Here is a 144,179-nt window from a genome sequence, read left to right on the forward strand (position 1 = left end):
GCTGGAACAGGTCTCTCTGAAAACTTTTTCCGAAATTTGCATCTTGTCGCCACACAAGATTTTCATTGCTGTATGTATGTATTGTATAGATAAGTACGTTCACGTAATGAATAAGTCATTGCAACGGTAAAAGAAATAAAATACAGTTCCAAATTTTGGATGTTCTGTATATATGACATGGTGCAAAAACCCAAGAACGTAACATTACAAAAAGTAATTTACTTTCAGATAACTGAAAGACTGTGCCATGGATCATTATAAAGTTGTTGGAAAAATTGGGGAAGGTGCTCATGGATTGGTTCTGAGAGGACAGCATCTTGACACTGGCCAGGAAGTTGCACTGAAGAAAGTTCTCTTAAAGAGGCTGGAAGATGGAATCCCAAATACTGTTATCAGAGAAATCAAAGCACTACAAGAAGTTGATTGTGAATATGTAAGAACTTTGTGTTTTAAATAAATACGAGTATTATTAGATTGCTCAAAGGTTATCCGCAGTGCAGGAAAGTCAATCTTCTTAGTAAGAAGTTAGACTTTTTAACGTATTTGTACAGTCAACTCTGGTTATAGTGAACCTCTGTGGACCAGCATATTTTGTTCACTATATCCGAGGTTCACTAAAACCGAAGTGTATGTTTTTATACTACTGACGTTCCTACATATACAATATTAATGCCCGTTTGGGTTCAGCCCACGTTCAATATCAGTACTAATGTTCGCTTTATCTTCCAACTTAAACACCTTACACTTCGACATCCTGATGTTCACAGTTCGAAACTTGAATCTAACCTAGCCATGTAGGTAGTAGGCACTAACCGATTTCGCACCTCTTCCCACGATCTAGAAGTATGCTACTGTGTACTCGGCCTTGGAATTTCCCCAGGTTCACTTTTACAAAGATGCGGGAGGAAGGGTTGAGGACCATTATACTCTAATCTTCTTGTATTTACCCATCGGTATTTTACAAAAGAAAACACTTTTTCTTCCTATTCTTTTAATAACCTCTTTTAAAGGAGTCAGAACTACAATCCTTCCTTTATACCTCACTGCATGCTCTATTCTCTTTAACATGTTTCAAGCTGTCCAGGAAGCTGAACAAATCCTTTCTCTTTCAATGCGCTTAGGAGTAAAAGGTTTGAGATTTTGTTCTGAACATATTCTTGGAAGTTTATAGGAGAAAGTGTTTCTTGAATTACCATTTTGGCCATTTTTAAATTACATTTTCTTGGGGAAGTTCTAGCTTTAGGTTCACTATAACCGAAGTGAGAGTTCACTATAAACGGAAATATTAATGTACTTTTTAATGCATGCAGGTCGGGACCAACGATTTAGGTTCACTATAGTCGAATGTTCACTGTAACTGAGTTCACTATATCCAGAGCTGACTGTATGTAGATATTTCTTTTAAACATATTGTCTTCACGACTTGCATATTTTCCATGTGCTTTTGTTTTTTGGTTATGTTACAGTACATAGAGAAAGAGATACTCAGCATAGAAAGTTACTCTTAAAAGTTAACATCAGTAAGTTATAGCAATTAGTCACAAATCCAGCAGGTCCAATTCAGTCTATAGCAAGGAAGTGGAGATGTATAACAACAGAAATTGTCGCATTGTTTTCACATGCATCGGCAAACTTCTGCCTAGGCAAACAAGGAGCTCCCAAAGGCCCCAACCGTGGTTGGAGCCCTGGTCAGGGAAAATGGTTGGGGCTCTGGCCAGGGAAAATAATATAAAATACTAATGAATTTAAATACTATTATAGTCACAATCATGCCATGGTATGAAAGAAAAATTTCACAACCTCGAGCGGGAATCGAACCTGCGACTTCCTGTTCTCCGGTCAGGCGCTCTACCACTGAGCTATCGAGTTCGTCTCACGCCAAAGGCTTGGAATTATCCTTTCATACTGGCGACTCTGTTATAGAGTATTGTCCATAGCATCTGATCTAGTCAGCACTGCTTATGGGTTGAAAGAAACTTTACAAATGTAATCTTCATCTTACGGTGTTTGGTGACGTATACACGTCCGTTGATGTGACATATTAATGAATTTAAATACTATTATAGTCACAATCATGCCATGGTATAAACAGTGCTGACTAGATCAGACGCTATGGACAGTACTCTATAACAGAGTCGCCAGTATGAAAGGATAATTCCAAGCCTTTGGCGTGAGACGAACTCGATAGCTTAGTGGTAGAGCGCCTGACCGGAGAACAGGAAGTCGCAGGTTCGATTCCCGCTCGAGGTTGTGAAATTTTTCTTTCATACCATGGCATGATTGTGACTATAATAGTATTTAAATTCATTAATATGTCACATCAACGGACGTGTATACGTCACCAAACATCGTAAGATGAAGATTACAATATAAAATACAGTAGAGCCCCATTTATCTGTCACCCTATGAACCAATTGGCTGATTATCCAACTGTCTTTCTTTTGGTCTTCTTTTTTTCTGCTGCTGCAAAAAAACATGTAGTTCTAGGCTACAGTATCTTATATTTGTACATATTTATTCTAGAGTGTGTTATTACAAGTCGCTGCTGCCAATAGAAGCAGGGTGTGGGTGTTTTCCCAACTTGCAAAATAGTAACTACCTGCTTTCAAAGAAATTTAAAGCAAACTTGTGGACCATTCAGTCCTTGTCCTATTGTTCCAGTGGCTGTACTGTGTAACGTCTATGCAAAATGTGTTCCACAAATGTCAGAAGAAAATGTGTTTGATAAATATCGAAAAAAAAGTGCAAATAATTGAGCGGTTTGGGGAAAGGGAAAACCGTAACTTGTCTCGCATCAGAATACGAAATTGACATCACAATTGTGCGCAATTTAATAAAAAGGACAAAGCGAATAAAATATGAAAAAACAGAACACAAGACCTGTACTATTTCTATCTTTCCACAGATAGCCATCACAGAGAATTTCCTTGGCCCTTAAAAATCCATCGTTGACAACCAGACTTAAATTAGTGAACTTCTGATTCATATCTAGCATGGTAAACAACACCGCAGAGAAAATTTATGAAAATATTTTATAGTACGGATTATCTGATTTTTTCCATTAACCGTTCAGGCCACCCTTCTTCATTACCACAGATAGCGGAGGTTCTCCTGTAATAATAGTAATAGTAGTATTTGTTGGTACTCTAAAACTTCTGTATATATAACTTATTTGCTCCTAGATTTTTGAGCTGGTGTCTGGACCTGTAGGAAATAGTGCTGCCCCGGATTATGTAAATTTAGATTAAGGAAGAATGAAAATTCGACATAACCTCTGGCTGGAAGTGACAAACTACCACGGCGGGAGTATAACATGAAAGTTTATGAGAAATTTCTGCGCAGAAACATGCTATAAAATCTTTTTCATAATATGTAGAGTGCAGAAAGTGTAGCTGCCACGAAATTCTTTAAATATTTGCAGTAACATCAGTAGTTTCTTTTGATACTGAAAAGTAACAACTTGTAAAGCCCTTGAAGAAGGGCTGTTGGTTCTTTCTATTCTCAGATTAAAATACACAAACTTGTGGACCTGAATTCATCATCAGAATATGGTGATAATGTGATAATTTACTATTGGTATGTGGTCCACAAGAATTCGAAAGAGTGTGACAGTGACCTATGTGGTAAAATGTATGTTGATCACAGATTTTATAAGTAACAATTAATTTGTCATTATGTCATGTTTGTATTTTTAGGTTGTACAGTTACTTGATGTATTTCCACAAGGATTGGGTTTTGTATTCGTGTTTGAATTCATGCCATCTGGACTGTGGGAAATGTTAAGAGATGCTGAAAATCCTCTTACGATTCCGCAGATAAAAACATACATGATAATGTTGCTGAAAGGAGTTGCATATCTTCATGAACACTCAATTATGCACAGGGTAAGTCTATAGTTAGAAGCTGGCATTTTCCGTTGAGCTTGAAGCGCAGAAAGTGGGATTTTCAAACGAGAAGTTGTTTTTACATTTAAAATACACAGCTTCAATAGTACATACAATAAATACCATGATTTTTCAAAATATATTTTAGAAAAACATTGATATTTTTTTGTTTATAAACATCTGCATTTATATATGGCACATAGGAACAGAGGGTGAAGTCAGCAGGCTAATAGTGCTTATGATACGACTCTTGCACATCAGAACAAAAACGTGAATAGGAGAGAAGGGAAGCACGTCAGAACAAGGGGGCATCTTGAAACAATATTCATATTATCTTGCATTGGAACCGTGACTATGTGATTTCCATCTACCTATTCTAACTTCTTTTCTTATTTTCAATGGTTGACATATGTTTGTCTTTCATTTCATGTATGAAGTGCTTTATTAACAAAATACGCTCTTCCTTCCACCCTCCTCCCCCCGGCCAAGTTTAAATTTCGTGATAAACAGTTGTAAGTTTCATTACCGAAGTAAACTAAATACTTAAGTAATCAAAGTAAAGTCTTGAATAAAAAGGTAAACAAATTACCGTATTAAAGGAGAAGGAAAAATATCTCAACTAAGGATGCTACCATCAATAACTTCAATAGATAAAGTTAAAAGAACTGTTTTTGTAGGGTGATAACAGACTAAAATAGTGCTTCCAGCTCTGCTTAGAGCATCATGTCATACTTTCACACCCACTAACTGATAACGAGGGGCGTCACAGACAGATAGGCCATTTTACACTTTAAGATTGACCTGAAATAGTATGATTACAACAATGTTATATTACACTATTTAGCTTAAACTGTACTTCACAGGAGCTGATCTGCACTCTACCACAGACTCAAGTCAAATGACTTAATCTTCATTCCAGTATGATCGGCAGAAGCACTTGGTTTCTGCGCACTTATAAATGTTTGTTGCCAGGCTACACTTAACTCATTAGAAGATAATAATGTTTTGTCTTACATAAGAAAGTCCAAAGAATAATAATAGGTGTGCATAAAGTGACAGCATGTAAAAAGGTTTTCCAGAATTTAGGAATATTGGCCTAACCGTGCATCCATTCTTATTCTGATGATGTATTTTATTAAAAACCAAGATGTATTTAGTACTAACCTGAGCATTCCTAATTTTAATACAAGAGACAAATCAGATCTCCATCTACGCTCTGTTAGTCTCAACTATCATAAAAAAAATGAGTGCGTAATATTTATGTGTTACTGGCTAATTATCTTAAAGTTTTGAAGGGCCAACAAAAAGTATAGAACAAACCTAACAAAATTTTTCCATCCTTAAACCTTCTACTCAACTGATGAATGCCTGTAAATTGAATTAATTCTTCTTGCTATGTATTAGATACTTTTCATTCTCGATTCACACACTTTTAACACTTTAATGATAATTAAAACTGATTGAATTAACAGTTTTCATACTTCACTGTGTTAACTAAGGAAACTTAATATGGTACTTTACCCTAGTGACTAGTTTCGGCGTGATTTGTCGCCATTTTCACACTTATAGACAAAGTGCCCAGTCTTAGTGTAATGCAGTTCTGTTTCATTGCTAAATGCACGTGACTCTTCCTTCTTTTTCAGCAATAACTACAGCAAAATACAAGTGCCAAAGGGTCTGGACATAAAGCATTTGCGATCGCTTAGTGCCTATTCAAACTGTTAGGATCAAGTTATGCACATAGTTTTTTTTAATAACATTTTGACAGTTGGCTCCTTTATCTTTGCAAGGTCTCAATTGTTGCCGTAACTTTTCACTTAACCCCTGTAGTAGATAGTTTATATATATTAGAGAATTTCGTTTAAGAAAATATTTCTTTATTGTATATAGTTTCATATCTAAAGCAAGGAGATGCACTATCACCTTTACTTTTTAACTTTGCTCTAGAGTATGCCATTAGGAAAGTCCAGGATAACAGAGAGGATTTGGAATTGAACGGGTTACATCAGCTTCTTGTCTATGTGGATGACATAAATATATTAGGAGAAAATCCACAACGAATAGGGAAAACACGAGAATTTTACTTGAAGGAAGTAAAGAAATAGGTTTGGAAGTAAATCCCGAAAAGACAAAGTATATGATTATGTCTCGTGAAGAAAATATTGTAGGAAATGGAAATATAAAAATTGGAAATTTATCTTTTGAAGAGGTGGAAAAATTCAAATACCTGGGAGCAACAGTAACAAATATAAATGATACTCGGGAGGAAATTAAACACAGAATAAATATGGGAAATGCCTGTTATTATTCGGTTGAGAAGCTTTTATCATCCAGTCTGCTGTCTAAAAATCTGAAAGTTAGAATTTATAAAACAGTTATATTACCGGTTGTTCTTTATGGTTGTGAAACTTAGACTCTCACTTTAAGTTAAGGGTATTTGAGAATAAGGTGCTTAGGAAAATATTTGGGGCTAAGGGGGATGAAGTTACAGGAGAGTGGAGAAAGTTACACAACACAGAACTGCATGCATTGTATTCTTCACCTGACATAATTAGGAATATTAAATCCAGACGTTTGAGATGGGCAGGGCATGTAGCACATATGGGCGAATCCAGAAATGCATATAGAGTGTTAATTTGGAGGCCGGAGGGAAAAAGACCTTTGGGGAGTTCGAAACATAGATGGGAAGATAATATTAAAATGGATTTGAGGGAGGTGGGATATGGTGATAGAAACTTGATTAATCTTGCTCAGGATAGGGACCCAATGGTGGACTTATGTGAGGGCGGCACTGAAGCTCTGGGTTCCTTAAAAGCCAGTAAGTAAGTATATAGTTTCATATTGTATAGCATCATTTTTGGCCATTGGCCTCCACTGTTAACTCATGAAAAGGGGTCTGTAATAAAACACTCAAACATTTCGATTATTTAACACTATCGAATTTTTCAGTAATCTGGAAACAAATTTGACTCACAAACCAGAATAAAAATACGAAAATTGAATTAATTATTCTGTTAAGTAAGCCTAATTTAGTCTGTCTTCCTGTATTAAGAGATATGAGTACACGCCGATCACGGACTATCCATTGTGTTCCTGTATATTTTATTTACACCAGCCAAAAACATGTAGGTCTATTCATAATACAGAGATTTCCAATGCAGACTGGTCTCAGGTAGTAATGTTCTGTTGGCTTAGATAGTAGTGCAGAGCGTCTGTCCCAAGGAAGCTAAGCGATAAAGGATGGAGTGGGATCTGCATAGGGAAGCTGTCCTTACGCCAGCGTACGACTGCTCACCATCTGACAACAGATGTTGTTAGGTAGAGGTTGGAGTAGAACCAGTCTGCATAGGAATTCTATATGTACCTATTAATATTTACTAACTTACAGTTTTCACAACAGGATTTGAAACCAGCAAATCTGTTAATAAGTAAAGAAGGTGTGCTGAAGATTGCAGATTTAGGACTTGGACGAATGTTTTGGGAAGAGCACAATAGGCCTTATTCTCATCAAGTTGCCACCAGATGGTATCGTGCTCCAGAATTGTTATATGGAGCTCGATATTATACAGAAGCTGTTGATCTGTGGGCTGTCGGTTGCATATTAGGTGAACTGCTAACGAATTCGCCTTTATTCCCAGTAAGTATTATTATAGATTTACTTAGTATGCTTCAACTTAATTTTGAAATGGGATTTACAACATTTTGTCATAAAGCTTTAAAGTGTTCAGATTTATGGTAAATTCAGTGTTGAATTCAGACTTCCTTGTGACAGGAAAAATAGTCTACAGGGGAGGTAGAGGAATTGATCATAACACCATAACTTAAGAAATAAAATCAGTTTATTGCAATTCATGAAGCTAGATTCGAACTTTGGTTTTTTGTGCGAGAAGCACTTTCTTTACTGCTGAGCTGTAAATGTTGCTTCATGAGGAAAGCAGTTTTGCATTATCCAAGATTATAACTGAATTTCGATTTTTAATACACCATTTTTTATAAATTTATTATTTCTTTCAGCATACGATTTTATTTGCGTTAATTTCTATATTTTCTTTGCTTGTTTGCGTATTTCGTTTTTATGTGTATGGAAAAGTATTAGTTAATCACTCTTTCATAACTGTCTTACAGAAACAGCATTTTGACATTAGGTTGTGCCTTATGTCATTTGTCATCTTGCAACTAAAAAATTTTATTGTATATAAAAATTAAGTGTTAGAAATACTATGAATGAACAAATGAATGAAATTGCATCACAGTCTCAAGGGAAAAAATGGAACTCCCTGCATCATAATCCACAGTTAATTCCCGATTTACCACGAAAATCGTCTGCAGCTGCATTTAGATTGGCAAAAGGCCATGACTGTTTGGCCAAACACCTGCATAGAATTGGAATATATCAGTCCCCTAACTGCCCATTGTGCAACTCAAACCAAGAAATGGATTCGCAACACCTCAAAATCTGTGCTTCAGTGGCTGACCATGATAACATCTTTGAAAAATATTGGAGTGCAAGAGGTCAAATGACTTTATTGTCAAATGCCTGACATTAGAAAACAACAACGACTTCGTTTGTGATGCCCAACATTAATTTGCTTCAGGCTTTCACCCAAAAGGGCCTTATAAATATTAACTCTCCAAGAGATCAGTCTTCGAAATTATGTTTATATCACTGCCTGTGTCTGTTACAAAAAAATGATCATTGTACAGGTATTTTTCCATAAGAGTGCATGTAATACTGCAGTGGAATTATAAGAGTTGGCTATTGAGATGTACCCGTTAAGAGAACTTTCACTGTAGTGTTATTATTTTGGAAGTTGGATAGATAACATATTTCTGTCATCATAGTTCTTACAAAGAACTGGATTTCAAATAGAAAAAATTACAAATTTTTGTCATGAAAATAGTCCTGAAGTGATTACTGAAACACTTCAGTAAAGTAATTCTTCTATTTTTGTCATACATTTGTATCATATTGCACAGGAAGTATTGCTGTAATAGTTAGCAGTAGTAACTATCCCATATGGCCTGCATTGCAGTCATTCAGATAATGTCTCCATCCTTCTGGAACTTACCTTCCTCATCCAACACATCCACATTGTCATTTTCTTATAGTGGTGGTTGTGTCTCATTTAGATGCTATGAAGGAGCATAGAGGTAGAGCTCCATGCTTTCATGACTTCCACACTAGAGTAAGTTAGCATGGTGCCTATTTTACCCCAGAAAAGATCTGATACTCAATTTGACAGGAAACTGAGTGGATTCCCAGACCATTCTGGAATTAGTAGTAGTAATCTAATGCCCAAATGCTTGGTTATATTCCATTTGCTTTCTTATTTCCAATGAAGTCCAATCAGCATTCTTATATGTAATGTCTCGAGAGCTAAACAACTTGAAAGGTGATTGTAGAATTAATCTTGCAGTGTAGGCTTTCACGGCCGGAGTCTATAGATCTAGATTCATTTTCCGGATTGAGAGGCCGTGGTCTATTGGTTGGTTTTATACCAGACGTTTCGTCTGCAACTGCGGCAGACATCTTCAGTGGAGTGGTATCCGAGGTCGCAAGACTCTTCTCGGCGTACCTGAGGCAACTGATCCTGTGGCTGGTTGTGCGGGCGTATTTATAGTGCGGCTCGCGGGCCGAGGCCTGTTGTCGCTGCGGTCCGCGCCGCTTTGTTCGCTGCTCCCGTTCTGGGTTCCGTCCTTTTGTTGTAGTTGCTTCTTATCTGTTCTGTTTAGGACCGGGTATCAACACTTGTTTAGCTTTACGCCTTCTTCCTTGAGATTAAAGTTGTTGTTATGTTTATATATTTCGATCGCTTCTCTATGTAGACGGGGGAAGAAGTGCGTCGTCGTGCTCAAAATGTCCGTGTCCTTGAATCTTATGTTGTGATCGCCCTCTTGATAGGCATGTGCTGCCACTGCCGATTTGTCGATCTGTCGTAGGCGGCAATTCCTATTATGTTCTGTCAGTCTCGTCCTGACGCTACAAGGTCTACATCGGTACTACACAGCGGAGCGTCAGGACGAGACTTACAGAACATAATAGGAATTGCCGCCTACGACAGATCGACAAATCGGCATTGGCAGCACATGCCTATCAAGAGGGCGATCACAACATAGATTCAAGGACACGGACATTTTGAGCACGACGACGCACTTCTTCCCCCGTCTACATAGAGAAGCGATCGAAATATATAGACATAACAACAACTTTAATCGCAAGGAAGAAGGCGTAAAGCTAAACAAGTGTTGGTACCCGGTCCTAAACAGAACAGATAAGAAGCCACTACAACAAAAGGACGGAACCCAGAACGGAAGCAGCGAATAAAGCGGCGCGGACCGCAGCGATAACAGGCCTCGGCCCGCGAGCCGCACTATAAATACGCCCGCACAACCAGCCACAGGATCAGTTGCCTCAGGTATGCCGAGAAGAGTCTTGCGACCTCGGATACCACTCCACTGAAGATGTCTGCCGCAGTTGCAGACGAAACGTCTGGTATAAAACCAACCAATAGACCACGGCCTCTCAGCCCGGAAAATGAATCTAGATCGATTGTAGAATTGTCTTCACAACACAGGATACAATTTGGAGAGTTGAAGATTCTAATTTTATAAAGGTATGCAGTCAAATAGTCGTGACCTGTTAACAATCTAAATGTTGCTACAGCATCAAGTCTTGGGAGTTCGGGAATTAAGTATTTATTTTGCAATATAGCTGCCCATGATTTTTCATTACTTTGAATTTTGAAATGCTCCAATTGTTTTTTCTGAAACTTTCTTTTAATTATTTCTGCAGAATGATAGGGTAAGTTTGATTTGATTTCTGTAAAATTTTGGTGCTCCTCTTTGCCAAAAAATCAGCAATATCATTAGTGTGGGTCCTGCAATGGGAAGGTATTCATTAAAGATGGATCATTTTATTTTGTTTAAACAATAATCTGCTAATCTTTTTTATTTGTAACACTTTACTGGAGGTTGGAGAATTATTAGTTGCTATTGCTTGTATAGCCAGAATTGAATCACTTAAAATACTTGCGCACTGAAATGAATTTATTCTGTAGAGAAGATGTGTTAGTGTCATCTCTATTCTGAAATTTGGGCGACAAGAAAAGTCCAACCACCAGTTGGAATTGAATCCAGGATCTTTCAGTCTGTAGCCAATACAAGGTATTTACAAGAAAACTCTCATCTCCCCCATAATGATTAGTTTTTTTGCCATATTAATCTGAATCTTCAATCTGTAATTTCAGGGTGAAACAGATATTGAGCAATTAGCTATTGTTCTAAAGACATTGGGAACACCAACTACAGAGACATGGCCTGGGTTAACAGAGTTACCAGATTATAATAAAATAACATTCCCAGAAACTCGAGGAGTAGGTTGGGACCAGATATTTCCTGATTGTTCTCCAGAAGCTATAGATCTGACAAAGAAGTTCCTATTGTATAATTCTGATAAAAGGATCAAAGCTAAGCAGGTATGGTATATTATAATTGAATACAGTATCCAACTTAGTGTGCCATTATGCTTAGATCTATATGTGGGAAATATTTACTGTTAGTTGTCTCATTCCACTTTGAATTTGATAATCAGTATTTGAAACATGAGTTTTGAATTTGAACATTCAGGCAGTGAGAAATAATATAATAAGTATTCCTTCTCAGCTTGTATGTGCTTAACCCAGATATGTTTGGTGTCCTATATAGAGTATAAGACACTTGTACATTGTTTTTCTAATTTCTGCAGACATGTTTCAAAAAGGGGGGTACTTGTATTTATATTAGAGATGATCTTTTATTTAGTAAAATTGTGCTTGATTGCCATATTGAAATCTGTGGAATTCAAATTGGTGATCAGATATGAAATTTTATTCTATTGTGCTATTATAGGGTGCCAGTAGATTTACAAATGAAGAGTCCACTGCAAGAATGATGGATGTTATTTGGAATACATTTTGCAGGAGAAGCATTTGAAAGTTTGAAATGCTTAGCGCTCAAAGCTTAACTGTGATTTTCCGATCATTACTGGACAATGACTATCAGTGTTAATGCCATATAACTCTGTATGTACATTCTATATGTCTTAAGCTATGGTCTTGGTTCATTTTCGACAAGAAAGTGACATGCATCATTCTTGCAGTTGACTCTTCAAATATTTATAGCCATCTTACATTTATTAACGAAAAGACTTCGCAAATCACATATGGAATTTGTGATCTGTGATGACATAAACGTAAGATTACCTCTCAGAAAGTTTCCATAAAAGTAAATTAAACTCAGTTCTTGATACTTATAACTTTAATCATGTGAAAAGTTTATCAGCCAGAAAACAAACTGGAAATAGTACAGCCATTGATAAGATCTGCGGAATACAAGAAATGAAATGAAAGAGATGACAGTAGCTTCAGTAGCAAAGAATACTTAGGCTAATGTATGAATCCTCTTAATTCCTCAGTATGCCAAAGTTGTTGGTTATGTAGCATTTTGTTGTATTAAATTTGGAATAGGTACTGGTAGTATATTCAGTCCCAAATGTAAATACAGTTGGTGTACCAGTAGTATATTCAGTCCCAAACGTAAATACAATTGTTGTTGCTGTTCATTTTGAGAAACAAAAGTGTGTTTTTTTGAGGTTACGAGTGAGGTTATGAGAAGAAGTATAAAGAAATAAAAAATTGGCAAAATGAGAACAATTTGCATTATCATGTCTCATTAATTTTACGGATCTCTATCCATGTTCTTTCGTTCTTCTTCTTCTTCTTCTTCTTCTTCTTCTTCTTCTTCTATTGGCCAACAGTGGAGGCTAAGTCTATACATTGTCTATCAACCTAGAGTGCATTGATTTTTCTGATTTTTTTTTGTAATTTTTTTTTATCAGACCATAACACTCTATTAGATGGTTGTTACCCATTTTGCTGTTGAGTTCTGGATAGAGTGTAGAATGTATTACATATATTGCAGTATTATTGAGTGATATTTTTTTTTTTCCTTCTAGGCATTAGTACATCCTTACTTTTTCACACCACCTCTACCATGTCAATTATCAAATATGCCTAAACCAACTGATGGTCATAGGCAGCAGTTCAAGTCCAAGGAATATGATACAGAGAAGCCTGTGCAAGAACTTTTCAGCGATTTAAGGAAGATGTTATCATCATGAATTTTTACAGTATGAACGTTTTTACGTAATTTATTATTATTATTATTATTATTATTATTATTATTATTACACTAGTCGACAAATTGAAACTTTTTTCTTGTATCTGGTCTGTAAATGGGTGAATTTACTTAATTTTGGGGTGCTGAATTCAGTGGAAAAATCAGTTTCTGTCTATCACGTCATATTTCCTAGATACACAGCACTAGATACACAGTGGACATATAATTTATTTCCAAGAAATAGTCTGCCCAGGCATCCTAGATTGCCAAAAACACAGAATAACACACATATAAGAATAGTAACGATTACAGTAAAATAGATGAGTCAAATTGAAATGTGAACTAGGAGCTTAAATTTAAGAAATAATAAATTTGTACATATATTTGTAACAATCACACACTAACGAATAGAAAAAGGGGGAGGGAGATTATGATACTGGTAAATATGGGCCATTTTAAATTCAAGCATAATATAACACAACACTTAGAATTCCACTAAAGTTTTCTTAGCAGCATAAAAAACTCTTATAAACCAACAAAATTACATTTCAGCACACGCTAGACTATAATTTGCGACGGTTTATCTGGTGCCACGAGTTGGTCGCGCCGATTTCCGGTGCCACGAGTTGGTTGCGCCGTTTGCAATGGTTGCTCTCTCCTTCCTCTACCGCGTCGCCAACAGAGTCGAGATCGGTTTGCCCAGTGAGACGCCGATGCAAGATGCTGTCCCCCGGTAGAGATGATCTCTTCTCAGGGACCCCTGTGGTTTTGTGGGTGTAGGATTATACTGTGATTTTGTCAATCACACGAAAAAAAACCAAGGAGTAAAGTTCCACTAAATAGGTTTATTCAGATCACGTCCCTACTTGAGTATGAGCGACGGAATACTGGCTGTTGTCTTCTCTGTGATCTCGGCAACATAATTATCTTGTCTAACACCTGTTTAAATCACTGCTACTACTTTCCGAGTAAGTCACAAACTTAAGAACACGAAGTCTCCACTTTATCACCTCGATCGGCTCAATGGCCTGGAACTATATCAGAGACGCGATCGGCTCAAATGCTGAGAACTTTATGATGTACGCGATCGGCTCAAATGCCGAGAACTTTATGATATACGCAATCGGCTCAGTGGCCGGAAACTGTATGAGTGAGCACGCGATCGGCTCAAGTGCCGAGAACTTTGTGAGTGAGAACGCGTCTCGGTACACCACCCTTTAAATACTAGCTGTGGTGACGCGCTCTCAGGACGCTACTTTTGTTTGCTAGCTTCAGACAACGCGCGTTCCTTGACAAGGAAAACCCACGCTTTCTGGAGCCCATGCTGCGCTAAAGTTCAATAGCCTCGTGCGCGTCTTCTGGTCTTAATGCGATAGCCGCCTGCCAGACTGTGAGAACAAAGTGCCTATTATATGCTTCGGCGCTCCCAGTCGCTTAGGTTAAACACCTCACAGAAATGGAGAAATATCTAAGATGAAGCTATGCTATGTCTTATATAAAAGAAAAATATCTTCCTATCACTGGACCACCTGACTACAGCTTCAGGGCTGACGTCGCTAGCTGAGTCGCCTCTACCAGACATAGCCAGTACACTTTTCACATAACTAAATATTTCTACCATATAGTGACTCTTCTGAAAACTTCTTCCACCATATAATACATCCAAATACAGAGTTTAACTATCATAATTCTGATTTATTATACAGTATCCCAGAAAAAATGACAACATTAACAATGTAAAATATTTTTAAAACCCCATATAAAATCTAAAATATCTTACGTGATACAACAATTTCGAAGGCCATTTCGAATTCTACAACCAAAAATTGATATCAATTGATTTATCACATACCAGATTCAAAATGGCTGTTATTATTATCATTAAATATTTAATATTTATAACATTGCTTTATACAGAGAAATCCATTTATAATATGAGTGCTGCTATAGTGGATATTGATTGGCACTTACATTACCACCTTCTGCAGAAGTTTAGTCACCATTGTGGCAAACATTGTGTGAGTGCATAGTAGTGTACAGTATTAGGGAGAATTTTTCTAGTGAAAACTTGTTTGGAAAATAAAAACTTGCTAGAAACATGTTAAGAAGTGCATTCGTAAGTTTCGTTGCAAATATCCGGAATCTCTTGCTCTCAAATTATAAATGGATCTCTGAATTTTCTGACTCAGAAGTAGTCACACTTTTATAAATGTTCACTATCATCTGCATTGATGATTTAGACATGTTAGCTTGCTTGAATTTTATAAATCACTTCACTGAAAACTTATGAATAATACAATCAAACTACCTTGGTTATAGAGTTATTTGAGAGATTAAATTGGTCTGCACATTCAAATCAAAAGCAGTTCCTGTAAGGGAAAAAGAATGGAATTTAATCCTTCAGGGAAGGAATAGTACAAGAGATTGGGAACTCATAGGCCTAAATGTGAAAAAGAATTTATCTTCTACATTCATGATTCAGATAAATTTTTTGTAGTATCATAAGTTGCACTCTTGCTACATCCTGTTGAAAGGAGCCAAAATTTTGCTCTTTCAGTCTGAAAAAAATTGGGTAATATAGTTATCAGCATTTATCTGCTGAAAAAAAATTGATCCTATAATTCGTTTGCTACTATTGGCACACCAAATACCGATTTCCTTGTTGTGAAGGGACATTTGATGAAGGATTTCTAGTTTTTCTATACTGCAATATGGATTGTTTTCAGAATTTACATTTGTGGTGGGATGAATCTTAAATGTTTCTCGAATCCGAAGCCTAAAAAGTTCTGAAATCCCTTAAATCTCGAATCTTTTAAGTTTCGAAAGATTCCTTTAGATGACATAGTGAAAATAGTGTGGCATTCAGGGCCACTACAAGATGATGTTGGTAATCCAGATGTCATCAAAATTGTAATGATCGCCATTCAGTATTTCATTTTAGTTCATTATATAAAATTATGAAGCTTGCATAACATATTCGTAAATAGTAATATATATTGTTATCGATGATATGATCTTCATTTAATGAAACAATAAAATCTATTTCATGAACAATTACGTGATAATAATAGAGTTAAAACTAATCTTTCCGAAGCTTTAACAGTTTTTATGTTAGGATTCGAAAGATTCGAATGACGAAAGAAACGCGAAGATTCTAGTTTTCGAATCTCGAATCTTATTCAAAATACGTGGGATTTGAGGATTTCATGCAGGTGAAACCGGGCCTCAGTGATCACCCAGTATTTTAAAAAATCCATTAAAAACAATCCCTCTGAGACAGATTCTTCAAGCTGAAAACCATATGCAAACTTCAAAAGTTATTTTTGTGTCCCTTCTGTATGTGTAACATAATACATGATACACAATAAAATTAAGCTTGTTAGAGTAACTTGAAAATCACTCCTTAGAAAATTAATACTTCTTGATAATGTACCATATAAGTCTCCTCTCCCTTGACAAAAAATACTTAACGTCTTCAAGATTCTCCCATAATAATTATGTGACCTGCTGGCACTTGTTAATTTTAAATTTGATCCTTTCTCTGCTACCCTTAAGAAACAAAGACTGCTTAAAATATACTGTTATAAATGTGGGAGAAAACAGTAGTGGCTTACATAATACTTTTTGATAATGCACAAATATACTCTCCTCCTGGTAAAAATACTTAATGTGTTCAAGATGCTACCATAAGAATTATGCAGTTAACAGACAGTTGTTCACTTTAAATTTGGTCCTTTGTCTACAAGAAGTTGAAGACTGCTATCCTGAAGAAAGAAAAACTGCTTAAATTATATTATTCTGAATATGGGGGAAACAGTGGTAGATAATTTAGAAGAGGTGAGACTTGAAATTTAATTGTCAATTATGAATAAAGAAATTCACGATGTTTCGAAGTTTTTTCTGTACCTTCGTCATCAGGTGAACAAGAAGTGGAAGACATGAAAGGATAGATCAAGTGAGTTGAACTGTTTGTAACAACCCCAACAACCCTTTCTCACTTCTTGTTCACCTGAATACGAAGGTGTAGCTAACATTCAAGGTGTCGTTAATTCCTACATTAATAATCAAGAATAAAAAAGTCCAAGTCTCTCTCACGTTTCTACTAAGATATAACTGAATTGGAAACATATTGTGCAACAGACTACTCCATGAAAATAAATTGTAATCTAAGGATCTTATAATTTTTACATAGAGTATTTGAAACTTACAAAGTGTTGACTTATAGCATGTTACTTTTGCACCTCACATAAGCTGTGATCAAAAAGCTTAAGACAATGGAGATGTCCTTCCTGTGCCTACTAAAAATTATATTTGAACTGGAAAGCGCTAGTGCAACAGATCTATGTCATACAATGAAACCTCGATCCATAATTCTTTAGGAGAATGGAGAACAAAAATTATAAATATGATATGATATATTTATTTCTGCAGCTCTTATTTAGTAATGAGTCGTCAACACATCTCTGTATTCGTACTCCCATCATGTTCTAATTACAGTAACACAAACTTTATTGGCGTTTGCAGCATCTTATTTTACCTTTACTAGGCCTATTACTATAATAATATCCTCAATTTACTATCTAACCTCTCATCTTGAAAACTTTCCCTTCTATCCGGTGATCACCTCACCACTTCTACATAGAATTTTCTCGTTCGTTAACATGTTTTAAAAACATAATGGACATGCCTCAAAATGTTTTATACTTGTTTACACGTAAGTTATGCTATATGCATCTTTGCTCAATTTCGAAATATGTGTATATATGTATTGTGATGCATTATCGAATGGTATCAGTCATTCACAACATCTATCGGAGTTGCAGACTTGGGATAAAGTTTATTGAATGCGTAAGTACGGTACAAAATGAACAATTGAATGATTATTTATTACACTGAATGCACCTTTATAAATACGATGTACACTATTCCTACTGAAAAAGTCAGTGATTGACTTATTTCATACACATTTTGTGCCTGAGTTCTAAATATAATCTTTCAAGGCTAAGTACATTTTCACAATCACTGTCACTTATGTTGTGTCCATTAAAGAATGCTTTCACTTTCATCAGTGCTTTATGCATCTCAATGAAGTAACACATCAATATGGGGCTTGCATAGGAGGGATGAAAGACGGATAGTGTGGAGCATTTATCCTTGTAGAAAAGCAGTTTTTGAGTGTCTGTCTAGAGATATAACTTGGTTCGATTGTACTTCAAGTTTTCTATTTAACCTAGTCATTTTTCCTTTTTTTTTTTTTTTACAGCAGTTATGAATTCCAACAATAGATATGTCATATGTTGAAACATTTTGTAGTAGATTTTTTTTCAATCTCTTCCTTGCTGTGCAGTATCTCATTAGGTATGATCATTCATATCTACTCCTCCCATCATAATTGTAGTCCACAACCATGTGAGTTTTTTTTTGTTACTTCTTGGCTTCGATCCCTGGTTTGGACAAAATTTTCTCCATGAGTTGTACTTATAAAACAAAATATGTTTTTTTGTCTTTCCACTTCATTATTATCAATTTATCTTTGAACATTGCAACATTCTCTTCTTTTTTCAATTTAGCTGCTTCCTATTTTGACGCAGCGTTCCCATGGCATCAGCCCCTTTGACATACAGTTTATTGAACAAATCAGGACTGGAGAACCAGTTCTCCATTGCAACTCGGTATCCCTGATTGAGAAGTGGAGCCGTCAGCTGTATCACCACTTTCGATCTGTAAGATACATCTTTCAGTGAATCTTTAAAAACTGTGTCTCGGTCACAATTCGAGGACTTTATGCCAAATCTAGTCCTTTTAGATGGAATGTATATTTCCAAAATAGCCATGCCTTCTGCAACATCAGAGATTCAGCCACTGATACTTCACACTCCGGTGTGTAAACTTTTATAAATCTGTCATTGAGGTGATCCAATACTGGCTTTATTTTGTACAACCTTCTGGAATCTCATGTTGCTGGATCATAATTTTGATCATAACCAAAATGAAGAAAGTTTAGTAACATGTGAAATCTCACTTCAGTAATGAGTTTTGAATATATAGGTGATTCCAGTATTTCTCTCTTTGGAAATTAGGACTTGTTTTCAGGCTTTTGATCAACTCCTTGTAGCAAAAGAAATGCCAGCAATTTCATTCTCTCTTCCTTGTTTGTGTTTTTCCATTGGTGAACTCTTGATCTGGTACTTCCTAGAGTGGAAGGTGGTTTCGAACTTTTCCCAGTGTATAGAGAGACAGAACTATGAGATGCGGAGATGCCAAGTTGCTTACTCATAACAGCGCAAAGTGCAACACCAAAAGCTGTGTTAAATTGCGAAACTAAAGTACTTTTTGCACTTGCGTGTATCTTTATATTAAAACTGAGAATCCATAAATATGTTCATTTCATAATGCAATCAAGAAAAAAAAAATTAAATTAACAATAGACACAGAATCAAAAGAGAAAAACATTGAATACTAAACACAAAATTAAAAACTATAATATATTAATAAGTAGACAATTACCTGAACATCAATCAGAAATATCTCTGAGATTGTTTTTCGTATCATCGTCTGCATCATTGTCTTTACTATCTTCAAGATTGATGATGAAGGGCTCCATTATATCATTCCTATGAATCTCTCGTGCATAATCTTCCTCTTGCAATTTTTCCGCGTGCTGTACACAGTTTTCCCATGCCTCAGTTGATATGGTTTCAACAGCCTCATGTGTCAATGTCTCGATGTTGGCAATTTTAAAAGTATTGTTTTTCTCGGCAACATACGATTTCATTTGTTCCCAAATTAATTCAATAGGATTGTAATAGCAGTGGTAGGGGGGGGGGGAGGCGAACCACTTGATGGTCATGTTCTTTGGCAATGCTGTCTATTTCATATGATACTGTCTTCGACTTGAATAGTTTTACCAACATGAGAAGTTCTTCTATTTTCTGGGAAGATGTGTGAGGAATATTGTGCCTCGAAAGCCAAGACATTATATCTGCTTTGCGGGTATTGGTGGATGAGCTCACTCTAGTTGAAGTGAATGAATACTGGCATTGTCCATTACTATTGTAGAGTTGAGTGGAATCTTAGGCAATAATTTCTCCACAAACCATTTCTTAAAAAGTGAATAGTCCATATCTTTATGGTAATCTGAATTTGATGTCTTGGATTTTGAGCAGAATATAAATTTGCACTGCGGGATGAAGCCAGTAGCAGATGAACCAACATGCAACACAATGAGGCGATCTTCCTTACCAATTGGTACCCGTAATCCTCCAGAACCATCACTCATTTGCCAACAGGCACTCCTGCTATGATTCTGATTTATCCAGGTCTCGTCTAAGTAGAATATCAAAGACTTATCTTATGAATTGTTCTTAAGAAGGCCATTCTAGCTGTAACATTGCCAACCCTTTCCAAAAGAAACTTCCTCCTGTCATTGCATTTTTTAAAAAAGTCCATTTGTTTCAAAATCCGCAGTGTCGAATCCCTACTGCCATTAAAACCCCTGCTTCTCTCATTTTTCGGACCAATTTTAATGCAGTAGGATATTCACCATTCTTGTCCATGTCAAATATTGTTGTACGCAGTACATGTTTATTGAAGTTATCCAGGTCTGTGACTGGTTTTTTTCCTCTTAGGATTTTTCCCTGGCAATCTGAACACTACATTATTTTTATTTCCGTAGCTTATTATTTTTTGCACTGTTCGTAAACCGATACAACATGCTACTGCTGTCTTCTTTTGAGGTGGCAACGTCGCTTTCCTTACATTGACCACATCTCGCCATCTGCTGCTCGATGCTTACGAAGTACAAATACACTTTAAACACTATTTCTCTCACCTGCCGATGTAATACTTGCCGTTTTTCTCTTCCTTGGTCCATGTTTCTATAGTACACACACAAATAATAATCTAAATTCGTTTATCGCAATATTTTCAATAGAACTCTTAAAACATCCACTCGTGAACCACACACTCAATTGTCTGTTACTGAAATGATTCTGTTGGCTCAGCGGAAAACACGTCATACCACAAAGCGTGCAAATGCTATCACGCAACCGTCTTCACGCCACCTTCTCGGCTGCATCCCACTCTAGTAAGATCTTGAAGCTTTCCATTAGTCCATTCTTCTCTACAGAGCCGATAGCATTTTGCATCGAACCATGGTTTTGGTGTTCTTGGAGTTTTCTCGATTTGTGCTGCTCTGATGTAATTTAGGATGGAGTTCAGAGCTAAGTCCGTTTGATGATCTCTTATAAGGGTCGTTGCTTCATCTAAGGATTGTTTATCCTTTTTTAAGATTTTTTTGTTTAGATGTCTTGAGATGGGTTGGAAGAGGGTATTTTCTTGTTTCTCTAAGCTGTCTGAGAGTATGAACCTTGTGGCTACTGGCAGGTGTTTCTTCAAAGGAGCACCAGGTGATGATCACATAATTTGTTGGTTATATGATATTAAGTCCATTTCTTTGTAAAACACGAGGTCAATTGTACTTGATCTATTTGGTGCCATATAGGTTTTCTCCTCCTTTTTATTCAAGAGTTTGTTACCCTTCTTTTTGTAATAGTTCCAGTATCAGCATAGTCTTGTGGCAAGGTTTGTCGAGTTTACAGTAAAGATCACCACTGAGGATCACTTTTATGCTCCTAAAACCCTCCTACAAGATAGGTGAGGTTCTCTTCTTGTGTCTTGAGGTCAATTTTCCTCTTTTTCACGGCCCTCCAGTACCATCTTCACTGCTGTTGCTCAGGAGTGCACTGTATGTTGACCTTCAGGGTTCGAGTCTCGTCTGCAGCATTCACGCCAGCCATTGTGTATTTTCCTGGGTGATGCTCATCTTCCAGAATATGTCCAATTCGACTTCGTTGCCACAATTGAAGTGGCAGATAGCATCCATGACCCCAAGTTTCAGGGTTGTACAACCTACGAGTACATACATTTCTTTGGGGCAAAGTCTCCAAATCAAATCATTGAAAGACTCGTTTGCATTCTAAGTCTTATGCATACACCTGCTTATACTGGGGTCTATAAACCTTTCGTAAATAGATTTAACCCACTTCTTGGCACAAGCAGCTGCACATGGAGTATGAAAAAAATTAAATTTCGTCCATCAGTAGTTGGAAAATCTAAACGTGTTATATATGTTTAAAAACTAGAAGAATCAGGCTATAATATGAGACAAAAAAAAAAAAAAAAAAGAAACAAAATTTTCTTTTTTTGAAGAAAAATTGTCATTCTAGGAGTCAATGCATACCTTAACACTTGCATGCTTTTTTGCAATTGTATCACTTACGTCACCTTTCTTCAAAGTGTGCTTCATTCTGTCTGCTATCCTAGTCATCTTCTGCATTTTCTTGTTTGCTGCATTCACTACATTCCTTGTGAAGCTATGATCATTTCCTACTTTCTGCTTGCTTCTCGTTTCTTTCTTTATCCTTGGCCTGCTTACTAAAACTCCTGACTCGACATTTTTCATTCCTCATCTTCCCTCACACTCTGCTTCCAACTGTTGCTTGCATATATAACCTTGTCTGTGTGTCACTTTCTAGCACTGTTGCTGTTAAATTAAAAACAAACCAACATTGGCATTAAAACACATTGTTTTACTTCTTACTCCAATGAATTTCCAAGAATTTCTTCGCAATGTCTTGTCCTTCACTTTTCATTCTTTTCCTAAACATATATTGTCTGTTGTAGGCTGGTAATGATGCTTTAACATGTCTCCATGTGCTTTTGATTGTGTTCGTATGTGCATCTGTTTCTGTATTAATGAATTCAATACTCTGGTTTACAGGTAGGTGCTGGTATGAATATCCTTTCCAATAGTCTGAAATTACTCTAGTTTTAGGATGAATACAGTTTTCTCACTTCTGTTATTTATTGCTACTAACAGCATCTCCCACTTTCCCTTTCCACTCCTCCAAAAACCCATTGCCCTTTCACGAAATGACCTCTTTTATATTTCCTACGACCAAATTTGCTTTTATCTATTTCAACTATATTACCATCTCCAACTTTTTCGCTGTGTACTTCAGTATATTCAACTACAACCTCATTAATAAATTGCCTCCATACCCAGTCTGTAATGCTGTGATCTCTAAAGAAGTATTCCTTTTCTCCTTCACAAGTTTAGTCATGAATTGAATGCTGAGAAGCACAGAGTGGACACATTGACTTCTTGTTACAGTCTTGTGCTCTGTGATTAAACTTGCTGCATATAATCCAATGAGTTTTTTTTTTTTTTTCTCATTTATGAATTAACTTCGAGAACAGGTTGTTTGCATTCCTTCTGTCTCTAAAAATGAACCTGATCGATATCAATTCCTTGGATATCTAATTCAGAATCCTTTTGTAGGATAACTTCACATGAAATGTTAACACTTATTTCCTCTGGTACATCACAGTTTATAAATGATCATCCTTGGATTTCGCAGTTTTGTGGCAGTGGCTTTTAGTTAATTTTTACATTTTTTATTTATCTTCTGACAAATAATTTCAATTTCATTCCTGGTCTGTGACTCAGTGAGGAGTTGCTTGTTTTTGAGTGACTTCAAGGAGCTCACTTCTAGTTTTATTTCCACTGATTTACACTTTTTTTATTTACTAGTACAGTGAAACTTCCCAATAGCGGACACCGCAGGGGAAAAATTAAATGTCCGTTATTGAGAAGTGTCCGCTATTTAGAAAATCGTTAGTATGTATACAGTACATTAAAATTTCTCATACGTATTCAACACTATATTTTACAGTACAGTAGACAGTGAGATTGTTTACAGTATTCGTCCAGAGAGAAATTGTACCAGTAAATGTTTTGTAAATGAAATAAACATCAGTCACTGTACCACTTCACCTTACACAAAGAAATCTAGAATTGCATTCTCAGTGTATGATTTTAAAATAACATCCTTGTTTTTCAAAATTTCACTAACCTGAGTTTTTCCCACATTAAACTTTGTGGCCAGCTCACAGACACTTAATTTCTCCTTCTCACTATGCTTTACAATATCCACTTTCTTTCTTAGTGACAAACGTTTACGTTTTTGTGACATTTTTAATGTGATTGTACTTCCGAACACTCAATTTGACAAACTAAGAAAGTACGGACTGCTCACGTACAGTATCACAACTAACAACTGTGCAGCTTACCTTCAATAAAGTACAAGAACATTCAAATGCACGATAATGATTGTTGCAAAGAATTCTTTTAGAATTCCATTTAATTTACAACCGTTTTTTTTTTTTTTCTTTTTTTCTTTCACACTGTCCGTTATTTGGAAGTTTTAATCGTTTTTGGGAGATACATTTCAGTGTCCGCGTCCGTTATTGAGAATGTCCACTATTTGGAAAAATTTTATCATAAGGGCCAATGCTATTTTGCAGAGGAATTTTAAAATGTCCACTATTGACAGGAGTCTGCTATTTGGAAGTGTCTGTTAAGGGAAGTTTCACTGTACTATTATTTTCGTAATTATGTTCAGCAGTATGGCTGCTTTTTGTTTTCACAGTTGCTTTATATGTTTCAAGAACTTTTTTTCTTACTTCCTTGTTTCCTACAAATTCTGTGAATGTCTTCTTCTTTGGTAGGCCTAATTTTATTGCTTGTTTATGAGGTTGAGATGCTTGTCCAAGTTTTTTCACTGCAGCATCTTTTTCTTTCAGATCAGCTATAAGTAGGGACCTGAATTTTTAGCATCTATTTTTTCTGAAATTAGCATCCATTTTTTTTTTCTAAATTAACATTACTTTTTTTCCAAAGGAAACTTTGTGCTTTCTACCTTTCATTTCTCAAAAGATAACATTGTGAACAGCTCAGCATTTTCCTCCAAATTGCATCGTCTGTCTGAAACAACAGCACCATACTGTAATAAAACATGTTCACTGTCAACATTGTTTGTTGGTGTCCACAATACTTGCAAACAACATTCTGAAAATGCTTTATTCTCCAATGCAGCAATTGCAGAATTTACAGAAAACTGTCTTAGTGTCTGAAGCATAAAGTCCATGAATGGAATACAGCTGGATTCTTTCATGAGCAGTTATAGTTGTTCACCCATTTTGCGAAGGAGCACGTCTTTCACAAGTTCAACCAACTCTGTCAATAAAACTAGAATAATTATCCAACTCTGCTGCGATATCGAAAGCAAATGACCGAGTAAACCGACGCGATGCATTTTAGCCAACCCCATATGGAATAAAAAACTTGATAATCGATATTACGTATATCAATCATCTGATCATCATTATCAATATATGAAATTTATTAAATCGAGTTGACAGTAAATCGATAAAGAGATAATCGACATGTTTTGAGTAGGGTAAAAATGGGACAAATGGACAGCCTAAGCAAGTTTTTCAAATAACACAACATTTCACATTTCAACCTTCTTTTCAACTTGCTAATATCTTTCAAACTTTATTTGAAATAATGCTGACACTAACACTTCTTAAAAAAAATTATTCTATTCAGGAAAAATTAAACAAATGTATGATCAACATATGTCTGTTTGACCCTATAGTGCGGGGTAAATGGAAATTTCCTTGGGGCAAATGGACATTTCATTGTCTTATCGCTGTCATCACTGTAGCAACTGTGACAAACGAAGTACAGATCATTTCCATTTTCCACACATATAATATGAAACCAGGAGGAATAATTGAGACTTTTCACCCAGTTTTCACCTTGTTTATATAGCTTTACACACTTTGCACATATCATCACTGTCTTTAGCACGTGCATCGGGTTTCGTTTTCTTTGTGTTCCTAGCTGCTGCCTTGGCTTTTTTGTCCTTGAGTTCGATGATGAATGAGGGATTTGGCAAAATTTGAAATTCTCCCATTTTACGTTTTCTTAGTCCAGTTCCTGAAGTTGATGGTATTGGGCTAAGTTCCTCAAGACATCTTCTGTTTGGAATTTCTTCTCTCAGCTGTGTCACAGTACTCTCCCTTAACTCTCCCACTTTATTAGTTTGTGATGATGAAGAACGGCCTACTGTTTGCACCTCTGGATCCTCTGCATGTGGAAGTGAGAAAGTTGTGACTTTGTGGATAGTTGCAGGAACAAATACAAGGTCAAGCAAGCGATTCGGGTTGAATGGATGAATTCCATTTACAGAATTTCCGACTGTGGCTATCCAATTCCATGCTTCAGCAAAAATAGATCCAAATGCCACTTTGTTGATCCCTTTTCCGGGATTTCTTCTTACGTAGCTCCTGCAGTCATCATTATAGAATGTCTTATGAGGAGCAAAGAGAGCAGCATCAAGCGGTTGCAGTCTGTGAGTACTGGAGGCAAACACAACATATGCACATTGTTGTCTACAGCCTTCTCTAGGGTTGGAGGATCTGAGCAGTGAGAGCCATGTCCATATCCATAGAATTACAAGTCCAAGAGGCTTCACATTAATGAAATGATCCAAGAACTGGGAATACTGTTCCCATTTCATATATCCGCTCTCTGAAAGGACAATTTTTTGTTCCAGATTGTGTTCCTAATTCGAAGTTATCATTATACTTCTGTCCTTTCATGACCACGAAAGGAGGAACATATTGTCCTGTCGCAGAAACACATGCCATCACACTGACTGTTTCTTCCTTTTCACAGTTAGTTTGGCTAACCACATCTCTTTTGCCACACATGGATATAACCTTGTAAATCAGCTGTAGGCCCATTTCGTCGCAGTTGTAAATGTGTGAAGGTTTGTTCCATAGGCTCAGTTCATCCATAGTTTTGACCGATTGCTGTAAAATACAGTGATTTTTCTTTGGTCATTCCTTTTGCTCGAGAGTGAGACAGACCTTCAGCAATATGTAAACTGAGATCTTTTCCTGCAGCTTGAACGTTGTTAAAACTGTGTTTTATTCCATTCGAAAATGCATATCTGTAAGTCAGGCTATGTAGTTCCTTGTACGTTAACCCATACCCGATGGTGTTAAGCTTGAGAAGGTGTTCTACAAACTGCAGTTCAGTATCTTTTGTAAATGTTGTTTCCTGTCCGAATTTTGGAATGCTTTCATTGCTTATAACCCTCCTCATTAGTGTATTTTGCGGAACTGAAAATGTTTTAGCCACTGTGGATAGAGGCATTCCATTGACTTTAAATACCCTCATCGCTATCTGCATATTTTCTACACCCCAAGAGCATCTGTCATTCTTATATGATCTCGTACCATTTGTTTTTAACAAATAAGCAATAATGTTTAAAATTATATTTTATTAATTAGACATCAACGCTTGTTGATGGTAATGTCACAATGTACCAAAAAATAATAAAAATTTTCAATAATTTAAAATACTCGTATTGTAATCATGTTCACAAAAGATATTATACTAAATCATAGTGAAAAAAGGGTCTTAAGATTGCCACCAATTCATTCTTACAGAATAAATTGATTTTTCTGCACTGTCTTGCCATCATCCCCCATTGCATAATTTCCACTTTCAGCATCTACATTAACAACTTTCTACTGAAAAGTACAGACTGGGTGCACATACAGAAATGTCAGATTCGCACGGTAGAATCTCAGTGAGTCCATATTCCTCCATTTCTCCCCATGATGTTCCTACAATAGCTGAGATTTTCTCACAGTCAGTTTTTTACTTCAAAGTCAATTCCTGGTCATATTACATTGTCCAACTCTCAGAACACTTACAGGTATACTGGGGACAGAGTATCTAGAGGCAGAATTTTTCGTTACACTATTAACTGATCATGCTGCTAATATGAGTTTTCCAAGTGAACGTCCTCCATTTCATTGCTGCTGCTGGAATCTTCACTTCCGTCATCACTCACACCTCCCAGATTTATGATGATTGGATCTACAATGTTGTCGAAATGCACCTCTCTTTCCATGTACTCGTCTTCAATTCGCTTTACTTGATTGCAAATCAGAACCCAGTCACTTGCAGTCATTGCTCCTTCGCACAGCTATTGTACACCAGAAAGAGTAAATGCCTTGTTTCTCGATGCAACCCACCCTTCTACAATGAGCCAAATTGTTTCTATCGAATTTAATTCTGGTGAATATGTTGGAAGTCCTACATTAATAAAAATTTTGTCTACCGAATATGTAACTGTTCTAGGCTTGGCAATTTTAAGTAGTTCATACAGCGTAGGTTTTAACATTTTTGCATTGTATGGAATTCCTTCTTTGTTGAGCCAGTTCTTTATTTCTTTTTTCGACGTGTTGGATGTTGGAGATTTATTCAATATTACATTATGATAGGGAGCATTAACGAAAATGACTACAGAATTTGGTGGTAAATTTGGAGTTAATTTTTCTTGAACCCATTTCTCATAATTCTGTTGGTTTATTTCGTGGTGATAATCCCCCGATGCCTGATGAGATTTCCACATGAGTAGGCCATTAGGTACGAAACCAATTTCTCCACCAGCACGTATTATAATCAGTCTTTAACCTTTTGACACAGGTGAAAAAAGATCATTCTTACTATCATCACACCATGATTTCTGATACACGTGAGATGACAAAATGTAAGACTTATCTAGGTAAACTATATTGCGTCCTTCTGATCTGTATATCTTTGAGTCTTAAATAATGTATTCTCTTTGCCCTTATATTGGACTTTTCTATCAGCACACATCCATTTGACTTAGTTTTCTTCCATTGAAACCACAGTCTCGTGCAGTAGCGGCTGGTGCTCAAAATAATGAGTGTGCTACAACCTCTATATAGGCCTAGGCCTACTATATACACATATGTATTTATCTTAATTTGAGACTCACCTAATGACGAAATATGAAGTCCATACGACGATCTTTCCTACTACAAAACTTGTCGATTACCCTGGTGTTAAACCCCTCCATCTTGGACGCCATACTCTTTTCTTTCGACAGCATTGCAAGAGCAGTGAGACGATCCTGGGACATAGTGTTCCTTAAAAACATTTTTATACGTTTCAAGCAAGAAAAACATCTTTCTGGCTCAGCAGTGGTCATTGGTGTTGTAACCAAAATATTTAATAACTTCGTTAATTCACAGAATGGATCCTGTAAATTGTTGGAGACTATGTATCGCAACAATTGAACAGCTCCATCTATATTTCGGAAGTCTGGTCTTCCGTAGAGAACTCCAAGTTGTGTCTTTAACACTCTTTTGTTAAGTACAGTATAGCTGTTGACAGCAACTTCAAATTCGCGTTCGGAAAAGTTACGCGAAAAACTGTCAAAAAATTTGCTGTTTAACAATTTTGCTGCGTCTAGGTGGCTTAAAGACTGGAAACGGTGAGTAGCTTCCTGAATTATATAGTCACATACTTCCTTGGCTTCAATTTGCTGGGGTTCCATTTTCCGTCGTTTGCTGGTTGATTCAGGAGGAACCTCAAATAAACAGTCTGTTGTATCTCTGATGTTACCAATGCATTGAATGAACACTGACACTGCATTTTTCACTCTCACTGCATTGGTCGATCTCAACTGCAATTGATTATATAGAATGTCAACATGTGGCATTATTTTGTGAAAAAATTCCAGCCACGAAAGAAAATTCTTATCTTCCAGATAACGTCGAAGACCGTTAGCTTCCAAACTAGTCCTATCATGGGCACAATCTTCCAGTTTCTCGAAATACTTCAATAATTCTTCCCGGTTTTCGTACACAACACTGACAGTTCTTAATCTAAAGTTCCACCTGGTTCCAGAACCACTAGGAATGCTGTTACATGATACAGATTCCAATGCAGCCAAATGTTGTGGCACTCTTGAAAAAAATTAAGGAAAAGCAGACAAATTAAGAAAAAATAGCCTCGCTGATTTAGTTTGTGAGGCTGCTTGCTCCATCACTAAATTTAATTGGTGAGCGTAGCAGTGAATAAACGCGGCAAATGGATACTGAGTTTTTATTTTAGCTTGCACTCCACCAGTTGCTCCACTCATCACTTATGCTCCATCATAAGTCTGCGCAATAACTTTCTCAGGCTTATCTTTGAACAACCCATGTAGTACACTCAAAATGCATTCAGAAATTGCATCTGCATTTTGTCTCTCCGGTTTCAAAAACCCCCAAAATCTTTCACACGGAACACCATTATTCACATATCGAAACACCAATACTAACTGTGATTGGTGAGAAACATCGGTGGTTTCATCTGCCATAACAGCAACAAAGTCTGCTGATTAATTTCTTCCACTATCACTTCATGACAAACTTCCAACATGCAATCTAATAGTTCATTCTGGATTGTTTTGGAAGTCCCTTTGAAAACATGGTTGGAGTCCATATGTTCCTTCACAGCACTGTCTATACTTGACATGAAGTCAATTAATCCTAAGAATATTCCTGGATTTTCAGAAGATTCGGATTCACCATGCCCTCTCAATGCAAGTTCGAAAGCACCGCAAAATTTAATGCAGTCGATTATTCGAGAGAGCACATACCTATTTCTTTCAACTTGCTGATTGTGTTTCCATTTGGCGTCCTGATAGGCACGACTTCGCTGTGTTGCAATGTTTACATTGCCTAGGGCACTTAAATCTAATAGATTATTTAAATGTTTAACATTTCCTTTGTGTTTATTAATTAGAGCATTAAGATGCCCTAGATCAGTCACTCCCGTTGTGCTCCAGCAGTCACTGTTTCCAAAGAGGAGGCATGGAAAACAGAAGAGTGCATTTCTTTCTCCACAGCCACATATCCACGCGTTATCATACACTTTGGGGTTAAACAGTCTGATGTACGATAAGTTTTTCCCTCCTTTTGCAGCCTGTAATATATTTAAATTTGGAGTTTGCCTCCCGATCTCTTTCACTTTTATCTTCTCTTCCAAAGTCCTCCTAGGGAAAGGATAGGTGATTAAACTACTAACTGAATTCATACTACCACACACAGAAAACACGTTGTTGTCGGCAATAACCAGGAACTGCAACTTGATGCAACGGAAGTTGGCTTGATGTTCTCGCAAGTGTGTTGAATGCCTTGGTAGATGGCAGCAGCAGTCGAACACTTGAATTTTCAAATACATTGTAAATAGTTCCGAACTCTTCCACAAACAAGCATTCTTTCGTTACGCTTTACTTTTGCAATCTCCAAGCTGTATTGCGCTGAAACTAACTACAGCATTATTCCGCGTTAAAATAGCCAATCGGAGCAGTTATTTCAGCTTCGCACATGCGCATAAATGTCTACATTTTCATGTGAAGTTGTGAGTAGCACAATGAATCCCCTGAGGCATCAAAGAGCGAAGAGCAAAGACTAAACACTCTATAACGCGTCATGACTATAACCACGGGAAATTGTCAAATACCAGATCAAATACTATGGTATTACAAATACATTATTCGAGCAAAAATGATTATTGTACTGTAGCACATAAGGACGGGCCGCCCCTGGTTTCGTGATAAACTTCCCTTTGTTTCCCTGTTTTTCACTCAAATTATAATTCACTCACTGAATAAGCCTTCTGCTTCTGCGACATCACTCCAAGTTTATTAAACTCACAAGTACACGTCTACACATCAGACTAAAAGAATGTACACTGTAAGTAACTTTAACAGATTTTCAAAATTTCTGAAAAGTGAAAGTCATATCTCAGGCAAATTGTATTGAGAACATGTTGAGGCAGAGTTTTTTTCCCATTAGTTCTATTCAATCCTTGGAATGTAGTTTTACAGCCCCCAAACCAACGAGTTAAAGTTTCATAGAGTGACTTTGCAGCCGCCATGTTTGAAGACATTTGAAAATTTGTCCGCCATGTTTTTTTTATAGTCATGGGAATGAAAGGGGCATGGCAGATGTACTAATATGTACGTCACATATTTAGGAAAGAAATTATTAAAGGAAAATAAACAAGTCAGGCAAAGTTTATTTTTAATAATTATGTATTATAAATCATTAACATTTGAAGGATACATGGGAAAAATGATAAATGTAGGCCTAAAAATTTTGTTATCTGATGTCATGTGATGATTCAGGAGATTACTACAAAATTTAACATTCATATAAGAACTGATAAGAGAATTATCACCACAGATACAGTAATCCTATCCTTTATTTTAACATGAACATTAATTTTTTTTAAATAATTTATTGATCGATCAGCGCATTTAGCACTATACAGATCATTTCTAAAAAATATAAATACAATATATGACACTGAATTGAGGGCAGCCTAGATTGGGCTCCTCAATGAACAAAAATAATTGTTAATAAATAATTATTTATGTAGGTTGGTGTGATGATAAATTTTGATTATAATATGAGGTCCATTGGAAGTCGGCTCTTGATTCTGGTGGGAAATGTGGACTTCCTTCCGAGAGAGTAGTGGATGGCGCCTGGAACATTTTCTAGGTTGTTATAGAACTTCTTAGCTTGTGAATAATAAACTGTTTGATTGTGTCAATACCAGTTTCTATATGTAGTTGGCTGTTATGGACAAACCAAGGAGAATTGAGTGAAATTCGTAGGACTTTATAATGAACATTAATAAATTTCACAATAATTTACCGAAGTAGACCATTATATCAGTCTTAACAAGAATATGACATCCATCATTTTCCCTCTGTACCCCTCATTTCTTTCAGAGTCGATTTTTTTCTTCTCCACATGTTTTATTATATTTTTTTTTTTTTACTGTATTCCATATATATCTTATATTAGCATTGAAACTTTAAGATGTGGAACAGGTTAAGAGTTACCGTATACAATTTCTCGGTGAGATGAGGTGAGACCGAGGATTCACCATAATTACCTGAAAATTGCCTTATGGTTGGGGAAACCTTGGGAAAAACCCAACCAGGTAATCAGTACAAACGGGAATCTAACTCAAGCCCAAGCAGTCCGGATCAGCAGGCAAGCGAGTCTGCCGAATGAGCTACACTGATGGCTCTACAAAAGTATACAATGCACAGCAAGCATTTTCAACATTTCAGCTATACAAAAATATACAGTACATAGCAAACATATTAATGCAATTTACAGATCTAAATAATTCAATTAAATAAAAAATACACAGTACAATGCAAGTAGATTAATTCAATTTAAAATATAAACAATTCAATTAAATAAAAAATACAGGTACAGTACCTTGCAAGCAGATTAATTCACTTTGAAAGGATAAACAAGTCAATTACCAAGTATATGGACTATACAATTATTCAGTATATTCCCTGACCTTTAAATAGAATAAGTTTTGTGTACATTTTCCTGATAACTTTACCTCTCTGCTCAAAAGATTTCGACTTACATAAATGATTTTACTCTGCAGGTAAAATAGTGCTTGAGGAGAAGTTTTACAAGTATGGCTTAATGGGTCTCTTCTCCAAATTCAGTTAGTGTAAACAAGTGGTCATTATTTACAAATAGGCTACCTGACAAAATTTGCAATACTTGGGTTTGAAATCTTAACAAAACATTTTTGTGACATTTCAGGATCAAGTCCTCATTATTTCAGCAACATTAAAAATTTTAATACTATCAGTATCAGGATTGATTAAGCTGTCTTTGACATCCTTCACTCCTATCAAACCAGTCTTTTTTTATGTCTTTAGGAGCATAAAGAAGTTCGAAACATTCAGTGCAACCACTTTTGTTAGCTACCTGTCTGATTATGCTCCCAGCTATGTACTGTTATTGCAAGTTATCTTGAACCTTACATCCCCTAAGTCTGTCTTTCGAACTGCTCGGTACAGCATGTACTCATCAACGTAATTGCACGGCAAGGCTGCCCCTCCCTCGAGTAACGTGACTCTTTTCAGAAAACGTTGGTTCTTTCACTTTACGGCTCTCTACTGTAAAAGAACTGGGTTCAATACAGACATCATCTCACGGCACTCAGGTTTTGAGAGGAGGACATAGTTTCGTAGCAGGTTTTAATTAACCTGTAATGAGTAAGTATTTAAATATAATCGTGTGTACACTCCTCCTCTCTCATCTGGGCTGGTGACTGGCAATGGTAGAGTTACTACAGCTATTTCTATACATTATATAGGCCTACATGACTCGCACCTACAGCTAATATGTACATATTCTTATAACAATATTTTACAGGCTTATTATTTGAATTTACATTAATTTACAATTATACACAATCCATATCCCTATCATTGCTGCCATCATCGCTTGGTCCAAAATTAATTATTGTTTCGTCAATGGCATCATCCATTCGGAATTATCTTCTTAATTGTAGGTACTACTTTCTGAACAAGATAGAATTCTTCGATTGAATCCCAAATGGCATGTTGATAGAAGTCGTCTACTTCAACTTTACATAAGTGCTAATTCTGGAATGAAATAATATGTTTTGTAGAACTATAACAAAATAATAACTTACAACAGTAGGTAATTCATTATGTCACTCACAGTACACACACTATTGTACATAACTATTATAGCAATAATGTCTGAACATTATATACCTATTCTTTCCCGGAGTACAGTAGTGTGAGGTCCATTCGGTTGTAATTCAATATTATTCTTAATTCTCTTCACGGAACTAATACTTTTGCCAGAGTATTTACCCACTCTCTCATATTCTTTATCAAGAGGTTCCAACAAACATTTGTTTAATTTTTCCTTCTCGCAATACTTAATTATATTTGCGATAATTTCTCTTTCTCTGCTGTGCATAACAGCATTACTTTTTTTCCGTGGTGGTGTGATTTCACCATAATTATTGCCCTATGGTTGCTGCTCCATGTTAACACTACTGGTACGCAGTGAAGGAAATAGTTCTATGTTTCTTGATAAGAGATTATGATGCGGAGCATGCGCAAACAACTCAGTTGGCTCCACCAACGCGCTTCCTTCCCTCTGCCCCTCTGTCCCCGCTCAAGGAGTTCAAGATAACTTGCAATAACAATACTCAATAGTACTTTCAGAATACATGCTCAGTGACAAATATTCTGGTACATAATCGTGATCAAAATCTATTGGGCTCACATTACTCACAGGAGGGATTTGTGGGAGCAAGTCTACCTCAAATTTAAGACAGTTTCCATTCTGAGATCCTTCTACCTGAGCAAATATGCATTTTCTGTAAGCTAATCTAAACTGAATAGCATTGGGATTATTTCTATTTCCGCATCTGCTGCGAATGCTAGAAAAAAACAACTCCAAGTGGTCCTGACTTGTTCGAGGAGTTAAAATATAATTTAACCCCACGTTCTCCTTCCATACATATATTTCAGCAAGTTGTTTTATAGACATCAAATTTAACATTATACCATACAGAGCCATTTTTCTGTTGGACAGATAAACCGGAGTTCCATTAGTCAGTGTGACAGATTTAAAATAACTTACATCTTCATCAATTCTTTTATATATTATTTCCTTTGAAAATTGGTACTTTAGTGCCTTTCCCCTTGGGGTGACATGAGTTTAGTAAATCAAAAGCATCATTCAACATTTTTATGAACTTCACTTTTGTCTCATACCCATGGAATTCTTTTAGGCCCAATTCCTTACAAAATACCATGGCATTTGCAACAGAATTACTAAGAGTCTGAGCTGCCAAAGCCACTTTCATCTTTTGAGTGTGATACTCTATGTGCTGCCTCCTAAGCTTGTTTCCAGCATGCAAACCCTCGCTTTCTTACAGATGTACTAACTTACAGAAGAATTCCCATTTAATATTACTACCATTCTCATCTAATAGGGTTCCCTTTTCTGCAAGTAGGTTACATGCCAATTTGAGACACTGAATGACACAATCTTCTATTTAAACCAGTCACTCAGTTTTCTAACTTTACCATTTCTTTTTGTTTCGCACATTGCGCTGCTTCATCAGTTTCAACTGCTTCTTCAATTCCACGTTCTGTTTAAGTACCCGATCATGCATTTCCTTTGGCTTCTTAGGACTTCGCAGATAATAATTGTGATCATCACAAGCAGCTGAAAGAATAAATAATAAAGAATATGGTATAAATTTAACGAATAAAATTTATACACATCCTATAGACCTATTACCATAACAGTCAACTCCTTATATTACAGATATTTAATTTAATCTAGTTACTTTTAAATCTGAAGGTCAGTAGGCTAATCTCAGATCAATTATGCAAACAATTAATACTTCACAAACTTACACAATTAGACCTACTAAATTTTTAAATTACAAAGATGGTGTTATTTTATACCAAAGCAGTGCAACTATGAACTTATATTATTGAATTCATAAAATGCAATAAAAAGAAATTTGACCGAATTGCGTATTTTATTGTTATATTATGGATTTACCATGTGCTGTAGATGTATTTTCAGAAGTAAGAGAACCTTCTTCTGAAACACGTTTTCTGGGCACTTGTCGTGAGACTCCGTTTTTCTTTGTAGTTGTGGTGGAAAAGAAAATATAGTTGGGACTGCCCGCGATAAAAGTCGTCTCTGATCATTGGTGTTATACATATACTTCTTCTCAAAATGGGATGAGCAGAGGTAACTTCTAGTAGTTGGAACCCACTTGTCTCGCTTCATGTTTAACACCCATATTTTTGTCAACTCCTTGTCTCGTAAAGGAAACCTGTTAATTATTAAAAGCAACAAAATTACTCTCATGTTTCTTTAAGTTAAATTTAACCTTCAAGGCACCAAGCTATTTAATACAAAGTGGATTTTTAACTATTACTTGTAGTATGAAATACTCTTTGTTTTATCACTTCTGTTCATGCAGAAAACTGCCGAACACACAGCAGGCATACTTAATTCAGGCTCGCTTCCATACAGTGGCAGCGGCATTTCCTCGTAAGGTTAAAGCCCAGTTTAGATATGTGTGTATTAAACGAAAATTAGGGGCTAGAAAATAGTTCGTTTATGGGTGTCCTGTTACTGTCATATTCATTGAAGTCTTCCTGAAATTCAAGTGGTATCATTTCAAGGAGTTCTACCGCTTCTTTTGATGGACTCGGCGGTTTGGGTCCACCACCAGTCCTGGAAGTGACTTGCCTATGTGCAGATATCGACTTTCTTGCATGCAGTTTCATACAACGCCATTGCTGTTTCACCTCCTGGAGACTTCTCTCCCTTTCATTCAATTCACAAAATCTGAAAAGCAATAGAATAAAATCTGTATTTGCCATTTTCTCCGTAATTTTTTCTGATGTAACATTAAAACTGATTTGAGGTTATGTTGGGCACTCCTACTCTTCGAGCATTAAAGTAAGTAGAGAGGGCGTTGAATACTGCTCTACCGGATGAATGTGGCACCAAAATAAAACTCTGTCCGATCAGCTGATCTCGGGCAAAACATTAAGCGGTGTACTATACGTATATGCAATGTATTACAAAGTTTACGAATATGACAGCTTATCCTAAAATGAATTAAGATAAAAAAAATTTGGTAGATCCGAATTTAACAAGTGTCTTGTTTTAATGACTTATTTTATAGTACAGTATGAAATAACTTAAAGATAAGTCTGCCATAAGTGTGTCATGAAAATAGTACCGGTATGGAATACTTTTACTGTCAACATTTTTGTAAGGAAATTAAAGTTAGAAGTTACTGAAAAATGTATTACGACTGAAACAAAGAAGTTGACACAAGAAAGGACACTATTGTTTAAAAAAAATTATTTATGGCAATTTATTTGTCACTTGACAGTACGTACTTTAGACTTCAACAAACAAAATTTGATGACACAAGCTCAAGGGAAAAAATGGAACTCTCTGCATCATAATCCAAAGTTAATTCCCGTTTACCACGAAAATCGTCTGTAGCTGCATTTAGATTGGCAACAGGCCATTTGGCCAAACACCTGCATAGAATTGGAATATATCATTCCCCTAACTGCCCATTGTGCAAGTCAAACCAAGAAATGGATTCGGAACACCCCAAAATCTGTGCTTCAGTGGCTGGCCATGATAATATCTTTGAAAAATATTGGAGTGCAAGAAGTCAAATGATTTTATTTTCAATACCTGACATTAGAAAAAACAACAACAACTTTGCACATTTTTTGTCTTCATTAGGGTGAAGTGAAAACAGGTCATTTAACTTTTATTGATTTGAAAACGGTAATAGTGTAGGAAAGTTGTCTTATAGAAACATTAAATATAATACTGTAACTTTGATTTTGTGATTAACATCTTGAGGGCTCTATTAAACCTAACATTTTAGAATTTTTTCGTAAGTGCAGTAAGCTTATTTACTACTAAAACTAGAATGTAGGCCTGTGTCTTTATATAATACTTTAATTCACAGATTACATAACAATTATGTAATCCCATAAAAAGGGAAAGGTCACAAATTAGTAACAAACTGGCAGCTACTTATACAAATAGTAAGGGGAAAGGAACATGATTTTTCGCTCTTTCGCATAAAATGAATGTTTGAAAAAATGTAAAGAAAAATGTTAATCCATTATGTTTCAGTTTTAAAATTTCCTTGGTAATTTTACGCAGGTAACAAGAAACATGGATGTTTTGTAAATTATAATTAAATCCTCGCAATAGCCCTTATAACTAAATATAAAAGTATAATAATAAAATGAAAACCTACAAATGAAGTCATGACACAGAAATTATTTAAATAAAAACGTAGGGAAAATAATATTTCTACGTTATTTCACATAAATTGAATATTTAAACGGGAATAAAAACAATACAAATAACAGTATCGGCCTAATACTTTTTTTTTATTTTTATACACTGTATTCTGATTTTGTTTCAAATCTGGGTAAAACTGCTTTTGAATCAGTTTATGTGGTTGCTTATAAATCATCTATGTTTTACCCACAGTGGAACTGGAAGCTTCAGTCACAAGCTTCATGCACCTCTCAACTGGCCGAGTGTGATAAGGAAATAAAGGAAACTCCAATGCCGAAATTTCTGGATCTCTCATCAATACTTCCACACCATTTTCTTGACATAGTTTTCAAAATTATTGATGCTGTAATTCAATTTTCGGCTAAACTAGCACTAGGTAGTTCCTTCCCTTTGTACTCCCTTTAAACACATTGCATCTGTGACAGGTTAGATTTGGTTAGTTTAGGCGTTTGTTATGCCTTGCATTCGATCACACTCAGGCAAGTTTCACATTTAATAAGTTTCCGCACTCTTTGGATCACAAATCCAGCAATGTATGCCACAACATCGTACACATATGATTATAGTACTTCAAATTGTGGATAAGAGCAATAATCGTGATCAAATATTGGTATCACTTCTGTATCTGTAATTCTGTCTTGAGAAGGATTCAGAATAGCATTTCACACTAAGTCTGAATTTGGTTGTGAACTGCTGGAGAAATTCAATATGTTCACACTAGCCAAATCAATGCAATTGCTAACATGAATTCCAGTATTATGTAACATAGTAAGTGCATCTCTCACTAAATTTGCTTTCTCCTCTCCTGAAAAACTATCCATTAAAAAGTATCGAACTGGAACTTTCCAACAATCATTAACAGCATTCACTAACAGCACAAGTGCTCCCTCGCCTCTGGTAATGAATTGTCATCAACCTCAGTTCCCATATCAACATAGCCACATGTTTCCTTACCATCCCATTCAATCTTACTCCTAATGGCCATTTCATCCATGAGAAGGCTGCACACAACTGATTTACCTGATGTTTCTGCTTCTTCAGCTTTTAGTTTAAGCGCTATTAATGCTTCCTGTGTAAAGCCGGATGAACCATCAATATGCTGGTATCATCTTCTTAGGGTACGAGGATGTGGAAGACATGTATTAAATGTTTTCCTGACATACTCCTATCATCATCATCATCATCATCATCATCATCATCATCAATGGCACGACAGCCCTTCATGGGCCCTGGCCTTCTTCAGAAGTTTTCGCCATTCCTCCCTATCCAATGCCAAACTTCTCCAATTTCTAACACCCAAAGTCTTGATGCCATCCATCCACGATCTAAATCGTAAATCCTTTAGTCATTTACTATGTCGTCTTGAATAAGTCTGTCCGGCAATTACTTCTTCAGATTCCGTAACAAGATGTTTTTTACGGTGTGGGGCCGTCAACCCCATGCCCAACCCCCAACCTGGAGGACCAGGTTCTTCATTTATAACCCCAGGGACTGGGTGGCCAGCTATACCCCCAGGCACTGGGTTCCCATTTAGTCGCCTTTTACGACATGCAAGAGATACAGTGGGATAATTCTTTAATCCCGGACATACTCCTATGCTTTAGCTGAATAGAAATGCAGTGTAAAGGCAAAACTTTGCAGTTGCTGAGAATATGTCTCTTTTTTTTTTTTTTTCCTTTTACCATTCTTTTAAATAGCTCCTGTGCAGGACCAGAAAATGCAGCCTAAGGAGAAAAATAAAATAATAGTTAAATTCTTGCTTCCTTATTCAACAACATAGCTATAACAGATAAATACAGCATTGGGAAAACAGGAGGATCCATGATGGATGGATAGCTATACTATATCTGATCCTCTAAACTTAACATCCATGGAAACATTCTATTTAATAGACAACCATGAAATCTCTCAGATCCTGCTGTTTTGCCTAGTTATTTACATCGTTTATGAAAAGTCAATTTTATTTTTTTTAATTTTGCTTAATAATATTATAACATTGGCATCTATAAAAGCATCAATGTTCCCATTTTAAGGGCAATTAACATATGAAAGTGCACATGCAAATATGTTGGTAATTTCTTATATTAGATCCCTCATGGGTTGGGTTAGGTTAGATTCTATTGTAATAAATTAATTGCTTTACTGTGAATTATTTGTTTTTCCATTATGCTTTTCTCCATTCTTCACACTCTATATATACCCTCTTTCGAACAAAATTGTTATAACAATGTCACCTGACCTAACCAGCAAGTGACATGTTCCTTTAAAGACCAGTTTATAGTAGGGACGTGACATAAAAATACTAAAACAAGATTTTTAAAATACATTGTATTTTAACTACTTCTGTAACCAACCTTTAGCACTGTTGCAGCATTTTCATTTATCATCAGTTCCTTTTGTATGTGGGCAATTAAAGAGTTTAAGGAATTAATTTTCTTCTTACATCTCACATTTTTCTTCATTAAGTTCCTAATTCTTTTTCTTTGATCCTTGATCGTATTCCGAGCCATGAATAGGCACTTTTTAGCCTTTTTAGGAGACTTCATGTCACACTCTTCAAAGTCGCCCATGAAATGTTTTCTCTTAAACCTTTTCTTTGCAGTTCTAACCGAGGTTGGCTGTTTTGGTAGGTCTACAGTTGTCGATTCTTCAGAGCTGAAGGATTGTGAAGAATTAATCCTTTCCTTTGAGTTCCCAACTGAGGTTGGCTGTTGTAATCAAAGCAAGCATTCATGGCATTGTAAAATATTAACTCAATATTTCCGTGGCTTATTAATTTCATGCTTACCTATTACCATGTATTCTCTGCCATGCTTTATTTTTGTTGTTGTTGGTATTTGTGTCCGTCTGTTTACACTCCAATACTTCTACTTCTTGCTTAACTAAATCTTTTAGCAATGCCTGAAAATGTATGAAAGAATACATTATTATATGAAGAAGATTTTAAATTTAATAATATACACAATGATGTATTATTCCAATTTTGAGATCTTGTTTTCTTAATTTTTTCCATTTCTTTCTGTGCTTTGAGGTTAAACCCACTGCGATCTACGTAAACAGTAAATACTGATGTAATATTGATTGTCACATTTCAGGAATCGAACGAGATTTAGTCAGAGGCGACGAGAAGGAGCTACAATGTAATAAAATGATGAAGTTATGACATATACTGTACTACATAACACTGATACAATAAAATGCCAGTTATACTGTATTTATTGGTAAGAAAAGTATGCGTGGCTTATGCAAGTCTTGTTCTATGTACAACTACACCATTGTTTAACACATAAATAAGCAACTTTTATTAGTAAGACTAATTCTGCTAAGCAGGTAAAGCTACCTTAATTTGTATTTTGATGGTCTCATGTTTTCCAAGTGTCCGATAATTGTGGGTGAAACTGTGAATTGATATGGGCATTGAATATTTTTCGAAATGCAAATGGAGAAACAGCATCATCTTTACAGTTTTCTTTGTACTGCAGATATATAATTCTCATGTTGAGATGTAAGGAAAGATACCTCCGATTTGGGTATTTATTCCTTGAGTAGTCCGTAGTGTGCAGTGTAGGTGGGAAATGAGTTGGTAAACTGCTTCACTTTGGCTACTGTGTCTTTTGAAGTTGGATGATAACCTACACAATCCTCACTTATCCTTTGGTGCAGTATCAGCTGTTACATTGTCAGAGAAATATTTGTCTTTCAAAATTTCGTTTCTTTCTTGTATTAGCCTATTTCTAATTCTTCTCTCTTTCAAGGTCTGTTTTTGTTTTTCAGTATTTCCATATCAGTTTTCAACTCCTTTGCATAATATTCTTTTCTGTCATAATTTCTTGTACAGTGTCGCATTTCAGTTTTCATTTTGGTTTTGTCTTGGATTTTGTGTTGTTACGTTCTTCTGATGGACCAGGTCCTGATTCGAGAATAATGATCTTTCTAAACTGTGATTTCTTCTACTTCAGGTAGATGAGAAATCGCCTCTGAAGACAATCTTATTTTCTGGGAAGTGTTCTTCTTGGCTCGTAAAATGTCGCATATTTTATTTGGGCAATTCCATGTGACTCTTTGAAGAGCTGTTCTTTTGTGAATAACATACTATACAACATTAACTTATAGTTACAGAAGACTCATTTATTTATTTTTACCTACCTTATGAGTAGGTCATCAGGTGAAAACTGTTACAGTGTAGTAATTATTTTTTCAGAATTTTAAATTAATTATTGAAGTGTTGTGACTCTCATTACATAGAAATGGACACTCCATATGCAACACTTGAAGTTTTTTCATAAATCTGCAATCCTAATGTCTATATGAAGCTGATATTTTGTTGTAATCAAGTGAAGACATTAATTAACAAACACACATGAAGATCAAACATAATTATCTATAAGAAATTATATAATTTATCACATATTCACTGTGACTCACATTACAGATAAATGTGACTCACGTTACAAATTTGTCCAATTTATTAAAAACTGTAATGTCCTCGAAAATTTACAACTGTAGGCCCTCCTATCTTCCTTATCAGCTGCTCTTCAGTGTAGTATATCTCATCTGGACGAGTAGGCCACTTCCAGTTACTTCCAGCTGGCTCCATGGTACTGATAAGGTACTCATCATTTGCAGTTCCCTGTACCTCACCTGGATAGTGCTTACCCTCATATTCTACAAAATACCACTCACCAATTTTCACGTCAGCCTTCTTCCCTCTCTTTTCTGACAAAAATGAGGTGGAAAATGAAGTAGCATTTGCTGTGATGCAGTGTACCTTTGATATACCAGCAATGGTTATAGCATTTTTTATTACATCTTTTAGATGAAGACTTGCATTTCTGCTTTGAATGCCTGCAGATGATACAGACACAACTTTCACAGGACCATCCATGTAAGCCTTAGCAAAGTCAGAGGCACAACCGACAAAACACTTTTGTTGTTTAACAGCTCTCCAAACTTTTCTCTTTACAGCGCCACCAATACCATCAACTGGACCTTTTCCATATGACGTTGCAAAGAAATTCCAATACGCAATTTATGTTTTCTGCACAATTCGGGAAGAATTGCTGCTATGTAGCGATTCAGGCACAGTTTCTTTTGAGTGAGACAGATTGTCACTACATAACACAAAAGAATGCATTTGTTCAGAATGCCACATTACAGAAGTAAATAAACTTACTTGTGCCTGTAGCCAGTGGGCGCTCTGAACTTCATCTTGAGAGACACAAGTATAATTTTCTGCAAAGTCAATCTGAATTAATGCCTTTGATTTAAAAGTTTCCTTCTCTGCCTCTGCCTTCATTTGTTTGTAACTTTCTGCTTGTTTCATCTTTATGTAAGAGTGTTCAAGAAATTGAGGAAGAATGATGCACACAAATTCAACAAGCTCAGTAGTTGTACCTTCCTCCACAACTTTGTGGATGTGATCTTCACTGTTGTTTTTCCATGTATACCACGTCACTTCCTTTTCTTCTATATCTCCAATAAATTTCGTGAAGCCTTTGCCATCACTGCAGGTTGAACATTTGTTTAGCCAGCAGTCTTCAGAATTATTGTATTCACATATAATTTTCTTCACTATGTCATTCGTATGCAATGGAATATTTCTGATGACATTCCTAAGACCTTCCATTGCAAGACGAAAGTTCTCGTGGTACTTGCATAGGCAAACATTATGTGGTAGTTTGCTGCTAAGTAAAACATTCTTTGGCCGAAGCTCTGCAAATTTACTATGCCCTGTTGCCATGTGTGGAAACTGTTCTTTGAACATCTGATGTAATTCTGAGATGGTATACATCAAATGGCGCACTTGCAGAGTTGATTTTTCATTATTTGAGCCAGTAACTTTTATTGAATCTCTTCTTCCTGGGGCCATTTTGCTGATGTCATCCTGACAATAAAAGTTTCTTACCTCTGTGGCAGTTTCTTCAGTTATTGCATTTCCATGCATAACACGACAAGGCAACTCATCTTTTGAAGAACTTGCATTGCAATGGTCATGAAATAGTTTTCTCACAACAACTTTGCGGAGGCGCGGGGTTGATGGTAGTGATTGTCTTACTCGAGACATTGCTTTGCCTAAAGCTTGTGCACTTCTATAAACAGGCTCAGTATCAACAGACTGAACTGTATCTGCTGTTTTGACTGTTTTTTTCATAGCCCTACACTTAGCCACTCTTTTTTAAGTTTTTTCAGCCAGTTTTATTCGATGTTTCTTTACTTCCTCCTTATGTTTTAATTTGTATTCTTCATATTTTCCTTCTTTTCTTAGCTTCTCCCTTCTTCTCCTTTGACATTCTGCAGCTGACATAACCATGGTGCGTATGTTATTGCTGTCCTAAATGTGAGGTTAGGAGTATTAGTTTACATATTACTTAGGCCCTAATGTCATTAGTCTTAATTATGCGATGGTCAATGTGAGTGTGGGGCTACATGGGCGCCAGTCACGATGGTTGCTCTCTCCTTCCTCTGCCGCGTCACCGACAAAGTCCAGATCAGGTAACTCAGCTGGGACGCCAATTCACGCTGCTGTCCCACGGTGGAGATGATCTCTTTTCAGGGATGCTGTGGTTTCGTGGGTGAAGGATTTTTATTGAGATTTTTGTCGATCACACAAACACACTGAGAAAACTATGAAGTAAAGTTCCACTAATTTGGTTTATTATGATCACGTCCCTACTTGAGTATGAACAACGGAATACTGGCTGGTATCTTCTCCATAATATCGGCAACGTTTTTCTTTTATCGAACGCCTGTTTAAATTACCAATACTTTTTTCCCGAGTAAGTCACAAACTCGAAAACAGACCATTCGAGTCGTCGCCACTTTACCACCACGATCGGCTCAATGGCCGGGAATTGTATTGGGGGAGGGGGGCCGTCTTGGTTCGCCACACATTTAAATACCTGCCGTGATGACGCGCTCTCACGACGCTACTTTTCTGTTGGCTAGCTTAAAACATCGCGCGCGTTCCTCGACAATAAAGACTCCACGCTCTAGAACATACAATGCGCTAGGGTGCAACAACCTTGTGCGCGTCTTCGGGTTGAGTGCGCACACACTTAGGCTTAAGGTAATCGCCGCCTGCAAGTCTATGAGGACAAAGCACCTATTATGCGCCTCGCCGCCCACAACTGCTTGGGTTCGAACACCTTAGGAAGCGAAGAAATATCTGAGATGAAGCTATACCATATTTGATATTAAAGAAATATCTCTTCCTATTACTAGACCATCCGACTACCGCTTCAATTATTAATTTCAAATGTTAAAATATTGCTGTTTCATGAGTCTAAAATGTGAAATCCTTTAGCAGAAAGTATTTGCTAAAGTTCAGAGTGTGATTTAGTTTATCACACATAATATTATAAGTTCAACGCCATGTTGGCCAGTACATGTGACTCACGTTACAACTTTTATTTTCAGATCTCATCTTGTTGAAGCGAAGGAATATGCATATTTTGGTCATTAATGTGTTCAGATAATCACAAAGAAACCGGAAAACAAGTTTTTACATAGTGATACTTTTGCTTTTGAGATAATATAAAACTTTTTCACGTTTTCGTGACTCACGTTACAACAAAGAAGTGTCTGTTATAAAATTAATTTTTGTACAGTTTTATACGTCAATATTTCATACTAATACACTAAACTACTTACCGAAATATCCTTTTTCCAATGACGTAAAAATACAAACAAAATTTATTTTTTCAGTTTTATGTCCAATTTTCATGGATTGAGCCATTTGCAAAATCGATATCTTTATATCCTATGTAGTATCTACTACAAAGTCAGTGTTCCACGTTACCTCCGTCAATCTCAAAACACGTTTCCCAATGATGCACCGTTGCCTGGAAAACATTCACCAACATATCCTCTGTAATCATTGCACTGGCCTGGCGTATTCGTTCTTTCAGCACTTGCAGATTAGGAACCTTGGTTCGGTACACCTGTTGCTTGATGAACCCCCAAGCGAAAAAGTCGAGAGGTGTGAGGTCTGGTGAACGCGGTGCCCACATACGAGGAGATGCTCTTCCAATCCACCTGTTGGGAAACATGTCATTGAGATACGCACGTACTGTCAGAGCAAAGTGTGGTGGTGCTCCATCTTGCTGCAACACCACTGTATCAATGATACCATCTTGCAGTAACTGTGGGTGTAAGAAAAGTTGCAACATATCAAGATAAATGTCTCCTGTGATTGTTTGCTCGGCGAACATGTATGGACCGTAAACTTTTCGTTTAGTCAAGCCAAGCCAAACATTCACTTTCGGTGAATGCCTTTCCCATTCCATGGTATCATGGGGCATCTCGTCCGTCCATATGCGACAATTGTGTCGATGAACACGTCCACAAACGTGAAACGTGGCTTCATTGGTGAATAAGATGTGACCCATTAAGTTTTCCCGGTCTGCAGCTTCACAGAGGTCATAACACATTGCTCATCGTGCTGCATAATCTTTGGCTTCCAGTTTCTGCACCACTTGGATATGATATGCTCGTTTTTTCAGAGTAAAACGAAGCACCTTCCAGACTGATGATCGTGGTATCCCCAGCTCTCGACTCAAACGGCAAGTGGACGCCTGTGGACTATGCTCAATCGCGTTCTGGATAGCCTCCATGCTTTCGACGGATATTGATGGTCGTCCTGTACGTGGCTCATCCCTGACAGATCCGGTTCACATGAACTTATTCACGAGAATCTGGATGTTACCTCGTGTTGGAGCCGGTTTCCTGAACTTTCTTTCGAAACGGTTTCGAACTTCTTCGTAAGACTTGCCTCTTAAACGAGCAGCAACAATCTCTATCCGCTCTTCAATGGTGTACATGGTGTGTATCTTTCCAATGCCTATAACAGAAATCTGATATGTAAGCAATTTCTTTAAAATGTACTGGGACTTTATAGACACACTGTATATGGGATTTCATTCGTCAGCAATCAATTTCCACATTTCCTTAAAATTGTTTACTTTCAGGCTTCCTACTTCTTTTTTATATTTTCTGTAACAATCAAGCATTAATTTCGTGGTATTGTTTGTCCACTTAATGAACTGTGATGTAAACATTTCACATGGAAATTTCAAAAATATAACAGGTTGTGCTTTCACATAGGGAACTAATTAGCATTGTATTCTAGATGTCATAAAGAGGTTGTTTGTCCTGCAGGCAATAGGAATGTCTTCAGACATATGCATTTATTGATATGCAGAATCTTATTGTATGGAATGAAGATTAGTATCAATAGCTGCCAACTGCCCATGTGTGTATAGGCTATTAAATCAAATGGTTTCATATTTGTTCCAGTGGCGGCCGGTGAAGTTTGGGCCTCGTGTTGCACTTTCTGTGATGAGGAGGGAAGGATTAGCTACCTTTAACAGTAGGGGAGACCAGGGATACTTGATCCCCTTTTTCAATAATTAGCCCTTGATTGATTAATCATTCATTTTTTAAATAATTGTCGACTTTTATTACTAAATGAAACATTTTTATAACAAATAAAATGGAATTTAGACTTCTAAAAAAAGTATATATAAATGAAGAAACAAAGGGATCAGGTGTCCCTCATACTAGGGAGAGTTGATCCCTCAACTAGGGAGACTTGTTCCCACTCTTGATTTTACATTAGAACATTTTTAAGACAAAAATTAAATACAAAGTTAGCCTACATCAAGCATCTACAAAAAGAAAGAAGACAAATCAAATTTAAAGGTTTTTAGTCCTGCAGTTCTCAATGTTCCCAGTAAAACAGATGGCTGTGGCAACTTGGTAACACAATCTTCTACATTTACAACACTTTTGTCTATTTGCTCTGGGAAGTAAAATTGATAAGAACCTTCCTTTTTCTTTAAAAAATTTACTTCTACCTCAGAATCGGGCCATATTATTTTTTCAATTTTTCCCACAAAATGTTTTATTGTCTTTTTTGTGGAGAATCTGGCAATCACAAAGTCATTCACTTTAAGCTTTCCACTAGGTTCACTGTCTTCTGGGCTGCTTGATGATTCATAGAAGTTATTGTCATCACTGCTGTCATGAAGACTTATCTTCTCAAGTTCTTCTGAAGAACTGTCAGTAACATCTAGTGCAATATTTTTTACACAGGTGGCATTTCTATATTTTTAATAGGCCTATGTTTTTTGTTCGTGCTATGATGTTCTCCTCAATTTTATTTTTCTCAGGAGTGTCCGTAAGTATGCAACTGCTACCATGTTTCCTTCCTCTGGCAGACTGTGCTATTCTTGGTGGAGCCTTGGGAAATGGTCGAATTTCTTCTGGCGTAAAGTATTCCTTTGCTTTAGGCAATTTAGTTGAAGTTGTTAGCCCAGATATTTCAGAAGATGAGGCTACTGAATTTTCCACAGGAAGAAGTGGTTCTTTAACAGGGTTTGATCTATCTGTGACATAAGATGTCAAAAGCTCATCATCAGTAAAAATATTAGAATTTAATGGCCAAATACCACTTGAGATAAAACCACTCGTTATATTCTTTGGAGTTACGGCTTGAGGAAATGCAATGCCTAAGAGCCCTGCAACTTCATAGATTGTTATGGTTTTACCAGGATTAATTAACATCCAATCGGCAGCAGCAGTATTATAATACTTTTTCAGGGGACCAAAGAGCGACCTATCTAATGGCTGCAGCTTGTGTAATGTATGGGGGGGGGGGTTATGGTTAGAAGGACTAAACCATTCTTTTTAGCATAGTTCACTGCATCAACACTAATGTGGCTGTCATGATTGTCCATAATCAGGAGCTGCTTGTCTTCTACGGAACATTTTGTATGCTTCACAAAATGTTTTAAAAAAAGAAGAAAACTTGCTGCTGTCATCCAGCCACTTGGGTGAGTACACCCACTTGTTTCAGGTGGAGCTCCATGGAGCATTCTGTCTTGCCAATTCACTCTTGGAAAGATAAGGAAAGGGGGTATGTGATTTCCACTGGCATTTACTGCAACACAAATAGTTACCAGAGATCCTCTTTCACCAGATGTCACTTTACCAACCTGTTTCACACCCTTTTCTGCAATTATCTTCCTAGGTTTATGAACAATAGTGAGGCCACTTTCATCTGCATTTCAAATGGAACTTGGAGGAAACTGTTCTCGTGCCAGTACCTCCCTCAACTTATCAAAAAAACACTCCAACAGTATGCTTGTTGAAGCTAGTACTCCTGCTTAGGCTAGTTGCTTCTGGTTTTCTCAGTGACAATACAGGATTTCTTTCCATAAATCTCTTAGCCAATCAGAACCTGCAACCTCATTTCTATCCCAATTTTTAGGATAGTTCTTTCTATTCATTTTTGCATATTGATAAGCAAGTGTTTTTGTATTATTGTTGGTCAAACCATAATAAAGACGTGAGGGCATCAATAAATATTCTGTCAGTTCTTCTTCTTCTTCTTCTTCCTTTGTAAAAACTTGTGATTTTTTGTAGTCTGGTGTATAACTTATATTTGTATTATCTTCATCTAACTTCCTGCACAATCTCTTAAGTGTCATTAATGGGACCTTAAAAGCTTTATAGGTCCCCCCAGCTTTCACAGCAGTAACAGCATTCTTCCTTACATCACTGTCTATTGGTCCTCTAGGTTTAGCACCCTCTTTTCTTTTGTATTTGTGTGGCATTTCTGAAACAACACCAAATACTTATTTTAATATATACTAGGCTTATCTAGGTATATATCATTATGCTGGGGACACTTGATCCCAGAAACATGTCTCCCAGATAGTTGTGGGATCAAGTCTCCCACTCAGACATGATTAATAAAACCTTTCATTTTGGCCAACATAGAACATATTCTAAAAATTGCAATGAATGTTATAAGAAAGCCAATAGACTAGTGATTTCAATAATTGCAATGAGAAAACTTAATAAATATACATTTAAAATTAATATGCAAATGTTGCTTACCAAATAAACTTCTCAAAATGTCTGGAAATCATAAAACATGTGCTAATCTTCAGTACATGGCACCTGTTCAAAATGGCAGAAACAAAATACAAGCCAGCAGTATAGCCAACCTGTTTTCCTAAAAAGTAACCAGAATAACATATTTTTGGAGGGAGATTCAAACAAGGGAACAAGTATCCCATGGGATCAAATCTCCCTAGTCTCCCCTACATGGTCATAAACAGTTTAATTCAATGTTACGTATGAATTATTAGAAAAAGCAAAAAAAAAAAAAAATATATATATATATATATATATATGTTTTCAATAATTGTTATTGATGTAAATCCTGTACTCATCTCATTTAAATAGAAAATCCATCCTGTTCTCTTTCATTGCAGCAAATTTGTCTATTACACGTTGGTTAAAATCTAGTATCTCCATGATGAGGTCCTTCTCAATGAAAAGCATCACCAATGCCTTCAGCCTCTCTTGACACGTACAGTTCCTCAAAAAGGTTTTAATTCTGTTCAGTGTAGAAAAACTCCTTTCTACTTTCATTGACGTCATAAGCACAGTCAACACCAACTTAAGTAGTTTTGTTGAAATGCTAAATGTTTTTCCTAAATTATTGTCTACAATGAAATCTAGCAAACTCACAGCTCCTGATGACTGAAATTCCTCTGCTGAAGAGATGGAAGACAGCTCATGTGAGAGTTTTGCCTTATCAAAGAAATTGTATATTGAACACACTTTCTTCTGGGAATTTTATTGTACACTGTTTAAACATATCTGATGAAAATAGGTTTGATGCCACAAGATGTCCTGTGAAGTTAAAGCAGTCTTTAACTTTACTTATTATAACATCACTTTCTTTGCTTCTCTTTTCCACTCTGTATTATCAGTCTTTCTCGTTTTTGATGGTGTACAAGGAGATTGTGCTGGCATTTTCAAATCAATGTCAATTTGCTCTTGAATGACTTGAATGTTCTGTTCAAAGTTGAAAATAGCCCTCTGAACAGTAATTGAATGGATTTCTCTTTTTTGGAGTTGGCCAAACAAGATTTCTACCAGTGGCATTATTTTACTGAAGAAAGACAACCAAAAATTTAATCTATAGCTGATAAGAATCTAATTATGTCCAGTAGCCTGGTGGAATGTTTGTGAGTTCTTTATTTCATCCATTTTCAAAATTTCATGCATGCACTGAATGATATCTTTCTTATAGTCAATACAGTGTTAACACTTCTAGACAGAAAGTTCCAACGCGTGTTGCTGGCTCGGGGTAACCTTTTCTTAACTACTGAATTAAGAACAGAAAAAAAATGTGCAAATACCTTGTAAATTGGCAAAAAAAATCTAACATTTCTATTTATCGAAGCAGCCTATCTCATTACAAGGTTAACTTGAGCATAACAATGCACATATTCAGCATTAGAAAATGTTCGTTTTATTATTGCTTGCACACCTTCAGAAGACCTAGACATGACAGAAGCTCTGTCATAGGTTTGTGCAATTAACTTCCAAGCATTCTCTTGCATGTCTAAATTGTGCTTTTTCAATTCTGCATAAATACAAAAGGCCAATGTTTTGGCGTCATGGTGCTGAGGTGAAACAAAGCCTAGCAATATACATATAAGGTCATTCAAAAGTAAGTTTTGAAATGGTATAATAAGTGTGTCAAATTTTTAGATTCCACAAAAGTAAAAACACCAATTTATTCGTAAAGAAATTGGATTTTATTAAAACACAAAAACATTAAATATGACCACCATGGTGTTGTTCAATAAGAAATAGTCTTTCTTCTGTGCTATGCTATAAACGGCATTAGTAAGCAAATTCCTAGGGATGTTTCCAAGAAACAGTGCGTTCTGTCATAAAACACAGAAATATTTTGCATTCAGTGCATCTCACAAATATCAAAGACAACTAAGAGCTCTACATTTCCATCTATTTTTTTTGCTCTTTATTCATCATGTGGTAGATGTAAGATCTGGTCCAATCTGGCAGCCATGGATGGTTAAAGGTTTTAGTGTTCTTGGACACTTCCTTTGGAAAATCCATTATGATCTTCTTCATCACCCTTTTCCTCCTCATATTCGTCTTCATCTAATTCATCGTGAATGGTAAAGCTCTTTCCATCAAAATATGTCAATTTTTCTGCCTCATTCCATAGCAACCTGCCTGTATTCAAACCAGGCTGCTGCAGTAGCAAAATCAAAGAAATGATGAATTACACGAATTGTTCATTTTTTGTCCTCTCTCTCATAGTGTACTTTCCCAACACTCTATCGAAGAGATCAACTCTCCATGTATGAAATGTATGAATGCTATATCTTCAGAGCGAGGAATTTGGATGTAGGCCTTATCCTTTTTCCTTTTTTGACCACCGCTTACAGCAGTGCTTTCCAAACTTTTTATATGCGACATTCTAGCAAACTTTAAAAATTTAGTGCGTCACCTTATCCCTCAAATGAAAGTATCCCACACATTAATAGGCTACTTGTACACCCTTCATAAAATGAATAAAATAAACGCACATATTTCCAGTATTGTTAACATATATGAGGCGAAAGAAACATCTACATAGAGTTCTAAGATAGCAAAACAATCACACTTATTTTCACCTTTGGTTTTAGTTTTTCAGTGGCTCACATGTGCTTGGTGAATCTTACAAATGTATTTTATGTGTGGACGAATATGGGATAAATTCACACGCATTTCTTCATCCAGCATTCTTAAACTGCCACATTTCATGGTTTGATATTGGTCATCACATAAACTCCTGCTTCGCAATAATATGTGGTTGAAAACTGCAACAAAACCACAATAGCCTGTTTAGCAAGATGTGGAAAATCTTCAAGTGAAATCCAGAATCTGTTCAAATCTCTTTGTTGTTTTAACTTCAAGTTCCTATCATTTTTAATCTCTGCCAATTCTTCTTCTTCTGCTAAGGAAAATCCATTAACTTCAGATGACAAAAATGGATTTCTTATTCAGTCATACACTTTTGTGTTCAGATCTGGGAAGTAACTTTCGAGTTTATCTGTGAGTAAAAAAATCTTCATGGCTTTATTTTTGCAGAATATCAGGAAGAATATTGCTGTGCTCAAAAAGTTCATGAAATACAAAAGAAGAAGAATATATTCAAAATCATTCATATTGCTAAAAATATCCCTCTAAAAGATCACTGAAGTTTCATCAGATTCTGAGCCTTCCATTATTTCTTCAAATACAGATTTTAGATTATCTCAGTTTCCAACAATTGCTCGGAGAAGTCAGGAATTGAAGGGCCAACATGTATCTACCATGGTTGGTATATGTCTTTCTACAGTCATATCCAATATGTAAGTTTTCTTAGCTGAGTGATGGAAGAATGATTGTATTCTGCTTGTGTTAGAAAAAAATATCTGACATTTTTGTATTTTTTGCAATTCTGTTTCAGAACAAGGTTCAGGTAGTGAGCTAAGCAGTGCACGAAAATAACTTGAGAGACCATGTTTCTTAACTTTTTTCTGCAGATCATGTAAATGGCCAGCCATTACACTAGCTCCATCATAGCACTGACCGACATATTTTGATTTGTAGTTATACTGCCCTAAAACTGAATGAACCAGCCGAAATGTTTCTGATGACAGATTTGAACTGACATTGTAAAATCCTAAGAATCCCTCTACTAATTGGGCGTCTTTTATATATAAGGAACCAATTCTCACTATGTTAAAACTGAGAAAAGGACTTCCAAAGTTTTCCCTGTAGGAATAATATTGTAATGTTTTGTGCCTTAAGGTACTTTATATTATGTTAATATGGGCCTTAATAATCTTAGACAACCATCTAACTGATTTAAAGTTGAATTTTAATAATTAATATTTTAATTTGGTGCTGGTTCCATTCAGAAAAATAGGATGTATTTTTATATCAAAAAACTAATCGGCAAGCAAATTCTGTTTAATTAGGAATTTTGTTACTACAACATTGAAAAACTAGGAAAATGAGGTGAGTATTAATATAATTAACATAGGATTGCGTACTCAGTTTTTGAAACAGTACAGTAAAATGTTATTACATTCGCTAGCAAACAAACACCATTTTAGCTTGATATTCATATCGATGAACATAAAATTGTCTAGCTTATACAGTTCTTTAAGTTAATCTTCTTCTGAATGAAATCCATTTCATTACCATACCCATCAATATCATCTTCAATGTCTGGCTGTGAAAAAAGTGTGTTTTAGAATTTCTTCATGCCACAAAGGAATCAGTTTAGCGAAAGAAATTTGTTGGAAATTCTTCCCCTTTGATTTTTTTTTGTATACTCCCATATACTCTTTGCATGAGTGGATCGTTTTCATTTGCAAGATCATGTGTTTGCTTCTTTCTAATTTTATTTCACGCACTTCCAGCCAGTTTATTTTGTTGCCACTTACATCAATCTTGCTGTTTGTTATTGATTGCTGCACAATTTGTGTCTCTTTGAATTTTCCTTTTTTTCATTTTTGAAACAACGAATTTGTTCCTTTTGTGACAATCTTTAATTACATTTACAATCGTGCAATTCATATTCAGCATTAGAATTTAGCAACATTAGAGGAAGTGGTGGTCATATGGAACCCATGTTTGTTTTTAAGCAATAAACCATACACTGTCAACTGGGTCCACATTAATATAGCGTATTTCGCATCTGTACTCTATTGACTTTTAACCTGTTATTTCATTTCTTGGTACATAAATTAGAAAAATATTTATTTTTTTATTGAAAGAATACAAACTTCTAATCTTGCTTAAGGTGAGGGTAATATGGACCCCTAGAATATTCTCTAGGAACCTACATATTAAACATTCACAAATGTTGAATAACAGAGTTAATTTGTAAACAGAAATTATAATTATGATTTTTCACCCATAGACTCAAAAATAAAATTGCAGTTACAAAACTGATTACTGATAAAGACACTTAATAGACTAATGTTCATGAATGTTCTCCCTTTTAACGACAATAATCACACACATAATTATTATCTTCCGCTCCAGCGCAATCACTATGGACCCACATCTCACACATCATACATTGGACCCACAATTCCCCTTTTGTGTCATCGGAAAATTTCCTGTTGCAGAACAAGCAAGAAGCATCTATTTTGTCGGGCTGAGGCTCACCGATGAGAAGTTCCACCAAATCATCGGAATGGTCTGATGGAAGATTTAAAGATTCATCATTCCCTGAATCATTTTGAAATTGCAGAGTCCGTTTTGTATTTCCTCCACGGCTTTGACCTCCATGACCTCGACTTCGACACTCTTGGACTGCTTCTGTCTTTTTTGTTTTAGTTCTCTTAATTGATGCCTCCAAATGTGCTTTGTACGGCGATCCCATCACAAGGGTTGCGGGACATGCTTTTCACCCCCTTGTGGATTTTTTTTTCTTTGGCGCAGGCACAGAGTGAATATCCCTGGGTGAAACAGAGTGAATCTTCCCATATTGATCTCCTGTAAGTCTAGAAGGAGAGGAGTGTGGAACTCTACTGGATGAGGTATGGTGTGAACAGCCAGGGACAGCAGCATCAGGATGTACAGGTTGAGCTGTAAGTTGTACAGCTATGCTGGATACTTGGTCTGATGGATAGGTGTCTGTTGTTCCTCTTCATGTTCGGAAGCAAGGAAGTCATTGTCGGTGACGATCGTTCGATTCAAGGGCCAGATTCCTGTCACCCTAAAGCAGTTTACAGCATTTGTGCCAGTTGTGCACTCCAGATAGGCCTTCCCGAAAAGTTCAGCAATGTCATATGGCCCAAGAGGCTTTTCTTGATGAAGCATCCATTGCCGAATGTGTTCACTGTAGTGAGTCTTGAGAGGTCCCATGAAAGCCTGGTCCAATGGCTAGAGTTTGAGAGTCATGTGCGATGGCAGGAAAATAATATTAACGTGATGTTTTCTAGCCAAATCGATGATGTCTATGTTCCTCGTATGGGAATAATGTCCATCAAGGATCACTAGAACCGGAGATGTCTCTGTTGGCACAGTTTTTGCAACAAAATGTTCGAACCAAGCAGTAAATAGGTGGTTCTGAACCCATCCTGAGGGATGAGCCCTCCCTATGCATCCAGGGGGAGTTCCTCTCATCAGAGTGTCAGTCATATTCTTTCTAGGAAAAATAAGCATCGGCGGAACATATGAGCTGCCCGCACTCATTGAACATATCACAGTGACCAGAGATCCGCGCTCTGCAGCTGTTACAGCGCACACCTGACGCTTTCCTTTCAATCCATCCACTTGTGGAATTTTACTCTGGACAATACTCAGTCCTGTCTCGTCAACATTCCACTCTGTCAGGAGGGTAGTTGAACTGTTTGTACTGTGCCTCTAACAAATCGTAAAATTTCCCTACATTCTCACGGTTGAAACCCTTCGCTCGTGCATACGATGTCCCAGTTGGTTTCCTAATGGCAAGCTTTTCACTGTGGCGACGTAAGAATTGGTCAAACCTTCCTGCACATTCACCTCTGAAAGGATTTAGGATTCTGTTTCTGACTCCCAACTGGTATGCCATTTTACGAACATCCATTCGTGTGAACCTGTAAAATTTAGCTTCCATCAGGAGTAGATAACTAACAAGTTCATTCTCTAAATTGTCTGGAAGTATTGGGGCTAAGAACCAGTATTCAAAACTTGTTAGCAATCATTGCTGCAACAGCTGTGCTCCATAATATAGCAATTCTGACCAGGACTGAGATTCCACCAGATGACACGCCATTATATGAATATTTTAATAATAGAAGGAATAGAATTAGCTTTTTCACTACTGCTCTACTACATTCTCAGGGGAATGCACGGTATCCAGAGCTAGTCGCCTCAATGTTGTTTTCGGAACCTGAAAATCCTTCGCTGCTCTTTTCAGCCCCATTTTCTTCGCCCATACAGCTATAACAGCCTCTGTCATGGCAGCTTTCTCCCATGATTTTCGTTTTTTATTCGCATTCGTCCCAATCGATGCCCGCGGCATCTGCAAAAGGATATACTAAATTAATTTTGCATAGACGCCATCTTAAAAATAAGTAGTACACGACAATTTTTGAAGATGGTAGCAATGTCATTCGACAGTCCCAAGGAAGAACATTGTAACTGACAAAATGAACTTTTGCAGTAGAATTAAAAACAACTTCGGATGGCTGTGAAAAATCAGGATTTTTCATTAGGCCTTTATTCTTTGCATTACCATTATTGAAATTGATGTCTCTCTCCATTGTAGTGATAACACATTCTCTAAAATCATTCCTTATATGCGTATTGTTACTTACAATATTAGAAAGTTAACATAAATTCCCGGTAAGAACAAAGTATGTGACATACAGTAGTATTGCTTATGAAAGAAGGAGCGCTAATATCACAGTTTACACTTAACAGAATTGTAACTACATAACTACAAACAGGAATGTACATAAATATTTACAAAAAGTATAGTAATTTGTTTTACAATGCCACTGAATTTAATATTATTCATCACTGCTGTGATAAATGCCAGGAATATGGGGTGTATTTCGTCACATTGATAGCAGATCGATGAATACTTTACTTTGGGAGATGAGTAGTAGTGCAATGTAATCATATTTTAGATTTATATCCTTCCAAGTCCTGAGTTTGACTTTGCGTTGTATGTCATTGCTACTGTATGCTCTTGTTCATCAATATGATTGTATTTTATGAATATTTTCTTGCTTAATTCAGGAACAATTTGAATTTGCTTCACTTTCATCGAAACACTTTTTCATTTTCTTCTGTCAAATTTCAGTTGTCCTTTTCGTTGGCGATTGGAAGCTTCAAGCTTTTAAAATCGATTTGTGCTATTTAAGTTACCTCATAGGGTTACCACTAGCTTTAGCCATTTTCACTAGCATTATCCGTTGTTCAGAGTTTCTTCGTTCATTTAATGGATGGATTGAATCTCCTTTATTCCATGTGTGTTCTTTTTTCCGGGAATTTATCCTGAACAGACATATTATAATACTATTGTCAAATACAATGTTATCATCAGAAGTATCTTCCTCTGGTGCCATTTCCTTTTGTTGCAGGTCAATCTGTGATATAAAATGAAATGTTAGAATTCCTTCTTCTTCTTCTTCTTCTTCTTCTTCTTCTTCTTCTTCTTCTTCTTCTTCTGCATCTTTATAGAAACACCTCCTTCGCAGACATCCTGCCTAGGACTCATGTTAAGGAATGCGCGCTGGTTCGAGTCCTCATGGGGGAAGAAATTTTCTCATGAAATTTCGGCCAGTGTATGGAAGTGAGGCCAGTAGCCGGCTGGTCTCGTTGGTCATGATCCTTCATGGGCTGTCGTGCCTCGGATTATTATAGGTCTGCAAGTTGTTGCAAAATGCAGATACAATACTTTTAAATTACATACACTGATTCAGTTATTCATTCAGAGAAGACTATGGTAACTGTGTCACTTACGATAGTTTTAACGGGACATTATTGCGAATGGAGGCAGTCGACAAATTCTTAAGTGAGATACAATACTATTCTATGTATAAAATGTATGAATGTTGGTTACAATATTTCAATATTGAGTGATTACTGCCCAAATATCCAGCCGATCTTAATCATATTTATTCCACAGATGGTCTGTTATGAAACCTTCAGGTCTACGATTAAAACTCAAATTCTTCAAAATGTCAGTTACAATGTTCTTCCTAGGGACCGTCGTAGAAAGGAAAAACCAAACTTTCAGGTCTAGTTACAAAAATTTATAGCATGTCTGTAATATGGAACCCAGGGTCCATATTACCAGCATAGTGGGGTTCCATATTGCCAACATCCCAATGTAGAAATAAACGCAATCCCACCTCTATAAACATGACTATAAAAACTTGTAACTACCATGAAGTGATTCCTTACACCGTACTTCAATAACCGTTGTCTTAAAAAGGTGACTGCAAAACATATAAGGTACAAAATATACAAAAATTTACATACCTTTCAAAGTTTTACAGGGCAACGACAACAACACATCCTACTCACTCGAGTTCAGTCACTCAACTGGAGACGCCAGTGTTTTCAACGACCAATGTGCACATATACAATAATTTCTCGTTACCGCCAGAGTGCAGCTCACAGTTCTTGAGAAACTTAGGGGTTTCCACATTACCACCACTTCCTCTACTATAATATCACTGTGACTTTGAGCAATATCAGTAAGTTGTGTCGTAGATTTTTACAGAAACAAAATCTGATTCCTTTATTTCATTTCTTATACAGTATATTCATCTACTCAGAAGTGCAGTCTATGACTTCATTTTGAATTGTTTTACATTCACCACTAGAAACATTTTTTTATTTTTTAATAATGGTCTTGAGTTTCCTGAGAGCTTCATGAAATTAATATACAGTATTAACTCTGGAATACTAATCCTATTCCTTTATTACATAAACACATGTGTTGTTAATGATTTTTAATGGCAGTGTAATATTTCAATAAATGATAGGTTTATGTTGATAATTCACTTACCCTGCAAAATGTTGTTATACTATAGAATTCCTGAATTCTGCCACATGAAGCACAAGTATATTGTTAACAATTCTATTCCTTCTATTATTAAAATATTCATATAATGGCGTGTCATCTGGTGGAATCTCAGTCCTGGTTAGAATTGCTATATTATGGAGCACAGCTGTTGCAGTAATGATTGCTAACAAGTTTTGAATCCTGGTTCTTAGCCCCATGTTTAATACAGGAAAATGCCTTTTCCAAACTCCAAATGACCTTTCTATACAGTTTCTTGTCGTGGTGTGTTCTCTGTTGTAATTTTGTTGGGCTCTGGTTTCTGGATGTCTGAAAGGTGTCAATAAGTATTTTTAATGGGTAACCACTGTCTCCGAGTAGAATTTCTTGATGTATTCTTTCAGTTGCAAATAAGGCTCTGACTCGACAATTACTAAAAATGATACTATCATGAACTGAACCAGGCCAACGAACAACAATGTCCCTTATCACTGTCACAAATTACTTGAACATTGATAGAAAAGAACCCTTTTCTATTTCTGTATATTTCACCTCTATCACTACCAGGAGATTGCACTTCACTATGCGTACAGTCGATAGCTCCTAATACACTTGGAAAATGTGCTGTTTCGTGGAAATTTCTAATCGTAGTACCTCCTTCAACTGCATCATGGAATGTAATATATCGTGGTCTCAATGATGCTATAGCAGAAGAGACTCTATGAACTATTCTGCATACTGTTGCTTTTGATACTTGGCAGTGTCTCCCATAATTAATTGAAAGGATCCTGTCACATAAAATCGCAAAGCAATCAGAAATTGTTGCATAAGAGAGAGCGGAAAGTTTCTATTTGTTAAATGATCTAACCTATGTTCATTTTCATGGAGCACTTTTTCTACTACAGTTTTTGATAATCTTTATCTTTCCAGAAACTTTTCATTTGACATACTTTCAAAATCATTCTTTCTAATAATCATTCTCTCACCTTCAGCTTTTACAGCATTAAGATAATCCAGATATAGCAGATGTGCATTCAGACGATTGGCCGCCATTTTCAACTTAAACAAATGTTAAGCAGTTTAACTGCTCATAAATGGACTGTTAAGTTTTGAAGGAAATTTAACATATGTTAGGCCTAACAAAGCTTGATAAAACACTTCAAATGTTAAATTATCTGTTAAACCACTTTAACGTATATTAAACAGTTAACATTTGTTGGTGAAACCTCGTAAAATTTATGACCGTTTATTTCCATTAGGAAACATATTAAAATTGCCTCACAATAGTTTATGTTGACTCATAACAATTTATCTTGCCTCACAACAGTTCGTGCAGATATTTCCTTGATGTTCTTTGCAGTACACACAGCTACATTCTTTGCAGTATGTTGTCATTCTTCTTTTTTTTTAGAAGGACAGATGTAACAAACCGTTCTCTTATCAGTGGTATGCGGTTCTTGCCTTTGTGAGGGTGACTGTTTCAGGAGAACATTCTGTATCATTACCTGAAGGTGTCTTTGTAAACTGGGCGTCTCCAGTCTCTTCGCCATCCACAGCATGGTGAGTTCTTCAGACAGGCGTACGAGAAAGTCTTTTCTTGCAAATTTGTTTGTTCCTTGGTGCTGATTATTGTGACTATGAATAACCGAGGAATTCACAAATCCAATATTCACCATACCATAAAACACACATATTGGCCATCGCCTCGTTTTCCAGCTACAAGAATAGGTGCTGCACATCTGGTCGAGTATGTCCACTCCATATTTGGTAGCATTATAATCCTCTATTATATCTGGTTTCTTACTAGAGTTACTGATCGTGAGCAGTTGACAGTAACACAACCATTTTCTTTGCTTTTGCTTTGTATGAAACCAGAGTTTTTTTGTGGAAGAAGCAAAACATAGAAGTACCAACTTTTCTCTTTTTTGTCGATAGTAACTCAGGAGGTATTTCCCATTTGTTGGTGCGAATATCACCAACTAGCGTGAGGTTTTTCCTCAAAAGGTCATCTGCTAGTTTCACTGTGGTAAACCAGTTGTCTACCATGATGTTTCGGTTTGATCCTCGAAGTGTCTTGGTCATTTCCTTGATATAAAATTCCTCAAGAGGCATTCCATCTGTCTTTGTGCATTTTCCTAGGTAAGGAGACATGTCGACCACATACTTGATTTTTGTATCGCAGGCTGTTACTATTTTGATCCCGTATTTGTTAGGCTTATTTGGGATAAAGGGAAGAGTTGGGTAATTACGCTCACCTAAGAATAATTACTTAACAAATTTACATATAATGGCAAAAATCTTTACTAAGGTACTAAACTAGAAGCTACGTTCATAAACTCTTCAATAACACACAAATTAAGAGAAACATTTGAAAAATAAAAGACCTATAGTAAAAAAACACAAAAAAATGCACTAAGCGCCATTACCCAAAAGGTGAGGTTATTGACGCTCACATGTGAATTGCCGAACTTAATGTTTCTTTACACAGTAATCACACTTATAATTATCAGAAGTATCTGCTCCACTACATTCTTCATGTGTCCATTGCGAACAGGAGACACAGCTCATTATTTCTTCCAAATTCCCCACAAATACAACACATCTCTTGACATAGGTTCCAAATCATCAAGTTCATCATCATCGCATATGTTCATTTCATCTTTACCATCTTCATCACTGGAGTTTCAGACAAAACTTTCCTTGGCCTTTTTTGCTTCTTGGAGCTATTTGTTTCAGATCTTTTCATGACCTTTCTTTCCCTTCGCAATTTTTTAAGGATTGCCATCTCTCAGCTTCTTCTAGTTGCTCCTTCATAGGTGAGGCTGTTAGAATTTGTGATCTCATTTTGCTAGTCTTACACTGACTGATCATTCTGGATACATTTGAGAGACTTTGAATGGGGGAAATTTCTGTAATGGAAATTGTGGTAGAAGATTTGGGTGTTGCTGGTTTTGTGGTGGTGGAATTATTTGGAGCTGAGGGCATCTGTCTATCTGGAATGGTAATTTTGGTACAGGATTTAGGTGTTTCTGATGCAGAAGGGGTAGGATTGTTTGACACTGTGGCCATGTCTATTCCAGATTGTGCATAGTAAAAATAACTAGGTTTAGTGTTCTAAGGTTACGGAATAAAAATTGCTGTGGTTCAGAGATGTACCTGGTAGCACTTTATGGCCACAGAAGACCAACTCTTGTTTATTCAGACACAGAACTGTGTCTGTAACAACATGCATGATAAGTCTGTTTAATTTGACATTTTCATTAAAATGTGCAATATAAAACCTACAACTTCCATGCAAAACATATGCAGCTGTGTTACGATTTTTTCAAAATGCTCGAGTCCTAACACACATTTTTAGATGTACAGCCGAATCTGCAAAGACTACATGTTATGTTGAAAAAATCTGAGAATTCTATCTTGTTCCAATTATGTTTATTGATGCCACCAAGGAGAAGGCATAGCAGCAGAACTATTAGTATACTGTCAGTGACACAGTTCATCTGCTCTGGAAGGAATGCGGAGTTGGTAGTAGTAGTTTCGCACTAGTAGTGGATGGAGAGAAAGTTACAAATACAATGTAGCATGCATTATAAAAACATTGATTTACCAATTCCGCGCCACTTTACTATGGAGTACACTACATATGAAAGTTATATTGCTACGTCTTAAATTTGAATATATATTTACACAGCAATTCTATTAAGCAAATGTTCACCTTCGTCTTCCAAGTACAAATGAAAAGAGAGAAATGTTTTTTTTTTGGAGAAAATAGAAAGGAGATTAAGCAGAGTGTATTCATACCAAAAGTACCGTTAGCCATTCGCTTGCTCCAAAGTTAACCTCACACCCCTCTAAACAACACCCCTAACTTCCCCAAGGTTCAGGGCAGATGAGCTGTGTCATCGACAGTACCAAGCACTGAAGTGCGTAGCATAACTTTTCCCAGTGTATTGAGTAGTACATCAAGATTAACAATTACAATTCTCCCTCATCTTATATCCCTTCTTTTAACCTTAGTAACAATATCTTCTTATTCTACATGCCCTTGATCAGGAACAGATGGTTACACAAAATAGATTTCTTTAGAAGTAGCAATTTTTCTCAAGATGTTTACAAGAAAAGTGCTGGCTTCTGTGCTCATAATTCTACATACATATGACTAGCAATTTTAATTCTCTGTCTGTAGACTCACAAGGATGAAGTCTCTTTTGTATGTTTCGCCTGTGCTGTCTTCAATAGGAAGAGGAACAGATTAGCAGGTTCGAAGTCAGAAAGCAATTCTTCATCCATTTCTGTTGCATTTTCCAAATCTGCAACTTCAGTTCATTTTCCTGGAGGTACATCCAGCTGCTTGCCATTCTTTGCAAGTGTTGAACAAATGCTTCAGTTCATGAAGTCTCTCTTGAGGACCCAGCATCATCTTCTTGTCAGGAATTTTTTTTCTATTTCATTGTTTTGGGGCTAAATGGAAACATTCCACATATGCCCAAAATTCTGCTTTCACATTCCATGCTGACCTTAGTTCTACCATTTCAAAAGTCTCGTCGAGAAGATAAGGCAAAGCATTCTTCTGAGTGATGCTTCTGTTGGTCTTTTTCCAGTTTCTAGGATCTTTTGTTAGTGGCCTTTCAGGGGCTGAAAGTAAGCAAAATCTAATGGCTGACAAAGATGTCATTCGTTTTGCACTCAGAGATAAGTTCCATAAATTTGTGACTGAATAAGTTATCATAATTGACAACTTTTTGTCCATTCACTTGTTTAACACGTGATAGAAGTATTTTCGAAAACCAGTCTGACAAACAGTGCATATCGAACCAACCACTTTCATTTTGGTTGTATGCAGCTTCTTCATTACCATCTTCATACTACCCTAGGTAGAAGTGTTTGTGTAAGATGGTAGAACTGTTCCATCTGCAGATGAACACACCATTACAACACTTGTAGTGGTCTTTGATTTGTGTATGATCTGTTCAACATGCTGGCCAGTTGCAGAAACGTTGATCAAGTCATGTTGTGATTGGAGATCAGTTGACGTCTCATTTACTTGACTGACAGACTGAGTTGCAGGAAAGTTAATGAACGGTTAGATGGCTATGGTCAACAGATTGTCGATTTAACTGAGAAATGAATATGGCAACAGTGCCAAATCAGTTTCCAAAACAACCCTCAGCTGTTTAGAGGCAGTAAATAAACTTTAAATTTGTTATTATCTGCTTTTTAGAGGTTAGGAGATCAAGATGATGTGTGATTCCAATAAAAAGAAACCAAAAGACCCACATTTTAGCTCCCTGATAGATCTGTATTATTAAATATAGTGGAGGGATATATGCATATTATTGAATATAAAGAAACCAATGCAATAATGCACTCAAGTGTAGTTGATTGCTCCCTACTCATCTTTTGAAGCTAAGACCTATTGATAAACATGGAAATCTCCTTTTCACAACCCCAAATGCTCCTTCTCTACAGTTCTGTGTTCATATGTGAGTTGTGTTGTACAGTTCCTCTGGTTCAGTCTTTGGATTAGACAGAGGTGCCTGCAGAAAATTAGAGCAAGAATAGCTGTCATCACCTAATAGGATTCCATTTCCCCAATCACAAACTGAGCACGTAACCTGCTTATGAGGAATATCATGCTATCATGTGTGGAACCTTACTAAATGGGCTACTTCATTACAAAACCTTAATGATAATTTACACACTGCTTGCACATTTATCGAAAAGAAACCTTTCTGTTCAGATAGAGTTCGGCATTATTTCCACCAGGTGATCTAATGGAGACATGGATATAGTCAATACAACCAACTAGAGCTGAGACGAGATGTTATGGCACCAACCTGCGCAAAGTTTTAAATTGCCAGCCAGCAGGGTAGAGGAGTGGGGGTTGTTTGGGTTACGGTTCTCAAACTCAGAGCGGCAGGCATCCATTTCATCTCTTTCTAAAAACATTCGTGTTACCTTAGTATCACCACTTTCCTACTCAAGAATCCGAAGGTACCTAATGAAATTATGCCCGCTATCCGCTATTCCATCTTTATTTTCTTATTCTCTGTCCGAATCAGACTGATCTGTGCTGGGATCACATGTCCCTAAGTTTATGGAAATGTTCTCCAAAATACTGTCCATCATGTGCTCACTTTCAATGTAATTGCTCTCTACTTTCTACACATAATCATACACTGATATCCATTTTTGGAAGAAGCGATTACAGAGTCGGCCTCTGCTTATTCGTAGCATAGAAATTATAGATGAGTCTTCTTAGGACTTCCTCATCAAAACTGTCTACAGCTGCAACAATCTTCTTCTTCGGCTGTGATTTTTCTGGGCTGGAGAAAGAAACTGCTATTCCTGCCTTAATATTTTCCCCCTCTTTCCTGATTCTTGCCAAGGTTCGCTTTTAAATACCAGTGGCAGCCAGTACTCTTGCACACACACTTTTCAATGGAATTGGTATTCCATTTACAACCTCTTCTGACATGAATTTCCATACATTGTATACTATTAATTCATGTCCTTGACTATGAACTACTCTTTGATTTCACACCTTAGATAATGCCATAATGAGGGCGCTCAGAAGGACAATGTTTTCAGTATTATCAATAGCGGTAGTAGCAGAACGATCTGAACACTCGGAATGCTAGTAACCAACTAACCCAACACCCCTCCAGTTGAGTGTGAGGGCGAGTCCAAGTAAACGAACTAAAATGCGTCCCTCGTGCTGGTGCCATAACTTCTCGTCCAGGCTCTACTCGTGGGAATCCAGATATGACTAAAAAAATTTGTGAATTTCAAGACATTCCTTATCCAGATATGGCTGAAAATTCTCTGTGAATTTCAAAACGTTCCCTTTCAGAATATGGAGGCTTTATATAAGTCTGTACTAATAAAGCAAGTTCATGGGTAACTTCTCTAACCACTCTGCAGATAGTAGACTTATGCACCCTACAATATCACCCAAGACTATCTGAAAGGTCCCAGTCACATAATTCCTTAATCATTAATGTAATTAGAAGCTAATTCATTGGAGACAGAGGATAATTTCTTTTGGTTTGTCTACATATATTTATTTTAATTTTTTAAATGCCAAACAACAAGATCCTTTACTTAACCTAAATCGTTTTCAAACTCCTTTTCTTCAAACATACAGGCCTAAAATATAACTCGTCTCGTCTTTGTATGTTCCATTGTCTTAACAATATTTCTTGCTCATACATTTAAAAAAATTTTTTCATCTGAAGAATCCATATCAGAATATTTTCCAAAAGATTATCAAATGGATATATAAACATAACATAGAGAACAAACTTGATCGGAAAATCATTATTTGACCAGCAAAAATTTGCTGATCAAATCTGACAACAGTTTGATCACTGATAAAATATAGATTGTTGTTTCTGTAACAAGAACGTAACTGATTGCCAGTCAAACTCCGGTTAACTATCGATCAAAATCCAATCATAAATTATTAACCGTTCTGCAACTGGCCCTAGTGCCACGTTTGATGATCACTTTGCTGTCCCCCCTGATCATCTGTGAAATTTGTTTCATTAAAGTTGAATGTGTTTCCTGAATGAACACCCAATATTTCCCTCAAATTGTTAAAAAAATGTCTCATTTTATCCCTGCTCATGGCACATCTTGCTCTCTCAACATTTTCTGAGAGTCATGCTGTAAGTTCTTTATTTTGTTTCATAAAGTTCTTTATCCACTCTCATCCAGGCTAATTTCAACAAGTTTCTCAATTCTGCCTAAACGGTTTAAATAGTCTTGAACAATGTCAGCAATATCAACATAAGCCTCTTGCCATTATCACTTCTACTTTGCTGTGGGATCCATAAATTCTGTCGTCCTCTTGATCGTAACATATTTGCGCATTCACATTCATTTCATCGAAACTAAGAATGCACAGTCTTTCATTTGTGCTTATGTTCTTGGACTCATTCGCATGCCATTCATAGAAGCTTTCTACTCCAATAATGATGTCGGTAGTCAACCTTTGTATCACAAGAAAAATTGCATTTAATTTCACGTCTCCGCACTCTAACTCGAACCATACTTGATATTTTACCTTTTCCTTCTTCTTGCTTAGGGCACCCGCACAGTACAGTGAACATATGGGTAACATTTGCAGTTTTATTCCTGAATCCCTAACCTTTTGAAAAAATTCCAAGCTGCATACATTATTTGTGGAGCCCGAGTCCAACAACACACAACATTTTAGCCCAAATATTATAGCATCTATATACGGCAATATATAAGTCCCATTATTTTCTAACTCTGGGTTAGTAATCTCGCTCTGTCTCTTTACGCTTACCGCGTTGGTGGATTCTTTTGATAGTGACATACTGCACTTAGCTACAGAAATCTCCGAACCCTTGAGACTTCTGTCTAGCAGTTTCCCGAGTGTGATGCATTCGGTTCCACTTCTATCTCGTCTCTATTTCTGCTATTTATAGGCTCCCGGCCCATATTCATTCTGACCGGACTTTGCTGATGTCCGTTCATGTCTCTATTCCTACTTTGTCCCACGTTACACTGTGTAGGGGGCCTATTGCACCCTTGTGAGGCCATTGTAGGACGTCTCGTCTTCCTCTCTCCTGCTCTTGTCTCCTCCAATCACCTCGATTTTGCGGTCCCCTGCTAAAATTAGGCTGCCAGAATCCCTGCCTGTAATTTCTGTTTCGAAGCCAGTGTGGTTGGGTTCTAAGCCTACTATTTCCGTTCTCTTGTCTTCCCGTGTACCATCGTATGTGGTTAACCCTATGCACGAGACCAACACCTCCTCTATCGTTTCTCATCCTGTTATGATTGCTCTGGTTATTCCTAATATTATTGTAAGGACCCCCAAAGGGCGGGTCACTCCTTCTCTCCCTCCGTTCTGACCATTATGGTATCGACTATATATCTTGTTGGGGCTCCTGTCACAACCCCAGCTACTCTGCTTTTGGGCTCCTGTCCTTGGGGATGAAAAGGCTGTACTTGCCCCCTTCCCCGCTTTCTGGTCTGTGGGGCTTGAACCCTTTCCTTTACTATGTTCGTAATCTGCCTGTCCACTACATTCATAGTGCGTGGCGTCAGAACCGTCCAGCACAGTCAATAGATCTATTGTTTCCCCGAAGTCTCGGGGCCCTGCTACGATCAGATTATATCTGATGTTCTCTGGATACTGCGAAATCACAGTTTGGATCAGCTCTGAATCCGGTATTGGCGGATTGAGGCTTTTCCCTTTCTTAACAAGTTGAAGAAAATAATCTATCATAGAGACGCCTCTTCCCGCGTCAAACCTGCTCTGATTAATTTCCTTCCTAATTCTTTGTTGTTGTCTTTGTCCCCAGTATCTCTCCGAAAATTTTTCTCTGAATTCCTCATATGTGACATTATCCCCTAGGGCTAGAGTCGGGCAGACTGCCTCATATTATCGCCCGTTCTCGGTTGCGTAATCACCTCAGTCTCGCCCAGTGCGCGAGTACCTAACGTAGCCAAATGACTCATTGATAGAGAACACGAGATTCTCTTGCTCCCGAGATTATCGATACTAGATCACTCCCGACAGTCTCGGAGGTCTAGGCGGGACTGTAGTACTGATAAACAAGCAATATCGCTCGGGCCGTGCTCCTATAGGAAGCATTGGCTTATACACTTCCCGGTTCTTTAAATATATATCATGTCGTAGCTCCTATAATACTTAATCAATCGCGCTGTAATTTTTTGGATTGATAGCTCAATGTCTAAGGAAAGCATAGAAAAACAAATCGAACTGAAAATCTTCTTTGGAAAGTGAAAAAAAAAATATATTAACTTCGATGGAGATTGATCTGTTCAGACTTCACCGCTGGTAAGCGGCAAACTTTTTTGTTTTTCACGTTAGATGGGGGGTCAAAGCGAGAGAAATGTTGAGAAAGGATGGAAATTACTTTTAAAAGTGATGGCAACTCAAAATTTTTACTGGTTCTCGAATAACGGCGAGTTAACCTGTTAGCGCGGGACTCATGACTCAAACGTTTGTTCCGTGAAATTTGTACGGAACCCTTCAACGCTTGAAAACTCGTTATTGTACGGATGGTATTAAATGGTATTTTAATACAGGTAGTTGAAAATGAGGCTATATAGTCCAAGATGGTTTACACTTTACAGTAATAGGCTATCTTTTATAACAACTAAATAAAAAAATAGTTTGTAACACAATGATATGAAACATGAAAATATTAAAAGCTGGTTCACAATAAACCGAGAACGGAAACGGCAATGAGAACTAGAACGGAAATATTGTTAAAATAAATGTATTTAAAGGTAAGCATTCACAATTAACTATTCTGAATGCTCACATTTAAATACTGTACATTTATTTTAACATTATTTCCGTTCTCGTTTCCGTTCCCGGTTTATTGTGAACCAGCCTATATTATAGAAAACTACACTTTCTATTGGTGTGCACGTTATAAATTATTGTTACAGAACAATCATTATTGTATTCTAGCCATGTTACAATATAAAATTATATAGGCCTATATGGTTTATAATAATTATCCTATATGTTATAGGAACGAGAATAACAAATTAAGAATTAATCAGATTTCTAATACTTGTACCGGTACCTAATGATAACTTACAAGACAGTAATAAATAATAACCATCATAATAATCCTGATAATCATAATCTTAATCATCCTAATGATTACGATAATGATGATGATGATAACAGTAATACTAATAATAATGATATGATGATAATAATAATAATAATAATAATAATAAAAATAATAATCGCTGTAGAGTAACGGTTAGCACACCTGACTGTGAAACGATCGGCTTCCGGTTCGAATCTTGGTTGGGACAAGTTAAGACTAGTTCACAATAAACCGAGAACGGAAACGACAACGATAACGGAAATATTGTTAAAATAAATACATTTAAATGTGAGCATTCACAATTAACTTTCACGTTCCCGTTTCCGGGCTCCGGCAATCTTCTTGTTAATTGTGAATGTTCACATTTAAATATATTTATTTTAACATTATTTCTCGTTGTCGTTTCCGTTCCCGGTTTATTGTGAACCAGCCTTTACCTGGCTGAGGTTTCTCGCCTCAACCCATTGAGAGCAAATGCTGGGTAACTTTCGGCGCTGGACCCTGGACTCATTTCGTTGGCATTATCATCTCATTCAGATGCTGGATAGCTATAGCAGTTGATAAAGCGTCGTAAAGTAACTAGGTAATTTAATAATAATAATAATAATAATAACCCTCTTTTATTCTCTGTTGTTATGATAAAGCAAATATAAATGACACTCAGGAAGAAACGCAGAATAAATATGGGGGGGGGAAATGCCTGTTATTATTCGTTTGAGAAGCTTTTATCATCCAGCCTGCTCTCAAAAAACTTGAAAGTTACAATTTATAAAACAGTTATATTACCGATTGTTCTGTATGGTTGTGAAATTTGGACTCTCACTTTGAGGAACAGAGGTTAAGGGTGTTCGAGAATAAGATTCTTAGGAAGATATTTGGGGCTAAGAGGGATGGAGAATGGAGGAAGTTGCACAACGTAGAACTGCACACATTGTACTCTTCACCTGACATAATTAGGAATATTAAATTCAGAGGTTTGAAATGGGCAGAACATCTAGCATGTATGGGCGAATCCAGAACTGGATATAGAGTGTTAGTTGGATGGCCGGAGAGAAAGGACGTTTGGAGAGGCAGAGACGTAGATGGGAAGCTAATATAAAAATGGATATGATGGTATGGTAGAGACTGAATTAATCTTGCTCAGGATAGAGACCGATGGCGGGCTTATGTGAGAGCGGCAATGAACCTCCGGGTTCCTTAAAACGCATTTGTATTTTAAGTAATTGTGATCAATTTGTGAAAGGATCTACTCTATTTCGTAATTCTGTCCTTCCCCTTGCAAAAGTGTTTCCATTTCACATTCAGCATTTTATCAGTTGGGAAACAAAAATATCTTTTGTCAGAGTCTTTGGTCCTTTATAATAATATAAATAAGTATTATTTTATTTCGTCCTTACGCAGCGCAATAATTACCCATGCTGTGAAGATGCCCTTGCATAACAACGAAACATCCAGATGTGAACGCGCAATATAATAATAATACAGTCGTGTGATATCCATTACTATAGCGTATACAAAACACTATCGAAAGATTAAATATGGAATGTCAACAAAATGCCGATAGCGAGAAAGTATATCATAGCTCCAACCATAACTTGTTATTGTTTTAGACTAGCTTAGGATTAGGTAACGGCTGAAAGTGCTGCATTATTTTGTTTCTCCGGAAAGGCAATAAATAGTTCATTAAAATAGTGTGACTTCTGTAAGAATGTCGACAATCATAATGTGCTGTATTATTTATTGCATACCACACTACTGTGCCTTCTTAAATTACTTTATGAACATTAATATTTCAGAAAGAGTCACGAATTGCAGTGATGAGCGGCAATTAAGCCGGCAGTCAGTGTACGCATTTCATAACGATAAGTCGGCCGTGCGATAACAGGCCGGGACCCGGTATTCCTCGTTCCCGAGAGTGCCAATCTCGAGAATACGATTCTCGGAACTGGCGTTATCGGCCAGCTAGTCTCGCCTACGAGAACGAGCGGGAGTAAGAGGCTGTTTGCCCGACTCTACCTAGGGCCACTAGCGCCCAGTTGAGTGGTCGGCTCTTTAGGCTCTTTCGTACAACAGTCATTTTTAGGTCATCAGGCACCCCTCTTACTCTGAAGTACGTTTCCAGCTCACTTATGTAATTATGTGGGTTTGAAAATTCAACCTCATCAAAAATAGGGTAACCAATCTCATTCATAATGTGAGTGGGGTACTAAGGACGGCCTAAATATGCCTTGTCGTTTACATTTATCAACTCACTACGCACATCATCCCGTGAGGTCTGACATTCCTCACCAACACTATTGTTGACATGTCTTATATTTATGTTACTATCTGATGCTGGGCTCTCACTCGTGCCCTCTTGTCTAGAAACTGCACGGTCCGAGCTGCTATGTCCGCTTAAATTTGCGGGACTACCCCCATTTAGTACTTCGTTTATTGAGTTTAGTTTACTTCTTAATTCTTCCAAACATTCGTTATCCGCCCTCTCTTTATTCTTTATGGCTCACTTGAGACTGTCCACTTCCTGATCCATCTCGCCTATTTTCTCTTCCACCGAATTCTGAATTTCCCGAACCTTCTCCACTATCATTTCCTCAACAGCTGATTTTAGATCGCTATTCTCTTCCATAGCGCTATCTCTAACTCTTACTTCTAAATCCTTCATACTTTCTGACATCCTATCCATAGCTATCTTCAATTGGTTCTCCATTCCGATCCCATTCTCGGCTAATTTCCCCTCTAGCTTCTCTATTTTGTCTTCCATCTTGTTTCCTCTTTCCGCTAATTTTGCAATATGATCTCTAATCTCTCTCGAACTTTCCCCCAATCTATTCTCCATTTGTTTTATCTGATCTCTACTTTCTCTTGAGTTGTTGTCTAATTTATTTTCCATTTGCTTTATTTGTTCTCTACTTTCCCTCAGAATCTGCTCTCTACTTTCCCTTGCGTTATTTTCTAATTTAGTTTCCATTTGTTTTATTTGATCTCTACTTTCCCTTGAATTGTTGTCTAATTTATTTTCCATGAATTGTCTCATCTGCTCCCATAACTGTTCTAGCGTCATTTCCCATTTGCTACTTTCTCTCCTCTGTTGCTTTTCCACCGTTCGCTCTCCCTCTATTTCCTGCCCTACGTTACTCTCGACCTCCTCCCTGATTTCCATAATTTCCTCGTCCTTCCTTTGCTCCATAGTTCCCTTGTTTCTATTTCCTCTTCTTTCTCGTATTTTCCTAACTACCTTACTCCTATGGCTACGTAGTATCATCTATATGCTACTCTGTCATCTATCCGACGCTTGCTTTCCCAATAATCGTCTAACTAGGCCTGTATTTGCACTCCACTTACTTCCAACAAATTACGCAATACGCTTGTTTCACTCTTTCCCCCAAAATATCACACACAATAAAAATACATATATACACCCAAAATATCACACCAGAAATTGAAACATATACGCTTTATACTTGTTCCCCCAAAATATCATATACATATATACACACATTTATACATCCTCCCTTCATACTTGCCACCGCCTCTCCGAGTTGCCTTCTCTGGTGGTCTCCGTGTTGCCTTCTCTGGTGTTGTCATGATGTCGCGATGGCCTGGTTCTATTCCCGCCTTCCAGCGTCGTTCCTCGGCTATGCAGGGCTGAACTGCTCCGTCCGGTCCTCCGCGTTGTTTGGTGCTGTGTTCGCACCCGGGGCCGGTCACTGGAACAGCTGTCTTCCTTCGAGCCCCACGTTGGAAAGTGCCATTTGTGGGTGGGTGTCGTTATTGTGGCCATACGTTGGGCGCCATTTGAGGGTGAATGGTCGGTTGTGGTCCTCAATCGAAGATGATGTACGGCTGGATGATGCCCTCGCTCGCATCAGCCTGCTGGTCCACGGCTGTCAGCACTCGTCCTTCGGGAAGCGCGAATAGGGTAGGCAAATTTATTATTGTTTTAAGTAGTGGGCGCCAGCCCACCCTATTTCGACGCTCGGTGTAGCGTGAGATCCACTCAGGGTAACCAAGGTACAGTTGTGGTGTAGGATGATGTCGGGAATAATACCAAGCCGGCTACTTATATAAAAGGCAGTGTTGATTCCAAAACTATAAGTTTATTGTCGTATTCACTTGGTAAACCTTTGAGTATGTATTTCCGACTGAACTTGTACTTCAGTCGTTGGTCGCACTTCTGTATCGACTCTATGGCAGCGCTGAATATGCTCTGTCCAATACTATAACTTCAATCCTTTGTTCAATACACTATGATCGAAGCTTCTAAACGTTGACGAGTAGTCTCGTCGATGACAAAGTTCTATCTATCGAGTCTTCGCCGGAAGAAAGACTATTAAGTTGGGCTGCCGACACCAAAAAGCTCAGTGTGTGGGCCGTCGACACGAAAAAAGATCTGCCCCGTATGTAGGGCCGTCGACACGAAAAGAAGTCGTCCTGTATGTAGGGCCGTCGACACGAAAGAGATATGCTCTCCGCACCCCATCACCCTTATTTATAAAAACCTATCCTACGCTAAAACTAACTATTCTATTGGCTAACAACTGTTCAATACACTATGATCGAAGCTCCTAAACGTTGACGAGTAGTCTCGTCGATGACAAAGTTCTATCTATCGAGTCTTCGCCAGAAGAAACACTATTAAGTTGGGCCGCCGACACCAAAAAGCTCAGTGTGTGGGCCGTCGACACGAAAAAAGATCTGCCCCATATGTAGGGCCGTCGACACGAAAGAGATATGCTCTCCGCGCCCCGTCACCCTTATTTATAAAAACCTATCCTACGCTAAAACTAACTATCCTATTGGCTAACAACTACGGCTTGGTCCAAAGTGACCTCATAAGCTGAACCAAGATCTCTTCTCATTGGGCGCGAAATACGTCATCTCTAAATTTAGACTTTGGACTTCCCACAACATCAAATTAGTTAGTAGATCTTTCGAGAATCCCCGTCCTTTTGGAAAACCCCGAGCTTTGCAATAGCTTTCCCACTGGTCTTGTCCGACTCTCGGATTTTACGCTTGAAAGAGTCTCTCAATACAAAACCCCGCACAAGGTGGCCGTAAATCTGTCCGATTCTGACAAGTAAGGCGAAACACCTGCGTGGGAAACTAATTCTAACCAAGTTGCTAGAACATCCCCGCGAATACATGTAACAAAAATATGGAGATATCACTTCGCTATTAAATCGATCTCTCCCTCTCCTAATTACTGCTTCAACTCTCATCCAGGCTAATTTCAACAAGTTTCTCAATTCTGCCTAAACGGTTTAAATAGTCTTGAACAATGTCAGCAATATCAACATAAGCCTCTTGCCATTATCACTTCTACTTTGCTGTGGGATCCATAAATTCTGTCGTCCTCTTGATCGTAACATATTTGTGCATTCACATTCATTTCATCGAAACTAAGAATGCACAGTCTTTCATTTGTGCTTATGTTCTTGGACTCATTCATCATTACATTTAGCATACCCTCATGACAGTGGAAAGAATTTGAAATCCATCTTCTCAGTGTTGACAACCCAGGTAATGGAATGCCTACACTTTTCCTGAGGTACATGTAGCATTTTTTGGAAATTAATCGAAGGGTTAGTGCTCTGCTTATATCTTCCTTTCTCCAGTGTTGCTTCTTTTTTCCTCTGATTTATGTCTTAGTAAAAACCTTTTTTTAAAATCTTGAAGACATTCTCCTTTAAGTTATTTTTAAATCTATATTCCACATCTTTTTGTCTGTTTCCTCCTCCTAGCTAGTTCATAATTCAAGAGTTTGTTCTTCTGTTTAAGTTTATTTACCTGGTTCTGTAAGCTTTTATTTTTCACTGATTAACTTTACAACTTCTTTACTTTGTTCATTTTTAGGAAATTACCTGGCTGACTAGTTTCGAAGTGTTATTTTTCATTGTCCAAAGCCTAGTGAAGGTCCCACACTACCTTTATTTTTCTTTTCAAATTGGCTCAGTTTAGTGTATGGATATATAACTTTATAACTTCTTTACTGTGTTAACATTAGAAAATTACCTGGCTGACTAGTTTTGAAGTGATATTCTTCATTGTCCAAAGTCTAGTGAAGGTTCTGCGCTATTTTCTGGTTTCCTGTTGTGGTGGGGTGTGTTCATGATTGTATCTAAAATTTTCTAATATTAACACAGTAAAGAAGTTATAAAGTTAATCAGTGATTATATAAGTGTTCAAAATGTGTATCCAACAATGAAGAACACTATTTTCTGTTTCATTGCTAACATCTATATTTCTCTTTTTTTGGGAATAAAACCTTTATTCTACCCAGAGATCGTTTCCTAATATCTCTTTTAGTTTTTCTGGCATCCCTATCATTTACATGTTCTGAAGTGTTAAAAGTTATGGGTTGATCATTATTGGTTGGATACAGCGGTTGGGGTGATGTAAATAATGATGGAATTTCCGTGGCTTTCAGCTGCTTTCTTGCTCTTCTTCCCAGAAGTTCTGCTCTCAAGTCCCTCACATAATCCTTTCCTGAAAATGGACTCTGCACACTCTTGCATGTTTCACATGAACAAAGTCTTTACATTTGCAAGTATACACCCATGCCACATACAATGTTTTGTCTTTAGGAAAAGTGTGATAAATTACATCAGTGCCTTGTGTTTTTTTTATTATAACTCTAACAAATAGCAACAGCACAATTTGGCATGTTTATAAATATATTACACACACAACACAAAAAAGACTTAACACACAGTTTTTGTCACCTAGCCTCCAACAATAAAAACACACGCAATTACTCGGAAAACGAACTAAAAATATTAAATTCTAATTACTATAATATAGAAATATTAACTCTACTATGTATTTACTATAGTTACTATTTTAATAACAAGGATATATAGAGAACTAATGAGATAGAGCCATCCATTTATCACATTTCTTTGAGTAAGCTTTGCACATTTAATACTTTCACATGCCCCAACTGTGACATAATGCACACAACGGAGAAACTATTCACATTCAGACACATTTTGCAATAGAAATCCAGATATTCATAAAATGTTGGTTGGTTCCATATTGCATAAGTGCATCCAATTGATACTTGAATGTAGTGATACCATGTCTTTTGTGCAAAGGACACCTCCATTGTCTTAAGCTCCTTGGCTGTGACACAGAAACAGTGATATTATTTTGTATTTTGTACTGTATTTGTGGAAAAATGTACCTATCAATTGTGTATTAAATTGTAATTGAATAAATGCTTTTGTTTGGAAATGGTTGTGTTTTGAAGACTACATATAACATTAAATTCATTTAAAAAATCAGCTACCAGTACCTTAAAAATCTTTTCCCTTCCAAAAAGTTTCTTCTGTTGGTTAACGCTAATAAGCAATGCCTACCTTTCGAAACAGATTTACATTATTGAATGTTCTCAACATTGGCATTGCTTGGTAGCTACATTCTTAGGTACAAATCTCATATATAGCATGATGTTTGTTAATGTAATGTATAATCCGAGTGAATCCCTATCATGTTACAGGAATTTCACTGAAAGTCTCCTTTTATAGCTCGAAAGTGGGAGCAGTGACTGGTCTAGAAGAGACATAGCCCTACAGCCTTTCCAGTAATTTTGGCGAAAATTAAGCCAAACACAAACTTACATACAAAAAATGACCGATCTCCTGTAGCATGAATTTGTCTAAATCCACTTCGGGCAGCACCTATTTCACACAACTAGGGAAAGGATGTTTACTTTGCACCTAATTTACTCCTTGAAGATATCTTCGTTATAGATTATTCATAATACTTGACCTATAAACAGAAGAAAAAGCAACAAACAAACAAAACAAAGGAAAAACAGAGCGGAGTCGTGCATAAGAAATTTGTTCATGTGTAAACCTAAGCTCTCATAGAATCAACCAAATATTCCAAAGGGGACTTGGCATATGGCAACCGGTCTTTTTTCTTTTTCTGAGACTGTACATCGTATAAGTATTTCATGGCATATGGCAACCGGTCTTTTTTCTTTTTCTAAGACTGTACATCGTATAAGTATTTCAAATGAATCATGTTTGTTAAACAGAAATATGAGTAGGTTGTGTGTCCAGTTTGGGAATTACATACTGCAGTTGAGTGTTCATTGCTGACTAATAACACAAGAAAACCTTTTCATGTTTCTTACATTAGATGCATATGAAAGTAATGAAAAAATCCTATACAACAGTATGTTGTGAATACGATCGAAATACAGTGCATTTATTTTGCTTAGACTTGCTACTACATACACAGGGTGATTCAAAAAGGATGGTGCAAAAGTAAAGCTGATTTATTCATATCTGAACGAACTGAAGACAACTCTATTAACATGAATAGACGCATTAACTTCCAAATTTTACCTGTGCACTACAAAAAACTCCATTTGAGCCTGTTGGAACTCAACAGATGTGAGACAGTACTCCAGATTGTAACAAATAGCTGTGTTGAGCCATAGTGCCCCCTCCTGTAAATTCCATTCCATTCCAACCCCGATTAGGAGACTGCCCCTTTCGTTTGGTATGTTCTCGTTTAATCTGCCAGCGAAAGCTATGGGCACACTGAGCACATGCTTGTGCTTAAAGGCATCAATTGACAAGGCTGATCTATATTATAGCCAGTGGTGTCATTCAGCCAGTCCACCCAAACCACTTGTTAAATTTGTCGCAGTTAATATAACTGCTTCTTAAATTTTGTAAGTTAAAAAAATTAACTTTTTTTAAAGAAAGGAAGAATGTTAATTCAACACAAAACTCTCTAGCTTTTTTTAATATTGCATAAACAAAATGCAAAAAATAAAAGACAATACAGTTTGAAGTGATGATAGTAATTGCTTTGCTATTTTCCATCCATGTGTGCAGACAATCAGGATAGGAATATGATAATGATCAGATAATCTAAATATCAAGAGGAAAACGAACTATTATCAGGTTCATTGACTGTATCTCAAAGCAATGTAATTTAAAAATTGTAACATGTTGCCTTGGTAAATAATTATTTTGCCAAAGATAGTTGCACATTTGCGCCAAAATACATATTTTCTACATGAAGTGAAACTCGTGGATCCTGGTAATCTAATTTTTCGATCTCTGTTGACCTTAAATGTTCGTGTTTAACAGAACAAGCGAGGATAGTTTGTAAGGCAGAAACAACACTGGCTCTCAAATTATGAATTTGAGGCTTTTCTCTTTGCAGTTGTGTTTTCCAGAACATTGAAAATAAGTAAAACAAACTCAAAAGATAACTTATAAGTGCAGCCTATTTCAATTTAGGATGCTAACAATTTGTCTTCTGAGGCAACACAGATGAAGAAGAGAGTGAGGACATTATATTATACTGGTACATTGCTCTAATCCCGAGTTTTCTGAGTGCAGTTATTGCCACACTGTCTGTTGTGAAAATCGAACCTTGGAAAATTTAATGGAGAAAGCATTTCCAACGAAGTGATAATTTAAGAATAATTCGCCACTTTTTTGGTACCTCTGTGTGTGCTTGTTTAAGGGAATACGAACTAAGAAAACCGGCCTGCAACACATCAAAGGAGAGAGATATCCTTATGTCAAACATTCCCAGCTAGCAAGAAGTGGCCAGTAATTTTGGTGTTGATTGTATATGGTTGGGATAGGTGTATAGTGCGCTTGTAAATAATTTGGCATGTTTTATGGCTTATCTCTACCAGGTTAAATAAATAAATCTAATCTAATCTAAATCTAATCTAATATGTGCTTGTTTAAGGGCATAGGAACTCAGACAAACACTGCACATCTTTTAAGAAGGTCTTGCAGCATGTAATGCATTAAAGAATATTGCATTTCAATAAAGATTTTGTTGAAAATAAGCTGTGCAAGGCTAAAGAACAAGAAATTTGTCTAATTTTTTTATTTTCAGAAGTACATCAGTGGATTAAAAAAAAAAAGCAGGACAACTACTACAAAATCAGTAGGTCTGGCAACATCAGTGCGTTAAAATATCTGTTTAAAACTTCAGTTTTATACTGTTTAGAGTTTAGACAATGACCTAGCCTATAATATAATATGTAAAGTGTAATTTGAAAATTTTTACTTTTAAACTGAGTAACGGTTAGCCCACCTGACTGTGAAATGATCAGGCCCGGGTTCAAATCCTGGTTGGGACAAGTTATCTGGTTCAGGTTTTTTTGTGGGATTTTCCTTCAACCCGCTATGAGCAAATGCTAGGTGACTTTCAGCATTGGACCCCTGACTTGTTTCACTGGCATTATCATCTTAATTTCTCTATAATATATAACACAGCAGTTGATAAAGCATTGTAAAATAGCCTAACCAATTTAAAAATAAAAGACCCTGCGGTTTCATATTCCAAAGAATTGCTCAAATTCAGAAAATATTAGTGTAGCGTTAGCTGTTAGTATTGCACCTTCATTATAAAGAACGTCTGTATTGTTTTATTTTGTTGATATTTTTTTTTTACCCATTTCTTTCGTCTTTTGAACGATGTTTATGCTCTGTCTATCATTAATCAGAGCAGATGTCAACTATTTCAAGCTGAAATATGCCTTTAATTTACATTGAGGTATTCAGCTTGCTCATAGGTGCTCGAGGGACTATACTAGCTTTTTCGAAGAATTTTGACGGCAGTTTGCTCTGCCAACATCTCTGAGGGATGGTTAAAAAAATCCTGCCAAATCCTAATTAATCACATGGTGCCACATTAATAGCAATTGTAATTTTTCACGCCCTTTTCTTTGTTTCCCTTCTTTAAAATTTAATATCTATGTTTACATATGTATAATAATTTTTTTTTTTAGGATATACTGAGTCCATAAGGGATACCCTCAATGAGGGGCAGTTTAATATTATTTTTTAGCCCCTTGTTCACAATATGGATGTAATTTTAAATTGTGCGTTGTTAATAATAATAATAATAATAATAACAATAACAATAACAACACTTGTAAGCGTTCTTTCGAGGAATTTTAAAAGTATGTTAATTTTGGGATAATTTACTCTCTAGGTAATTTTGAATCCTTGACCTGGCAATCCTGGTCTATGGCTCTGTGTCGAAAATAGACTACCAGGACCTAGAACTGACATAACCTAGTTGCAGAAGAGTGGAAAGAGAAGTGTTTATTGAATTACAATTAATAAAACGTGAATCATGGCAGAAGATGAGGAGTGGTCATATGCCCCATGGAATTTTTCGTGGATAATTAAGGACGAATTGGCAGCGATGGCATGGCCACAAACAGCAGAAAACATACGGTATTTGATGAAACAAGGCATTAGGCATTTAATAACTCTATCTCCTGAGAAGAGGCCACCAGTTCATGCTTTTCCCGATTTGAAATGGACAGTAATAGCAATAAAAGAATTTCGTGCACCATCTGTAAGCCAAATAAAAACGTTTATAGATGTCTGTCAAAGATGTAAAATTAAGAATGAGGTTAGTAAGGTATTTCTGAAATGTTAATAGTATGTGTTACAAGTTTTATTTTAAGTAAACGATAAAGAAATCACGTTGACATACTATTTTTAAAATCTCAGCAAATATTTTCGGTGAAACTAGCCCTGAGGTAGTTCCGGTAATTTCGGAAGTGAAATCGTTTAATTTGTAAGAATTTTTTTTTTGTGAAGATGCAGTTCATCGTTATGTAAGGCATAACAAAAGCCAAAACTAACCAATCGTAACCAGTCACAGATTCGTGTATGCAAGGTGTATAAGCACAACTGGTATAAGCGGAGTACGAAGGGAACTACCTCAGCGCTAGTTTAGTCATATTTTCCATAAAGCTTCGGTATTATATGCCATCATTATGACAGTTTGCTTTCTACCACTTGAAATACATAGGACTAGTTTTATGATTAGTTGATTACTGTATGTTTGATAAAATAGGTTAGCTCAGCATAATATAGCATGACGCAAGTTATTAGTTTCATTAAAGTCATGTCTTTATTGGCTACATGCAGTGCCGTGAGTCCGCAATAACAATAACCCCCTCATTGACAGTGGCAAGGTTAGGTAAGGCTTGATGTAGATAATAGGGTGACTGCTCCAATTGTCCAATTATATTTGTTCAATAGTAATTTAATGCACTAATTCTTCACAACTGACATTCCGTTTAGGTTGGCAAAATAATAAAACTCTTTTCCAAAACAATATTAAGAATGAAATAGGAAGCTATTTTTAAATATATGAATAACTGTTCGGTACAATTAGGCCTACTGTCTGAATTAGGCTATAATAAACTAAAAAAAAAAAAAAAAAAAAACTTGCCATGAAATCTTAAAATGTGATTACAAAAATAACCAAGAAAATAGACATAAGTATGTTCCATAAATGAAAATTGCTTATGTAATTCAGAAATACACTGTAAAGCAATATACAAACACATTAAATGAAGGCTTATTCATACATACAAGACCTTTATCACGAGACATAATTAACAAATAGAAGACATAGTTGACCAAAATACAAGAATAAGTACAAAATGTAAACCAAAACTGAGAAAAAGAATATGAAAAATTATCTAAATTTTCCTGTTTTGATTGGTTGTTTAAACTGATTGCGCATGTCAGTTTCTTTCTATAAGAGACATTAGTAGCACTCTTATAATCTGCTTTTTGCTCACTATGCTAATGTCCTCCTTGTCAGTTTTAAATACAAGTTTCTTTCTTGACATTTCTTCAGTGTCATTACTTTTACTTTCTCCTTAACCTTACTCAAAAGAGTAAAATGTGGTATCTCATATTGTCTTTCTTTTTTCTCTTGTATGGAGGAGGGACCCGAAGACTTGCACTGTAGCTTGGGGCTTATTGTGCTTACCACGCCTTTCTGTGAATGATTGGGTAGCCGAATGGCTGTGCTCTTATACACGTACAGCACGGCACACCGTGAACTTAACCCAGGCTATTGTATGGATGTTGATGGTGAAATGAGTCTGAGGTCCAATGCTGAAAGTTACTCAGCAATTCTGGTTCAATTGGTTGAGGGAAAATCCTGGAAAAACCTCAACCAGGACTCGAACCCGGACCTGCTTGTTTCATGGCCAGATCTGCTAACCACAGTTTTGGACTTCATACTGTCTTGCTGCCTGTCGAAATTTTACATCAAAGTGGTATACTTCGTGAAGATCTGATTCACAATATGGAAAGGACTTTCTTTTAGGCTTATTTACTTGCTTAGTTTATTCCATTTTCGAAATGCCAGTATCTTAAATGAACATAGTTGCTTTCCCACTAACTTTATTCAAGTTCATTATATTCACTCATGATGTTATTGAATATTGACTATTTATTGTCACCAGCTGCTTCACGTAGTGGTGGCCCCCACATATCTGTATATGGTGTCACCACCATATTTGTTTACATTTAGCTACATTACCTTCATTTCATCACTTCATTATATAATTCTCCTATTACAAAATGCCCTCTTCCTTGTTAGTGTACCAAATTTGACTCCACTTGGCCTTCATATCTGTTAATTTCGGCTTCTTAATTCACTCAATAAAGAAACTAGAAACTTCTGTAGATTTATTGAGTAATTCAGTTAAAGAAATACAATGTTCTTAATTCACTCAATAAAGAAACTAGAAACTTCTGTAGATTTATTGAGTAATTCAGTTAAATAAATACAATGTTGAAAGGGAACTTAACACTATCTCAAGTTCGAAAATAGAAGTTCTAAGAAAAAAATGTAAGGGTATACTTGAGAAAAATAGTGGCTATCAAACCCTCTGCAATGTGACTCAAGTTTTGGAAGGTCAAAACATAAGTCAACTTGATCGTGTGTGTGTTAGTAATATACCCCTCTTCAAATATGCAAAGTTAACATCGTGTGATGTAGAATGATCCTTTTTTCAATATAAGACATTGTTCTCGAATAATAGGCAAGAATTTTTGATCCACAATTTGGAGATGACATTTGTTGTGCACTGCAACTACAGTCAGCATTTTACATCTGATATTTAGCTGCAATTGGTGAGTTTCAATATAATTTTCACTAGTAAATTACGAATATCTGATGTTTTTGTTTTCATTTTCAGAAAATATTTTTTTCAGTTTTAGCACATATTTTTCAAATTTTTAGCACATAAAAAATAAATATTTTTAAGTTTCTTAGCACATAAAAATCTGGGTCCTACTAATCAGACTTCAGATGCATGTTTTTCCTCTACACATATCGTGTAGTGAGATGTACTGCCTGATAATAGATGTACATATCAGCCAGAACTTCAAAACAAAGGCAATTATGGATTGCTTTTTAAAATCAATGAAGAAGACACATCATTATGTGAAACTGAACCAGATTTTATGCACGTTGTCTACATTGTTGAATGAAAGGGAACAGAATGTTGACTAAATGGAAGAAATTAATTATCGAACAGAAAGTGTACTACATAATAACTGGGATGTCGCTAATCCTCAAATAATACTATCGCATACGGCGAAAAATCATGGTTTGCCAACTATTTCAATTATGGTGAATAATGAAGAAAAATAAGAAATTTTCAGTGCCGAGTTTCAGTGTTGTTCGGGTTCAACCAAACCAAAAAACATTTGTGCCTCACCATTTCGAGAGTTAGAAAATATTGTAATGAAATTTCATTGTAGGCCTAATTAAATTAATACTAATGCTTGCCATACGTATAACACGTGTTAGAACTAGTTATTTTAACCTTCCCTTCTCGTTTTATGTAAACCCCTTTCAAGGAAACCCTCTATTTAAGGGGGGTAATTCCTAAGAGATTTGTTAAATAGGGGTTCTACTGCAGTTGTCTCATCCCTTTGCTTGGTCTTACGATGTCTTTCATTCTATCCTGTCATTGATCTTGCATACGCTCCTGACACACTCGTAATTTTATAGTCAGCATCACTGCTCAGAATGTGATTCTGCTACGTTGAGCATGATCTTAATAAATCTTCATCCAAAAAATAAAGTACTAAATAGTGGAGGCAGGAAGGCTTTCATCATTCATTAAGTTTTAACTTCTAATTACCTCCTTATGTATTTCACATGCAGTTCTCTGAAATATTATGGCATATGAAACTGAAGCTCTGTCATTTGATAGCATGACAAATGTGAGTATATTTTTACAAGGAGCGTCCGCAGGAGGGGGAAAGGGAAGCGTTAGGGCCAATTGCTCCTTCACTGAAAAGTCAGACTTCAATTATATGTACGAGGGTAAATGGAAAAATCTTTGCCTCTATTTTTTTTCAGCCACAATAATAAACATATCATCATCATCATCAATGGCACGACAGCCCTTCATGGACCTTGGCCTTCTTCAGAAGTTTTCGCCATTCCTCCCTATCCAATGCCAAACTTCTCCAATTTCTAACACCCAAAGTCTTGATGTCATCCATCACACAGTCTTCCCATCTCAATCTCGGTCTGCCAACCTTCCTTCTTTCCATTGGAATAAATTTAAAAACTCTCTTCGCAACCCTATCATCTTGCATAATAAACATATGGGGAAATCAAAATACAGTCAGTGTTCGAAGTAGTCTATTTTTCCAGTAGTCACCACCACAGTTCAGGCCTTTGTCCAGTTTGAAAATTCCGCTGTTGTAGATTTCACCTGGTTGAGAACACAACCACCATCGGACAGCTGTCTTTGCATCATCGTTGGAAATGAACCTCTGGCCTACTAGGAACTTTCCAGTGGACCGAACACATGGTAATCACTGGAGATGAGGTCTGGACTATACAGTGGATGCTCCATAATCTTCCATGTGAATGATGCAGTTGGGCGGCAGTCTTGTTTGCCACATGAGGCCTGGCATTGTCCAAAAGAATCCCTTCGCAGATCAGAGGTTCATTTCTGATGACGACGTGAAGGCTGCTGTCCAGCAGTGTTTCTGCGCTCGGCTGGCTGAATTCTACAACAGCAGCACCTCCAAACTAGTGGTTCAGTGGGACAAATGCCTGAACCGCAGTGATAAATATGTTGAAAAATAGTCAAAGATACTTAGAACAGTCCACACCTGTGGAATAATGGTTAGTGTGTCTGGCCGCAAAACCAGGTGGCCCCAGTTCGTTTCCTGGTCGGGGCAAGTTACCTGGTTGATATTTTTTCCGGGGTTTTCTCTCAACCCAGTATGAGCAAATGCTGGATAACTTTCGATGTTGGACCTCGGACTAATTTCACTGGCATTATCACCTTCATCTCATTCAGATGCTAAATAACCTAAGATGTTGATAAAGCGTCGTGAAATAACCTAATAAAATAAAAATACTTAAAACACTGCATGTATTTTGATTTCCCTGTATGTTTATTATTGTGACTGAAAAAAATAGGGGCAAAGACTTTTCAATTTGCTCCTGTAATATACTTATTTATTTTTTTTTTAACATACCGTGTTCATGGCTACCTATGTATTGGTTTTGTTGCAGTAGGCTATATAGGGGAGAGAGAAATCAGCACAGAATGTTAGTCTTAAAAGTTAATGCCATGGCTTTAGGAAGTGTTTTGTTCCTACTGAAATGAAAACCTGTGGGCACTCCTGATTTTTACTCAGTGTCTAAGAACATTAACTGAAATGTGATCCATTTTGCAGCCTATAGGTATTCACTGTCGAATGGGTAGAGGAAGATCAGGAGTGATGGCAGCTTGCTATTTAGTTCATTTCTGTAATCAGTCTCCAGAACGAGCTCTTATCAATTTAAGGTTAATGCGACCAGGCTCTGTAGAAACTCGTGAACAAGAAAAAGCTGTTATGGATTATTGTGACTATCTACAGAAAACGAAGTGTTGATGAATTTGTTGAAGTAGGTAGGTAATTTTTCTTTTCGACTCTTCTGTCTAAAGAGTGTTGTGATATTATTTACCCTCAATTATGTTATAGCAGGTCTAGTAACTTTAAAAAATTCCATTTTTACAAGTATGTACGGTAATTGTAAACATACAAAAACCAGTGATGTGTGACTGCCACATATATAAAAGTTTCTTAGGTATCGTAGAAAGAAAGTCCAAAATTTAGTTCTGGAAACAAGAAACGAGCAAAGTCTATGGTTTAAACAACACTAGCTCAGACAGTAGAATGGAATGTTTGTGACTATGCTACATAATGTATACCAGTACTCATTGATTCGAAACCCGAAAAGAGTATTACTTTATTAATCTGTACAAACATTCAGAATTTTAATACAGGAAATCGAAACTCTTAAAAAGGACTATTTTAACTAGCACAATTTAATATATCCAGTTGCAACCTCTTGCATCTTTCAGAAAATAAAAAATTGGTTAAGAAAAAACTGTTATGAATCATAGGTTATGACTATGTTTTATAATATCTAGCATTAACTGACTGAGCTGTTACAAAATAAGAAACCTGTTGTCTTTCCATTCAAGTGTGTTTGATAAACTTTACACTTTCATATTTGTAAGAGCTTTCAAGTGGAATTAGTGGCACAATTATATCTTATTAATTTTTAATGTTCAGACTTATGTGAAAGGAATATTATAACGAAAGAAAACAGATCAATTTTTGGTGTCAACTATACTTCCAAGCAGGGGCGTATTCTGCGGACTACCGGGGCTACCGGCGGTAGCCCAAGGAAATTACAAAAGAAAAAGTTTATAATATAACATAATGTAATAATTTTGTATTATTAGTTTTACCACAGTAATTAAAATTAAAGTAATTGTTAGATTTATATGCACTCTCTGCTCTCGAAAAGAAACAAGTTGTCAAGGCGGCATCACTGGAGAAACCGCTTGCTACGTGAGGTAGCCTGTGACCATACCGCGCACGCTGTCCGGTCGCACAACTGCCCATCCCCCCCACTCTCTTCTGTTTCCAACGTGCAGTGTAAGGCCGGGTGAGTTGCCGCTCTCGTGATCGGTTTCTTCGCAGGCGCGAAGCAACAGTACGCTTAGCACGCTAGCTCATGAATGTAATTGTGTTCTTGCAGTGCAGTATTTTAAATTTATGATTTGTTCGAGTGTCTAAGAGTTATATTAATTGTGAATTATTAAGTTTTTAATTTCCCAGTTAAGTGATATTGTGAAAAATATGGCAGAACAAGTTTCTGGAGAGGTTTGTGTTGAAAATGACTGTGTAATAGAAGGTTTATTAAAAGTGCCTTTTAACCGTCGTACATACAACGAGGAAGTTGAAATTGTGAAAATGGAAAGACCAACTCCTGAGTTAAATTTGTCCATGGACGTAAAAGAAAAACAGCGTGAGTACACACGCCATTTCACTTCAACATCATATGGTAAGTGGAATTGGTTGTGTGGTAGTTCTAAACTGTCTAAACTATTTTGCTGGCCATGTTTGTTATTCAGCCGCGAAACTAATGTGTGGTCAAAAGAGGGTTTTCTAATATCAACTCCCTTCGAACGGCAGTCCTAAAACACGACAAATCAAAAGCTCATATTTGTAGTAGCATGAACTTTGCAGACTTTGGGAAGACAAGAATTGATTTACAGCTAGATAAGCAAAAAGCTCTACATATCAACCAACACAATGCTCCTATGGAAAAAAAATCGGGAGATTTTACTGCATCTTATTAACGTAGTCTGCTTTCTAGGAAAACAAGAATTGGCTTTTCGGGATCATAGTGAGAGTGTGGAATCAGACAATAGAGGAAATTATATTGAATTTTTAAGTTCCTTAAGTGAATTTGACCATTTACTGGCCAATCATCTTGAGAGTTCAACAGTATTTCATGGTACTTCTCCCGCAATTCATAATGACTCAATATTTGCTATAAGTGGGGTTATGATAAAGAACATAAAATCTGAAATAGAAGAAGCACCTTTTGCGGCCATTGTTGTTGATGAAACAAGTGACTGCTCTTATCAGAGTCAATTGTCCACTGTTTTAAGATACGTCGATAGTACTGCCAATGTTCAAGAATGGTTTATAGGATTCACAAATGTCAGTTCGGGCAAAACTGCTGCTGCTTGGTTTCAGCATGTGGAAGGTGTTATAGCAGAATGCAATGTCGGCAATAAGTTAATTGCACAGACATACGATGGTGCTTCAGTTATGGCGGGAAATATTAATGGCTTAAAAACAAAAGTTCAAGGAAAGTATCCTCAAGCACTATTTGTCCATTGTTACAGCCATGTTCTCAATTTAGTTTTGCAACAAACTACTTCATCCATTCCAGAATGCCGCATTTTTTTTTCAAAACACTGTCGGGTTTAGCTGCATTTTTCTCATCATCTCCTAAAAGATCAGAAAAACTCAAGAATTTATGAAAAAGAAACTCCCAAAAGTAGCACCAACTAGATGCAATTTTACATCTCAGCTTGTAAATACAGTAAAGTAATACAGAGAACAACTGACTGCTTTCTTTGAAAATATCATTTGTAATGACTCTGAAGAAAACTGGGTTGATGATGTAATTGTGCAGGCTGAAGGATATTTGTATTTTTCACACAGTTTCAGAATATCTTTATTTCTTCTTGAAGTCTATGCTAGAGTGTTCGCACATACAGATGTGCTCTACAATATTCTTCAGACAAAAAGTCTAGACATAGCATACTGCTTGCAAGAGGTATCAAAGTTAAAAAATACTATATTCGAGTTCAGACGTAGTGGGTTTCCGTCCATATGGAGTAATATGGAAAATGAAAATTCTTCAGCCAATACAATGGAACCACCATTAAAGCGAAGAAAAGGAAATGATGAATTGAAATACAGGCAGCTGTACTACAGCATACTAGATCGTATGCACATGGAAATTACTGACAGATTTTCTGATTATGGAAAGCTTCAGTTCACATATCTTCTAGATTCTCAAAAATGTTCTGCTTATAGAGAAAACTTCCCGAATGAGGCACTAAACAAATTATTTCAGTCCTATAACAGTCACTTTGATCAAGTACGTTTGAAAAATGAATTAAGTGTAATATATTCAGCAGAGGTCTTTGATTTTTCGAACAAACCTATCCATGAAATATTATCTGCCATATATGAAAACCAGCTGAACCAAGTTATTCCTGAAGTCCTTAAATTGGCAACATTAATTGTGACAATACCAGCTACGTCAGCATCAGTAGAAAGAACACTTTCTGCGTTGAAGAGAATAAAATCCTACTGTAGATCAACTCATACACAAGAACGTTTATCCGGCTTGGCACTGATGTCCATTGAAAAGTCATTTCTACAGAAACTTCGCAAGCGGCCCAACTGTAATTTCAATGACGAAGTCATCAAAGTATTTTCGTCCCAATCAAGACGTCTGAAATTCATATATAAATAGGTAAGGAATTTTATTATAGGGACTTTAAAATATATTTTGTGTAATAATAGGGTCAGTGGTAGCCCAGACCCTTAAACCAGTATACGCCACTGCTTCCAAGTCCAGAAATTAATCAGGATTGATCATATTTTCGGAAGTTTACTTATTCCATGTATGCTGATGGCAGACATAATATGTCATAATATATTCAATATTATTGAATGATGCATATATTTAAAAAAATTCTGTTGCCAACTGATAAAATATAAAGAAGTCATTAGCCTGAACTATAAGAATTAAAACAACGCATACAGAGAAATCATGTTGTAGGACTTGAGGCTTTTCCAGCATTGGATATCCTTGATCCAACTCACCTGACTGAGAGCCCGAGAACAATTATTTGAGGAATTATGTTATTTTTGCATTGTCATTTAATAACGGATTCATTTGAATACGATTTTATTTTACTTGTTTCCAGTGTTTTTCTTCTGGAGAAAAAAGTCGCAGAACTCTGTAGAATATATTATAATGGTTGGGGGTGGATTACTATCCAGTGCAAGGGAATTTTGTCGTTTTTAACCCCCTTTTCGCCAAACTTTAAGACTTTCAAGGCCTAAACGGAGTTAAAAAAAATTAATTATTAACAGATTTCTCAGTTTCATGATGAAAAATTGAACAAAAAACTTCTGCCAAAAAAAAAGCACTGCTTATTCCTAATATTAAAGACATTTTGTTAAATAATTTATATAATGCAATTGTTTTGTAACTTTATTTCACTGTTGATGTCAATCCATTACCATAATATCTTATGTTAATGAAATACATATTACCTCTTGGAATGTTTAAATTCCGAATCAATGAAACATAAGCAGTGAAATCAATGAAACATAAGCAGTGAAGATAAAACAACGAATTTTGTGGGATATTATTTCTTATATGTATTAATTATATAATAAATTTTCTTCTTGCCCTAGTACTGTAGACTTTTTTTTACTGGTACATCATAATATGACTGGATTAATCTTGCTCAGGATAGGGACCAATGGCGGGCTTATGTGAGGGCAGCAATGAACCTCCAGGTTCCTTAAAAGCCAGTAAGTATATCATAATATGATTAAATGTGTGTGGGAATCAAAACAAACAAGTATACTATCTAACATAGGTTAGAAGTATACCAGTAAACTTCGAGATTACTATCTACTCACTATACAAGTTCCATTTTCTAATGTGAGAACCACTGTTTGTTTCCATTCTTTTTATACAGAGTGCCTCAAACCTCCTCCATCAATGGGAAAATACAGTCTGCAATTTGTAACGATTTTTTTCTTCCCATAGGTAGGGTGCGAATTAACGGGGGGATGGGGGCATTTCCTCCCCCTGTTGAAAAGTTAACCCCCTCTCATAAATTCATATTAACATCCCTGTCAGGGATAACTTTTATCCCTCCCTCACAAAATATAATTTTATCGTTTTAATACCAATATACTTTGTAAAATATAAAGTAAGCAAAGAAAATAATATTGATGTATTATCATCACTGGCAAGCTGACAATCAATAACTTAGGAATTACGCATCTTATCTTAAGCCTGCTCATTATTATTATGATCAAGATGCAAGACAAGCAACTCAGTGCAACTAAGCATTGAGCCGTATCGAATGAGGATAATAATAATTTTATGTATGGTATTCTTTATCTAGGATTCTATCCCCCCCCTCATCAGAAATCTTTATTCACACCCTGCCCATAGGTGAATAAAGTTGACTAGTGACGAGCATGTGAAACCCATTCTTTTCTGTGGATGCAAAGGTTACATACTTAGAGACATTTACAAAAAAAAATTGCTTCATCAGAGAACATGACTGTGATGAGAATAATTCCTGGTCCTCCATCGGCTGCTCCAGAAACCATGCGCACATTTGCATTTGACAGACAGTCCTGATTATCCTCTGTTATGTAGTGCACCACTTGCATCTCGTATGGATGAAATGTATGCTTCTTAAGGATGAGTTGAATGATAGTCTGGGGAACGTTAGTTGCAAGCTTGTTCGGCAACCTATAAATTAATGGACTTTAATGTAAAGGACAGAAGATACTGGACATTTGGACTGTGGACATAAAAAAATGGACATTTTGTCTGTGGACATATCATCCGTGTATCGTTCAGCATACGGATTTTTTAGGACTCTCGCACACCTTTGCCAGGACCATATTCTCCACGTTAGTTAATGTACTGGGCCATCCTGACCAGGACGCATCTGCTACATTCCCTGTGGTCTTCAGTATTTGGAGCATTTCTCACAGTGCTTTGTGCTACTGGATCTCGCTCCAGGTATCTTTGATTAAATTCTGCTGCAAAGTCTCTGTAGCCTTCGCATCCACAGAGAAGAATGAATTCCACACACTCATCACTTGTCAACATGGTTCACCTACAGAAAGAAAAAAAAAATTGTTACAAATTACAGACCGCATTTGCCATTGATGAGGGACTTTTGGGTCATTCTGTAGATGATACTAGACGAATTCCACTTGGAGACCGAAACTGACCACTAGATCTGTATTCATACACATATCTGGGTGCAACAGCCTATAGAGCAGTGATGTTCAATCTATTTTGCTAGTGTACCCCCAAAATAGATTTCTTTTTACCTTTGCACCTCCAAATTGCACTGTAATTATATGAGAAATAACAAAAAACAAAGAAAATATTAAACTGCACTAATTATTAACAAATACATGTCAGCATTTTTACATACATAGCCAGTGAGTCAGTGGGATGCGTACCTCTTGAAACAACCCCACGTGGGGTATGCAACCACAGATAGAATACCACTGCTATACAGGACCAAGGCCAGTCAACTGCTGGCCTCACGTTCACATGTTTTAGCAGAGGTGAATGAACACCCAACTAGTCCAGAAATATTGTGTGGTTAGCCCGAGCTGTTATAGCTGGTTTTCAGAACTGAGTGTTAGCTACCTACTGTAGCTCCCCAGATTCATCACAGAGCTGTGTGAGTACCAGTCTCATACACTGTCAGAAATTTCATGAGGAATATATGAGAACCTAACATTCTAAATGTGCTAAGTGCCAAAAACAACTTTCTGAGATATTGATGAAAAACACAACTGTGAAATGCATGTTGAGATACCTACAACAGCATCTTTTGGCGTACGAATGAGTCACAATTGAGCTACTACAAAGACAATTTAGTATGATATTCTCGTAAGGATGTTCCTCCCTTAGATTGAATAAAATGAAATTTGAAAAACTGGCACTTAGCACATTTAGAATGTGAAATCTTCATATAGTGAAAAGATATATTGATTTTATGAGGCCTTGGTGAACTCAGAAATAAGAGTTAAAGATGTGTATCATATTATATCCAGTCATAACACAGCAACCTCAGATTATTAAATTTTTCGGTCTCATACCGGTATGCCAGAAAGTTTTAAGTTGGATACAAAAGAATTCATATCTGAAACACTTTTAAAAATACAATTAATTAATCTTTATACACATAAAAAGAATATTGCACTTACTTACAAATGACTTTTAGAGAACCCAGAGGTTCATTACCACCCTCACATAGCTCGCCATTGGTCCCAATCCTGAGCAAGATTAATCTAGTCCCTAGCATCATATCTCACCTTCCATCTACGTCTCGGCCTCCCCAAAAGTCTTTTTCCCTCATGTTGTCCAACTAACACTATGCATTTCTGGATTCACCCATATGTGCTACATGCCCTGCCTGTCTCAAGTATCTGGATTTAATGTTCCTAATTATGTTAGGTGAAGAATACAATGCGTACAGTTCTGCATTATGTAACTTTCTCCATTCTCCTGTAACTTCATCCCTCTTAGCCCTAAATATTTTCCTAAGCACCTTATTCTCGAATACCCTTAACCTCTGGTCGTCACTCAAAATGAGAGTAAAAGTTTCACAACCATACTGAACAATAATTGGTAATATAACTGTTTTATAAATTCTAACTTTCAGTTTTTTTGAAAGCAGACTTGATGACAAAAGTTTCTCGACGAATAATAGCAGGCATTTTCCATATTAATTTTGCGTTTCATTGAGTATTGCACTACAGTGTAAAATATGAACTAAAATACATTTAAGTACGAGCTGGAACTTTCTGGTTAGTGTGTGTAAAATTCGACAAGTGCATTCATTATTACTTACAATTGAAGGGGTCGGTGCAATAAGGTGCTAACCCTCACTTTTGTGAAAATTGAGATTTATGCACAAACATACGTGGAATAATATTGTGCACTTTCTGTCAAAAGATGGTTCTGGTATGAGTATAAATTTCGCAGCAGTAAATGAATATCCTTTTTCTAATCAATGTTAAGAGTCATTTGTTTTGAGCAATAAGGCGCCAACCTATACCAAGTTGGAAGGAGAAAGTAGCCAAATGAACAGATTCTAAAAAAAATAAGTTAATTGAAATGATGATGTGATTAACTACACTGATGATAGCATCGACGACCCAGATTATATTATATCTGACTGGAAATGAAGGCACATCAGAAGAGGTAAGGATTAATTTAATTTCTCATTATTAAAATAGTATTGAGGGATGACACCTTCTTGCATCAAAGTTAAACATTATAAAAGTTACATATATATGAGTATATATATATATATTATTTTACTCCACTATTTCAGTGTGAATTAAACATATCAAGGGAATCTGAGATCAGTCACATCAAATTCCCTCCAAACAGGAAAAGAAAGCGTCACCATCAAGACTGGGAACATTTTAAACACAAGGAAAAATAAAGGACAACAATATACTTCACTATTCAACAAAGAAGTTATTCAAACTAGAGCTATTGTGATTTTGGTCGCATACAGTAGAGTTGTATTCTCGGAGATATTGTTCCACCATTTATACTACAGAAGACTGGTCATATATAGGGTTTATCAAAAGGTCAGGTCAAGCCTTAAGGAGGTGATTCAGGATCTTATTTGCAACAAAAAATCCTAGTACACTTTTTAAATATTCATCCCCGTTTCCGAGTTACACGAATATCACTTACCGTATCTATCCCCATTTAATTCCACACATAATGGACCTGTCTGCTTGAGAGAAGGTAGGCTAATTGTCAGTTGTCTAGAGCAGATACTCAAAATGTCCCCCTCTTGCATGAACACACGCTTCAGCACGTCGTCTGACCTCTTGCTGCTCATTATTTATCCAATCCGTGCTGATGTATCTCCATTGCAGCCGTGTTAATCTTTGCAACGAGCTCTTCCCTGCTTGCTATCTCCGTTTGGTACATTTTCTCCTTCTTGTAGTCCCAGAGAAAGAAGTTCAATGGTTTTAAGTCTGGGGACCGGGCTGGTCAGGTAACTACGGTATCAACTATAGGGTACTCCACCACATTTCAGACTTCCAGTACTCCAATGGTTAGATCACCATTTTCGAGGTAGATGGATTGAAAGGGGTGGTCTCATTGCCTGGCCAGCCCAGTTCCCAGACCTAACACCATTGGACTTCTTTCTCTGGGGCTCCATGAAGAAGAAAATGTACCAAACGGAGATAGCAAGCAGGGAAGAGCTCGTTGCAAAGATTAACACGACTGCAATGGAGATACACCAGCACGGATTGTATAATGTGCAGCGAGAGGTCAGAAGGCGTGCTGAAGTGTGTATTCGTGCGAAAGGGGTACATTTTGAGCATCTGCTCTAGACTGCTGACAATTAGCCTACCTTCTCTCAAGCAGACAGGTCCATTAGGTGTGGAATCAAATGAGGTTAGATACGGTACGTGATATTCGTGAAACTCGAAAGCAGGAATGAATATTGAAAAAAATGTATTAGGATTTTGGAAATAGGGTTCTGAATCACCTCCTTAAGGCTTTACCTGACCTTTTGATACACCCTGTATAATCTTAAATGCTAATACAAAAAAAGAAGTTTACAGTAATGAAGATGCATCAGTTGGACTTTAAAAATGTTCGTCCATTGACTTATTCAATACTGAAGAAAATAGTTTCAGATTGAAAGAAACCTCTCCAATTTTCAAATGCCTCTTTAAGATTGACTCAGCTTTACCAGGCATTTTAGAGGTTGGTTACACTTACTAGCATGAACTGTCATTACATTCAGTACACTCTCAAGAAATGGGGTCGTCATAGTTCAACAATTTCAATTTGTGTATTATAACCTAAATATTCAACACAACTTACTATAGAGAGTCGAAAATTAGCAGATGTAATGTTACTTCTGGAATAGATCCCACCAGTACATCATGTTTTCTACAGGAATCTCGTTACTCACGGTACTGCAGGTGAATAATATTAACCTGAAAATGTGGATATACTTGATGATATATAGTGCATGGTAAAATTGAATTGCTGTAATGCCATTTAAATTTCGGCCAGTGTATGGGACCAGTGCCCACCCAGCATCGTGATGCACAAGGGGAGCTGCGATAGGTAGCGAAATCTGATTACGAAAGCCGCTATAACGGCCCCCAGATCACCGTGCTAACGACACGATATCTGCATTCTAGTTGGATGATCGTCCACCTCTGCTTCGACATGTGGACATGAGGTCAGCAGCCGCCTGGACGATCATGGTCCTTCATGGACTGTCGTGCCTCGGATTATTAATACTATTATTATTATTATTATTATTATTATAAGCATATTATTATTATTATTATTATTATTATTATTATTATTATTATTATAAGCAAATCAGTATAATACAACGTTAAATTAAAATGTCCAAATGTAGGGGACAAATTCAGATATTATTCATTATAATTCTAATTTAGTTAGTCCACACCTGTGGAGTAATGGCTAGCGAGTCTGGCCGCAAAACCAGGTGGCCCGGGTTCGATTCCCGGTCGGGGCAAGTTACCCGGTTGAGGTTTTTTCCGGGGTTTTCCCTCAACCCTGTATGAGCAAATGCTGGGTAACTTTCGATGTTGGACCCCGGACTCATTCCACCGGCATTATCACCTTCATCTCATTCAGACGCTAAATAACCTTAGATGTTGATAAAGCGTCGTAAAATAATCCATTAAAATAAAATAAAATAATTTAGTTAGGTTGTATAAATGTTCAGAATAAATTTATGTTTGTTTATTCATTCGTAATTCCTCTCAAAGCAGTGTCCAACCATCTGGTGCAATAAGGTGCTAACCAACATAGACATCCCCGATTATCAAATATGCCTGTAATATAGGTCTTCCAAATTCGGTAAAATGTTTCAAAATTACATAAATGTAACTTAAGAGTCACAGCTTCAAATTGAAAACAGTTTCAGCATTTAAATTTCAATATTTGGAATTATGCGTTTTTCTAAACTTTAAAATGCTCATATCTCAGAAGTAACTACGTGTGGGTTAACACCTTATTGCACCGAGCCTTTCAATTGTAACATTGTTAGAACAACCAGAAATCTTATTGCATGGCATTCAAATTGATAGTTATCTCATGAGACTTATTCTGAAATAGAGCCATCCATAAACATGGTTTACCTCATATACATGGAAACAGTTTTATTTTTACAAAGACAAATTATTTCTATTATAATGTATCAAATGAAATTTTTACTTCAAAGAGTAGTCACAGCTCTCCCTAATGTGATAAAGTGTTAAAGTTTAGCAATGTTTTTAAGCATAATAAAAAATGAATAAATTTGGTCTCTTCATATGCCTGTTTTATTCCTTTCCCTTGGCTCCTCACATACATTAAGATATGTAGTGACAAATTGATGCTATGATTACATGCTTAATCTACAACTTTTTGGATGTAGTTTATAATTTTCTCACTAGAATCATCGCAACATGAAAGAAGTACCTGTTAACTGTACAATAATTACTGGTATATGTAGTAATAGTTTTCATATTGTTCCCCAGAGCAGCATGGCCATAATGATTTTTCAGTTTAAGTCAGCAGTGGCAAAGACTTGCGCACACAAGTGACCTCAACAAGTGTGCTACCCATAACGACTATTTATATATCTCGTGCCGAAGATGATGGATGAATGAGTGTACTGAATAATGGTTAAACAATATTGTGACAGTGCGCTATACATGGCAGAGTATAGGACTAACTTCATTATTGAAGGAATCTTAATAAATAAATAAATAGTGTACCATCTGATTTATTTGTAGTATTATATAGCAGTCTGTATATATACAAAATTTATTCTTTGTAATATATATTTTATTTTGAAAATATACAGTACCTACAACATGTTACATACTTAAGGAAAATTCATTGAATTTTTCTGGCAAACGAAACTACAAGAAATTATTCTTTTTGCAAACAGAATATATCAAGACCAATCATTTTTATTGGATCACAGAGAGAGAGAGAGAGAGAGAGTGAGTGAGTGAGTGTGTGTGTGCGTGCGTGCGTGCGTGCGTGCATATGCGCTTAAGTCAAAATTTACTAAAACAATAGAATTATGCAGAGCGATCAGATGAGTTGTGGAATATTAATGATGATCCTGGTATTTTAAGCAGTGAATCTGAAATGGATGTTGACTCCTGATTCAGGAGTAGACGAAATTGTATCAGGATGCTGGGCGTTATATAAATCTGAACAGTCCAGACAAAATCTTCGTGATGTGAGTTAGTACCGGTATTTGCGAGATTTAAATTACCGGCACTCTACATATTATTGTATTGCAGTTTTCTACCTGTTATTTAACCACTTCCCTTATTATCCCAAGTTAACTCGGGTTGCTAAGATGTGTCAAAATTTATTAACCCGAGTTAACTCGTTTGAGTCCCATTGTCTATTTCATAGTGATTTTTTAAGTATGTAAGAAAATTAGTGATGTACAGTGATTCTGCAATATTAAATGACCTCTTTACGAAAATAAAAAAATATGACACTTTTTTCACAAAACTGGTAAAATATATAGTAAGGGAAGAGGTTAATATTTAGTATTTTATATAAAAATTATGAAATTAGTGGTAATTAACGCAGAGAATAGATTGTTAAAAAATTAGAATGAGACCACTGATGATTAGATTAGTTCTTTATTAACTGTTAGATTTACAATTATTATTATTATTATTATTATTATTATTATTATTATTATTATTATTATTATTAAACGTGGCATCGTCAGTGCACACATTTAAATATCGCCAACAAAGAAAGGTAAGTGTTTTCCTGGTTTGCACGTAAAACATGGAATTTACAAGTTCACATCCTTTAGCGTTTCAGCCTGACGTGATATCAGGGACTTCCGTTACCGGTACATTATTTTGTGAGTGGCATGGAAAATCTTTTCCTCCTCCTCCTTTTCCTCATGGATACCAGTGATTAGTGACATCGGAGCCAGTATCACCAACTCGATTCTTATAAACCCGCTATGAATCACTGCAGAAACCGCTCAATTGCTTTACTGTCAGTGTTACGTGAAATTATTTTCCTGCTGTGAATGCTAAAAAAAATCCGCTAAATTCCTATATCAGCAATAAAAATTGCATAAATTTTACCCAATAAACCAAGGGTCGTCAGCGCAGAGCACCCTGGGGTGCAATAAACTAACAGAGAAACGCTGGGTCTAGCGGGAAAACCGCTGAGTTGGCAATACAGATCTGCGCTGACGCATACGCTCATACCCCCCCCCCCCCACAGGTCTCATTATCAGTGTCACCAAATGTGATGAAATTTTACCAGATGTGGTGACATATATAAGGCGCGCTCAATATAAAAATTCAACGTGCAAACCATTCCTTTACTATATGGCTATTATTATCTTCTTTTTCTTCTTTTTGCAGTTCTGAGTAAACAATGCTCGTTCTACGACTACAAAAATTGATCTATCATTTGCGAAATGGTCTTATGTTTTGGGTTCCCTTTGCACTATAGTTTAATAATTGAATAATTTCAAGAGAAAAATTGATCTGGGGCCGGGTATCGATTCCGGGACCCTTTGCTTAGGGCACGAATGCTCTACCGACTGAGCTACCCCAGGAACCATACATGACACCGTCACAATTCTTCCCTTTATATCCACACAACTCAAATGATCTGACAAGACGCCAAAAATCTAACTTTGAGTGCACACAATTCTGTATGACTTAAATTGTGGCTTTCTGTTTCTGGCGTCTTGTCAGCCTATTTGAGTTGTGTGGATTATATATTATATATTTATCCATTGTTAGACGGTGAGGAAAGATAGCAAATGCTTGGTAGAAGCTAGCAGGGTGTGTTTTCTCTGGTCGCTGGTGCAGACAATTTTCAGAAGGTCGGCAGAATGTGCATGATGTGGAGCGCAGTGGACGGCCATCTCTCGCCACGGACGATTTTGTGGAGTAAGTGTGGCAGCGCATTGTGGAGAACCGTCGTTTCATGATTACGAAACTCAGCAGCCATTTTCAGCATATTTCCCTGTCTTTATTGAACGAAATTGTCACATGCACCTGTTGTTTAAGGAAATGTGTGCCTGATGGGTGTTGAAGCAACTGACACCCGAACACAAAACAAAGCGCATGGGATCAGCATTGACATTTCTGGAGTGGTATCACGATGATGGCGACGAGTTTCTGGACTGGATCATCTCAGGCGATGAAATGTGGATTGCACATTTTACCCCAAAAACCAAACAGCTGTCAATGCATTGGCGTCACAGTGGATCTCCGACCAGGACCAAATTCAGTCAGATTTTGTCGACGCGGAAAGTATTGTGCACTGTCGTCTGAGACAGAAAGGGCATTCTGCTCATCGAGTTCCTGACCAGATGTGAGACGGTGAATGCTGAGCATTACTGTGCAACACTGCAGAATTTGCGAAGGGCCATTTAGAACAAGCGGCGCTGGATGCTCAGTGCAGATGTTGTCATCCACCCCCAGCGATTTCCATCTTTTCTTGCACCTCAAGAAACCTGTCCGGTCAGCATCATGTATATCATAGATGCAGAGTTGCAGGCAGCTGTTACACACTGGTTCGTATCCCAGGCGTCAGATTTCTACGATGCAGGGTTACAAAAGTTGATCCCACGGTATGACAAATATCTCATTTCTGGTAGTGATTGTGTGGAAAAATAATGCAACTCTTGCTGTATCTGGTACAATAGCTTCTGTCCATGGAATTGTGTTTCCTTTCTGTTGACGACCTAGGGAAACTTATTTTCTGGACGCCCCTCGTATTTTAATGAGTAGGCCTATTATAATAGCCTATTTATACATTGACTGAGCTATGCTGAGGTGAAATTCTTTTAAAGACAACTACACTTTAAGCTTTTAAATTTCAATAGTTAAAGTATTTACGGGTCATTGAGATTTTGGCTGTTCGAACTAAGTAATCGCAGTTTGTAATAGAAATACGGCAATACAAAATTTAGGATTTTAATGCCATTAACTTCTACACTTTTTAGATTTCGCATGAAAGGAAGTGCCACCTGAGGCAGCATGTGCAAGGAGCGGGACATAAGACAACAACTCAGCAGAAAAATCAAATGAAACAAACTCTACTGACACAGCCTACTTCATCCAACCTCAGGAGCAATTTCTATGCAGACTTAACCAGAGCGTTTGTTGCTGCCAACATTCCGTGAAATGCAATTGAAAATCCGGTTCTAAGAGAGTTTTTACAATAATACTGCATACATATTACCCCTGAATCTACTCTAAGAAAAAATTATTTATACCTTCAGAATGTATAATGAAACTTAGCATCCATTTGGGAGGATATAGGTGATTTTTACATATGGGTCTCTGTAGATGAAATTTCAGTCTCTTTGAATAAGTATGTAGCAAGTATAATGGGGAAACTTGGCCCTGATGAACTTTTGATTCCGCACCTTGTATGTGTTAAGGAACTTCCGAAAGTGAATAGCCAAACCATTGCTTATTTTGTAAACAAAAACCTACAGCCGTTGTACTCTGACAATGTAGAGGATTCTAAAGTACCTACTGTTGTTTTGTACTGATGCTGTCTCATACATGGTTGCTGCAGCTCCACTTCTTAAATCTTTTTATCCTAACATCATTCATGTAACCTGTTTAGCTCACGTCCTTCACAGGGTTTCTGAAACAATCAGGAACGAATTTCCTCTTGTCAATTCGTTCGTTCATTTCCGATATGAAAAATGTTTTTTTAAAATCCCATCTATGATTTCCCACCTCAGCTATTAACAACACGATGGGAAACATGGATTCAGTCAGTGATGTAGTATTCTAAATATTTTAAAGAAGTGGTCACAATTATTGAAGAATTACCTGAATCCAATACTGCAGCGTGTGTGAAAGCAGTGAAAGAATATCTGCATGACCCGTTAGTTAAAAAAAAAAGATATTGCCTACATAACATCAGGTTTTTCATTCATACCTGCAAGCATTGAACAATTATTAGAACGTAAAAAAACAATCTCTTTGTAGCTAAATGGCAATAGTAAACGATGCCCAGGTGAACATACATATTGTGCTTTGGGTGAAACTGGAAAAAACGTTAAAAGTAAATGAGGCAATGTACTATAAGGATTTTCAATGTTGCAAGAGTGATATTGGGGGAAAATGTAAATGTTCTAGTAGGTCGGTACTGTAGCTAATTTAAAATTTGCTTCTCTCACATCTATTTCAGTAGAAATAAGTTTTTCTGCTTTCAAAATGATTGTCACTGAGGACAAATTGCAAAGATTAACTGTATAGAATTGAGAGAAAATTTCTGATGATGTAGGCCTACTGTGCAGATAATATTATGAAAAAGAATGAGCATGGAACTGAATTTCGATAACTTAAAAAGTGTAATAATTTTTTTTTTCAATATATTAAATTTGTGCAGCTGTGTTTGTATAATATACAGTTATCTGCCTCCAGTTCTTAAATATGGTCTACTTTTTTGTCCTATATTCTGGTATTTAAGTGTATAATTTCAGTGAAATAAATAGGTTTGAAGCCTTGATTATATGTGCCGAAAATGCCTAATTTTACCAAAATAGAGCCTAATTTATTACATCTTGAGCTTATTTTAGGCACTTAAAACTGCAATTTTAGTGCCTAAAAATCCGATCCGGTGACATTTGATTTGACGAGTTGGCAACTCTGCTGATTGATATTTGTTGCACAACATTACTGTACTTGACGTAACTGAATACGTTGATCAGGTCTGGGAAGTGAGGTTATTATGGCTTGCAGCGTGAGGGGCAAGGGACGCAAATCATGCAAACTCAAAGTATATAAAGAGTGGTTGATGTTTCAAGTCAGACATAGCCGTCATAGGGATCCTTCTGTGTGAAATTAAAAGTGCTTTGTTGTTAGATCAAGAATTTGAAAGTGCACACGATGTCAACCTGTGACGTTGATGGAGTGTATCCTCCGTACAACTTTTCATGGATAGTTAAAGACGAGCTAGCGGGGATGGGATGTCCTAAAACTGCAGCAAATCTCCGCTATCTGGAAAGTGAAGGTATTAAACATCTGATCACTTTATCTCCGGAGATGAGACCACAGACACGAGACGTTTCTGAATTAGAGTGGTTGGAAATTCCTATAGAAGAATTCTGTTCTCCAACATTGAAGCAGATGAAGAAATTCATTGACATCTGTGAAACGAGCAAATCGAGAAGTGAGGTTAGTAGTGAATCACCATCATGCAATTTCATCGCTTGAGTGGTCTTCCGAAGGAAGTGTAGATTTTCCGAAGTTTGAATACGTGTAAGCACCATTTCTTAGACTTTCAAACAAATCACTTAAACATGTTAAATATCCTGTAAAAAAGAAAGATGGGCGCAGATTCTGCATTTGTAGCGGTACAGTAGAAGTACGTAGAAGTTTACACAAGCGTATTTAAAAAATTTATTAATTGGCCTACTAATTTCAGTATTTGGATAAATCGCAATAAAGAGAATGCCAGTAGGGGAAGTTATCCTCACCCACATGAAATGTGCATTCGCCTATCATGTAGAGTGTCTGATGAGCTAGTAGAGGAAAAGTGGAAGAGGTGGTGGGCGGAGCTTCTACGTTCTGCTTATTGCGATTTTCCTCAGTATTTAATAAGACCACAACTACACAGTCTAGTATACAGTTACGAAGCTCAATACGTAGGAAATATGCATCCAATGACAGTTTAACTTTAGTTGCTAGCCACTAGGATCGCTACTGTCGCACAGTCTATTGTTCCTAGTACTCTCAGTTGGTACTCACTAGAAATTACAAGAGTGCCAAATATAAGAAACAGTAGGCCTATCTGTTGAAGTTACAGTTTTGTTTAGATCAAATTTCTTCAAATTTAAGAAACAAAACTAAAATTTGTTCAATTATTCTATTATCTTAAACTGACTGAGGATATTGGGAATTTTGTTACTAGCTTTATATGCTACTAGACACTTTACTGGAAACTTTTTCCACCTCGAAGCATAAACAAAATCGAGTAAAATTGTGTTTAACTTTTCTGTTTGAAATATCTCGAAGATTAACCCCCCCCCCCACCACTCCCATCCCGAAATTAATGACGTGACTTATGGTTCACTCTGTATATTAAAATATAGGCTTACAATATAAATTAAGATAATTTCATGTACATCAGTATGTATGTATGCATAATTGTAGTACAGATCTCGTATTAATTATATCTTTGTCTCTATGCATTGTCAGTTCATGATGATGGGAAAGAGAGATAGAAAAAGGTTGTACTAATTTGTGAAACAGTATGATTAAACTTTCACCGTAAATTCAAGGAAGCAATAACCATACAGAGGAGCATTGGAATGAAGGAAACTAGATATCTTTTGTTTTGCATTTTAGTAGGCCTACTCTGACGCCCACGACTAAGATAAGCTACTTCAAACTCAACTGTCACTCACTAGCAGAGATACAATAAAACAACTTTACCTTACGCAAATCCATGTTGATATCTTAGTGAGATTTGTGTGGTAAATAGCATATTATGACTAACTTATCTGTGTTACAACAGTCCATCATCAGTACTTCGAAGTTTCCATGCGTCATATGTTGAATTCGCAAATGTTATCTTCCATTCTCTCAGCTTTTAAGTCCGGCATAAATGTTTTGATCGGGACTATCTCTAACTTCCGCGAAATGTTTGTGTAGCATAAGTATTGCACAATAGTCTCTTCATCATACACTCGTTGCAACATTTTTTAAGAGTTTCAAATTGGTACTTCTGACTAACTTTTAACAAAGTTTAACATATTGTAGAGGCTCATTTCCAAAAGATACCAACTCCAGAAAGTACAATTTTACAAGAAACGATAAAAATTAGTTTGCGACTGTAAATTCTATCAGATTTGAATTAAGTTGGATCAATATGTTAAGATCGTTAATTGTGTTGATTCTACAAAGCATTTCTGTTAATGATTGTGCTGTTCAAATTTTATTGCATATTTAAAAATGGAGGTAGTACTTTTTGGCATGAAAACGATGGATATTAGGGCTTGGCTGAGAAAAAATTGTAATTAATGTCATGCATTATTTATTTATTTATGCCTATAACAGGGCAAAGCCCCAATTACAATAGACAGTACAGATATTATAATGTGGACAAACATCATAAACTAAATTATACTTAGGACTTACAATATTTTCAAATTAACTTACTTACTTAAAGGCCTATCTCTGTTGCAACATTCTCATCAATTATTTTGTGTCATTGTTCATTTAATTTACATTTCCACTATACAAAGTCAACTGAGGCAGTGTATATCCTATTTCTCTTATAAGGTAAATTAGTTTACATCCCTTTTCTTAGCTTCATAAATAAGATTTTGAAATTAAACTAGTTTAAGTAGGTCTAAAGTATTTTCAAATTTCTTTCCCCTTTTTAATTGCTTGTGTTCACAAGGAAGTGCTCCTGTATAAAAAGGATTCCATGAACAGTTATTCTTTTAGCCTCACTTATTTCCAGTTTTTCTGAAGATGTTACAGGGAACTTGTGTTATTTTGTGCCAATTTACCCACTGAATATCAATAGTTATAACATGAAGTTTCCCAGTTTCGCGAAATAAATTATCATACTCCTCAGGAAATAACACAGTTGCTTTTTTCTGTACTTTTTCTCGACGAACCCAAAAGTCCTATCTGCGGACATGGGAAGAACCATTCCACTCTTAAACAAAAGTGATGTACAGTTGTAAAGAATGAAAAAGATTGCCTCAGTCTCATTTTATGATGAACAGCAGTCAGGGAATAAATGTATTGTATCAGCACTATTTTCATTACATAATGATGACTGCAAAAACTTAAGAAAAAATCCCAAAGACATGAATTTATTTTATTCGGATCTCTATGCCCTTGATTTTATGACCATCGATAAAAATGAGTAGCATTTGGGAGAATACTTTTATCATTTCTAAGAATCACTTTTTAAAAAATATATCATAATAATATACAGTATGTCTAAGGTAATATGCCAGGCCAATATTTGTTTTGGGTAATGTTGGTTCTGTTTTAGATCATATTTTACACTCATTGTTAAAACTACTAGCCAGTTTCGTTTTGTTTAACATTAGATTTTTTTTACCATATTTCCCATTTTCGCAACATTTTCCTTCCAAGTATTTGGCTACAACACTCTCTTCCTTGATTTACGGTTTTCTTCAGATTACGTAATCACAATATTCATCAGATGGATCCGAATCCATTTATTGCTAGTGTTTACATTTAACATACAACAAATAGGCCTATAATTATTTATAGAAGCATTAACCTTGTAAATAGCTGTCGTGTCCAATACAGACCATCATGATGCACCAGGTGATAGGCTGAACGAATTTGGTGTCTTTTGATAGAGAAATTGGTGGAGACTTGGTACTCATTGCAATGAAAGCAGGATTTTAAGATATAATTTAACATGATTGCGTTTTGGCAACTTTTGCTTTCACCATCTTACTGTAAAGTGGTGTTCTTAGAAATACTGCAACCTGTTATCTCATTGTCCAATTTTTTGGAGTTGGTAAATTTTGAAAATGAGCTTCATATTTGTGCACTGTTCAAATGCTTACGTGTTGTAGCATTTATTAGTAACATGTCGCATTAGCAGCATTAATTGCACAACTGTATGCGTATTTTAATTGCTTGTTGTCAATGAACAGTGCTTTTGTGGCATTATTTGTACATTTCCCACCTGGGATCTGCAAGCATGAGTGACGTCACACGGTGGGTAGAAGCAGTACTACAGTATATGCTCGCAAATGCGCACTCTCTGTTTTACAGACGAAGCTAATGGCTGCTATACTTTCAGATTCCAGGCGACTAGTGTACATATAACCCTAGATATAACATATGTTTTTGGATATGGATATGATAAGTCAGCTTAGCCACCAGTGTAATTCAGTTGGAAGAGGCACTTGCCTTCTGATCCAGCGCTGTGCTTGGGCGTGGGTTTGATTCCTATTTGACCAGATTACCTGCTTGGGTTTTGCGAGGTTTTCCCCAACTATAAAACGAATGTCAGGTAATCTATGGCGAATCCTCGGCCTTATTTCGTTAAATACCATTCGCTATCACCAATTCCATTGATGATGAAGGATCCGTGGAGCGAAGAAAATTTCTCTCCGGCACCGGGATTTGAACCCGGGTTTTCAGCTCTATGTGCTGACGCTCTATCCACTAAGCTACACTGGATTCCAATTTCGATGCTGGATTGAATCCTCTCAGTTTAAGCTCCACCTATTAGTTTTCCCTTTAGTTGCCTACCCTCATGCACTGTGTCACAGATGTGTGACAGGGGCACAATGTCCAACACACTAATGTGCAGAGGTGCACTCATTACGAGTGACTAAGTGGCCGGGATGCGACGGAATGAACGCCGTCTTAAATCACTAAGTGATTACCTATATACGCATATCATAATATTGCAATGTACCGAAGTACATATGATATTTCCGTGCAAGAATTCTGTTATCATATGATGAAGGATCGGTGGAGTGGAATTGGAATCCAATGTGGCTTAGTGGATAGAGCGTCAGCACATAGAGCTGAAAACCCAAGTACGAATCCCGGTGCCAGAGAGAATTTTTTTTCTCTCCACCGATCCTTCATCATATGATAACGCAGAATTCCTGCACAGAAATATCATATGTACTTCGATACGTCGCAATAATTCCATTGATGCTAATAACCTGGTACAGAACATTTGCTTACAGAATTTAGTTAGACTGGGCAGCGCGTGACTGGCATGAAGGCCATGCAACATGCAGCAAACCGTCTCTTGCATGCTCGGCAGTCCAGTTCAATCTCTTTGTAGAAGTGGTTGTCTTAACGTTAGATTGCATCTAAATTCTTCACTAACACATTCAGAGAATAACAAGCAATCTAACGTCAACACAACCACTCCTAAAGAGACACTGAACTGGACTTTCGAGTGTGCAGAAGATAATCTGTCGCATGTTCCATGGCCTTTGTGGCAGTCTTGAGTCTCTGTTCGACCTACATTATGTAAGTGAATACTCTGTATTTGATACGGCGTCATTAAATAACCACCTAAAAAAGTCAATATAAAATTTAGAGAACAATAAGTTTTTAGTAAGTTTAGAGGCGTTTTTAGAAACCCTGAATTAAGGAAATATTTTACGAAATACACATTTAAGAAACATGTGAATTAGAATAATTATCATTAACGAAATTAAATTTTAGGGTACCGTAAAATGGGGTAACTTTGCACCATCTATGAAAAACTTATATAGGTCTAGGAGTGTTTACGTGAAACAAATTGATCTGTTCATCACTTCCACCAATAGATGGTCTTATGTGTACAGTATTTTTTCACTGTTCGTGGTCATAGAATTTGTTTATGGTATTTCTATACTTTAACAACAGAACGTTGCATAATTTGATTGAAATATAGATCAAATTAATTACCTTTCATCACAGATGGTGTGCATAATCTCAAGATAAGTTATACGTATATCTGTTCCTTATTCATCCCTTCAAACTTTTTAGTTTCGCTTGTGCAGCTGTTTTGTCAGCAAATAGTGTTACAGAATTATTTTCTAATGAAGGTGAATTTGAGGCTAAATTGGGGTTACTTTGCACCATAATACAAACGAGGATTTTTTAAATTTTAATTGCATTATTTTCATTTGAGGACCTTCCATGAAGTTTCAAAACGCTTACTATAATTCACACTTTGTATTACAGCTAAATTACTTGAATTTGTTTTTCTTTTTATTACATATTAAAGTCATACATGGTCTCTCACTGCCAAACTTGATAACAATCTCCAAATATGCCAAAGGAAAAGGCTTATCACTGAGGGACAAAGTTCCAAATGAAGTACTCCAAAAGATGTCAGCAATTGGTTCAGCTTCGACAGGTACCAGGGAATAAAAACAAACAGTGCTGTCTTCAAGGCAGTGACAAAATCATTCAAATCCTGCAAATAAACTGAAAGGGTGGGTATTATGGAATATGAATGGGAGGATATAATTGGGAGAGTAAATCCACCCACGAAAGTATCAAGAAAGGGCTTGCTTATATTCCATTCCAGAACTTGACACAAAATAATAGGCCTACGTATAATTTTTTACAGTTATTCACGTGCTGTAATCTCGACTTGTCATTCGAAAGAACTGAAAATATTTTTGAAAGAATATTTTAGAAGAATGTGATCAGTTATATTGAAATTTTGTGTAGTTTTTTCAAAAAGTTTTGTCCGTGTTACTATTTATAGCAGTTTTTGAACCTGTGTTTCCATTTTTCTGTCCATGATACATTATATTTTCATTACTTAACACGTGCATGGTGCAATGTAACACCAGCAGTGGCAAACTTTGCACCACCCCTCTTAAAACTCTGGCGGTGCAAAGTAACCCCCAACTATGGGTAACTTTGCATTAATTTTTGGCAGATTATAAATTTCAAAAGACATTTATTTTCGAAGATATGACTGGCTAAATACATTCCCGCATATCCCTAGACTGTATAAAATAAATGCCCACCTCAAAATTAGACATTTATAATAATAATAATAATAATAATAATAATAATAATAATAATGATTTATTTTAGCTGGCAGAGTTAAGGCCGTAAGACCTTCTCTTCCACTCAACCAGCTATAGGGTGCTATTCATAGACATTTCGCAGCACGCGCTATAAGCGTACTAAGCTAGCCCTGGCTATCCACTGGTTACTAGTACAGAATTCAAATCATATCCTATCGCTAACACTGGTTTATGAATACGAAAAACGCTGATAATCCACCGAAAGCCCGTGCTGAAAATGTCTATGAATACGGCCCATAAAGACTAAATACAGACTGAAAACAAATTTTTAACTAGAAAATGGTGCAAAGTTACCCTATTTTACAGTATTTCAATTTCAGTGTTCGTAACGTATTTTAAATGAAAAGAAATATCTGGGAACATCTACTACAATATGTGAAACTTTGCAAGTTCTTAATTTAAAATGAATAATTAAAAAAACCATAAAATTTAGTCTTACGTTAAAAAAGTGTAAAATTGTTAAAAAAAGGCATATACCTTCGACAGACGGCCCGTTTCAACGCTATGTCACGTCATCTTCAGTGTCTCTTGAACCACTGGTGATCTTGACTCTATGATGTGCATTTGTCGATGGTAGGGGTGGGGGTGTGTTGTTCCTATGGTGGGGGCGGGCTGGCTGTTTGTGTGTTATGTGTATTATGACATCGAATAATGTGTATGTATTGAACTGCAATTGTGTGTTAAGTATATATTGTGGGTATGCTATTGTATTCGTATATATTTCGTACTGTTCTAGGATGTTTAATTGTGAACTTTTTGGTGTGATGTGTAAAATTTCCATATCTGTTTCTATATTATTGTAGTCATGATTATTGTTGATAATGTGGTCTGCATAATTTGATGTGATGTAGGGTTTGGTTATAGCTTTAATATGTTCATTATATCTTGTGTGAAAGGATCTTCCTGTCTGTCCTATGTAAAAATGTGCCGTCTGTCGAAGGTATATGCCTTTTTTTAACAATTTTACACTTTTTTAACGTAAGACTAAGTAAATTTTATGGTTTTAACAAAGTATTAACGAGAACTTTAATCAATGAATTAAAAAAATAAATAAATAAATAAAAATTAAGCATTTATTTGAGGTACTGATGTGGAAAAGTGGTTTTATCTTAATATTTTTACGAACTTAGAAATGCTATAAGTAGATAGTGAAGAATTTAATAAGCTGAATGGATTTGTTAAGACTAATCTTGTGATTTGTATTAATTGATTTGCAGGCTGTTGGTATTCACTGTCGTATGGGCCGAGGAAGAACGGGAGTTATGGCTGCATGTTTTTTGGTTCGATTTTACGACCAATCTCCAGGACGAGCTATCACCAATATACGCTTAATGCGGCCAGGATCTGTAGAAACTTATGAACAGGAAAATGCTGTTAAGGAATATTACGATTATCTTCGAAGTATATGAATGTTATTTATAGCTAAGAAATAAATGTGTGGTATTACAATTGTGATAATAGTATATATTTTTTCTGATAAATAATAAAATTGTAGATTCCAATGAAATGACTTGAGACACTGTGGATAGTACTTATTGGTAAGACCAAACTCGAAAATGTAATTTGCAGTTACCACCTACTTAGGTAAACAGTTGGTCAAAATCAGGGTTCCCTTTATTAGGCCTACTTTCTTTTATAATATGAAACATGAAGAGAAAGTAGATTAGGCCTATTGTGATGCTGCAAAAATGCAATTTCAAAATTTTCATGGAAATTCACTTTTTAATTGCTTCTTTTATCGAAAATGTACATTGTATTGTATTGTATTTATTTACATTCCATGGTATTCATACAGCTAGAATATGAAACATGTCAAACGAAAAAAAAAACCCCTTAAGGCAAATATCAAACTTTTAGTATAACAGAGAATGTCTTTTGTATTCAATCCAGAACACTGAAAGTCATCTTACTTGATTAGATATTAAATAGTTTCATTTTGATAATATTAGCTAATATAATTGACAACATTTTAATTGAAAGACATAAAACGTACGAGAAAGTGTTCTTTTTTTATGCTAAGTTGTTAATTTTTTTCGATTAGCAAGAAGAATTTTCCAAGCTTTATTGTTGTCAACCTCTATAGCATTATTGAATCTAGCAATCGAAAATACAAACAAAACAAAAAATTATTGTCGAGATGAGTCTTACTATCCACAACGTCTCAATTGACTGTGACATAATGTACTTATTTTATAATAACCACAACTGAAGGAGGTGTCTACTAGATTTGCAGTATTGAGAATGCGAATTGTGCAATATTCATTAGAAGAAGACAAATATCCTCACACTTCTCCTTCGGGTGTGGAATGACTTTATTCTTTAAAAGATATTATTTCTATAGAGTATCCTTCATAAGGAATGTAAACAGTTTTTGTGTCCATATGCAATATAATGAAGAATTTCATACATAGTTGGTTAAGAACTGAAAGAGTTTATGTACCAAGTCACAGTAATTCTTAGAAATTTATAAAGAAATTATAATAACTGTTATTAAGTATTTATTTACTGTTTAAATTTTTGAAGGGCTGTTTCGATAAATAATTTTTTTTTTTTTTTTTAAGTTTTCAAAACATCTGTTATACACAGTTTATCTGCAAGTTGTATTGAGTCTTAAGGAATTACTGTTTTATATAAATAAAGCACAGTTACTGATATGAGTATTTTAACGTTCATATGTCTGCTAGATCCCTATAACTACACAGTAGAACCTCGATTATCCATGCTAATGAAGAGAGTGGGTTGAACAGTCAATTGAAAAAATCGGATAATCCGTACCATAAAAGATTTTCGTAAATTTAGTGAATAATATTTATACTTTCGTAATTTCCATCGTGGTCTTGTATTTAACACGCTAGGTAGTGGATCAGAAGTTCACTGATTTAAGTGCAGTTGTCAACGACCACAAGTTTTTAACGGCCGAGGAAACTCCTTTTAATGGCTGTCTGTGGAAATATATGAATAATAGAAGTTTCGTGTTGTAGATTTACTTACTTCATACACTCTAATCATCATATTCTGATGCGAGATGAGTCACAAAAATTTCACTCTCCCCAAACCATTAATTTATTTACACTTTTTTTTCGATACTTAGACAACAAGGTTTCTTTTAACACCTGTAGAAGACATTTTCCATAGAAGTTAAACAATACAATTCGAACAGTAGACCATACTGTGTAAGGAAAAAGGCTTGTAATAGCACTCTCTTAAAAAAAAAAAAAAAAAAAAAAAAAAAAAAAAAAAAAAAAAAAAACATGCTAATACAATGTACAGTTTGGTTCAAAAAGAATGGGTTGATACTTGGTAGTTTAAATGTAAAGTTTTTAAATCAGGTTCACACGAGTAAACTCATTGAGTTCAAGGGCAATGCTGTGATGTTTGTTCCAGTTGATTCTTTGATAGTGATCTACCTACAGTGCAGCAAGTGCTACGAGGAGGTATAGCTTAGGGATAAGGATTCTGATTTCGGAACCAGAGGTTGTAAGTTCGCTTCCCAGGGGAGGTGATTTTTTTATTGTATTATTTTAATGACAAGTGTTAGTGAAATTTGTCAATAAACTTGGTTATGCAAGTCTTGCAAACATAGTATAATCCATCATTCCTGGGCTATTATTAGGCATGACTTGGCCTGTATACAAAATTAATAGTTTGTTTCTTCAAAAATCAGAAGCACATCAAATATAAATAAACAAAAATTATGTAGAAAACTTATATAGACAAAAAAAAAAAAAAAGTTTGTGGTAGGGACTAGTATTTCGTCCACAAACCACCTAGTTGGCCACGCATCTCTACAAGGGAAGAGGACGCCATCTTAATCAGAGAAGTTGAAAACCACCATCTTCGAAGTGCCTTTGAATTGAAGATGGTGTCCAACTTTCCTGGGTTCTCCACTAATTGTGAGCAGAAGTTTTAGAGTGTGGCATAAGGTCTTGTCGAACTGCGATGAAAGAATGTTTGAAAATGGATTATGTCATGGAACGTCTAGCTTATGCTGCTATTCGACAAGCCTTGCACTGGAGAAATGTCAATGCTTCCTGTGAAAAATATAGGTAAACAAAAAATACAGAAAGCTAAACTCCAATATGAACTGAAGAATGATAAATAGTATCACTTCAATATTGCCATTATTAAAACAAATAGAACTAAATTCTATGTTTACGATGGTAACATGGTTTAATGTTGTAGTTAAACATATTTTTGAAAGCTATAAATCATATATAAATGCAGACGGTTTTATTAACAGACAGGAGTGTTGCCTGAGGGAGGGATTCTGCTATTTACTAAACATTCAGTGGACTTCCAGGAGATGGCGCTACTTGGTACTTGTGTAAATGGTGTTATAAAAACTTACTATGGTAAATTTGTAATGTAAAAAAATTAAGACTAACTGAGATTCGAACATACTACAACCAATGCTATCTGGTTTAGACCCATGCTTAAGGCACCTATGCTACAGTGGCTCATACTACAATCTGATGTATTTCGTAACTTTCTTGTTCATCTTTGTTTAGATAAATTTTGTACCCTGTTTCGTTAGATTTATAATTTATCAATTTTATTGTTATTTCACTCTTCAGAGGTCCTGATGCAGCTAGAATCAACCCTTCGTTTTATTTTATAACATATTTTAGAACAAAATACAGCACATTTACATGGTTTAGTTGTGTCATCTTGTGAACTGGATCTTCAAGGAGACGGGCATGCGCACTATTCTGTTTTTGGAACATAGACATTTGTCACTGGCCCATTCTTTTTTTAACCTTATTGTATAATACTTCATAATATTTCTGCAGAAAAAAAAAAGGGAGAGAAAGACAGATGGATAATCCACCAATCGGTTAATAGAGTGACGGATAATCAGGTTTCTACTGTATCTGGTAGGAATCCTTTGTCTCTATCCTTTTCCTCCACACTGTGTATGAACTACATTGTTGCTCCATAGATATTCATTAAAGAAAAACGTCTGAACTTCCTTTATAATGACAGTTATAACAAAATTGTTAACATTTATGTGTGTTTCGTATAACTTTGTTCCTCAGTCAGATTTATTACAGCATCATACTGTTCGAAATTCTAGGGATTCTTATTATCAGTCCTTTTCCTCGTCACAATTGCTGTATTAACAGTTAAAACAAGTGCATGAACTACATTGTTGCTTTATAGATATAACTCATTAAGGAATAACTTCTGAACTAAATTTATGATGACTGGATTGTTCCATATCACTGAAGAAAAGTGTCCTGGTTGGTTGTATCATATAATCACAACTATACCATGAAACTTTATGTACTAAAAATGCGAACATATACATGCAATTATAAATTTAAAATGTATATATATAGGAAAGTACCTCTGATTGAGGTTCTGGCTAGTATGTACTGTACATCTGTTATCAGACAGTACATCTCAACTTGCCGATATGTGTCAGAGGAAGACCAATTGTTGCATATATCTTAAGTCTGATTAATGTAATATGTTACTAGTCAGTGATGTATAAAATGGAGGGGAAAAGGAACTGGTCACACTACCCCATTATCTCCTGGTATAGTTGCCTCAATGAGTGATGCCTTACAGGTTCTATCAGAACAAATAGGTAAGACCACAGATGTCGTCTACTTTGTAGAGATACTCTTTATGCCAGGCTAATACGGACAACTGAGCCTAAAAACCCATATAATCGTCAGTATAGATTGACAAAAACAGTTGCTACTTCTGTCTCTTTATAAAACCATTTTTCACAGATGAACTTGTTCCTGAAAATAGCATTGTTTTTCTGTATTTGGTTTTGTTGAGATATTGGGTTATGCTTTTATGTTGCTGTAGTTCAAGCTTTTTTTTTTTTCATAACACCTGTGAACAAGAAAAGGAACTAAAGATCAATAAGTATGTAAGATGTGTGTTGAGTAAATACTGCATACCAGACCTGCACAACGAACAGCCCACAGTGCTGTTCTTTTTGGGCAAACTGCCTGAGTGAAATTAATTTAATCACAATGGGGAATACGAATTAAGGTGATTTTTTAGCATTACATTGAACTTTGCCAAGATTCAATCTCTCTCCGTTTATGTGACTAGTATAACAATTTTGTTTCCTTCAGCTAAACAATAAAGTGCATATAGGCATGTTTCCTGCTGTCGCATTGAAACAGGCTTTGATATTTTCCTAGTGCTAATATCGCTGCATTGCAACGAGAAGTTACATCTCTATGACCATGTCCAGCATGTTGCCATGCACGAAAATGAAAACCAAGTCAATCATCCTGTAAGGCTATGACTAGCTTTGGCAACTGTTATTTATGGCTGATGTAATATGTGTGTCTAATGCCTATCCACTTCACTTTACGTGATTTGGGTTCCGCATACTGCGGATCGATGGCAGGACTGTGACCCATTTTCAAATTGCACACCACTTCGGTAGGCCACATTATGCATGATGTGAATCTGTGAAGAGTTATGTCGTGTACTAGGGTGAGTGTATGTTAAGTGTTTGTGTAAGTGTAGTGTAGGGAATGGGTGAGGATGATGAAGGTGTGGAAGGGAGAAGGGGAAACCCAGTGCCGGCACATAGCCTACCCCTTTCGAATAGCACCAAGGGGGCCGCCAGACTTAACGTCCCCATCTGATGGACGAATCACTATCAACAGTGACATATGCCTTCCCTTCATATGCACTTCAGAGAGATTTGGGATTTAATCCAGGCATATTGGTGCACAATTTAGTGATTAGAAGTTGTGCATTGCCATCTCTCCTAGTTCAGAGGTAGAAATTTTACAAGAAAATTTATGACCCTACCGGGAATCGAACCCAGGCCGGATAGTCTGGAGGCGATTACTCGAAATATTAGCTTTGAGATTGATACAATAATACAGTTTGACTGATGTAATATATCATTGTTGTTCCTGCAATAACTACTATGTGACATATTTATCGATTGTCAGATTTTTGCTCTGTTAAATAATTTAAATAGTGATACAGCAAATAATAAAATCTCCTATATGTAATTATATTTCTTTGTTTCGAAAAAGTAATAATTCACAGTCTCCTATGTACGGCTGCCATAGGATGAATAAATGTGTTTTTTCTTCCTACTGAAAAATGTTATATTTTGCACTTAGGAGTTATTGCAAGAACAACGATGATATAGAAGTTTTGAAAAATAATAGTTAACTCATTTGTCCCAAAAAAAAAAATACAAAATGTCTCTGTGTTAGTTACCACACTTCTACTGTACAGTATTTGATGTAGCCAAGTGTTAAAGAACAAACTAGATATCCTTGCATCAACTCCTCTATTACAACACCATCAGAAATATTGTGTGTTATGCAGCTACATCTACCTTACTCTGATTTATCAGTTTCAGACAACACTACTGAATAAAATACTAGCCAAATTTCTTTCTGAATCCGATGTTCTCATTAAAACCACGTTGAAGGAAATACTCCAGCTTCCCATTGATAAACCAGACAACATGCTTTATGCTGACAGAAAATACAAGGGATTGGAACTATTTAACTCTACCTGGGAAGCTTTTTTTGCAGCATATCAATGCGTGTCAGAGATTACAATGATCCCAAAATATCCATGTAAATTCTTGTCGCAACTTGTGTAATGAAATTGAGGTTTGTTTAATAAACTTGCATTTCAAAGCATTTCTTCTGATTCACTTAAAGTGAAAAAAATTGAGACGACCTCAGGAAGCGAACATTTTTATCTTGGTGCTGTTTAAATGAGAAAGGAAAAGGTGCCATCCTCTATAAAGAGTTCACTCCTGCCAATAAATGAATCCATCAACCTGGTCGCCTCACTAACGATGAATGGAGACTAGCTCTTAAAATGATGGCTAATGTTTGTCCGCTACGTGCTATATCAGACACAAACCACTGTTGTTATTGTGTCAGTGAGATTGAAACTCTTGGCAATGTTTTGAGCACCTGTCCTTTCAGCGAGACACCGCGGAACTTTAGACATCACAGGATCAGGTCCATGTTTGTTGAAGCCTTGAGAAAGAAAGGTTTCACTGTACATGAAGAAGTCCATGACATCTCTCAAGAGGGATCCTGTTGGCAAATTGACATCCTTGCCCTCCCACCAGGCTCTACATCTGCCTACATTATCAACCCGACAGTCAGGTTTGAGGCAGAGGAGCAACAGCCTGCTGAAATCCACGCAGAAAAATGCAGAATTTATGAGCCCACAGTTCCATGCTATTTGGAGAAATCTCACCACACCTCCATGGCTAATGGTTGGAGGTAGGGGCACAATACTTCGCCTCTTTGGCAGTTTCTGCAAGAAGTTCCAGTTGAACAATGACTTAATTCGTTATGTTTCCCTTGGTGCTATCAGAGGATCGCTTGCCATTTTAAAATACCATCTGCACTTTGTTTCCTAAAAAGGAAGAACCTTCGTTTGAACGTCTAATCTATTTGTTTACTATATTTATTATATTCTGTTATCTTCCCTGTTCTTAATTTCTCATTTTTGTTCGTTCCCTATGTTTCTCTTTTGCGATCTTTCCTGTCTAATTCCAATTTTGTTTTCACTCTGTGTTATGCTTTGTCCAATGAGGCAGTCTCGGTATTGGAAAAACTGAAAGAGTGTCTTTCTAAATGAAAAATTCAAGGACTTACACATTCATCAGCAAGGGGATCTTTAACAGATGAAATATTTGAGAAATAGTTTTTTAAGGTAACAGTAATTGTCAGGTTTAGGACAGTTTAACTGCTGACTGGAAAAAGAAAGAACGTTCAATTACGTTGTTCAGATAAAACGTTAAGAAACTTGTTAACGAGAAATATTTTGCTCTATTTTTTCAATAATCCTGCAGGTATATTTTTCTGCTAATCTTTTAGGTCTTCAATAAATAACAGTATAAAAATACAAATTGTCTCACAGGAACTTCAGACATTTTATTATACCTGTTTTGGAATACTGCACAAGTTGTACAATAGTAATATGTACCTAATTCATAGTTTTCATTGGTCATATTTAGGTGAAACTAGCGCACAGTTAGTTCTGGCGATTTCAGAAGTGAAAATCCGCCATTAGACTACCTATCTTATTATAGACCAGTACCAGTATTGACAAAACAAAAAATCACCAGCATTTGTCCAATGCTTGAAAATCCTGCACAGATTCGTGTATGCAAAGCATAACACAAGCCTAAACTAACCTAACCTAACCTAACCTGTCATTTTAGTATATGCAAGGCAAAACGTGAGTGTACACTAGCGTGAAACTTTTGCAATGTCACAAAAGTTAAGTTATTATGACTGAGGAGAGAGCTCTAAACACTTCAAGGTGTATAAGCGAAGTACAAGGAACTATGCGCTATTTAACACAGCATTGATTATTGAAATGTTACCAATTGAGCCATAATAGGCCTAGAGGACATACGACATCTCCATAAATCATTTATTTTATTGGATACTTGGGCAGAACAATGGATGAATGACGAAAATTTGTAAGCCTAATAGGCCTATATCCCTTCAATATCCTAGTACCTACAATTTTCTTCTAATAGATGCAAGGTATGCTCTCCTATTGGTCAACTTTGGATGCATGTTCGTCTAATGGGGGGGAGGGGCAGAAAGAAAAAAGAAGCTTTGCTATGAGCTTGAGGTGAATTTAGATAAACTAAATTTCAGAATTGCTATAGGCCTACACAACAGTGTGTTTCTTCTACTTTCCTACTTTAATGTATAACTTACTCTTTTTTTACTAATTTGTGTTACTGTTTCGTTCATATTTTAGTAGGAGCCATCTTCAGAATTACTTGTTTAAATCGACTAATTTGAGAAACGAAAATATATCAAAGAGATGATGGACGTAACGTTCACTTGTGCCATTTTTGCGCGAAGTACTTATCACTAATATATCCAGTCAAAAACACTACCTAACCTTGTCAACGATGACTAGTTCTGAAGATGGCTCCTACTAAGCTGAAATTAGTCAGCTAGGTATTTATCTATTTTTGTAGACTTATGGTGGTTTTTGTATGATAAAACTATACTACAATAACAATTAATTAATATTAGATAATAGTTTGCGTTATATGAATCTCTGTGTCAGAACTACATAAGTGTTCTGCCCAAGGGTAGGTCTTTCACAGCAAACACAGCATTTTCCAATCTTTTCTTCCTTCCTCTTAGTCTCTGCATATGATCTATATATCTTAATGTCTGTCATCTGATATCTTCTTCTGCTCCGAACTCTTCTCCCGTTCACCATTCCTTCCAGTACTTCCTTCACTAGGCAGTTTCTTCTCAGCCAGTGACATAACCAATTCCTTTTTCTCTTTCTGATCAGTTTTAGCATCATTCTTTCTTCATCCACTCTTTCCAACACAGCTTCGTTTCTTATTCTCTCTGTCCATTTTACACGCCCCATTCTTCTCCATATCCACATTTCAGATGCTTCTATTCGCTTCTCTTCACTTCGTTGTAATGTCCATGTTTCTGCCCCATACAATGCCACACTCCACACAAAGCACTTCACTAGTCTCTTCCTGTTGGAGTACTGAGTATTATAATTAGACTGTGCTATTACGATACTTGAGCCGCAATGAAACATGATTTGAGCCATTCAGAGCAGAAGTGGTGTAAGTCAAAATTGGGTAATGAGGTTTAAAGTAAAAATTCTGTAAAATACACCGCAAAGTAGCAATTAATATGTGCTTCGTGATATCCACTGACTACTAATAGTTTAAATAAATTGAATATTAATTGATACTTTGCGCTATATTTTGTAGAATGTTTACTTTAATCCTCATTACCCATTTTTGACTTACACCACTTCTGCTCTCAACGGCTCATTTATTTACGTCCTTTTCTTACGATGGCAAAGTTATATATTTCCCTTCTTGTTTGCAATTATTATTTAAGTTGTAATTGTGCATGTTAACCAAGAGAGACAATGACAATTTAATATTTTGTTTAAAATGAGATTAATATAATTTAGCGATTTCTAAAAATTCTAATATAAATTTGGTTACTTTTGATAACTCGAGGTTGGTGACATTGCATTAGATGATTTTTTTTTTTGCATCATTCCTGTTTCTGCTTTTGATGCAATTCGAAGTACGTTTTAGTGAAGTGCGATCGTCGTCACTGGAACAGTCATTTCAAGTAGCGCTAACTTTAGCCTACTTACTTTTGTGATAGTGACTTTTTACTTGCCATTATCTGTATAATTATTAGATTATACCTATTATTAGTAACATTTACATATTTTTATATACCTGTACTTATATAATTTTGGTTTCTTAATATGAATTGACACTGACGTTAATATACAGACCATACCTTTTGTTTAGGACTTCTATAAATAAATTGAAACTAACTCAACCAATCGGCTTTTAATTAGTGCTAACGTGTGTTTTCGGTAGCAGTTGCTCCAGAAGTGCCAGTAGCTACAGTGACTGTATCGTTGCTTACGAGATTTATATAGAGTCACTGTACCAGTAGCCTTACTCTCAGCGTCACCAAAGGTTAGTGTATTAACTATTTTATTTTCTTTTCCAAGTTGGAATTTTAGAGATTTGTATTAAGCTGTATAACCTCATGTTTTATTGACATATTCGGCTTATTTTAATTCCTTCCATCATTAGGTTAGAGATTTTCTGAATAGTTCCTCCCCCCCCCCCCAATCAGCATTTAATTAATGAGACTACTGAAAAAAAGTGTAGTTTTTAATTGTTTATCTGTTATTTATTCGTTTCACATTATTTGGTTAAAAGATAAAATGCATAACTTCTTGAGTTTTGAAAGCTATTTTGTCCATTTTGACAACATTTAACTTACAAGTGCCGATCTATTACAGAAGGCTCGAACCCTACATTAATTTGCATTCGTTCTAATCACAATGATGTTTTGAGTAAATCTGATACAATTTTTTTCTTGTCTAAACATGATACAGCCCATCGTTTGTTGAATTGCCTCTGTACTTTCGTTTTCTTTAGTCCTGGAAAAACTGTAGGCCTACAAACTCGAGCACTTAATAGAGAGGTGGTAAGGAAACTGAACTTGTTAAAAGAATACAAAAAAATGAGATAGAGGCCTCCCTACATGACTTGATACTTCAACACTTCTGTCTGTCGTGCATTGTACCGCAATAGTATCCAATCTCTTTGGTGAAGTCATACTAAAATTGGATGTACACTGCGATGTCTTAAAGTTTATCTTTAAAAATTTTACCGCTCAGTTTTCTACTGTACGTCGCGACCCTTCAGCTGTTACGAACAACGGAATATATCTGTTGTAGAATGGAGCAAGTACGAAAATATACGTAGTGGACCTACTTAAGTTTGTTGTTGTTCCATGCACTTCTGCAGTTAACGTTATTCCTGTTGCATGCAAATTAATGGCATAGGTTATATTACATTACCCTCAGGCTTAGTTACAGCTTCAGATAGTACTTTAACTGTATGTTTAAGCTTACATTATTGTGTATGAGAACAGATATTCTCGTATTTAGATTTTAATATTTTCTGTCTCGCGTCATATTATGTACGCGTAAACTTGGTTGCAGTATGACTGTAACGAGATCTGCACTCACGTTGCGATGTTTTCATCTTAATTCTTAAAATATACAAGTAACTTTTGCGTTTTTTACCTTTGGTATTGAGGTGCCCAATGGCTACCATCGCAGCCTCTAATGGGCTTATTGTGCCTTATCGCTTTATTTTGCCTTATCAGTTTGTTCCCTCGCGGGCAGGACTGCTACCCTTAGAGGCGAAGGGGAAACTAGACTTCGTTTAGTACAGATCATAGGTGAATTATGTCGCAAAGCAGAAACCTGGAACTGAGTTTAACAATGACTGGAAATTATTATTTTTTAAATAAACAAAGTAGGGAGATAGACAGTGTCTTATTTGTAAAAACATATCAGGTGCAGAAAATATAATTTAAAGCGGCATTATGATGTGTTCCATGTTGAAAAATATAGACATCGTTAGTAATGAAAGGATAAATTTACTCTCTGTACTAAGTGAGGACGTAAAGCTAAGTGGTATTATTTCACTTTATATTTAATGTATTTAACAATCTAAAATTCGATCCTGAAGCATAATATCGAGAACGAAAAGAATGAAGACAAATTAAGAGCAAGTGTGACGGATTGCACTTCGTAGGTTAAGAGTTGTTGAGAGGCTTGCTGTATCGAAGTCCATTATTAAAAGAGAGAGGAAAAAACAAATCTAAGACCTTCGTAAATCCGCGTGTGTGTGTTTTTGGCAGTAAGATGTATTTATTATTTTATATTCTGATTTTCAATATTGCCGTGTATGAACTTTATTTGTTTCTGTTACGTTTTCCATTATAATGTGCTTGTTTACTAGGTACGCTTATGTTGTTTATAAAGTTTTAGATTTACAAACTGTGATAGACTAATGTTATTTTCTTTGACAAGAAATTTAATGTAAAAGCTGTGATTTTTTTACTATAATTTTAATATTACTACTACTACTACTACTTCTACTACTACTACTATTACTACTACTATACTACTACTACTATTTAGTAAATAGTATTAGGATAGTTTAATACGAATAGAATAAACATGATTAGTTACTGTTAATTTAGTTTGTTTCTGTAGTTAGCCTACTGCTTATTTTATTAGTTACGTACAGTTTATTTAAAATCATACAAGCAGTGGAACTACTGATAAGATATAAGCACGACCTTCCACCAGCGCGCCTCTAATGTACAGCACAACTGTACAGCCCTAGTTCACCATACAGCAACGGTGACCAAAGCGGGTGTCGTGATTACATCGCAGCCTATAATCACAGACTTCAAACGGGTACGAGGAGTTTCCAGTACATTTCTGTGTTTCATTCACGTACTGAAGGCAAGTAGTGGCGGTATCATGTCGCTCTACGAACTCTGTCTCTACAAGCATTGAGAAGTGGTTTCGTAAAGAATGAGGAGAACTTTTTTGTTGTTCTGTCGGACAAAATGTAATATGTTTACTTTGCTCACCGGTTCAATTAGGAGTATATAGAAACGTTAATTGTCACGCTGAATAATGTATTATTATTATTATTATTATTATTATTGACCACTAAGTATGTGTTTCTATTTATTCTTCTGTACGTGCATGAATATTGATATTTTTAGATCTTCTCCCTAGAAGGATAAAATTATTAGGTTTTATGTCAATTTTAATCTTCTACTATTTATTAGTTATTCATTTAATAACAATATTGTAGAAAAACTAATTCAATATTATGTACTAACGAACTGTTAAACGCCAGGGATTGACATGGTGTCTTAAGTCATAGCCAGGAAGAGAAAGATGACATAAATAAATGTAAAGAAGTCAGCTACCTAATGGAGTTCGAAATATCTCGTGCTCTAAAGCCTTTTAATAGAAAATAATTTCTCAAAAGAGTAATGATTAAAATAGCTTAAATAACTAGTCCATAAGAAGTTTTTAATTTTGAAAAACTACGAATTTCTCGACCAAGTATCGAGAGAAGAATTTAGAAAATTCCTTATTATATTCAAGAGGAGTGTTAAAAAAAGAAGCAAGAAAATTCGTATATAATTCACTGGCTCTTGTGACACCAGTGACATTACTGATACAGCAAAGCTTGAGATTTTTATCCGCGGGATTGATCAAGATGTTAGTAAAGGAACCACCACTGGTTGTAGTTTTCATGCCAAGTACCTTTCCTCCGTCTCCTTACTTCATAGGCTGTCTGTCGCATGTAATCACTGCAGCTCGAGTTTTGGTCACCGCTGTCATACAGACTGAAGTAGAGGTGGGTCGATTCGTGAACCAATCGATCATTCGAACAACTAATAATAAAGAATCGTAAGAATCGATTCGTGGAATCAACGAATCGTCGTTCAAAAGAATCGTAACGAATAGTTGTTCAAAAGAATCGTAACGAATAGTTGTTCAAAAGAATCGTAACGAATCGGCATGGTATGGTAACCCACGATTCTATTTACTTGATGCATACAATTGGTGATCTCATATCTGGTTAGCCATTTCAGATAACATTGAAAATTATAACATTGGCAATTAAAATATAATTTGGTAACGTGAAACATACAGTCCATACATTTTATTTTTCCACGCTCGTGTAAGGAACCAGAGTCGGAAGTAAGAAGTTGCATGACCTACCATTCAAGGACACAAATATTCGCCGATAAGACGGTTGTCTGTTGCTGTGTGCAGTACTGAGCTGAATTTCAGTTCAGTACATCTGTTATTGTGTGCAGTATTCAGTTTCTTTTCTCTGCTAGTGTCTGCTTGAGTCATGGTTCAGAGATTTAATACAGAGTAAACGATTTTGATTTGCCGCAACTTAAAAAAAGAAAAAGAAAACACAGCTCAATGTTGTAGAGAATTTCAAAAATGTTTCTACGATTTATCCAACAGAAAGGACTACAGTGCATAAAATAGTGGATAAATTCAAAACTCGTACGGGATGAGTATTAAATAAGAAAATAAGTCGAAGGCGTCATGTTTTAACAGAAGAAAAGTTTTATTATACTCGTATAGGGCTATGTACACGATTAGAACAATCGACGAGAAAATTTCACGAAGTTAGCACAACCAGCGGAGGTCAGCCGTAGGCCTAATAGCACGTAATGCTACATAATTATTAAAAGGGATAAGAAATAGCGAACATTTTGGAAGTAGAACTGCAACGTGTGTATCAAAATGTGTTTAGATCCAACAACAGCTTTGCAGAAAATGGGGAATACTTTCAAAATAGTCTTTGAAAAGGAAAGCATTTTCCACAATTTTCACAATTTCAAATAGTAAAAAAAATGTCTTTTCTAAGATTTGGATCGCGTGTACTAGAGCAGCTAGGCTCATAACCGAGCGCTCAGCGGGCTGCGTGTGGGCAGTTGCGCTGTGCACTGCCGCTCCCACTCTACTTCCGCTAGCGTAGAAAGATAAAACGTATGCATTGTATCTTACGGTTAACAGTATTATTGTTATTACATCAAATTTTCTTATAGTTAAGTTAATATTAATGTTAACTGCTGGTACAATAGATATTAGACGAAATGTAGCTAATTCGTAATGTGCTACACGTAATTGATTAGATATACGTTGTTAATTTTTATTGATACTAATGACCGTTCATATCCTTCACATGAAGTAAAAACATGAGGAATGAAAGTGCCTGGTTAAAGACCTGTGAACAAAAAATATATTACTGTTATTAACAGACTATGTTGAACCTATTTATATATGACATACATTTGTGCAGCTATTAAGGAGTTTGAGGGGAATAAATAATTGTTTCTGGATTTAAGAGTGATAGGATTACATTTTTCAATACATGCATTTTATTCTTCACCTGACATAATTAGGAACATTAAATCCAGACGTTTGAGATGGGCAGGGCATGTAACACGTATGGACGAATCCAGAAATGCATATAGAGTGTTAGTTGGGAGGCTGGAGAGAATAAGACCTTTGGGGAGGCCGAGACGTAGGTGAGAAGAAAATATTAAAATTGATTTGAGGGAGGTGGGATATGATGGTAGAGACTGGATTAATCTTGGCTCAGGATAGGGACCGATGGTGGGCTTATGTGAGGGCAACAACGAACCTTCGGGTTTCTTAAGTAAGGATTACATTTTTCATCTCAAAGTTAAAATATATAGATGACGCTAAAGTCGTCTTCATCGAATGAAGGAATTTATAACGGTGTGCAATTTTAGCTTGACTATAGTTCGCTTTAAATAACTTCCCTTCCAAATTGTAACATAAATGTCGGCAACAAAATTTCAAAAGCGGATCATTTCTTTGTAAGATTTAAATATATCATACCGCAAAGTGTAAACCATACATACATACATACTACTCAATCAAGCTCGAAATAGGATGGATTGGCGGCGCTACTGTAGAGAGCGAGGGGGCTGACGGCCGGAATGCAAGTGTACGAGGGTCGTAGTTCCAAAACTCACCGCTCCTAGTCCGAGCTTGATGGCATAATACAGGGATGTCGAACAGCGCTCTCGAGCTGTGAACTGAAGAGCCTTCACTCCTCCCTTACCGTGCAACGGTTCAACACAGGTAGCAAGCAGACCAGGCGAATGATCGTAAACAAAAGCGAAACTACTAATGCGGCGGCTGGTACTTAGATAATTTTTATACATCTTACTAATTTTTAGGAGCTCATTTTAGATTTACACTTGAAAACTTTGATGAACGAAGAATGTAAGTCTACATGAGGATGGATGGATGGATGGATGGATGGATGATGATGATGATGATATCGTTTTATCTACTGGATCATTCATGAATGTTGTTCGTTAGTGGCAGAAATAAATCATCATAATAATGTTGCTAATTCATGTTTAAAATATCAACTTTATGTGTATGTGTTGTAGCAGTGCAAGTTCAAAAACGTAAACTGTTTTGATGTATAAAATTAATTAATCTTACTATGACTTGAAATTTGTTCATAGTTTTTGTTACAGATTTAAAAATATCTTCTCCTCGAGTTCGATCTTTTAGTAAAATGACATCTACAAGATCTTAATGAACATTGAAATCTGAATCGATATATCTTATGAATATAGCTAACTGCGTCGTATCTTTGCGGTCGGTACTTTCATCAAGAGCTAGTGCATAACAAGTAAAAGTTTTCATTCTTGCTGTCAGTTGTCCGTCCAAGTTATCTTCCATTTCTGTCATGCGCTCAACAACAGTATTACGGGACAAACTTAGAGATTTAAAAACATTCTAGACATATCTATTTTGCCTTTTCACGAGCGGAACCGGATAATTTTTCTGTTCCATAAGCTTCAGCATGCATTGAATTAAAATGCCTTCTAATATTATTATGGCTTATATATCAAAGTTTCTTTCTACATATTAAGCAGTGCGCCTTTCCGCCTTTTAAGATAAAGAAATGTTTATCTATCATTCACTATTGAAACATCGTTCCATATCCATACCAGCAGCCAGAGTTGATAAACACACTGCGTACTAGGGATGGGCGAAAAATAACGTAGAAGTTACTTTGTAACAGTTACTTAATTGTAACGGTTACAAATATAACTTGGACACGAAATAACTAGTTACTCGCTGTTACACTGTTACTTTCGTCTGGACTTCTGCAAAAGAAACTAGTTACAATAACGTCATTACGTAGTGTTCAACCGGTCCACGAGATAGCGCGGCATTACTAATGTGTTTCACCATCTGGTTACAAAAATATCAACTAAGTCTGTTCCCTAAGGCAGAGCACAGAGCACGGTTTCGATCATAGGCGAGAATGTGATATTTCACAATATTACTGTTATTAAATCTGTAAGAAAATATATTAAAAAGGGCTATACTCTTCATAAAATATTTCCACCAGAAGTGGAATGTGCATATGCAAGCTAAACCATCACAAAAATTAGTCATGATGAATAAATCAATTTAGTTTATTATATATCATAAGCTATTGATGTCCTTCGTAATAATATAAAGTTTTCAAATATTTAAAATAAACTATTATTGCATGATTTGTCGCATTAAGGGCCTACTAATTTCATAGGTGGATCTAGCCTTTCAATATCGTGGGGGGGGGGGAGAGAAAGTTTGAGCTTGTTTATATAGGTACCAATAAAACTACTTTAAATAATTTCTTAGATTTTGTTTACACTTCTATAAAGTCGTCATATCTTATCCTTTTACAATGCTTTCATGGGCGTAAGCAAGTGGGTAGGTCAGGGAGAGGCTTTGGCTTCCTAAATCTCAAAAGAAAATTTAAAAAATATTTGTTAGCACTGAATAAATACAAAAAGTAAACTGAAAACAAGGTACATTTTAGGAAACCTGTCTGATATTAAAATGAAACTATGTGGCACAATTGCATACTATTCAGTTACTATCCCCCCCCCCCCCCACCGTTCTGAAGTCACCACCATTGTACCACAGCCAGGGATGTGCTGGAGGGCACTCGCAAAGGCTCGCGCAAGCCCTTTGTTAAATATTTATATTGGTTCCAAGATCTTTGTTAAAATAACTCGCAAGGAAAAATCAATCAAATAAACGCATTTTTCTAATTTAGGTAACCAGCTACTATTCTGCATTCTGCTAAAGCGATCGCTTGAAAATACAGAAATTTAGTGGCTTTTGCACTGCTTGTTGGAGACTCTCTATAGCTAATTATGATTTCCGAGATTTCGTGGATAACTTAAAAGGAAAAAATTGCCCTTTTGTCATTCACTACAGCCAAAGCCAAAATAAATCACGAATTACATCACCATTAGCAGTGCGGAAGCTGTAAGAGACTTCAGTGTAATGAATGACATTGTCACTGTGAAATAAGTAGCTTACAATCTCCCACTTGTCAAGTTTAATGACAATTAAACTATCGGCAAATCTATGAAATAATGGGAGAGGTTCCAGTTTGTGCTATCCTGTTTGAGAAATCATCGCATCGATGGAGCTATTTTGAAGATCAAGAGTTATTATTATTATTTATTTTTATTATTATTATTATTATTATTATTATTATTATTATTATTATTATTATTATTATTATTATTATTTTGTTCGCGATCCCCAATTAATAGCTGTGCGGATACTTAGGTGGCCGCGGACCTCTGGTTGAAAATCACTGATCGACGCTATATGCGTATTTATTATAATAAATAAATTCATAATGTACATAATAGGCCTATTTGAGGTATAATATGATTCACGATTGTGTTTGTTAAATAACAGTCGATTCTGTGGCGTATTGGTGATGATGATGATGATGCTGATTATTATTATTATTATTATTATTATTATTATTATTATTACTATTATTTTGTTCGCAATCCCGCATTAATAGCTGTGCGGATACTCAGGTGGCCGCGGACCTCTGGTTGAAAATCACTGATCTGCGATATATGCGTATTTATTATAATAAATAAATTCATAATGTACATAATAGGCCTATTTGAGGTATAATATGATTCACGATTGTGTTTGTTAAATAACAGTCGATTCTGTGGCGTATTGGTGATGATGATGATAATGCTGATTATTATTATTATTATTATTATTATTATTATTACTATTATTTTGTTCGCGATCCCGCATTAATAGCTGTGCGGATACTCAGGTGGCCGCGGACCTCTGGTTGAAAATCACTGATCTGCGATATATGCGTATTTATTATAATAAATAAATTCATAATGTACATAATATTTGAGGTATAATATGATTCATGATTGTGTTTCTTAAATAACAGCCGGTTCTGTGGCGTATTGATGATGATGATGATGATTATTATTATTATTATTATTATTATTATTATTATTATTATTATTATTATCATTATTACTATTACTATTTTGTTCGCGATCCCGCAATAATAGCTGTGCGGATACTCAGGTGGCCGCGGACCTCTGATTGAAAATCATTGATCTAAACTATATGCGTATTTATTATAATAAATAAATCCATAATATACATAATATATGAGGTATAATATGATTCATGATTGTGTTTGTTAAATAGCAGTCGGTTCTGTGGCGTGTTGATGATGATGATGATTATTATTATTATTATTATTATTATTATTATTATTATTATTATTATTATGTGTTTGTTACGAGTGTTGAAAGGTCAATGAAACCAATGTTTTATGGTACAGTATTTCTGCTACAAATATACTTGTCAATGTTTTCAATCATTTTTACAATATAAGTTATTTAACATTCAAATATAACTTGTTCGTGGGTAACTAACTGCTCCTATGCCTCTGATAGTTATTTAACCGTTAAATATAACTTCTTCTTATGTGACTGCAATTTTATCTCCGGCAGGAAATTGTAACTGTTACTTATAACCGTTATGTATAACTACTGAACAAAAGTAACGGAGACAGTTATAACAGTTACAAGAAAATAACAGTTTGTCACATCCCTACTGCGTACAGAACACTGCTAGAGTAAGGCTGGCCGTCCACTGGAACCGAATTCGGCCGAATAACAACTCGGCCGTTTACGGTCGTACACGGCCGAATGATCTCACAACAAGAGAATGCATTGGCGCGCGTCCATTACACTCGTCCTATTCGGCCGTTTGCGGCCGAAGACAGCCGAATGCCGATTCGATCCAATTCAGATGGGATTTTCCGGTTTCATTCGGCCGAACAGGGCAACATGTGATGACTGTTTCCATAAATTTCGCCATGAACGCCGAAAAATTAATTAGTTCTTGTGTGTTTCTTTTCTTTTTGTTAAACAAGTGAAATAAAATTTTTAAGGCTTAACAAATTATTATTCATGTACTACTTACCTTAAGATCACTGACAAACGTTTCTCAGGTGGTACAACTTCTCTGAAATTTGACCATTTTGAGATTGATGGACAAATTACATTTAAAATATAGCTATTGAAATGTATCAACATTCATCCGATAGTAATCGAAAAACATAGCACTATGCTCTAGAAGTTTATTGTGTAGGCGTAGATGATGAAAATTACCCAGGCGACACCTTTCTCTAAGCATCGTATAATATACCCTATATTTTCGTCATTCCTTAAAAGCCATTTGTATGTATGTATGTATGTATGTATGTATGTATGTATGTATGTATGTATGTATGTATGTATGTATGTATGTAATTTTTTAGTTGATTATTTAATGACGCTGTATCAACTACGAGGTTATTTAGCGTCGATGAGATTGGTGATAGCGAGATGGTATTTGGCGAGATAAGCCGAGGATTCGCCATAGATTATCTGGCATTCAAGTTACGGTTGGGGAAAGCCTCGGAAAAGCCCAACCAGGTAATCAGGCCAAGCAGGGATCGAACCGCGCCCGAGCGCAACTTCAGACCGGCAGGCAAGCGCCTTAACCGACTGAGCCACGCCGTTGGCTGTATGTATGTATGTATGTATGTATGTATGTATGTATGTATGTATGTATGTATGTATGTATGTATGTATGTATGTATGTATGTATGAAGTATAAGCATGTAGTACGAGGACATACAACTGATAATTGACGGCCGAAGCGTCGGCTCCAGTGGACGATCGATCGGCTCTTCTGCGGGTCGTCCGGTATTCGGCCGTATACGGCCTAACAAATATTCGGTGCCAGTGGACGGCTAGGCTAAGGGTAGACTGACATCACCGCTCCAGCTCAGGTAATAAGCAGTACCTAATCGTTTCACAGCTTGAGAGCGCTGTTCGACATCCCTGGCATAATATATACATACGCATACAACTACAAGTAAACAAACATACATGCTTACACAAACACATACACAAGCACAAATACGAAAGCATACGATTCTGCCGTGTTAAACGTAAGGTTATTAATTAATGTAGGTATTTTTATTTTATAAATATAGGCATTGGACAATGTTATCCGTAATGGATGATTCTGTGTGCATTATTTAACATTTCTTAACATTGACAGATTATATTATGTAAACCTCACATTTATGAGAGTCTTCTTGTTGACTGGCACAAACTTCCCTGCTGACAGAAAGAAAGGTTTATTTCCTGCAGCCATGACGAAGACGAGGCATCGCTGAAGTGGCAGAGGAGTACCCAACCAATCGCATTCCCAAGCTGCATCTGTTACAATCTCTGCCTGGAAACGATTAACACTTCCGAAATTACAGTTCTTAAAGAATTTTAAATTAATTATAGTATTCATAGATCTAAATTAAATATATATGTCACAAATGATTATTTATAACAGAGTGATTTTAAAGTTGTAGTGAAAATTTCGGAACCTTGTAAGTATTACGTACATTTCTGGAATGGAAATCTATTTCCACATAGTTAAATTTATGGAATTATACGTCCCTAGAAAGTGTCAAACCTGAATCAGCTTACGGATTCATTGGCTATATTTTGCTTATTTGTTCATTCGCATGTTGTTTCTGGTATAGGTCTGCGTTTTGCAGAATCGTGTTGCGAGAATTACACTTTGTGTTCGGTTGTTACGAGGCTAGAAATATTGTTCGTTCACTGATGTTTTAGCGAGTAGGGAGGGATAGTATCTGTACAGGTTCCAGCCAGTGAAGCGTATCGGCTCACGTCACTTAACAAGAAGTCATGTGCTGTTGCAAAATGTGATTTGAAGATGAGGCTAGTTAGTTCTTTACTTAAGAGTTAAAACTAAGTTTTGTGTTGGGATTAAAGTAAGGTTACCAGACATCTCAGTTTCCCGGGGACAGTCCCCGAATTTTGCTTTTTGTCCCCTGAATCCCCCCGAATTTAAGAATTTATCCCCATATATATTCTGATTTTATGTGTGAATCATTATAATTTTATGAAAGTGCTGTTGAATATCTGAGTGCCTGGGGTATTCATTTACAACATACGCTATCTGTGGGATGCATATTGCTAAGATGTGTCTATAAAGAGAAAAAACTTGAAGAGCCAGCCTTTTATTATTCTTCCAATGTAGATTAACTTGATCTGAATGAGATTATTTATTTTATAAAATTTCTTGCGTGAAGAGTTATGACTTCAGAGAGAATAGCAAAGTGGAATGAAGAAAATGCTGTTCTTTCCTCATAATGCAGTGACATTTTTTTTTAATTTCCAAGAGAAAATGATTTCCTATGCACAATTGCAGAAGTTGATTAAAATATCTCCGTGTCTTCCTAGAAGTAATGCTTGTGTGTAAATAGAATGAGATTTTAAATTTTTAAGGTGTGTAAAAATAATACAAATGAAATGTTAAAAGTAGTTTCTTCATATATAGCGATATCTGTCCCCGAAAACTGTAAAAAAATCTGGCAACCGAAATTTAAAGTGTAAACCATTGTTATCATGTGACATCCTTGAAATATTGATAGTCATGATGAAAACGAACGTTGTGTGTCACCAATTTTGGACGTGGTAAACCCATAGACTACATACACAGTCAGCTAAAATCATAAAAAATGTACATAAATATTTAAAGGAGGAAGGGGCCACAGCGCCATGATCTATACTTGCAAAAACCAAAGCTGCGAAAGAATCAACGAGGTTCAGTGATTCTGTACTACCATATATGTGAACTCGTAAGTATTTATTTATTGCTTTGCTGCTAACAGCGGCAAAAATTTTGTCTATAATCGGGAAGATTTCATACACTTTTCTTCGAATTAGGTCACGACTAGTCTAATAGATTCCACATAGGTCTATTTTTTTGTTCCGGGCACACTTTTTACTTGGAATATATATACATATATATTTTTTCTTCAATTTTGAGCACATTACTCCTGCCACAGCTATAGTTTCTGCATTGTCATTGGTCATTGGTCATTGGTCATTTGTCCTCCTCCCTTCTTAAAATATTTACAGTAAAGCGTCTCCTTTAGGCACAGGGAAAATGTAAACAAAGTTCAGGTGACGTGTGAGGGGAGGACGAGCCGTACGATAAACGCGAGGGATGCACACGGTTTTAGTTACAGCATTTATGGAGGAGCATTAATTGAAATTATATTTTCCAAAAACACAGAAAACAAAAGAAGACAAATTGCATAACGTTATCATAGTCTATAAACATTTTAACAAACAAGCAATTGTAACGTTGAAATAATTCAATATAACAAATCAAATTTTGCTACTTATATGATGTTGCTTTCAAGCAGTAATTTTTACGGTCATGAATTTCATCCTCTGTATGACTAACTTAATATCATCGTCTTCTGTGGCCGAATTAACAAAACTACACTATATACTCATAGGTCTGAAGTGACAACACTATTTCCTAAACATAATTATCCCTTCTCGAAGTTCAATTTATTCAGGCACTGTACCTGACCACTTCAGACCAATATAATGTATGTACTGTGGATGTCACCTGCGCCTCGCCCTGCACCCGCTCGCTACAGACGATACGTAGTTCACATAAACAATGCATAGTATCATGTGGTATTATTCTTTTGAGCTGTTTACAGTCGTGAATAGTTTGAAGATTATTGTTAATTTATATTACTAAACAAAATGAGCTATTCTGTTATTATTGTGTTATTTACATAGGTAATGTTAATATTAGGGCCTATGCATGGTTCCAAAAAGGCAAACTCATCTGTTATTAAATAATTGTGCAAACAGGAGTGTGTAACACTTTTATTTTTTTCCGGATTGTTTTTCGTTAAATGTTGGTTGAAAGACAAGTTTATTTACCACCCATCAATACTTGTTTGCTTTGCTGGTCTGTTAACATCTCGTGCTGTTGTGCTACTATGCATTCTGTTGAGTTACGGTCCAAGTTCATTCAACATCAGAATTACGATAGAAGTTCCTATAGAAATTAAAACATTTTTTTAAACAGTTATGGGTTTAACATTATGTGCCACATACGAGATACACTATTAGATTCACAAAGTTGTTGTTTACCTGGTGGTAGTAAGAAATACCTTATTATATTTCAGATTTGCTCCAGTAACGTCTTGTAACGTAGAACTAATATTTTCAGAGTACAGTAGTGGCAAAAAAACCGGACCGACCCTGGTAGCTGATTTCAGAGCAATGTTTACTCCAGAGCACTATTGACTGGTAACTAAGACTTTCGTGGTTCGAATCCAGGCTGGGAAGGAAACTTTTTTTTTTTGTTTCTTATTCAAATTTATTTAATTAATTAATTTATTTAAATTTAAATATACATAATAAAGAATATAATTACAAAATAAACAAGAGAAATAGAAATAAAATAATACAAGCAATATAAAAAGAAGATACAGTAGTATTAACATTAAAATTTTTTCTGAACGTAAAAGGAGTATTTCTTTTGATAAAATGAAAATGTTTATTGTTATTGTTATAATGAGGCTAGACTCATAATTGTATACTTTGTATATTATTTTTATATGTAAGGGTAAATTATTTTAGATTGAGAGTTGAGAAATGTATAATTACAAATTATTATTTTTTTATATTATTCGTTTATTCTTTTCTTTGTCCAAGGCCGTGGACGATTGGAGCACAAGTTTGGTTAACACCCTTCTGTACATATTTGTCGTACTGGTTCATTGACATTGACAGCCGCGCTACTACTTTTCATTCGGTAGAAATATAGTCAAGCTCACACAACTTAACAGTTACGGTACCAACTTCCTAGCTCTGGTAATGATACAAGTGGAGCTGTATGATAAATATTATTTACTAGCAATACCTGATGAGTAAGTTCTTCGCCCAAAGAGCAGTACATCGATAGCTGGATCATATTCAGGAAATATATCAACACAGCTTGGCTCATAAGCACGATATCTCCCCAGTTCTGTTGACACAAAAAGATAAAAATGCCATAGTTAGTTGTCATTAAAACAATCGTTCATAATATCATAATAAGAGACGGCACAAGGTTCGATGACATCTGAAAGATTCTTTTTCGGTGTTCATTAACTTCGATAAGACGAATAATTTGAAGTTACCATGTTGCATTACGTATAATTCTGGATTTCTAGATTCAACTAAAGAATAATATTTGAATGGTTAGTAAATCGGTGGATATTCAGACAATACATAGTCCAGTGATTTATGCTAGGTTTAAGTATCAAAATAGATTGCAGAAATTTTGTAGTAGCGTATGATGAAGTGTTATTGCTATCTATATACATACCATGATGGCTGAGAATATACTCAAGCATATGCAACATGTAGAGGAGAAGAATTGTCCAAGTAGTATTGGACTCAGTACTTCCTCTGTGAGTTGCATGTACCTTAATAAAAATAAAGTATATTGTTATTGCAAACAAACATTAAGGTAGATTGAAGAAATTCGTAACTAATTTAGTTAAAACTACAAAGTTATGCTTCTCTATAAATTTTTTGTACTACTAATCTTTGGATCTTAGTTCAAACCGGGCCGCAGGAGATGAATTGGCTTCTCCGAAAGGAAACTAAAGCTAAGCTTTTGTCATGTAGTAGGTTTAGAATACATAAAAGAACCATGTTTTTGATAAAGAGCTCATTTTCTCGTCCATATTGGAATTGAATGTTAAATAATCTTTCAACTCAGCTACTACAGTATGCGCAAAAACAAACATTACTGAAATTATCGCTCATTTGCTGTTCACGTTTCCCTAACAACAAAAAGAGAGACATCATATTTATAGACGTCCAAATCTTGGATTTAAAATATCGGCATTCTAATCAATTCAAATGAACAAAAAAGGAAATGTAAGTTAATGTATAGGCCTATTATTGTATACAGTAGTTTGACATATTGTGAGTTCGGTATTGTATTGATTTCTGCAATTATGATTCTCGTAACAGAGGAGAAGATGTTTATTGTCGAGCATTATTTCCGGTCATACGGAGTACTGAAATTACAAATACACCCTGAAATTCAAAATAAGTCATTATAACATGCAAGGCGACATAAAACTGATCTTGTACGACGGAACTTCTCGACGATAGCTAATGTATGTGCTATTTGATGCCGCATTGTTCAATCGCTCCTGGTACTGCTCTTCAATATGGCGCAAGCTCGGTCCATTCTGACGCCACACTCCGTATGACCGGAAATAATGCTGGACGATAAACACCTTCACCTCTGTTGTGAGGAACATTTTAGCAAATCTTCACTGATTATGCATCAAAAATACAACAATGATTTCTGATAAAGAACCTTCATCATGGATATGATAAGTACATGCGCAGTATCAGTGCGAGAATTTCAGTACTGTTTGTTTTGGAGCATACCGTAGTAGATGCTACAGTACTACTGCTACCATAACTAATATAGCTACCACAACAACAACCACGATTCTTGTACGAGTATTTGTCATTTGAAATATACGCTGTTCTGCAGTTGGTTCCCAAACAAAATATCAACAACGTGAGTTGGTTCCCCATGTTCAAATATCATCAACGTTAGTTGGTTCCCCATGTTCAAATATCCAAGGCTGTACCTTTGGTGTTCTTCTTGCTACAAGATCAACATGAGACGTCATATACTTACGCCTTCAATTCAATTAAACAATATGTATATCCAGTTGTTGTTTATGCCGACTTCGAAAACACAATCCAAAATTGAATTTCAAACGTATTCCCTAATGCCAAACTGAAAGGTTGTAGGTTCCATCTTGCACAATCTTGATGGAGGAAAATTCAATCCTTAGGTTTGAGTGCGGAATTTAAAAGTAAGGAATCTGAAATTGCTAAGCTTCTAAAAACTATATTCGGACTGCCTTTATTGGCTCCTCAAGAAGTTGAAGATTGTTTTGTTAATGACTTAATAGCTGTCAAACCTATAGACGATCGATTGGACCAGTTCTTTGATTACCTCCTCCATACTTATATTACACCAACAAGTGAGCATCCACCTCCATTATGGGCTAAGTTTACTTCTTCCTTAGAACGAACAACCAACTGTTGTGAATTTTTCGCAGTAAACTTAATGCGCACTTTTGTGCTCCACACCCAAATACATTTGCACTTGCAGATGCTCTGAAGGAGGTTCAGTGCGATACTTACATTAAGCTTAGGAGTAAAAGTAAATGTAGGCCTAAGATAATGCGACAAAAGGAAAGTTTTGTAAAAGATTGGATGGAGAAGCTTTCTGATGGCAGTGTAAGTAGATATGCATTCCTGCGACACGTTTGTTTAAAATTTTTACCAGTACAGAAATAAAATTGTGAAGTTATTCGACGCAGCGTGTCCGCCAAGCACAAAACATTTTTAACCTACCTACTACTGTAGACAGTAGTTGACGGTCCTAAATCTGTATAAAATGGGAAGGGAAATGTTTTCTGTCTTGATCTAGCGCGGGAACCAATTGCAGTACATAGGAGAAATCAACCTGGAACCAACTCGAGTATAGCTCTGGGACGAACTGGGAACTAATTCACAGATTTGGGAACCAATTCCAGTACAGCCGAAATATAGGAAACTCTCCAGCTGTTTTGAATATCTCGAGAACCAGTCACGCAACCTTGATGTAATTTGACAACCAGTCAGAGGAAATCTTAGAATTGAATGGAATTTACGAGAGGGGGGGCACTATGGCTCAGCACTGCGACCTGTTACTATCTATTGCACTAACCCTCAAGCTAGGCGCATTTCCAAACCCACACCGGCTGACTACACTAAGGTTCGCTGCGTACCCATGTTCCTAGCAGGCAACCCCATCGTCTTTAGGCCAGCCTTCTCCAGCCGGCGATCGGGGAATGATATGGAATGATAACGAAATAGTGACGGAATGATGTAGATATCTAATATGGGGGAAACGGGAGAACTCCGAGAAAAACCCCAACTGCGACCTTTTCCGTCACAAGTGTTATTATGGGTTTTCCAATGAAAAATCCCAGACCCGGGCCGCCTGCGTGACAGGCTGGAGGTCTGACCAATCACTCACCGCAGCAGAGGAAACTTTACTTCGAATCATTATTTTGCTCTTCCGTGGGGATACTTTGTTGGTAGTTAGACGCCATTGAGTGAGTTTATGTTCTGTGTGATAGTTGCAATCAGTGACCAAGCGAGTAGCAGTATATCAGTGATTCTGCTTCAAGTTTCAATTTCAACTTTTGCAATCCCTTCGCGGAAATGTCGAATAATTAAGAGGAATTTCGGTGTTGATTCAGTGACTGATGCTTAGATAAAATTCTTGTACCGACTTTTGAAAAATGGTGAGGCATCCTTTCTGGAATACCTTCTACAAGTAAAGCATCGGAAATTAACTGGTTATTGACAGAGATTTAGAAGATCTGGGGATTCCGCAGTTTCTTTTAGATTCTTGCTAGGGATCTTCTCATGAATTCCTTCCATGGCTTCTATCAAAAGATCAGGAAGAATTTCGTGATTAATTTGTACAAAACTTATTTGAAAGCGCTAACAATGACGATTTCTTCTAAAAATGTCATACCCGGAGATGAATAATAATTATGAGTGTATGGCTATGACTCTGGAACATTGAATCTCCACATCCGAAGAAGACTACTAAAATCTGAAGCAATGTCATGTTGACAGTATTTCTATCTTTAAGGTATTATCCATTGCGAGCACGCTTATCGAAGCAAGACAATAATTACGGATTAATACATCGAAGTACTTCTCAGCTGACGGATGAAATACAAAAAAAAAAAAAAAAAAAAAAAAAAACTGTCGGCAATTAGTCATTTCCAACTTCATTATGACAATGCGCCTGCTCAGCCTTTCACGTTTCGTGCAGGAATTTTTTTGTAAAGCATCGCGCCATCCAAGCCTGCCACCCTTAATTTAGCTCAGATGGTGACTCTCTGTAACGTCTGGTTTTTCCCAAAACTAAAATCACTATTGAAAGGGAGGATATTCCAACCGTGGATGAGTTTAAGTAGAACGGAAAGAGGCAGCTGAAAGTAATTCCCAAACAGGAATCGCAGACTGGTTTCAAAAGTGAGAGGGACCCTGGGATAAGTGTGTGAGGCCCCAAAGATAGTACCTTAGTGAGAACTAAGTTACCGTTTATAAGTAGCTTTACTAAAAAGAAAATATTAAATGGCTGGATAATGTCCGGACAGACTTCGTGTTGTTGAAGAGAGTAGAACTTTGGATATTATATTACACGAGTTAGAAAAAAGTAGCCTCGATTATCTGAGCTAAATGTGACTGGAATTGACTGGGATAAAGACAGTCCTAGAATAATATACAGTCCTTTTCTAAACTAACTTTTATCTCTAGTTTACCATAATCCGAACCGTTAGAATCGTTAATTTTTTTCCTATCAGTACTTTAGTTTCTGTTCAAGAATCTTATCTATTGTATGTGTATGTGTGTATGTATTTATTCACACAGCAAATGGATAAATACCCGGTGGCAGTGGCAACTAATTACACTCAATAATGATAGTTAATAATAAACACAATTAATAATAAATACAATTAATTGTAAATTAATAATAATTAATACTAATAATAAATAATAATAACAATAGTATAATAATATTAACAAGGAGCATCCTAAATTAAATGAAGCACGATCACTTAAAATAACATTTAAAGTAAGTCTAATTTGTATCTTAACCTTAAGTTCGAACTAAAACCCACGAGTATGATATGTTTATACATGCACAAGTACCTTTCAGCACTACACTCATTTCGCTGTAAACTCACTCACTGCACTGGAACTATTAGGCATAGTGCGACAAACTAAAGTAAAAACTGTAAAAATATCATACTACAGGCCGCAAAAGGCCCTTAGGGTAGTGGCATGTCAGTGCAACGTGCTGGCCATCTTTGCCCCAAAGAAAATACCCGTGAGACTCATTTCTGTTATAGGCTGGGTGAACCCGGGTATTTGTGCTACTGAAAGGATTAATGGGTAGTGCGTGGAATAGTAAAATTAAGTTGAGGTAGGCTTGCAGCTAAGTTGTGAGGTAAATAAATAAATAAATAAATAAATAATTAAATAAATAAATAAATAAATAAATAAATAAATAAATAAATAAATAAATAAATAAATAAATAAATAAATAAATAAATAAATAAATAAATAAATAAATAAATAAATAAATAAATAAATAAATAAGTTTATAAATAAATAAGTGAATGAATGACTGAATAAGTAAATAAATAAATAATTAAATAAATAAATGAGTAAATAAATAAATAAGTAAATAAATGAATAAGTAAATAAATAAATAAGTAAATAAATAAATAAATAAGTAAATAAGTAAATAAATGAATAAATAAGTAAGTAAATAAATAAATAAATAAATAAATAAATAAATAAATAAATAAATAAAGTGAAAAATTATGAAACATTAAGTACTATAGAAGGCTCTTTCAGCTTACCGTATTATATCCTGGTGATGGCGGATACAGTCTTTGAATTGTTGCTGCACATCGAAAAACTCGTTTGGTGTTGTATTGCCTTCGTCGGTTTCAGAAACTACTCCTCTGTATGTGGAGGCCTGTTTCAGTTTGATTAGCCGAAGGTTTATTCTGAATTTTTCTAGCTGACTACATGCGATGCTCACAAAAAGACCGCACAAAGCTTGCGATCCAAAGTAAACTGAGGAGAGCATTACACTTCCACATGTCTGAAGCAGAAATCGCGATAGTAATGTATTAGCTTAAAATATCGTAAAAACTATGAACAGGAAATATAGGATATAATATACTATTGAACTTGGTTGTATATGTTGAGCCGAAAGTCACTACTCATTGTTTTTAAATTTGTTTTCGCTCTTCTTTGACACACCGCTGAATACAATCTCGGGTATTTAAACATATTTTCCGTAGAATATAATACAATCCGAAACAATTTTTTCGAAGCTTTTTCGTGGTTGTTTTTAAGTCATCAACTATTGAGATAGGCTATATAGTAACTTTTGCCCCACCTTATATATTATTACAATGACTGAATTGAAGAGCGTTTCTTTCTGTTAATGAATCTGTAAGTAGTTATGTAATTTCGGTAATATTTAAGCTTAACGAACTGCTGAATACTAACATTATTGTTCGCAATTATTGGTGAAATCTTGTACAATTCTATTGTTTCTAACAATACTAATACAAATTATTACCAAGTTACTGCGTCATTGAGCTGCAGTTTTAGGACTACATTACAGATCATTTGGTATCATTTTATTACAGTTGTATAAAATTAATTTATATTTGCCCGAATGAAAATCGATTTTTATAATTATTATTTCAGAGCTTACCACATTGTCCATACTTTACGCGAAGCAAGTTGGTAGATATAATACATTCTTTTATTTTTCGAAATTATCTTCCAATGAAATCATATAAATTTGTGTATAGCTAAGATGACTATTTATGATTTTTGGAAATCTTTTCTGCGCATTCAACTTCAAACTTATACAACTTCTTCAAAGTTTTTATCATTTAATTGATATTTTAAGACAGTCATTTCAAGAATTACTTGTGATTTAACATAAGGAAGAAAGCAATAAATTTTTAATTATTCAGAACAACAGGGGACTTCTTCTTTCGCAATACAAGAAAATCATAACTTATGGAAAGTTGAACTTACATTCGTCTGTAGTATGAGGGTGAATAAAGGGATAAAATCTGCAGTGCCTGGGAAAAGTGACATAAGTCAGTTTCCACAAACCTTTTTTGATAATTTATTGACAACTTACGGAACATCTGCTCGCTTGGAAAAAGAGACATAAGTACAGTATTTCTCCCATTACAATAATTCATTCAGCAAAAATCAAATCGACATAAACTAGTGTGAGTTGTCAATAAATTATCAAAACTGACTTATGTCACTTTTCCCAGGCACTGTAGAAATATGCATCCAAGTTATTGGGAATAAACTGGATTTAGCCATTTGTGATGGTTGGGATAAACTTGTTAATGTTTTCACTGAAGACGGACGTAGATCCTTTCTGCGAGATTTGAGTTTTTTTTACTGTAATTAATAATTGCAGGAGTTTTATGCATGTTGATTCTACTTGCAATGTGTACTTGCGGATGACCATTTTATTCAGAATAGTCTATACTAATATTTCCCAAATTATTTACCATTCCTCCTGAAACACCTCATATAAACAAGCGAGTCCTCAGATTGTAATTTTAGATTATTATTATTATTATTATTATTATTATTATTATTATTATTATTATTATTATTATTATTAAGCCTTTATGAAATCAAGCGAAAGTTGGTCTGTTGAATTCACTC

The 144,179-nt window shown here is 36.1% G+C and overlaps 1 protein-coding gene across 2 annotated transcripts; it reads left to right on the forward strand.

Moving 5' to 3' along the window:
- Positions 1 to 232: 232 nt before the first annotated feature.
- LOC138704816 (cyclin-dependent kinase 20) lies at positions 233 to 58,533 on the forward strand. 2 transcript variants are annotated; one of them, XM_069833097.1, is made up of 6 exons: positions 233 to 433; positions 3,696 to 3,884; positions 7,285 to 7,521; positions 11,132 to 11,359; positions 12,877 to 13,050; positions 47,018 to 58,533. In XM_069833097.1, the coding sequence occupies exons 1-5, from the start codon at positions 248 to 250 to the stop codon at positions 13,039 to 13,041; spliced, it is 1,005 nt and encodes a 334-aa protein (XP_069689198.1). In that variant the 5' UTR covers positions 233 to 247; the 3' UTR covers positions 13,042 to 13,050; positions 47,018 to 58,533. The 2 variants fall into 2 exon arrangements, with proteins under 2 accessions (XP_069689198.1, XP_069689197.1); XM_069833096.1 differs by lacking the exon at positions 47,018 to 58,533 and adding an exon at positions 41,612 to 42,571.
- Positions 58,534 to 144,179: the final 85,646 nt, after the last annotated feature.

Source organism: Periplaneta americana, chromosome 8 (assembly GCF_040183065.1).
Source record: "Periplaneta americana isolate PAMFEO1 chromosome 8, P.americana_PAMFEO1_priV1, whole genome shotgun sequence".
NCBI lineage: Eukaryota > Metazoa > Arthropoda > Insecta > Blattodea > Blattidae > Periplaneta > Periplaneta americana.

Coding starts and splice junctions, on each gene's coding strand:
- LOC138704816 (XM_069833097.1), top strand. CDS start 248: ATGGATCATTATAAAGTTGTTGGAAAAATTGGGGAAGGTGCTCATGGA. Junction 7,522..11,131: donor CGAATTCGCCTTTATTCCCA/GTAAGTATTATT, acceptor CTGTAATTTCAG/GGTGAAACAGATATTGAGCA. Junction 11,360..12,876: donor AAAGGATCAAAGCTAAGCAG/GTATGGTATATT, acceptor TTTTCCTTCTAG/GCATTAGTACATCCTTACTT.